A 122,142-nucleotide genomic window follows, 5' to 3' on the forward strand; every position below is an offset into this window, starting at 1 on the left:
TATCGATATTTTTTCTTAATGTGGCCCAAAGACTCCTTTAGTTATTCTTTATGTCACAGCAATGTGCACTCTTCCCTCCATGGAGGAGCTGAGCCTTATGTATGGAGGAACATTTGTGCCAGTAAGAAACAAACAATAAAATCAGAATAAATCTGTACTTTTTAGTATACTTGCTATCTTATTATATTTTCTATTTGATTCTGTGGAATGAATGATGAGGGAAAGACCTTAAGAATGTGTGTCTATGCTAATCCACTAGTTGAAACATACACTGCTCCAAATTTACTGTACAATGCCCATGTGATGATGACGAGAATAATAAAAGCTAAAAAGAAATATTTTTAAAAAGTGTCCCTGGTGTTTCCCTGTGATCGTTTGGTGATGTGTTTAAACTACCCCAGACTCCCATGAGACGTCCCTGCAGGATAATCAGTACTAGGATGGTTGGTTTCTTCCCATTGTTTGCCCCAGCCTCCTTTTGTGACCTCCTTGGTGAGTTTTTTGATGTCTTCTTGAAGTTATTTATGTAGGCTGGCCCACATCCATTTCCATTCACTCCAGATGCAGCTTATTTGGTCATTTGCTCAGCTGCAAGTGAGGGACGGAGGAGTGGGTGAGAAGTTTGGTGTCAGGGCAGCTTGACCCACACACCTGGCCTCCATCCAGTGTCTCCCCCTTCTGAGGTTGTTTCCGAGGCCAGAGAGGAGAGCAGTGTGTGGTTCTGAGCTGGGAGTGCAGCCGGAAAACTGGACCGTAAAAAGCGCACAGATAAAGGACGTGCCTCGGTCCTTTATCTTCACAATTCTCTCTCTCTCTCACACACACACACACACACACACACACACACACCCACCCCACCACCACCAGTCAAATGTTTGGACACACCTTCTCTTTTAATGCTTTTTCTTTATTTTTACTACTTTCTACATTGTAGATACTTACTGAAAACATCAAATATATATGGTATGTTTGATAAGTTTGGTTCCACCTGCCGTGTGTGTGTGTGACGCAGAAAAGGCAAACGGATGACAATGGCTTTTTTAGCCCACTTTATTTATCTTGAGGGAAATTCTTTTATCATGAGCATGCTCACAGCAGCAAGATGAAAAGAAGAAAAAAGAGTGCACAAGAATAGAATAAAATAGAATACAATAAAAATAATAATAATATACCTATCAATAACGTGGCATACGTTGTGCAAAATGAATACCAAAAAAACGCAATCAGGCGTGAATTGGCAAAACTGAACGGAGATTTCCAAAGATGTGGTTAATGAGCTCATTTCTGATTGATCAGTTTTTCAAAAACGCACTGAAACTTTGTTTTTGTTTTTTGATCTAGAGGGTTACCTACTTTTCCACATACGACCTGGTATGTTTGTACAGAACTTGTTTGATTTCACAAATGAAATAATAGTTTTAAAATCTGCCGTTTGTATTTACTTGGATGCCCTTGAATAATAAAATTTGCCTGATCTGAAATGTTTAAAAATCAATAAGAATACTTGTTCACAACAGTGAATTAGCTTCTGCCTTCAACTTCAGGTCTTTGTGTTGTGCTGGTAGAGATGGTCTTTCATCTCTAGTTACTGTTTAAATCTTTATCAAATGTCATGTGACTTCTGAGTAATAAACACCTGGTTCTAATTATAGCAATTCTGGGCTTCTTGTCCAGAGAACAGGTGGGAGCAAGCAGTTTGATCATTTATGATACATTCATGATATTAAGACATCAGGCAGGTTGTGGCGTCAAACTTTAGGTTTGGTTTTATTTAACAGAAGCTGCAGCAGCAAAGCGATCTCTAAATACCAACATTACCCATTTCCCCAAATACATTTATGGAAACTATTCCTATTATAAAATTAAAAAGTATTTTTGTTTCAGTGTTTCTAGAAAGCAAAAACAAACTGTTTTTTCTTTTGTAAATTCATTGAATCAACCACAAAGCATTTAAAACAAGAAAGGAAACTGAAACCAGTGATGACACCAAGCTGTCTCCTTAAGGTTTCATTTTCTATTGTTGGTTTGGAAAATAATTTATGAAGTTATTAGAATGACTTCCATAAGTATAGAGAGGTAGAGACATTGTAGCTGTAAATTGCAAGCATTTTACTAAACTGTAAAAGGGACATGCAGCTTCATGAAAAGAGGAGGACAGCTAGGCTGCTCTGACAGACGGCAGTCTGAAATATGAGCTAGTTAAACAGAAGCAGAGGCCACTCCGGTTTGAACTCATTACAATATCAAAACCAGAATCTTTACAGCCTTTGAAGTTAGAAATACAGTCAGTGGAAACACGGCAAACGTCTGTCTGAATATTTTGTCAATAATAAGAGACGCACTTTTGCTTTGGACATGTAAACATATCCTGGCACATTTAACAGATGCCAGCTGCACTACAGTCGTACACTTTGTAAAAGTCAGCAGGCATGCCACACATGCAAGGTTTGCTGTAGGAAGTGCACCAATTAAAAAAAAATAAAATAAAAAAAATAGCGTTGAAACAGTTTTTTCTTGGTGAGCACTTATGTCAGACACATGTGGCTCTGTGGGAAGGAACCACTTCATTGCCCCTGGAAAATAGAAGCATGTCAACAAGTTGGCTCTTCATACTTCCTTCACTCTGCCCTTAACTGATAAGCAGCTCATGTCTGGCATATACAGACAACAGATACAACTTTGGAAGTGACATGAACCCAAGTACCCAAACGAGTCATTACCCAGAGCAAGAGACAACATTAAATGAAACAGATTAACAATAAATAATTTTTAAAAAATTACAAATGTAATGAGTCAAAAAAACAAACACAGCTGTATTCCCAGCTGCCAACATCTGGACATCACACTGCCATTCCCCCCTTTCCATAACCCCTTAGCAACTGTTGCTACACAAACTTATCAAAAACAAGATTCCCCCTTTTTAATCACCGCACTAAGCACACGACACAAAAGAACGTTACTGTTCTGTTCCCATTTTAAACACACGTAAAAGGTGCAGCTTGATGTTGTGAGCAACGGGTAAATGACCACTAGGTCATCCACAGCGATATCTCATCCATTATTACATCTGTTGTGCAGTTTGTTTCTGGCGTTCTCAGCAGTTTCCCAGTAAAGAAAGGAGAACTGAGTCACAACCTTTCAGCTGGGCCAAATACATCACAGTAATGTTTGTTCTAATTACATTGCATTGCCCAAGTTGCGTTTTTGGATAATGTTTGTCCAACTTTATTTTGCTGTTTTACTCGAGCTTCTTGGAGTGGATGGCCTGTGAACGTGAGGAGAGTCAAACTTCAATTTAACAATTCAAACAGGCTTCAAATGATAAGAGACGTTTGAAACTTGTTGCTTGGAGGTCTGAGCCACAGTTCTTCCTTTACTTTACTAGTAGATTTACTCGCTACTTTACACGCTTTAATGAATTCTACGATTCAAATGAATCTTCCATGTTAATCATATATTAAACACCAGAAGCACAACAGAAAGGCTTGCTTTGACAGTTTAGGTACATTTACTGATAATACTTGTGCAACTCTTTGAATGCAGGACTCTTACTTGCACTACTATGAGCAGCGCGTCGCAAGCCTTAGCAGAGTGTGGCTAAGCATCAGCAAAGAGAGCGAAGAAAAAGCTCAAAAGTTAGCAAATAAACTAAAAACACAGCATTTGTTATTTTAAATGTGATGATAATCATTTTAAAATGCAGCTTTGCATGGCTTTGATGGCTTCCCTTAAACTCATCCACATGCAAAGCGATGTATGGCTGAACAGTTGGTCACTAGTGGAGATTCCACAGTCTGGCTGTGATGATGACGCCATCCTGCTTTCCTATGGATGCATAAGTCATTCCTGACAACAGTGGCCAACGTTCTCTCTCCAGCTAAGTAAATTATTAAGTCAGGCTGATGTACTGCTCTTGTCTGGAGTTCAGGTGATCAAACGATTACACCGGGTTTATGGAGACTACACCACTTCCATCCGTCAACACAAATGGCACATAAAGAAATAAATGAGTGCAATTTGGCCAGAACTTCCTTTTTCCTGAACACTGACTTTAGCGAAGCCATACAACATGCACTCTAACCTCCAACATCAAATTGAAATGAATGGTGTCAGTGCGCTCTTCACTTTTAGTGAGATTAAGGGTGTCTTAATGCTTTCCACCAGTTATCAGGGACATTTGTCTCACTTTCACTCTAAGTATGTATGTTGAAGAACACAGATTTTCCGAGTGCTGATGCACAACAGCCTTCCAAATAACTGGGGTTTGGTAGCGTTGAGGCTTATCTTTTGTCACTGAGTGGGAGGTTTAAAAAAAGAACAGTAGTTTATGTGTTGGCCTGTAAAAGGCTGCTGTACATGTTTGTTGTGTCTGATGAAAGATCTGCATCTATGAAACAAGCTCTCTGTTGTTTGCCTCTGACTTTAACTTTGTCAATTAATGTCTTGTTGAGCTGTGCTTTCAACATTGTGGGTTCTGAATCATTAAGGAAATATTCGGCCGACATTTGTTTTTACTGGAGCTTCTTGGACTGTGGATGGCCTGTGCCTTCGGATGACGAAGAGGTTTTGGGATCAGCTGAGAGAAGAGCCATGATGTCCTGCATAGCCTTACTTATCTGAACTCCAGAGTCCTGGGAGGGGAAAAAACGAAAAAGTAAGTATTGAGAAGTGAAAGGGAAGTGTAAAAAGCAGACAAATGTGTTACTGGGAAGACAATTAAAACCACAGAGACAGAAGAGGGAAGAAAGAGAACATGGACAGAAGTGAGAAGTCAACCCCTATTTATAATGAAGAAGGGATTTTTGGAGAGTTTCAAAATGAAAAGAACAAAATATTTATAGACATTCATCTCGTTAAAATATATCGTTAAAATTCAGTGTAAGCCTTGGGTTCAGGCATTCGTGTGGGCCCTTCTTAAAAACCATTAGACCCATCTATACACTCTTGCCACCAAAAGACCCATTAAAAGCTCTGAGAACAGGACACAACGTGTGAGGTATTAACCCACTCTCAAATTTGAATTTCCCCAGATTCCAGTCTGACTGCACAATGACAGCTTTCTGCAAAAGCAGAGGCTCATCTGAGGAACATTTTGGCCAGGGACCGGACTGAAATACAGAAAGTGTGGCATATCAAACAGTGTCCGTATAGGGCTGAAATATGCTCAACTCCATGAACTCAAGGACATAAACGACTGCTTTAAAATAGGACCGAGCTCTCTTTCCAAAAACTATCAGAAAATGCAAAAATGTCTGTTATTACATTTATCTTTGCATAAAGTGAATCAGTCAAATCTAAACAATCACAGAAAAAACAGGAAGTATTGTGTCATTTTCTTGAGTAAGAGTCATTTTTTGTTCTGTTTTGAAACTCAAACGACTTTCATACTTTCAAACGGAGATTTACTCACGCAACATCAAAGGTGTGCGCCTTTTTTGACGTGACACTGCGTGCCGCATGATGTTTACATGAGATTCATTTCTACAATCGCGGAGACAAAATGCTGTTGCTGTTAATCTATCTGCAGTTTTTACGCACTTACATATTCACACGCAGTTACTGTCCCTCCATTTAGAAAGATGGAGGTGTCAGAGTGAACTTCTCCGTTCAACACAGACGCTCTCACAACCAAAATCCTGGTTTTGAATAAATGTATTTTTTCTTAATTAAAAGTTATGCATGCTGTATGCATTTTTTTAATTCCTAAGTTGAGAGTCTACATCAGCCAAAAAACACTGTTTTCAGTTTTTTTTTTTTTTTTTTTTTTTTTTTTTTCTTAAATGACATCAGAAACAGCAGTATGCGACATTACGTGATGGCAGAGCTTCAGTTCATCCTTTGTCATTTTTTTTTTTTTTTTTTTTAATAAATAGGACAGGGGGAATGAATGAGAGAGAGAGGGGGAGAGAAAGAAAGAAAACCCAAGGGGAGAAGAGACGGTGAGAAGGGGGGGAAGAGAGACAAAAAAAAAAAAAAAAAAAAAAACTCCTGGGTCACCTGTATGGAGAAAAAACAAACAAACAAACAAACAGAGGAGACAGCAAACAACAAAGAGCAACATAATAATAGAGAAAACAAAGCACCATCACAATAAACTAGCTAGTCATAGATATCAGTATTTACTAAGTAATAAACGATATTGTGCAGCACGCAAGATAGACAGCGCACAGTGTGCTTTGAGGCAGCAGCCAAGAAAGCTTTAGTCCGCGTCTGTGAATACCCATGTGTGCATACCTGTGTGGATCAGCATGCTTGCATTCCAAAGGTTTCTCCATGTAATAATCTGCTAGAGGGTGTGGGGGGGCCACAGCCCCGTCCTCCAGGGTGTGAAGCGGGTATGGAGGAGATCAAAACTCCAGACATCCAGAGGCCCCCAGAACACAAGAGACCATGGAAGACCAACAGAGGGGCAGCCGCGCCACTGTTCCAGTAAGAGCTGAGGAGAGTCCCAGATGAGTTTTTAACGTTTGAAATGATGAAGGCACTTGAAAAGTAACACAAAATTAGCTGCCTTTCCAGAAAAACAAAAACTTTTCATAAGTACTGAAGGGTTGGATCTTTCCCTCCGAGGCTTCTAGACTTCTAATTGGCCAACACTTCTACAGGGCTGGGATTTGGCTTGTTCTTGACAATGTTTCACAGGTTTTTGGCGTTTACATGTGGACGAAGATATTTTTTAAAACTGCACAGATGGATGGGATTTTTAAAAAAATTATTTTTATGTTTTCTTTTGTTTGTTTTTAAGACACTGATCTGAAAGGTAAATGTGTGTGTTAGAAGCAGCTTTGCTGGATTTGTTTTAAGTGTGAATCTTTTTCTTTGATCAGCTTTTCCACAGGTTTGAACTGTGAGGCCTTTCTGTCTTTCTGGGAAAACACAGGCCAACATGTGAAATGAGAGCGTGCACCGCCCTCAGAACTTTGCTCCTGTTAATGAAACTGAATATTTTATGGATCTAAATGTTTAGAGACAATAGTGAGGTACTGACCTGTCTGTCTCTTTAAGTTGTAGATGTTTAATTCTAGGCTACATGTTATTCATCTCCCAATGAGTCTGCTTGGCATATGCTATGTATAAAGGCTCTGGACTTTTCCAAAATGGCATAAAAAGCCAGCTTTAGCGTGATTATTACTATTTCAATTTCTGGGAAGTTTTCAATTGTCTCTCCTGTGACTATGAAGAGTGTGGCTGGTGCAAGTTTTTTGTTTATTTGTGAAACTGAGCGTGGGTGTGGAGATTTCTGATGCCGCTGCTGATTATTCAAACAGTGTTTAAAACGTGAGTCATTTGGTACAGTTGTAAACAATGCACCCCAGTGCAGGCCTTTGAACTGTATGTTAATAAGTACATGAAGTGTACCTGTACCTCAATAGCTGAGAAGAGTCTTTATCCATCATTTGGTGATCTACTGATTTGTTTTTTTAATGTGGCACCTTTTTTTCATGAACTGCAGATGATGAAAAATGTGCTTAAATTAATTTTGTTCATACTTACTGAGCTGCTTAGCTACTTCTTTACTATGTGAATAAACTATTTGAACAGGAAAGGTATCGTAGAATTAAAAACACATCTCAATAGAAGCAACTGTTAAAATTTGGAATGAAATTTATGACTGAATATGAAATCCAAAAGCTGCTGCAATCCTTCGTATTAATGATCTCACTCTCTCTTCCTGTGTGTGTGTGTGTGTGTGTGTGTGTGTGTGTGTGTGTGTGTGTGTGTGTGTGTGTGTGTGTGTCCTTCCTGAGTTGACATTTCACCCGTAATGAACCATGAAGTCAGTGTGGATTGAGGACTTCCTGAGCTGTTGACGAACATAAAAGTACAATCACTCTGGACAAAATTAGTTTTTATCTACCATCATGTATTTTCAAACACCATGCTATAATTGTGTTTAGCTTTTGAATGCAAAAACTTATGTACATAGTAAATACACAGTCAGCTTATTTACATAGTTGTCCCCAACTTTTCTCACTTCTCGTTTCCCTGTCAGCAGGCTGGATAAGTTATCGTTGCAAGAATCATCTCATGATTCTTAAGACTCAAATTCTCTAGACCAGCGGCCTGCAATCTCTTTTCAAAAAGAGTCATTTTTGGCTAAAAACACACAGAGCTCCAAGAACACACTCAAGATTTACAATGAAGGCAGCACCGATTAAAGCACCAATTAGTCTATCAGCATGACTATCAGGTGTAAGTACAATATAAAGCGCCTTGAGGCGACTTTTGTTGTGATTTGGCGCTATATAAATAAAACTGAATTGAATTGAAGTACCCTACACTGCTCTGCTGCGGGCCATTGAATAATATGTAGTTCAGTTCATCTTTACAGTGTCATGATGTATTTGCCTCATTTGAGGAAATATAGAGCTAAAATAACAAAAATGTAAATGTCAAAAAGTTTTGAATTTTCAAAGGAAACTTGGCAATAAAAAAATGCAACTCTGGCATTTTTATTCTTATGTGAGTTGGGTTTAATTTGAGCTTAGATGCAAACTTAAAATACATTTTTGTTTTTTGCAATTTGACGAACAAAAGCCAAAAACTAGGATTTTTCTTAATTCCAGGTAACACAAATTGTCTGTACTTTTGTATTAGCTGTGCTTGCACACGTGCTCAGCCCTAAAGGCCCATTTTCAGCCAGGAGTGTCAGGTTAGGGCTGTGTGCAAGCAGGAGTGGTGGTAAGGAGGACCCAAAGTGCAGACGCTCGGAGGCAAGAGTGTACTTCAAAACAGCTTTAATGCTAAACTCAAAAAGTAACAAAACTGATACGCACGCACGCACGCACGCACGCACGCACGCACGCACGCACGCACGCACGCACGCACGCACGCACGCACGCACGCACGCACGCACGCACGCACGCCACAGCAAGACGAGAGTAGATCGCGACAATGATGGAAGAAAACACAGGGCTTAAATACACAGAGGGAGCAATCAGGGAATGAGTGACAGGAGGGAAACACAGCTGGGGCAAATCAGGCCTAACAACACAGGGGAAGCAAAACCAGATACATTAACATGAGACGTGGACCTTCAAAATAAAACAGGAAACATAACACAGACTGAACTTACAGACACAGACTCACAGGCAGGCACTACAACAGAGGGAACAGAGACGTGGGACCAGGACAGACACAGACACAGACAGGACATGGGGATGTAGCAGACAGGGGAGACAGCAACTAAGGAATACACAGAGACAAACCATAAGACATGACTCTAACAAAAACCCAAAGACTAGAAATTATAAATAATATAATAAACTCAAAAACCCTGGGTCAACGACCCAGGCATCCTGACAAGGAGGAACTAACATTTAGGCCTGCCTGTGTTTTTTTCCAAATGTATAAAATTGTCTATAGTGATGATAAATAAACAAGCAGCAACTTAGTAATGCTGTAGCTAAACTGATGTCATCAATTTGCAGACTGTTCCCCTTTCTGATGCTCACATGAATACTTTACTGGAAATCAAATGTGTTTTTTCTCTGAAAAAGCAATTCATCTTTACTTTGATTTCTAACTATTTTCTTGCTGCTGACAAAGCGAAACTTTCTGCAAACTTGGAAACAACTCCAAAGATTAGCTGTTTGTATGTAAAAATATTAGCTATTGAGGTTTAGAATTAAGAGGATCATCTGATAAATCAAAGGGCTGACTTTGGCATTTTTTCAGAATTTTTATTTTTTAATTTTAGATGAATGTGTTTACTAAGAAGAGCAGATGATTGAAATGGAAGTGAAAATGTGTGAAACAGTACATTCTGTCCTTTCGTGGAACAAGGGTTATGCCACATATCTTGTCCACATGACATTATAGCCTGTATTAAGAAATAATTCAGGGAAAATTCAACAACATTTATGTGTCATTTAAAACCACAATTCCACCCTAAACACTTAGAATCCTGCACCGTTTGTGGTCCTGCTGATTTGTGATGTTAAGCTGTGCGGTGCACAAAAGTCAAGGGGGCTTCAAACAGGAAATTTCAGGAATTTAAAGGACTTAAAATGAAAGTCTGAAGCAGGCCCTGTTTTGGTAGTATTTACAGAGTAACCTGTCTTACTACACTGATAAACTTCTCGATTGTACTGTAGTGACTCATCCAAAGAGCCATCTGAGCCAAGAAACACTCTTAAAGACTCGTTAGGATACGACCAACATTTTAAGATTGACAGAGCCAAAATAAACATCCTGACTTTACTGGGTCAGTATTTGGTTTTTCTGCGTTCACAGTTTCTGCTTTCATCATTGCATCATTTAATTGCATCAGTTAGGGCAAAGCTGACCAAGTGAAGAAAACCGAGTCACAAAAAGCAAACAATATTATGTTGTTCCCACCAAGGGAGGAAATGCTTCCAATGTAGTACCTAATAGGCCAGAGTATGCCAGTTGTGAAAAGCTCCAGAGGATTGTCTGGTGTAAATAAGCTTACCTACAACAGTGCGTTATATAACACTGGGACTCTGAACTTCAAGACACAGAGACGTTACTTACAGTCTGACTGCAGGAGTATTTGGAAGAGACGTGGGAGTTGACCATATCTTCACCCACGATGATGCATGAAACCCCATAACCATCATCAGTGACCTGACATGACAGTGAAGACACGAGGTTTCGTATCAACGCCACCAGATGTACATTATCTAGTTATCCCTCTCTCTCCTGCTGCTACTTCAATCAGGAAACTAATCAATGATCAGCTGATCGGCTTTTCTGTCGTGAGTCCGTCTCTCTTGTTTGTTTATCGCCCACTTTGCACCAGAAAGAGGAAACCAGCGGCTGAACAACAGCAGCACGTTTAAGCTTGATCAGCTGTTGTTAGAATTTATTTAATATTACTTTCTACACCAGGATCTTTTTCTACGTAGCTGACAGCTGTAACTGTGCAGGGGCAGGTCTAGCAAAGTTTAGCCAGGGGGGCCGATAGGGCATTAACAGGGAAAGGGGGGCACAAAGACATACTTTTCTTTCTAATTTTAATAAATAATTATCTGAATCTTACAACCAAAGTTTTCATCTGATGTAAAATGTATAGAAACCCATTATTGTATACAATAAATATTAAGTCAAATTTATGACCTAGTAAAGTACTTTTTCCTTTGGGCAGATACCATCTGTGCAGTCAATTCTGTTGAAGAAAGAAAGATGTTGAATCTATTTAATTATTGTAGAAAAATTATTTATGTGCATTTTTTTTAAATTTACTTTATATTTTATTTTTGCTTTTAAAATTAAACACAACAGATTTAATTGTGAACAATTACTACAGTTAACATTTTGTGAACTGTAAGCACGAAGAAAAAAGAGAAAAAAACGTATAAAAAAATCAAAAAATCAATAGAAATCAATAATCAATTTAATGCATGTGTATTAAATTGAAGTCGATTACAGTTTTTCTCAGTCGCTTTGGTGCGTTTCTCAGATCAGAATTGAAATTCTCATAACTATTAGTTCAACCTCCACAACACTCAGTCATTTGTGCACATCATAGTAGCAATTTCTCCTCTCTCTGAACAAACTGCAAATGATTTTGGACATGAATCAGTTGCTTCCATACATTTCCCTGCTGCTTTCTGACATTTCCATTTGCTTATGTCATGTCAGTCAAAAGTAATCATACCTATGGATGCTGAATAGTCATTCCCAATAAAACTAATAGTCATACATCCATTGCTTAAGTCATCACACACAAAATTGTTGAACTAGTTATCACATGCCAAATATTGGCCATCTGTCAAGCAAATCCTATACCTTTCTGTATCATTTTTCCTGGAAATGTCTCCGAAATTGAACAATTGATCTCAGGTGAATTACAGCTGTCACTCATGAGGAGGCTCTACCAAATGGGTGATTTTATGTTTACATGTATTCTACAGTGAACAAGTGACTGTAGCATATTTTTCTTTTGCACAATTCTGTAGGATTACAAACACTTCTACACAATGGAAATGTGAAACGTACGTATTCAGTGTCTCAGTTACTCCCAAGACTCCCATAACATCTACAGTGACTTTACTGCACATTTCAGATGGCTGTACAGGTAGGCCATAGTGCTGTCGTCAGCATTTTCAGGTGTCACCAATTGTTTTTGCAATGGGAAACACTGAAATTATAAACTGTCAAAGTGGAAACATGACAATGCCATTTGACTATCTTGTTCATAAAGATGGTGTCAAGACTTTTCATTTTGATGGCACTGACAGTTTCATTGACATGGATACTTGCTTTTGAGGTATGGATAATCAATTCTGTGCATGTGACGTGCTTTTGCAGGCTATCCACTAGGTTTTGCAGTTTGCACTAATTGTTTTGGGAAATGCACTAACTGCTGTGCAAATGTTAATGGTGTTCTGAGGAACGCACCAAAGCGACTGAGAAAAACTGTAAGCATTATCAGGTGGAGGGTGGGGGGAGGTGCTGGGAAGTTTATTTCACAAAACTAAAAAGTTGACACGACATGCTCTCATGTCCTTTACATTTCCTGCTGAGATATTTTTAGAGCATACAGGGGAAAAAAGAAAAGAAAAAAGAAACCCAAGCTTATAGATAGATAGATAGATAGATAGATAGATAGATAGATAGATAGATAGATAGATAGATAGATAGATAGATAGATAGATAGATAGATAGATAGATAGATAGATAGATAGATAGATAGATAGATAGATAGATAGATAGATAGATAGATAGATAGATAGATAGATAGATAGATAGATAGATAGATAGATAGATAGATAGATGAATAAATGCATAAACACTGATCTTTTTTTATTCTAATGACAATATCCCGAAAAACAGAGCATTTCCTTCCTCTGGATTTTCTCCCTGATCCATTCTTTCAGGGAATCACAGTGGTCTGTGTTTTTGTAGTTGTTTTTCCCTTCCCACATCTCTTGCATCTTCTCCATGTACTAGTACACAGTTAGGTAGGAGCTCTTGAGCTGCCACATAAATAATCTTCCAGAATAGGAAAAATTGAATAAAAATATAATCTAAAATAAAAAAAAGAAATGCATTTAAACAATGACTGGAAAAAAGAAAGTGAAGCCAAGGAAAAGGCAAATGTGAAATTGAAAGTATTTAGTTCCATTACATGCAGACAGGAGGATGTGGGTGAAGGAAGCAAAAGTACAAACACATGCACACACACATGCACATGAAGGGACTTGACAAGACTAAGGTTGAGAGATTTGACACACACGGAGAAGAGAGAGAGAGAGAAGGGAAAACAAAAGGAGACTGAAAAATATGAAAGCCAAAGCTGATGCAAAGCACTCCTGCACTCCTTACAAATGCCCCTCCTCTCAGTCAGTGATAACAAACAGAATCCAAAACCAAACCTTGGCATATATATCAAAACTGTAGGAGCAGGGGGATTTCCACTGAATGATACACAAGAGATTCCCAATATGAAAACACTAAATAGTGACATATTAAAACACTGATTTCTGTGTTTTGGTTGATGGAGATTTGACGCTTAAACTTAAACATCATTGAGGTCTGCCACATCAAGATTGCATGCACCCTGTCCTCGGTCCTCTCTACTTTCACCCAGTACATGAAATGACACACCAGAGACAATAAAACTTTGGACTTACAGTATATCCTGCAAATAAGGCATTTGCCTTTTCTGTTCAGTCGAGTTCTCACCCAACTCATCTGGATGTATGCACGCAATTTATAGCTAATGAGAGTACAGAAAGCCCAATAAGGGCCAGGTCTTAAAGCATTAAATGCCTACCTACTCCCTGTTGCACTTAAAACATTTATTTACACCATCATGGGTTTCTGTATATCTTATACCAACATCATGCATCCTGTATTACCTGTTTAAAATAAGCCATCTAAAACACTGCAACAGGCTGGTTGAGGAAGCAGGACAGAAGCCAAATGTGTTGTAAGAATAGCAAAGGCTTCTCTGTACTGACAGAGCTGACCCCAGACGCTCCTGAAAATGGTGACACCACAGAGTCCCTGTGGGCACTGCTCCTTTTGTGAAGTCATTAGAGTCCAATGAAATCTAAAGCTTGGAGGTATTACTCCTGTATTCATCTCTGTGGTGTAGAAAATCCATCTCTGTGATTTGGCTAATTGCATGATAAAGGTTAATGCAAAAAACTCCACGTGGATGCAATGCCCCATGGGCTTCACTGCTCTCAGGGCTTTTGAAAAGTCACTAACAGAACACCTGTCAAGTTTCAGTCCTCAGGGACGTTCAACATTGTTGCAACACGTTGATGATTGAAGTTTTGTGACTGGTAAGCAGACCTTTGAGAACAACACAAAAGTGCTGCTGAAACAGCTTACTGAGCAGGGTTCACATGGTCAGACTCTCCAAATTCACCTGGGACACGTGATCACGTCAGACGGCAAGTCCCTCTCACTAAGAAGGACTGCTGTGATTTAATCTATTCCAAACCACAAACAGACAATGATGACATTTCTTTGCACGACATTTTGCTGTAAATGCATACCAAACTATGCAACGTGAGTGGCTCCACTGTCAACAATGATACATGGGAGGTGGACCAACTGCACACAACAGACAACATGTGACTAATGACACGTGCTTTCACAGACCTAAAACTGACACTGCAGACTGCACCAAGTTATGGATTATCCATCATCAATCCTAGCAAATCATAGGCCCAGACAGTGGATGAAAGTAGCCTCTGTTTTATCACTGGAGCACGGGGCGACAGCAAAGGCCAGTGATGTAGTTCTCATCCAAAACAGAATCAGCAGCCAAAAAAGACATTCTAGCTTCATGTGACCTTGTGAGCTACTCCGACTCAAGACTTTTGGTACCATATTGTGTATCACTGATCCATCTACAGCAAAGACACATGACTGTATGGCAGCCTCCTCTGACCTATAGAATAACAGGTCTGGTCAGCTCAGACCAGGTGGTCTTTGCGAACTGCTCAGCATCACACAACCCAGACACTGAGTTTAGCTGGCAAATCAACTGATTTGCTTAAGCTGAATGCTAAATGATGCAGGGAATCACTGCACATCAAACCTGTAATATGTTATAAACTACAGCCATTTTTAAAGATAGAGTTGGACAGAATATGAAACCAGACCATATCTTTAACATCAAAAGAGCACAACAGAAAGCTGCCACAGACTAGGAATGTGGGGAAAACAGCAGGGACTTGCAGAACAGGCATAGTATGGCCCTCATAGAAAAAACAAAACAAAAACATGTCTACGCGAACTTTTCTCCTCATTATACTAAACTCAGGGACCAATATCAGTACTACATTAAATGTAGAGGAAGGTGTGTTTTGACTAATCTAACATCTGTGTACTGTGACTAAGTAAAATCCTGTGCAAAGAGCATGTGTGCAAAAATGGGATGCAATGGCAACAATAAAGGTCAGGATACACTTTGTTCTGCATTATCAACAAACAAAGAATCCACACAGTGGATATAAAGGAGCCATTATTTTCCCCCTGTTTATCCATGCCATATTAACCTTTGTAAAAGGGTTTTTCTTTCAATAAATCTCAGAAAACCACTGTGGTTTTAACGCTCTGTCCGTGTCCAAACCCTGTAAATAGGTAAGCTGGTAATAATTCTTTTTCATTTGCATTTCAAATTTTATTTTTAGATTAAAAGGAATGTCAGCAAAAAAGTACCAGTCCAAATGAAGACTGTGTGCCAACAGACTATCTCAGAAAATGACATGCTGGTATCACCTGATACTTATTGTTGCTCGACTACAGCTGGGATGTTTTCATGTAATGATGTAATGGTGTAAAGTAACTGGATCTTTGATCTGTATGCTACAGAAAGGAAGTTTGTCACCATGATTATTTTCTCTCCCACTGAGAAAATAGTAAAAAAAATAAAATAAAATAAAATCAGAAAGTCAAATGAGTGAAGCTTTGAGGTTGGAGTTTAACCAGAACTACTCACCATATGATAAAATATCCAAACTACCACATAATTCTTACAAGAAAAAAAGACTAACTACACTTTCCATATCCAAAACGAAACCAAAATCATGGGGAAAGGCTCAGATATTATATACAAGTTGTGGCTTCCACAGAAAAAGACACTTCAGAGTTGTCTAAACTTGTGGTATTGTGACATGAAAGAACAGAGTGGAAGGGAGATAAAGAAAATCCCCGCCTGTTCCCTTAAAACTTTCATAACTGGGTCACTCTCACTTGGCATCGGTGGGACTTTTCCAATACAGGAAAACACCTCAGTCCCCAGAATGAGAGCATGGGTATTTGCTTAGCTAGCAGCATGCCCGACCAATATTTCCACTAACCAATACAGACACTGAAAACCAATTACACATGTACTGTACATACAAATATGACACCTCCTCCACCACATTTTCATCAGTGTTTGTCAGGCTGTCCTGTGGCTATTAACCACTGCTTGGTTTTTTTGTTTGTTTAATCTTTTCCTCCCCTGGAGCGGATTTTAGAGAATATGTGCCTCCATGCTGCAGCTGCTTTCTGTGCAGCTAATCAGATCCAAATATCTAGGACTACTGTCACATTGTAAGCAGGACTGAAAGGCGTAATGTTACGTCTTACTATTGGGGAAAAGAAAAATTCAGCGCCGGTCACTTTGGTTCCCATAACAGTTTCTCCTTACACTCCTTACACTTCACTCATACAGTGGGGCAAAAAAGTATTTAGTCAGCCACCGATTGTGCAAGTTCCCCCACCTAAAATGATGACAGAGGTCAGTAATTTGCACCAGAGGTACACTTCAACTGTGAGAGACAGAATGTGAAAAAAAAATCCATGAATTCACATGGTAGGATTTGTAAAGAATTTATTCGTAAATCAGGGTGGAAAATAAGTATTTGGTCACCTCAAACAAGGAAAATCTCTGGCTCTCACAGACCTGTAACGTCTTCTGTAAGAAGCTTTTCTGTCCCCCACTCGTTACCTGTATGAATGGCACCTGTTTGAACTCATCAGCTGTATAAAAGACGCCTGTCCACAGCCTCAAACAGTCAGACTCCAAACTCCGCCATGGCCAAGACCAAAGAGCTTTCGAAGGACACCAGGAAAAGTATTGTAGACCTGCACCAGACTGGGAAGAGTGAATCTACAATAGGCAAGCAGCTTGGTGTGAAAAAATCAACTGTGGGAGCAATCATCAGAAAATGGAAGACATACAAGACCACTGATAATCTCCCTCGATCTGGGGCTCCACGCAAGATCTCATCCCGTGGGGTCAAAATGATCATGAGAACGGTGAGCAAAGATCCCAGAACCACACGGGGGGACCTGGTGAATGACCTGCAGAGAGCTGGGACCAAAGTAACAAAGGTCACCATCAGTAACACACTACAACGGCAGGGAATCAAATCCCGCAGTGCCAGACGTGTTCCGCTGCTGAAGCCAGTGCATGTCCAGGCCCGTCTGAAGTTTGCCAGAGAGCACATGGATGATACAGCAGAGGATTGGGAGAATGTCATGTGGTCAGATGAAACCAAAGTAGAACTTTTTGGTATAAACTCAACTCGTCGTGTTTGGAGGAAGAAGAATACTGAGTTGCATCCCAAGAACACCATACCTACTGTGAAGCATGGGGGTGGAAACATCATGCTATGGGGCTGTTTTTCTGCCAAGGGGACAGGACGACTGATCCGTGTTAAGGACAGAATGAATGGGGCCATGTATCGTGAGATTTTGAGCCAAAACCTCCTTCCATCAGTGAGAACTTTGAAGATGAAACGAGGCTGGGTCTTCCAACATGACAATGATCCAAAACACACCGCCCGGGCAACAAAGGAGTGGCTCCGTAAGAAGCATTTGAAAGTCCTGGAGTGGCCTAGCCAGTCTCCAGACCTCAACCCCATAGAAAATCTGTGGCGGGAGTTGAAAGTCCGTGTTGCTCGGCGACAGCCCCAAAACATCACTGCTCTCGAGAAGATCTGCATGGAGGAATGGGCCAAAATACCAGCTACTGTGTGTGCAAACCTGGTAAAGACCTATAGTAAACGTTTGACCTCTGTTATTGCCAACAAAGGTTATGTTACAAAGTATTGAGTTGTATTTTTGTTATTGACCAAATACTTATTTTCCACCCTGATTTACGAATAAATTCTTTACAAATCCTACCATGTGGATTCATGGATTTTTCTTTCACATTCTGTCTCTCACAGTTGAAGTGTACCTCTGGTGCAAATTACTGACCTCTGTCATCATTTTAGGTGGGGGAACTTGCACAATCGGTGGCTGACTAAATACTTTTTTGCCCCACTGTAAACCTTCATGCATTTTTAAACAATGTCTTTTTATTAAATGTTTTTCCTTTTATATAAACAGAAAGAAAAGAGAAGGATTACAGATGATCTGTACATTCGGTTTAAGTAGCCCGTACATTTAGGCTTTGAAATAAAAGGGGGGGGGGGGGGGGAGAAAAAAGGGAAATAAAGAGAAGAAAAAGAGCGAAATATAAACATATGTATGATATTTGCCAAGGTAACATAATCCCTGCAAAATAATCCCATTCATTCCCACCCAGGTCACTGCCATAGACCTGTCCACTGTATTTCCACATCTGACATAAGAGAGTTTGCTGAAAAATTCTTATAGATTTTGAAATGCATCAATGAAAGGACCCTGCACACTTCCACATCCAGTTCAAGAAAACCTTTCATTTGATGCGGTTAGGGGACAAAAACAAAACACTTTGAATGGCACAACTGGAGTCTCTCCTTATACTGTAGATTTTTCTCTGAGAAGAGAAAATATTCCTTTTTTAAAATACCAAATAATGTTGCATTTTAGACAAAGTGTGGACAAAATTCAAGTAAGAATATGCCAAAATCATTTAAAAGTTCAGTTTTATAACTTCAGAACATGATTAATCCTGTTTAATCAGCTGTTAAATTGGTTGCTGGGAAAGGAAAAGACCTGTCATACCATCTTACTGTGATGTTCCTTTTAACCTGCAGTAGTTTAGAGGACAAATTATTTTGTGCACTCTCATTTCCATCCTGAATGTGAGAGCAGTGGCAGCACTTTGCAAATAATAAATAATAGGATGCAGTTTCACGCACCTCCTGCCATTGAATAACATGCTGGGCTTCCTCTCTGTCAGGATGTCAGTGGCTGGGGGAGATATCATGGAATAAAAAAATTACGTCACATTTTTGGTCTTGAAAAATAAAAGGGGGGGTGACATGTGCTGCTCATGAACGTAGTCACTACTGCAGTCCCAGAGTGGAGCCACAGGTCTTAGACAGGAAGACTTAATGGCATCTGAAATCCTTCAATTGTTTCCACTGACACAGATCAACATTTTTATAGTTGTAAATGCTGCAACGGCCTTCAATATTTTTATTAAAACACTTGCAAAGGCAGAGGGAGCAGTACAGAAACACTGTTTTACTACTAGCATAGAGAAACTGGAACAAAGTTCATTAAAAAGAAAAAAGAAAACCAGACTGAAAACAACTCGAGTAAAGCACAGTTGTTTGATATCATCAGCACAGAAGTGATAAGACACCTCAGGGAACTGCCTAATTATAAGTCCTAGAGGTAACATGTACAAAAGAAAAAGAATAGGACCCAGACCTGAACCCTGCGGTACCCCACATGTCAGATCTTTAGAATGTGACATAAACCGATTCGCAAAAACACTAAAAGATCTGTTGGAGAGGTATGACCGAAACCACTCCAGAGCCAGACTGGACACACCGACTACGTCCCGGAACCTGTTAATCAGGATGGTATGATCAATGGAGTCAATGGCAGATGTCAAGTCCAAGAAAACCGTGACTGAGGATGCTCCGGAGTCAGCTGACATCATAATGTCACTAGAGACTTTAAGTAATGCGGTTTCTGTTGAGTGACTTTTACGGAAACCTGACTGAAATTTGTCATAAATTTCATGTTTTTCTAAAAAAGTGGTAAGTTGATCTGCAACTACTTTTTCCAGAATTTTCGATAATAATGGAAGCTTAGAGATAGACCTATAATTCTTAAGCTGAGTTGGATCCAAACTGCTCTTTTTTAATATCGGCTCAACAACAGCATGCTTACAGAACGTAGGGACCACACCTGTTAAAAGAGAGGCATTGCATATCTCTACAATAGAGCGGCCAATGGCAGAGAGAGCATTTTTAAACAGCCCAGCAGGTAGAATGTAATTTGCACAAGTGGTAATTTTCATTTTTTCCAGCAGGAGTGAAAGGTCATGTATGGTCATTGGGTTAAACACTGACAGTAAATGAGGGGGAGGTGGCCCAGAGACACAAACAGATGGTATTGAAGAACCAATGCTCATACGGACATGATCAACTTTATCCACAAAGAAATTCAGAAAGTCATCACTCTCAGATATAAAGGTCACAGGTACTGGGTGGACCACGGGGGAAACAATAGAGTTTATGGAGTCAAACAGTACCTTGGAATTTCTCTTGCTTGATGATATTAACTGAGAAAAATATCCTGATCTGGCTGTTTTTATGGTTTCATGTAGGGAAACCCAAAGTTCCCTAAGGTGGAGCCTGTGAACTTCGAGTTTAGTTGATTTCCAAAGGCGTTCTACTTTCCTACAGATTCTTTTGACCTTCCTTACGTCATAATTTATCCATGGATGAGCTCTTTTTGGGGAAGCAATGACAGATTTCATAGGTGCCACTGAATTTAAAATCTCCAAGCAGTGATTGTTAAAACACTGTGTAGCAACATCAGCATCAGTGCAGCCATTGATCACACAAGGGTCCAACATATTAGAAAACTTCAAAGCAACATCCTGATTTATGAACCGCTTATGGAACATGAGATTAGAAGGTGGTGCGTACAGTGGGAAGCTAAGATTAAAAGTAACACAGGAATGGTCACTCACTTATATGTCTTTAACACAGACATTAGTTATGTCTAAGCCAAGAGAAAACACAAGGTCCAAGGTGTGGCCTTTAACATCGGTGGGTCCAGAGACATGCTGAATGAAACTAAAAGAGTCTGTAATAGATAAAAAGTCAGAGGCCATGCTACAGCTAAGATCATCCACGTGGAGGTTGAAATCCCCAATCATTAAGACTTTCTCCAGTTTAATAATGGAAGATAAAAAGTCCGTAAAATCTTTAATGAAAACATCAGCGGGGTCGGGATGGCGGTAAATTAAAACACAATAAAATATATCTGAAGAACCAACCTTAAGAAGTTGTGACTCAAAGGAAGGGAAAAACTCAGTGTCCTGCACGCGAAATTGTCTCGGTGAACAGTGATCAGACCACCACCACGATTGTCCAAATGCGGAGTCCCGATGAAGCGACAGCCGACCGGGCAGAGCTCATTAAGGTGGATACATTCATGAGAAACATGAAGTCCAGACTATTACTGCTAAAAAAGCCATTCAGTACAAATGATTTGTTGGCTATGGAGCGAGCGTTTAGGAGAGCGATCTGAAGCGGAGGTGACAGGCTGACGTCATCAACAGCTGATTGACAGCAGACACCTGGAAAGAGGATGTAGTCTCCCGGTACCCCTAACTGTGGAACTATGGTCTTGTAGAATGACAGGCCAAAGTGAAAACATCCCGCATCTCCAGACTTTTCATCGCCCGTGATGAAAAGGCCACTTCAGCCACTCCATATTTACGGGTCGTACTTCCATGAATCGGACCTCTGGTGGAATATAGGAGATACCACTCTGCCGCAGACAGATTACCTCTCAGGAACATACTGCCTACCCCTGCTTACTTCGCACAGGAGATGCTACAGGAAACGGGGTAAGCAGAGTTGAGAAATATTATTCTGAAAGCAAACAATTTCAGAATAATATTCCTCAACATAAAAACGCTGTATCGTGCAGAGAAGAAGGGAGCATGATCAAGAAATGCCAAAGCCAACCCAGGACTGTTCCAAGAATGGAACAACATTCCTTCCCGAAAGTCCAGCAGCCAGTCAACCAATTTCAAGCGGGCAACTTGCAACAACTTGCAACTTGCAACAACCAATCATTTTTCCCTCATAGGTGGTTGCCAGATGGTCACAGACTGGTCTCAAAGACTGTGTGAGTGGGGACCTAGCTTAGCAAGTAACCGAACCAAACTATTTCCACCACACAGTAGAACCGTTTTCATTTCAAAGAAGTTCTACAAAGCTTGCTGAACACTGCAACTGAGAAACCAACTAACTATCAGCTCTAAATGAATTTTGTGGTTTATATCGATCATTTGGCTTAAACATAAATTTGATTCCATTATACAACACAAGCAGGGCCATTGAAATAAAGGCTCTGCACTGAGACTTAAATAATATTTGATTCACATCATACTGGAGTCTGCAAGGACAAGATGGTCAAGACATGTGCCTACATGTATGCATCATATATACTATATTCAGTGTTGGGGAGTAACGGAATACATGTACCGCCGTTACGTATTTAAAATACAAAATATGAGTAACTGTATTCCGTTACAGTTACCGTTTAAAAAGGTGGTATTCAGAATACAGTTACTTTGTTGAAATAAATCGATTACACGGCGGTACTTTTCTGTTTCATGTTGTCGCGGGTCAGGCCTGTTTGGGTTTGGTTTGACAGCTACGTTCTGTTGTTCCAGGCGGCAGCGTTACGGTTGCCATGGTTACAGGGTGACGCTCTCTCTCTGCCTAGCAAAAAGGCGCTCTCTCACCCAGGAAACACGCAGAGAGAGAGCGCCTTTTTGTTGTTGTTGTGCTAAGCTAATAGGCAGAATGCTACAGGTATAGCTCTACAGAATGTAGCATCATGGCCAGTGTAGTCCGTGCTGCAGGGAGAATGGACTGCCATACCTGTTATGTGTCTGTGAGCGCGAGGAGGGAGAAAAAGGAAAAGTACGAGCTGTCATCAAGCAGAAACGGGAGCTGGAAGCATGTAAATATAATAATAATATGCAATAATACTAAGTGCAATAATCCTTTCTGTCATCGTTGTATTTTTACTCAGTTGTATATAGTATTTGTATTTGTATTCTATTTTTATCTTATTGTATATTTATTTTATTTTATTCTACTGTATATAGTATTTTATTTTATTCTATTCTGTACAGTTGTGTACTGTATTTATTCTTATTGTATTCTAATTTTTGCCTCATAACTTTTGCACTGTCCACTTCCTGCTGTGACAAAACAAATTTCCCACGTGTGGGACTAATAAAGGTTATCTTATCTTATCTTATCTTATAACCACTGCAGCCAAGAAGAGAGCCTGACGAGCCCAGTTGTAAGTAAGCTATTAAGACTCGACTGTACACCGTGTTCGTGTTTTCCTCCGAAAACAATAAGTTCTGTTGGAGCAGCCTTTCAACGCCTCTCTCTGTCTCTCGCAAGCAGAGTTAACCCACACAACAAAGTAAAGCTATTTTTCGGCTACGAGCCCGACATGAACCCGACGTATTAGTCAGAGGTCCCTTTACTACGGTTCGGAGCCACGGACCTTCAGTAACAGTAATAAATCACACAGCAATAGTACATTCATGTAGTTGTAAAAAGCATGATAATATATTAAGCAATCCAAAGTATTCAGAATACGTTAATCTCATTGAGTAACGTAACGGAATACGTTACAGAATACATTTTGGAGCATGTAATCTGTAATCTGTAGTGGAATACATTTTAAAAGTAACCTTCCCAACACTGACTATATTAACCTGAACTGCACACAACATTCTAGTTAACTTGGCCACATCTTTAGACAAGTGAGGGCAGTTTCACACTAATCAGACACACACATCTTGCCCAGCATTCCTACCTCTGCCGGGATGTTCCAGACAAGTCTCTGAGTTTGGGGTAGAGAAGGCTCCACATCACCTTTACAGTGGCCGTCCTCAGTGTAGCCTAGCTGGAAGGCATCTGTGGCCAGCGTGTACTGGAGGAAAAAATAAATAAACAGGGAAGGAAAAGATTATTTTTAATATAAGAGTTGGCACAGCCATACTTGTAAAAATGTACATTATTATGAAAGTGGGAAAAGAAGTTGCCTTTGTTTTGTTTTGTTTGTTTTGTTTTTTAGACAGACAATACAAAAATAAAGGAGAGATGATGACTGCATGAAAACTCAACATAAGCATTTCTATATATATATATATATATATATATATATATATATATATATATATATATATATATATATATAAATTCTTTACAAATCCTACCATGTGGATTCATGGATTTTTCTTTCACATTCTGTCTCTCACAGTTGAAGTGTACCTCTGGTGCAAATTACTGACCTCTGTCATCATTTTAGGTGGGGGAACTTGCACAATCGGTAGCTGACTAAATACTTTTTTGCCCCACTGTAAATATATAAAGCATTTGTAAAAATATAACACCATAATATACATAAAACACAATTACTTAAAAGAAATCAATAAATACACAAACACTTCAACCAGTGCTTTCTCAGACTGGATGAGTAACGGGAACCGTTGGATCTGTGAGCGCTAAAATTATACTGTTACTCGAACCATCCAGTCGTTCTCTAAAATTGAACATTAGCTTTCTTAAAAGTGCTTTAAAAGTCCAAACACACACAGCTACAAACATCTGGCTGGCACTACCCCTCCAAAAGATTCTTATCGCATCATTATATGCAACATGCAGCTTCTGCATGCTACAGTGTTTGTAGGATGACCACAAGGGGGCAGTATATATCGGTGTGCAATACGCTTTAAACAAAGCCACTTTAACTGGAAGTGAACAAAAGCTGAATTTGCGTGCAGTAGCATTTGCCTGCACATAGAGCTCACACCGCTGTCTGTATATGTCATCATCATCATTCATTTTCTCAGTAATAAAGTCCCCGAGGTATTTCACCTTTTTATGAACTTCAAGAGTTTTTTGTGCCAGTTTAAACAAAGGGAAATTTAGCTGTTTATCCTGCTTGGTTCTACATATCAAAACAGCACTTTTAGCAGCATTGTACTTCATGTCATATTGCACACCATATTCAGTACAGACATTGAGAAGATCCTGTAACCCAGCACTGCTTGGACTATAAACAACCAGGTCATCTGCATACATGAGATGATTTATCAATGTTTTACCTAATATACACCCAGTGTTACAGGCTCTCAGCTGTATGGACAAATCATCAACATATAAATTAAATAAAATTGGAGACAAAATCCCACCCTGTCTAACACCATTGCTGACGCCAAAGGGGGCAGAAATACTGCTTCCCCATTTAACCTGCATGTTCTGATGAGCGTACCAGTAAGAGAGAATCCTCACGATGTATTGAGGAACTCCCCGTCTCTTCAGTTTATCAAAAAGTTTTCTGTGGTTCACTCGATCAAAAGCCTTAGAGCATGGGTCCCCAAACTTTTTCCAGTGAGGGCCACATAACTTTTCCCTTCTCTGATGGGGGCCAGGGTCAGTTTTTAACAGAAAAAGTGTGATAATCGCAGGTTTGCCGAAATGTTAACCTTTATTGTTTTCCAGAAAGCCGCACATAACCAAATATTAATAACCCTTTCCGAGATCAAATAACCCTCTTTGGGTTCTTCACAGAAAAAATTAATGTAGGAAATACTTAATAACACTATTTATGACATCAATAAATAATCAAATAACCTTCTTTGGGTTCTTCACAGAAAAAAAGTCAGGAAATATATAATAACAGTATTTCTGAAATCAATAATAACCAAATAACCCTCTCTGGGTTCTTCACAGAAAGAAAGTTTCTGTTGTGCCGTGCGCAGTGTTGGGGAGTAATGGAATACATGTACCGCCGTTACGTATTTAAAATACAAAATATGAGTAACTGTATTCCGTTACGGTTACCGTTTAAAAAGGTGGTATTCAGAATACAGTTACTTTGTTGAAATAAATGGATTACACTGCGGTACTATCCTGTTTCATTTTGTCGCGGGTCAGGACTGTTTGGGTTTGGTTTGACAGCTACGTTCTGTTGTTCCAGGCGGCAGCGTTATGGTTGCCATGGTTACAGGGCGACGCTCTCTCTCTCTCTCTGCGACTGTGTGTTTCCTGGGTGAGAGAGGCCTTTTCGTTGTTGTTGTTGTTGTGCTAAGCTAACAGGCAGAATGCTACAAGCATAGCTCTAAAGAATGTAGCATCATGGGCAGTGTAGTCCGTGCTGCAGGGAGAATGGACTGCCATACACGTTATGTGTCTGTGAGCGCGAGGAGGGAGAAAAAGGGGAGTGAAAGGTACGAGTTGTCATCGAGGAAAAACGGGAGCTGGAAGCATGTAAATATAATAATAACCACTGCAGCCAAGAAGAGTGCCTGACGAGCCCAGTTGTAAGTAAGCTATTAAGACTCGACTGTACACCGTGTTCCTGTTTTCCTCCGAAAACAATAAGTTCCGTTGGAGCAGCCTTTCAACGCCTCTCTCTGTCTCTCGCAAGCAGAGTTGACCCACACAACAAAGTAAAGCTATTTTTCGGCTACGAGCCGACAGGGACCCCGCCTTATTAGTCAGAGGTCCCTTTACTACAGTTCGGAGTCGCGGACCTTCAGTAATAGTAATAAATCACACAGCAATAGTACATTCACGTTGTTGTAAAAAGCATGATAATATATTAAGTAATCCAAAGTATTCAGAATACGTTACTGTCATTGAGTAACGTAACGGAATACGTTACAGAATACATTTTGGGGCATGTATTCTGTATTCTGTAATGGAATACATTTTAAAAGTAACCTTCCCAACACTGGCCGTGCGCAATCTTAAGCTTCAGTTGTCAGAGCAGAATCTCTTAAATGACTCATATGAGCAGTCTCTCAAAGTTCTTGTGTTCTTTCCTTATAATCCAGTTTTGTAGGTGCCAGTAGGGTAGCCTAGTAGACACCACTGTTTGCTTTCTCTCATCAACTTCCCTCTGAAAACCACAGAGCAAGCAGGCTGAGAAACCAAACTAAGTGATACAGCACCTACACAGCACAAAACATTTCAATACCAGTATGGTTGTGGAGATGGATTTTATCCCAGTAGATTTTATTATGATTATATTTGTTTATACTCAGAATAACTTATTCAAGTTTCAAAAGTGAGCTTACCTATGTACTGTATGTTCATCAGTGTGAACTGTGGGCCTGCATCTGGCCGGTGAGAAGTTGAATGTCCGGTTCCATTCTAGTCACAGCCAGTCTCAAACACTGATGCAGATGTTCATCTGTCAATCTTGATCTCATCGGAGTTTTCATGAGTTTCATGCGTGAAAAGGTTTGCTCGCAGATATACGTGCTGCCAAAAAGTGTGGACATCTTCATTGCATGTTTTTTTTATGTTAGGGTACGTGTCATTTGGGAGGGCGGCATAGAAGTCAACGAGACTGTTGGGCTTGAATGGGTCTTTCAGAACATCACAGTTCTGTAACTCGACCAGCTCAAACTGATAAAAAGGCTGGGCTTCATCGATGTCGGCAACAAAGGGGTTTTGGAAAAGACGGATTTCTTTTGCATGAACATGTAGTTGACGGAATCACACACTGAACTCCGCCTTCAGCATTTCCAGTGCTTCCACACACTTTTCAGCTGGGAACGGGACCGCTGGGTTCTCTGCAGAAAGGTTTTGGGTAGCAGGGAGATGGGTGAAGTTGTGCTTTTTCACTTGTTCCAAAAGCAGCGCTAGTTTCAACTCAAATGCAGGGAATACATGTTGCAAATGAGTTTCCCCTGGCCTTGTAGCTGCAAGTTAAGGCCGTTCAGCATTTCCGTCACGTCTGTTAAAAATGCGAGGTGCCACTTCCATTCTGGGTCGATCAGCTCTGGGACCGTTTTGCCTTTTGAATGAAGAAATGCGTTAATTTCGGGTAGCAGCTCGTAAAAACGCCTCAAAACTCTGCCGCGGCTCAACCATTGTCTAGTACAGCACATCTCCGTATGCAGATTCCAGTTCAGACGGGTCACGTTCACGTTCTGGGAAAAGTGCGGTTTAGTGTGGTTTACAATTCAAATCAAATGAGCTTTATTGACATGAGGAAACATTTCCAGAGATTCAGTCGGGCAGGCCCACTACACCCCAGTGTTCTATGGGTGCATTAGTGTCGATCGCGTGGCCAGACTGAAAAAATAATAATGCGAGGGAAAAAATAATGCATCTCTAATATTGTTCAGGGGGCCGGGACAAATGTGGAGGCAGGCCGTATCCGGCCCACAGGCCGTAGTTTGGGGACCACTGCCTTAGAGGCATTAATGAAACAGATGAGGACAGATGAATTTTTAGCCCTATACAAACTATTTCCTTGAGTGCACATATGCACATGTCAGTGCCGTGCTTTGGTTTGAAGCCAAACTGATTATCCAGAGAAGAGATGAACACACTAACTCTGTCAAACAAGATTCTTTCTAACACCTTAGATAAAATACTGGCTAGTGCAATCGGCCTGTAATTATCCAAACAGCTCACTTTTGCAGCTTTGTCCTTCATAACTGGTACCAGTAAAATACACAGCATTGAGTCTGGTAATATGCCATGAATCATAAACCCAGTGAAACAGAGTGCTAAAAGAGGAGCTAGCCTTAAACTAGCATGTTTTATATGTTCTGCAGTGATGTGATCCAAACCAGAAGCTTTATTATCAGATAACCTATGAATGGCTTCATATACTTCATATGTCCTTACACTTATTGTGTCATTACTCATGTCAAAATTGTCCTCACATCGTTCACTTTTTATACAGTTAAACAACGCACTGTAATGCTGTCTCCATAATGCTGCAATGTTATCTGCCCCAGAAACACCTTCAACAGTTGATGGTAGAGATGGTTTACAGTTATTAAGAGCTTTCACCTCTTTCCAAAAATCTGTCCTATTATTTCACAGCATTTTCCTGGCCAAAGAATCTGCTCTCAGCATTTGCTCATTTTTAGTTTTAAAGCGAGCAGCGTACTTATATCTGGCATTCGCACATTTTTTCTGTTCAAATTCTGGGCCTTGTTTAGGTCTTCCAGCCATGGCCCAACATTTATAAGCTATGCGAGCTTCATCATGGTACGTGGATACATGTTCTTTCCAGCCAGGTCTGATGTTAGGTTTCTTATGCTTGTGTTGTTTATCAAGCAGTGTACCACTTTTATACAGAGCAGTCACTATATCATCATACATGGAGCAGAGTAAATGTTTATGCACAGCATTCTTACAGGTGACATCCTTTCACAAAATAGCTTCTTTGGGCAAAGAAATGTTGTTCAGCTGTATATCGGTGTTACTATGATAAGCTAAAAAATCATCTTCACTAAATGCTGACCAGTCTAATTTTACACTGGTAGCAATATTAGCAATGTTATTTCCAGTTGTTGCTGGCATTTGTTCCACATTCACAGTAAAACCAAAAGTCTGACACAGTTACCTCATACCTAATAGTCATGTTTGCTAAAGCTGCATGTCCATCAGCTGTACAGATACGGTGGTCCAGTCATGATGTACTATGCCAGGCTTCACTTATGTATGTATAGCTGTCTGCAGGCAGTAACACTTTGGTAGGCAGGATAAGATTATTAACTTCACAAAAGTGGGTTAAATGGTCAGCAAACTGAGAACTGCTGTCTGTGAGATCAGCATTAAAATCACCGAAAACATATATACTGTAAGTATTGTTGTCTTGAATAAATCCATTAATAAAAGCCAACCTACTGAGGTAGTCTTGCTCATTTTCACAAGATTCATAGGGAGTATAAATATTAAGAATGATAAAACTACTATTATTCTGTGTATATTGTATACCAGTACACCAGTCTACATTCAGTCTAATGGGCTTTATCATGGGGTCTATTTTTTTGTCCCAAAGCACAGCAACCACTCCACTACCTCTGACTATAGCTGTGCTGAGATCAGTTTTTGATTCCCCCACTCCCAAAAAACTTGCATTTAGACAGTTAAGTTTTCCCAGGTCCTGTTTGGACAACCATGTCTCCTGCAAGCATAAAATGTCACATTCTGCAAGCAGACTGTCCACAACAATCCGTCGAGCTTTATCCCCTGCACTCTGTCCCAAACGTAGACCACGACAGTTGTAAGATAATACCCGAATAGACATCTTCATGTTGATACATTGGTACCAGAAGGCGCAGTTATCTCCCGTGCTGGATCCACTGTGCTTGGCACCACCGTACCGGGCTTACGAGGTTCATAAAAGCGCTGGACCAGAGCCCCTTCAGGCCAGAGTTCAGGATTGTACATTTCACCCACATCATTACATTCAGCAGTAACCTTGAAAGAGCCGAACCTGCTACGTTTACTAGCAATTTTTTTGACAGGTCACATCTCTTTTGAATTTCTCTCTCAAATACAGAGCAAGAGTTTCTGCATCTACATTCAGGGCAAATTTAGTGGCAAACACGCTCACCAATTTAGTTTTCACAGTTCTGATTGTAGGGGAGACCGGGGATAGTTGTAACGTGGGTCAGTTGTAACACTTCCAGTTTCTCCAATCAGGGCTAAGTTTCAAATGATGTGATTCATCCTGTGCATGCCCAATTCAGTTCTGCTATCACAAGTGAAAAATCAGCACATTTTGTCAAACACAGACAATTTAACACGAAAAAAAAGTCATTTGTATGCCAAAAAGTAAGTTTTTCTACTTTATTTCAATTTCTAATAGCATTATCTGCTTTGCAGTTAAACTCATCAAACTTAAATTGTGTTATTTGTATGTCTATGGGGATATATTCTGTGTAGGTCTTTAGTGCTAATGTTTTAGTCGTTGGCTATAATATTAGCTAGTTCATGGCTATAGGAGTCTGGGTCAGTTGTAACAGCTACAGTCTGGGTTAGTTGTAACAATAACGCAGATGTTACAACTTACCACACTATTACTTTAACTTATATTAAACAAGTTGGGGCAACGACATCAGCAACAAGCGTTTCTTTGTGTACAGATTCCCTGGACTGTTTCCCTGGTGTGCGAGTGGATTCGTGTTTGGATTGTGTGGAGAAAGACGAGCGTGTTCCCCTGGATTTTCCCCAGAGCCCTGCCCCCCTCACCTTTTGTACATAGCACTGCCTCGCATCTGTGTATATACACTCATTGGACATTGTTCTTTAATAAATTCTCTTGTGTGCATCATCCCCGGAGTCCAGCGCGTGAGTCCACCTTGTACTTCGTGACAGTTACAACTAACCCAGACTATGGGGTTAATTGCAACATTTCACTCTTTGTGTTTGAGGCCATACCATGCAATGGGTAATTGTGCTGCAGAGAAAATAGCTGCACTATTTAATAGCAGAGACATGTAAATACTTTGCATTACATTTTTAATCCACTACCTTAAAAGAGCTCCAATTTACAGACAGAAATGTCAAAAATGTTACAACTATCCCCGGTCTCCCCTACTCACAGCTCCAGTGCCGATAACCAGTACAGGTCCAGGCCTCTTATTGTGTCCAGTGGTAGCAGCATGCATTCCTGAACCCGAATTAACCTTCTCCAGCTTGTGACGAGACTTGCCATTTTTCACAACTTTACTCCATTGTGGGGAGCATGTAAGAAGCACTGTCTCAACGGGACCCTCTGTTGTTGCAGTAGTTTCCATATTACGACCTGAGGCTGTCGTCAGAGCCTGATCTTGACCACATAGCAACATCTCCAGACAAAACGCTGACACTGTGCTTTTCCCAGTCCTTGAAGCAGCCAAAGCTCTGGCTCCCTGCCTTCCGCGCGGGCCGCCTTTACTTCGACTCCCCCACCGCTCCTCTGCATGTTTCCCCAGGGGAAAGTGGGAAGCGGTCCCCGACCCCTGAGCATTCAGAGTAACAGGCTCAGCCGGCACCTCAGACCGACACTCAAGAGCAGTCACACGTTGGTCGACCTCCACAGCATTGGTCATAACTTGCTCGCAGACATCCGCCTGTAGTTTAATTGCATGTTTTAAAGCACCCACCTCAGCACACAGCTGGTCCATTCGCCGTAGTAGACAACACACATCCATGCTGGAGTATGTAACAGGCGGCAAATCATCCAGGTGATGAAAGACAAATCTTGGGATATTCTCCCCACACTCATTCAGCACTTTAATACAGAGTTTAATATTGTGCAGAACATGAAGTGTTTTAAGAACCAAAAAAAAGTTAAAAAAAAAAAAATGTATCATGCAGATTTCATTTTGGGACACTTTGGGCTCCTTAGTAGACACAGTATTTATCACTAGTGCTCCCGTCTTCTATCGGCTACTTTCAGCAGAAAGTGCCACATGAAAGCTCATTCATATCAAACTCTTTCTTGAAGATGGCAGTAAGTTCAGAGTACGATCTCCACATTCATAGCGTGTGTGTGTGTGTGCGTGCGCCTCACGGAAAATATGCAGCAGTCTGAGGATCAAAACAAAAGAATAGAAAACATTTCTCCGCCTACATCCCTCTGGTCGTATTTTAGGGAAATCCAGGTGTGACTCAGTGAGCAGCTTAAATCACATCACACAGATTTGTGGGAAAGATTACTAGACACACAGCAGCTGATAGCATCTGCCAACAAAAGCTAAAGATTAGAAACTGATTACTATATTTGTGTTTCACTTCACTAATCTCCTGCCACCCTGTGTACTACTCTGTTGGTATTTTAGGGGAATCCAGCCATAGCAGAGGTGGAGGTGTGTGTCTGTGTGTGCACGGAGGCATGTAGGGTACTCTTCCACTCTTACAATCTGAGCTCAGTTTAGTAAATTCAGTCCATTCATTGTAGTATTTATCCCTATCAATTCTATCTCTATAGCTCCAAATCAAAACAATCACCCCACTGGTGGTGGTGGTGGTGGTTGGTGGTTGGTGGTGGTGGGGGGGGTGATGAAGTTGATGGGATGCTGAAGAGGTAATCAAACCATTTGATTCAGCTGTGTTGGAGTAGGGATGCATCTAAAAACTGCAGGATAGTAGCTCTTGAGGACTGGAATTGGGCACCCCTCCTCTACCTCATCCTACTGCAAGTAAGCCTGCCTGAGTCAAGTACTTGTTTGGAGTAACATGGTACTTTCCGGTTTTTAAAATAAGATGAACCCTGATTACCCGAAACCTAACATGCAGGAGAAAAAGATCATTTTTCCTATGTGGAAAATATCAACATCACATTACATAATTCTTACATGGACAGACGGATGCAATCAGTTCTTAAATATCACCAACTGTCTTCCAATAAATGGCACGGTATTCCCAGAGCATTACATACTGATGGTGAACATTCTCTTGGCCATGTAATCTACTTTAAGTGGTGATGTATCTTTTGTCTCTGAGAAGAACCACCTATTACTACAAATCTAACTTTACTTTCACATTTTTATACAATGCTCACTGCAGTTGGGCTCTTGAATTAAGACAGAAGTCACTACACACAGTTTTAAATATACCAGGTTCATAAACACCCCCCACACAGGTTCCTTAGTGACCTCCTCACCTGTCATAACATTTCCCATGAAGCAGAGACTTGGCGTAGCTGTCCAAGTTCCCCTCTGGGTCATCTCCCCTCATGCCTTGCTCCTCGTCGTCCAAGGTTACAAAGAAAGCCGCCCTCTCAATGGTATCCAGCGATCTCTTGTTGACCCCAGAGCTGAAGTACTGCTTCCTCATCTGAGCCCAAGGGATTCTGGGAGGGCATTACATGTCTTTATTATCAATTATTATTTTGCTCATGGGCCTGTACTTACTGCCAGTACATCTTTTTGCAAAATTGTCCTAGCAAAAAAAAAAAGTACTAAAGTAACCCCAGAAGTGTACAAAGTTCACAGAAAAGTCAACTCAGCGGAAACTGCAGACTGTCCATAATATTTATGAGGAAACATACTCCACTAAACACTGCATCCTTCTCAAGTATCGTCTCCACTCCAAGATAAACTAAGACAATCTGAAAGTTCTCAATCATCCAGGAAAGTAAATCTCCAAAAAGTTGATTCTGTTCATCTGGACGTAGCGTTTTGTGCGAGAAACGTTTCGTCACTCATCCAAATGACTTCTTCAGTCTCAGCTGACTGCAGGTTTCCAATCTTATAAACAGTACATTTGCATAATGACTGAAACCAGCCCACTGAAGGAACAATGGGCTGGGAGGTCAGTTCCTTAATCTTAATTATGCAAATTCTCATGACCACTGATCAGTAACCACTGACCAAAACCCACTGATCAAAGCCCACTGATCAAAGCCCACTGATCAATGGCCATGAGTCCCATTCACAGAGAGTTGGGGAATGGCTACAATCACAGCATTGTAAGATGGTGACAGATGGACCCTTAGGCCCCCTCCTCGATTCAGAGGTGGTCTTTCCCTTTTCACGTAAATGGCCTCCTTGACTCCGCCCTCAAACAAGCGTTCCTCCCTGTCCAGGATGTTACATCCTCATCCTTGGAAGAGTGTCCACTGGCCTGTAGGTGTAAAGACTGCAGAGTCCTGGCCTGACGAGGTAGCTCTTCTGTGTTGTGCCATCCGCTTCGCCAGAGGTTGTTTGGTTTCCCCGATGTATAAATCCTGACAATCCTCCTGGCACTTAACAGCGTACACTATGTTACTCTGTTTGTGTCGGGGGACCCGATCCTTGGGGTGGACCAATTTCTGGCGCAGCGTGTTTTGGGGTTTAAAAGCCACAGAGACCCGGTGTTTAGAAAAAATGTGTCTCAACTCAGCTTTCTTTAGGAGCCTTTCCTGCTTTGAAAAAGTCCAGCTGGGATAACCACATTTACTCAGGGCCTTCCTGATGTTCTTCTGCCTCCCTGGCTGCTGTGTCAGTGGGGCTGGTGTTCGCTCTGTGTTGTAGCGTCCTGATGACGCCCAGTTTGTGCTCCAGTGGATGATGAGAGTCAAACCTTAAATACTGATCCGTATGTGTAGGTTTACGGTACACGTCAGCTTTTAGATGTCCTCCATTACTGATGGAAATCTCACAGTCTAAGAAGGCTAACCTGCCATTTTTCATATCCTCCCTGGTGAATTTGATGGGTCGGTCCACTGAGTTAATGTGATCCGTGAAATGTGAAACGTCCTGAGATTTGATTTTCACCCAGGTGTCATCCACATATCTGAACCAATGGCTTGGTGGTGTTCCAGGGTAGCATAGCAAAGCCCTCTTTTCTTGGTCGATGCTGAGAGTGGTCCTGTTGCTGAGGTTGGTGTCATCCTGTAATCTCTTATGAACTACCTCCAACGCTTTCGTGACTGGGATGCAAGTGAAGAGAGATGTAAAGTCGTACAAGACCATGGTTTCATCTGCCTCCATAATGACATCTCTCACCTTCTCAACAAAGTCCAGGGTGTTCTGGATGTGGTGTTCAGAGCTGCCCACCAGCGGGTTGAGGATCGAAGACAGAAACTTGGAGCTGTTATAGGTGACCAAGTTGATCATGCAGACAATCGGTCTTAAAGGTGCACCCTGTTTATGTATTTTTGGTAAACCGTACAGGTTTGGTGTAGACTCCCCTGGGTACAGCCTGTGGTATGAGGTCCGGTCAATAGCCTTGTCTTGTTCTAACTGCTTCAGACAGCCTATCACCCTCTTCCTGTAGCCACTTCCTGGGTCTCGTTTCAGGGGCTCATAAGTATTTTCATCACTGAGTAGTGACAAAATTTTCTCATGACAGTCTTTCTGGTTTAGCAATACTGTGCACCTACCCTTGTCTGCCGAAAGGATGATAATGTTGTTGTCATCACTAAGTGATGTGAGTGCCTTCTTCTCCTCCATGGTGATGTTGGATGCTGGAGGCTTTGCATTGCTGAGACAGGCCAAAACTTTAATCTGTAGTTGCTCTGCTTCCACTTCTGCAATATTGTTGTTACGAATTGCTGTTTCTGTGGCTGTGATCAGCTCCACTAGCGGGATTTGTCTCAGTGTGACAGCAAAATTCAACCCTTTAGCAAGGATGTTTTTCTCTGTTTGGGTGAGCTGTCTGTCAGACAAATTCTTCACCCACTTGTCCACATCCTCGGTGTCGCATCCTTCTCTCTTCTGGTCACTGAGGACACTCTCCGTATTTTGCGGTGGTTTCTGATGTACAACAAGTAAGTCAAACTTCCTTTGTTGCCTGTACTGTTTATAAGATTGGGGAAACCTGCAGTCAGCTGAGACTGAAGAAGTCATTTGGATGAGTGACGAAACGTTTCTCGCACAAAAAACGCTGAATGAAGATGAACAGAATCAACTTTTGGACATTAATTCAAGGACACACGGGACTTGGATTGCTTTAAGCCGTGCTCCATGCAAACTAAACCAAATAATGTGTTTGCAGCACAATATCCACATTGCAAGTTCTGATGTCACTACCAACTTTTCATTGATTAAGCACAATACTAATCATGCTGGAGAACAAAACAGCACGACACTAGCAACATGACACTTCCTGTTGCTAGTGTCTGCCTGCTAAAGGCACCCAGTCTAAAACAGGGAATCCTGAAGGCAGGGAGACATGTATATATGCCAAGTCTTAATGGCCTTTGGAGAAAAGTGCAATTAAACGCTCAATCATGTGAGTTTATCAAAGAAGAAAAATAAGCATGTGTAGATTTCTATCAGTGAGTGAGAGCGTTAAGAAACAACCAGTGTTGGGTAAGTTACTTTAAAATAGTAACTTAGTTACATTACTAGTTACTTCTCTCAAAAGTAACTCAGTTACTTCAAGTTACTCGTTACTTTCAGAGTAACTAGTTACTAGGGAAAGTAACTTTGGTTTTACTCAGAATTCTCTTGTTAATGTGTTGCTTCCATAACTTTGCCAGTCTTCTAGCTTGCTTACTTGCCACAGTGCACTGTGCCACCTACCAATAGAAAGGAAAAAATAATGTGCATATTTCCACAAGAGAAATCCCACGCCTGGACCGTCATTGACTGCTGCCATGATTCTAGCCTACGTCACAGAGTCATGTGCGCCTTTTACATCCAACACAAAAACTGCAGTCGTGGTGCTTTCGATTGTACTCAGAACTCGGAAATTCTGTCTTCTGAATAGGAAGATGTAGGCAACACCACACTGCAGATGAGCTGCATACAGGGCTGGACTGGGACAGAAAATCGTCCCGGGCATTTTGACTAGAGACCGCCCACCATTATAGGAAAAATCATAAAGCCTTTGAATGAAAACAAACACTGTTGTGACAGTGATGTACACTGTTCTGATGGTATATATGCATCAATCTATCAATCGTTTGTTGTAAGATTCAGATAATTATTTTTTAAAAGCTAGACATTTTAAATGAGAATAAGAAAGAAAAGTATTTCTTTGTGCCCCCCATTCCCTGTTAATGCCCTACATGCCCCCCTGGCAACACTTTGCTAGATCCGCACCTGCACAGTTACCAGCTGTCAGCTACTTAGAAAAGGATCCTGGTGTTATTTGTCTCTCAGAAACAGTTCATAACTTCCCTTCAACTCATTCATGTCACCTAAAAGGTAAACCTGTTTCTCCATCAGCTGTTCAGCTCTGATGATCCAGTAAGGACATCTCCTGGTTTCATCTTCATGTTTCCCTCTCACCAGATAACCAAACCATATCATGACCAGCAGCTTTACAGCTGTGGCTCCAGCCAACATCAGCTGATACTAGAAATTAATATTAAATAAATTCTAACAACAGCTGATCAAGCTTAAACGTGCTGCTGTTGTTTAGCGCGACATCCGCTGGTTTCCTCTTTCGGCGCAAAGTGGGCGATAAACAAACAAGAGAGCCGATCAGCTGATCATTGATCAGTTTTCATGATTGAAGTAGAAACAGGAGAGGGAGGGGGAGAGGATGAGAGAAGAAGAGGCAGCTGTGCAGCAAAGACACAGAATAACTCCAGCTTTGTGCCTTTTTCATTGTAGCTGAATTACGGGACAAACTGTTCCTTTTCACCTCAATAAGAAACGCGTAATATTTTCTCTGAATACCAGACAGGACGGTTGGCAACTCTTATAACTTATGAACAAAATAAAGTTCAACATCAGTAACATAGCACCCACCCAGCTGTATAGAAACTCCATCATGCTAGCTAGCACGCAGTACGGAAAAAGTCAGAATAACGAAAATAAACTCCACCTAAACTTGGTTCATATCTGACCCAGAGAGACTGCAGGTCATAACTTCTTACCTGAAGTTCAGTTCACACTTGGACCGGCGGCCACCTCGGGTCTCTTTTCCTTCTGCGTCCCTTTTCCTTCATCCACCTGCTGGCCTCCACCACTTGCTAATGTTACTGAATCTGTGGAAGCTCCGCGACAGCCACCACACGAAGTAACGAGTAACGACCCTATCTAAATCCCAGTAACGACTAACGCGTTCCTGATTTTGGCATAATAACTAGTTACCGTGCTCGTTACCACAATAATAACGTAGTTACTGTAACCAACAGTTACTGTGTCCCATCACTGGAAACAACACACTGATGTGCGGGTGTTTCATGTGTTTTTCACACGTCAAAGGCAAAGAGTTCAACAGCACACTTATTTGTCATGATTGCCAGCACAAGCACACATAGGCTATGACTGAACAAAGGCACACATGTTCTCATTTCCTTCACAGTGTCTCATGGGATCCTGCTAGCAATCCATTTGCTGACACACCAGGGGTGCCAAACTCATTTTAGTTCAGGGCCCAAATGGACAAATGTCTATTCTCATGTAGGCCGGACTGGGAAAGGACAGTTCAAAAAGTACAAGCACAACATAGCTGTTAATTACAAAACACCTCAAGTTATTTAAGAAATTCTGAAGACAAAGAACACAAACACACAGTGTCTCAGTGATTCACAAGACTATCATGCAGCACTTTCACAGTTAGGTCGCATAGTTTATTTGACTCCCGATACCTGGCATCTTTTAGCTTTCTCCAGCTCATCAATATCAGGTGTCACATTCTGAGTGGTAGCTAACTTCAGGATGTGATTCAAGTGCTTGTGTGTGAGCCTTGAGCGCAGTTTTGTTTTATTTTTGCTCATTGCAGAGAAAACTTGCTCACAAAGATAATTGGTTGTGAACATGCACAACAGTTTTGCAGCGAGGACTGTCAAGTTGGGGTAACCTGTCAAGAGATTATGATAAAATGTGTTTGAGCCAGTTGTGGCAAATTTGCCCTTCAAATCCGAGTCACGCTGCAAGTCTATTATTTTAAGTTGGACGCTGACGGGCAGAGAGAGGGATTCACGGAGGGACGCAACTGGAACAGGAGTTTCTTTTTTGAAAAATTGCAGCTCATTTTTTACTTTACAAAATCATCTCGTGGGCCGGATTAAACCTGTTTGCTTCAATAAGCTCCTTGGTTGCTTTGTCTCATGTTTTGGGACATTATGCATCTGCATTATGAAACAGTGCCTAATCAGTTTTACTACATTTAGCTGATGTGAGCAGACAGTATGTGTCTGAACACCCCAGAATTCAGTCGGCTGCTTCTGTCCTGTGTTACATCATCAATAAACAGAATCACCTGCACTGATAGCTAAGCTATTTATTTTCCAGGATATAGTTACATCGTTACTTTGTTAGAGTTATTTGATATTATATTTTGCACTATCCAACTGTATATTACTGTATACTAGTATTCTTATGGCATATATTTGTATATCTTATTCCCATGTTCCTCTGTCTCTTTTGCTGCATTGAGCATGTGCATGACAAAAGAATTTCCCAAGGGATAAAGTTCTTCTTATCTTATCTTAGTGTCCCAATGCCACTGGCAGCTGTGCACACTCAAACCTGCACGTTTTACAGATGTGGTGTGCTTTGGATCATGAGCGGTTCCAGGAGCTCTGATTAGCAGTGGCGTGTCTAGAAAATTTTTGTTGGGGGGGCCAGGTAGGGGCACAGATTTGGAGAAGGGTGGCATATGTAATTGGCAGATAATGTTTAAAAAAAATTATACCAACCGTTAACCATAATTCAATAACCCTATAAACATAATAACCGAATGCGCTTTTAACTCTTATTAGAATGAGATTTTAACCACTACGGTGCAAAGTTTTTAGATACTGCGTTGATAAAGTACAAGAGATACAATCAGTCAGTGTTTACTCAGCATTCAAGGACAGCAATATTTGCATAGTATTTTTACTGACATATAGTGCACATATGTTTTGGGCAAAAAACAAACAATTGACAAATTAGCCAGTTCCAATGTAAAACTTTATCTGCCTGTTAAAAAAAGAAGATAATCTTCTCACAAACTGGTGTTTGATTTTGAAACAGGAAAAAAGTGGGGAAACAACTGAAAAGACTAATATTTGAATAAAACCTGAAAGCAAGTAAATACTTTCTATGCTGCCTTATGGTAAACTTTGGTAATATTGATAAAGAACAACACTGGCTGATGATGAAATACAGTCAGCTGGCATGGTGACACTGCCAGTATTAACCTGCAGGACTGGACTGGGACAGAAAATCGGGCATTTTGACTACAGACCGGCCCCCCAGTTATTAAAGCCATAAAGACTTTGAATGAAAACAAATGCTGTTGTGACAGTGCCATATGGAAAAGAAATAGTAAAAACTTATATGACTTAACTCATGAAAGTGGCCACTTTCTCATTACTTTCATATATTGTTTTAGTAAGTATCCAAAACATACAAGATTCATTATATAATCTTTCAAGGGATCTTATACCTGTTTTTACTCTTGTATGCTTTTCATACAAGTTTCACACAAGACAGATACAAACTTTATAAGATTTAACTGACGGTAAAAAGTCAGCACAATGAAAATAAACTCCACCTAAACTTGGTTTATATCTGACCCAGATAGACTGCAGGTCATAACTTCTTACCTGAAGTTCAGTTCACCTGACACTCGGACTGGTGGCCGCCTCGGGTCTCTCCTCCTGCCTCCCCTTCCCTCATCCACCTGCTGGCCTCTGTGGAAGCTCCGCCATAGCCACCACCAAACAACTGAGTTATTTTCACACATCGACCTGCATCTGGCCAATCCACCACCTCTCATTGTTCATGCCATTACAAAAAAAATAAAAAATAAGTCACCAGGCATATACCCGGTATGCCCGATGGCCAGTCCAGCTATGTTAACCTGCAACCAAATCTGCAGCTCCATACAGCAATGTTACGACTTAGATTATATCTTATAACTCATAACTCTTATGTTAGCTGCCCTCAGTAGCATACTGTCTGAAATATTCCACAGCTGCAATAATTCTTTAAGTGTTATTTTTTCCTTGGTATTCTAATTTCACCGAAGTTTACTAAACTCAACAAACTTAATATTACTTACCGGGACATTTATTCTGTCCTCATTTTCTTTCACCGAAAAATTGTTTCCTGCAGTGCCGTCTTTCTGCTTGGCTCTCCTACCTTTCATTCTGACATTCTGACCTTAATATAACTCCTAACCTTAGCTCAGAATGTAAACATGTAATTGTATAAAGAAGCAGTGGTTACCATTCCATAGTAGTTACTGTTGACCATTATGGGACCTCGGCTCCTTAAATAGACGTATTCCTCCCACCAGTCACTCACCTAGAGCCAAAACAGGAATCTAAAGTCTTTCATTCCAAACCACGAAGCAGTGATCACTCACAGATTACAGAGCTGGCAAAATAACATTTACTCAAGTAAAAGTTTACTGAACCCAAGTATTATCCTGAGATACTTTCATTAATAAAAATGCAAATACTGAACGTATGCATTTCATGCTTTAAATAATCATATATTTAGAAGATGCTATACTTTTCTGCACTGGCAGGCGAGGACAGGAAACATTTCAGGCACCTTCACATCAATATTATGGCTGTGAAGCGACTCACTGTGAGTAAAACAAAGTGTTTGTCAAAACTGCAGCAGAGCCACCACAAACACATTTAACTCATTCAAAGCTCAGAGCCAGAAGCTTCAGGTTAAAAGTAGTGCTGTCAAAATTATACGTTAACGCAAATGAATCCGCCATCACGGTCAACGTAATATATAACGTATCTGGAGTGAAGAATAGTGATGGGATTTCCGGCTCTTTTTAGAGATCCGGCTCTTTCGGCTCAGCTCACTAAAAAGAGCCGGATCTTTCGGCTCCGAACCGGCTCTTCAGGTTGTTTTGTTGCTTTAATTAATTTATTATTAACAATAATATAAAATTATGCACAAAAGGAATTACTAATGTAAAAAAAAGTGGTTTTATTTATATATGTTTATATATAAATATTTACGGTGGCCCCCGTAAATATTTTTATTTATACTTATATTTATATATTTATACTTATATTTATATTTATACTTTATACTTTTATTTATTCACTCCACATAAAATGTAATAAATAAATCATATAATACAAAAACAAACTATTCACAGGTCAACTTTTATCTATTTCAATTTTCATTTTTTTCCTTTTAAACAATTTAAAGTGAAACAACACAAAACACTGCAAACCACAACACAATTAAATATAAATTAAAATATGAAAACAAAAAGAACATGCACATTCTCTGTCATATGGGCCTGCATGAATAAACTTTCTGAATCCTTTATCATCTGCAACTGAAAATAGTTGTGGATGATTACTATACCTTTCTAATGCTGGGCTCACACTGTGCGATTTTTGGCCCATTTTGAGCCGATTTTTGAGTCGTGCGACTGTTTTGGCGATCGGCCCGATTTTGGCCTTCATCATGCGTTGTGCATCGTGTAGTATACGTGGGGTAACGAGAAGCGATTGACACCTCACGACCAGCTCCCGATCATTAATCGCTTGGTCGTGAGGATTTCAAACCTGTTTGAAATCCTCGCGACCGTCGTGAGGGTGTCACCGCAGTTTCTCACACTGCGCACGCGCAAACACAAATGTCAGCGAAAAAGACGGAGCAGCACGGCTGTGCAGCGTGTGATCTGGACACAAGCGATGGAGGCACAACTTGTAGAACTTTGGGAAGCTCATCCGAGCCTTTTCGATGTGGCCTCACAAAATTATCACGAACACAACAACCGTGAAAATAGTGGGATTTACATGCTGCTCAATCACAGCTGCCTGATCAATGTTTTTCATTAGCAATTTAGCAAAGTTGATGGTGGTGGTGTGTCTGTGTGAGTGAAAGACATAGAGGGAGAGCGAGCGACAGAATTTCTGTTATAACCTTCATTTTATGGACGCACACAGTGTGAGCACTCAGGTCGCATCAGAGCATCGGGTCGTATAGTGTGAGACCCTATGAACTTCTAAACCCTGCGAGTCAACCGTAGAGTTTGAGCAGAAGCTGAATCGCGCGACTGAAAAAATCGCACAGTGTCTGCCCAGCTTAATGTGACGTTGTTGTCCCTGGCTCTCTCTCTCTCCCTCCCGCTCTGTTCCTGTGCTACTGAGAGTGTACCTATCGCCCCTCCCCCCTCTGCCCAGCGCAAAGCACAAGGCTCGCACGCAAGTGAAGCGGAAAAATAGTGTGAGTGAGACGGTGAGAGAGAAAAAAAAAAAACAACCCACGGCAAGCGATAAAGAGCCGGTGTTGTGCCAAAGTAGTTACCCCCGGCAAAAATTGTTTCCCCATCTACGAGAACGCGCAAAGTAGGAGGAGCCACTTGCCCAGCTCCGTTCTGTACGCTACTTGTCACTGATCTGCAGTCGACGCAATAAAGAGTAAAAGCTGGAAAACAGCAGACTCTATTAATTTCATAGTTTCGTGACATTGTAATGTGTCGTGTGGAAGACAATTTACCTTAAACTGTACACTGAAATAACCTGCTGGGAATACTTTGTCTAGAAAAAGACTTTGATACTATAATACTGTAAAACCCGACGCGATTATGGAAACACGTCGCTCTCCGGTGAATTTGCACTCAGTTTACACTTTGCAGCGAAGCTATCATGAAGGAGTTTATTTGCAAAATAAGTCACAGTATAACCAATAAGTACAGTAACTTTGAAGAGGATTTCTTCTTCACAGCAAAAGTTATGGAGGGATACAGATTTTATCAGGCTGTGTGGCATCAGTTGTTAAAATGTGTGCCCCCCCCCATCTATAATGCACATTGGCAGAGTTTTTCTTTGTAAATAAATAAAATTTAAAACAACATTTAAATACATATATTTATCGTCTTTGTAAGTAACAGGGCTTTTCAAAATTTTGCAAGTTAGTTTTGGCCAACCTTTTGTACGCCTACTTGACTCAAACATTGTCAAATTTTTCCAAAATCTCCGGTCACGTGGGTTTTCCTCATCAATTATGCAAATTAGCTCACGTTGTGCACACAAACCGAAAAACCAGAGTGCCTCTGAGATTACTTTACAATTTGTTTTCGAAAATAACAAACACCACAAGAGGATGGAACCAGACGAGTACAAGATTTTGGTTGCATATGAACTGAAAGGCGATTATCCAGCGCTTTTCAACGAAAAAGAGAAATTTCTTCTCCGAAGAAAAGCTGCTATTTATGACATTGAAGGTAATAACTGCAACTTCGTAGCGTTTATAAATGTCATCAATACATATATATTAACACATATACAATTTTTTACTGACAGAATGTGGAATTGAACTACTTTGAGTTGATATTTGTATTAAAAATAACTCCATGATATCTGAAGGCCATTAGTTATAATTACTTTACACATCCATCACTTTTTTTAGTATCAGTAATACAGTCTTGTGTGTGGCATAATCTTTTTGGCTTCTGAAGTAGTCATACTGTCATAAATATAGAGAACCAGTCCAATAGTCACCCCCAAATTATATCACATACATAACTGATTCATTACATTCAAGATGTATTGTCATGACTTTTACCACATATAGACCTGTCGTGGTTTAAACAGCTATGATAAACTTTTCTATTTTCTTGTTTATGTTTAGGGGAGCAGCTGTTTTACTGGCGCTACAAAGGCACAGACAAAACCATAAAGACAACGGTAGTCTGTGGGGCTGATGAGGCAAACACAATTTTTTCAGATTTTCATGCCAGTCCTACTGGGGCCCATTGCGGGCAAACAAAAACAAGAGAAGCCATTTCAAAGCGGCTCTACTGGCCAGGGATGTCAGTGGACATCAATAACTGGGTGGGTACTCCAAAACAAACTCTATGTAATTCTACTACAGCTAACTTATTTTAAGAGGAACACAGCAATGTTTTTGTATCTCTCAAAATAAGTTATGTAAACCTTGATCATCAACTCTTGTGTTTCTTATTGAATTGAATTACCTTTGACTGGATGCTGTAATGTTTGGACTCAGAACTAAAAAACAAGTGACCACCAAATACTCGCCTTATTACCTAATGTTTGGCAGAGAGGCTCGCTATCCTTCCGAAATCCCAGAAGAGTTCATGGTATGTCTTTCTGTCTGTGACAAACTACACGAAAATCCCACACAATGAAACTTTTTTAGTTTTTGAGGCACAGGCAGATCAGTTTCACCGCCATAAAAGCACTACACCACTGAATATTTTTATGGATCGTTCCACCCCTCAATAACAGTTTTCTTCATGTCCAATCAATACACTGAAGCTTTGCCAGAAATACATTGTGTCTTAAAACTTAAGACACTTAATGTCAATTTTTGCAAAGTTGGTGACAAAGTTTTAAGAGCTAACATAAGAAGCCAGCAGAGGAAACTTGAAGCAAACTTTTTAGGGCCTTACATTATTACAGCAATCCAAGGTAAAAGTGCAGATCTTCAGGATTCCAATGGGACAATCATTCCAAAAGTAAATAAGTTAAGCAAAGACAGCATGCCAAGAGTGCCACACCGGGGTTTAAAGAAAACAGCAGCCACATTACTAACAGCACAAGGTCCAGCAGTACCACAAGCTGCAGCAGCTCCAGCATCTGCTCTAGCTTGACAGGCTACAGCAGCACCAGTGGCGGTAGCACCATCACCACCTCCTCCGAGAGCTACACAGGCTACACCACCAATGGCATCACTTACATCACTACCAGTTCAAACACAACATCCATCTCCAGTTCCACAAGGTATAGCAATAACGGTGTCAGATCCAGAGTCAGGAGCAACAGCACAGAAAGAGAACGAACCACCAGAACCAGCCACAAGTGCTACAGCACCAGAACACGCTACAGCTCTACAAACCAAATCCCAAACAGCAGCAGACCCAGCCTCACAGACCATAACAGCAGACCAGGGGTCCGTTCTTCGTACCTCGCTAAGTAAGTTAGCTGGATTTGATTGTTGACGATTTCGCGTGATCTTGGATCGTTCGGTTCTCCGAAGCTCATCCAGGACTTGCTATCATAGCAACAGAGCCGTAAGCGTAAACCTGCTCCCGAGCAGGTTCACTTTATGTAAACAGGATTAGATCGCGGCCACTCAGGTATGTCCGCTTCATGTATACGAAAGCAACAGCGATATTTTACCACTGTTTCACCATAAATAAATATTATCAATGTAACTAAAGATAATGCAGTACTTGATCCTTTTATTGATTCCATACAGATACATACAGGTCATTTCCTAAAAAAAGGGAAATGTACTATTAATCATTCTATTTCATGTATGTGATTATTACAGATGTAATTCATATTTCAGAGTAGTAATTGTAAATTACTTCGTGTAATCAAGATGAGAGACCACGGCTATAAAAGCGAAGGTGGATTTGGGAAGTCTGTCGCAGCCATGTCCTGTCCGTTTACGCGAGCCACCCATTGCGGAAGGTGCAAGATTGATAAGGAGAGTTTTCAGAATTCAGCGTATATTGCGGGACAGACAGGATCCTTTAGCTCAGCGCGACAGTGTGCTCATTGAGAAATATCGATAACTTGTTGACGAGGGGGTGCAGGACCACCACCTGTCTTTTTTTGCTCTGCCCTTTTCTTGGTTGCTGTTATGAACAAACAAACAGATTATTTCAGGGTCTCTTTTCAAGAGACGAAAAGCAATATAAGTGATAAATATTACCATTCTGTAGAATATTCTTATATTTCACTTTTACTTGTTCCCATGTTCTAGTGGGTCCTGTCGTGGCTCTAATGTGAAAGGGGATATAATGTAATATAATATAATAAATTTACCCTACCGTCTACTGGTGATGGCCAGATCGAGGGGCCGATGGCGCGATATGGCAGCCTGGCTTCTGTCAGTCTGCCCCAGGGCAGCTGTGGCTACAACCGTAGCTGCCTCCACCAGTGTGTGAATGTGAGAGTGAATGAATAGTGGCATTGTAAAGCGCTTTGGGTGCCTTGAAAAGCGCTATATCAATCCACTCCATTATTATTGTTATTATTAAATCACTTACGAGTTTGATTTGTCAGCAACTTTCTGCCAGCCCTCTCTCCTTGCTTTTGCAGCCTTTGCAGTGTTCCCTTGCGTTTTAATTAAACTCTGAAACTCCTGAAATCCCTCAATCAAGAGTTCTTGCTCTGCTGCCGAAAAATACCGAGCGCGCTCCTTCGACATTTTCGCCAACCAATCAAAGGGTTGCCGATCAATGTTTCTACTATCGATGCGTAGCTCCTGTTAAGCCACCCAGTGATCTCACATTACTTCATCCAGCTGTACTAATCGTCAACAACAGGTGTGTTCGGAGAACCGGAATAGCGAGCTCAAAGTTAGCGCGATGATTTGATCTTGGATGTGTCATTTGATCTTGGATGTAGTAAGCGAGGTACGAAGAACGGACCCCAGGCCTCAAAGACCACAACAGCAGACCCAGCCTCAAAGACCATGTTAGAGCCAATCTATAGAGAAATATTTTTGATACTGTTTCAGTTATTATGTTACATGTTTAATTTTGTATAATATGTTGTTAGAGAATAAATGCTGCGCGTTTAATTTGTGTCGGGTAAGAAAACATTACAGCGCATGTGTGGTAGCAGGTTAGAGTGAGCCAGGACGGCAATGGAAATGTGCGCTGTAGCAGCAAATAGTTTTTTGACCGTGACATCTTTTGTTTGTATGTACGAGTCAGAAATAAATCTGAACAGCTCACATTAAGAAGTGGAAGAAGTATTTTTTCGAAGCTTGGGACAGAAATTCGCCACTACAGACCACAACAGCAGACCCAGCCTCACAGACCACAACAGCAGACCCAGCCTCACAGACCACAACAGCAGACCCAGCCTCACAGACCACAGCTTCAAATGCTACAACCACATAAGCCTCACCTCCACAGATTACAGCCCAGCAATCTACAGCACAAACCATAGAAGCAACAGTTCCACCTGTGACACCAGCCCCAGCAACAGCCTCACAAGCTACCCCTGCACCACCTCCAGCATCACCACCTCAAAGATACACTGAACCTGTTGCAGAGAAATGTAAATAAATATAATATTTTTTTATTTTTTTAAAAAGGACTTTTGTTCCTATGACAGTGTTTGTTTCAGTACTCTGTAGATCATGGCATAGCAAATTTTACACCTTTAACCAGATTTTTTTTAGGTATATTTCTTAAAAGAATCTTTAAATTTAACAATATGTTAATGCTTAAAAAAAAAAAAAAAACCTTCATGGGGCAAAACATTATAGAAAACTTGTAAAAGGATGTAAGCCACGTGTGTAAAATTACACAAATGAAAAAGTGAGTCCTTCAAAACTGAATCTTTCTTTTGTTGTTGTGTAACCCAGAATGTTCATGATTGATATTGTACATCTGATGTACACTAAGAGTGAAAAGTTTGGACACACTTTCATTTTAATGTTGCTTCTTAATTTCCTTGTCTATTTTGTAGATTCATTGTTGATTAGAACTCCAGGCATCAAAACTATGAATGGACACATATGGAGCACTAACCCTAACACAAAGGATGTAGTAAACCAGTATGAAAGAACCAAAAATATTTTTTATATCTTGGATTCTTCAAATTAGCCACTCTTTGCTTTGATCACTGCTTTGCACACTCTAGGCCTTCTGTCAGTGAGCTTCATGGGGTAGTCACCTAAGATGATTGTCACTGCATGAAAAGCATGAACACACAGAAAAACACTGAATGGGAAGGTGTGTCCCTAACTAGTAGTGTATGTTCATCATTTTCTTCTTTTCTAAAATTGCTGTCATATATGCTGCTAGTGACATAGAATGCCCACTACAAGAAGTATATTAATGTTGTGATGATGACTGCCTGCCAGCAACAGTTCGAAAGATCAAATACTCTTTAAGACGCTGCTTTTAACAGCCCAGAAATTGACACTCTATTTTAGAGATGATAAAACTAGTTTTGGAGGAGAAAAATAACATTTTTCCAGAAATGGTTATGTAATAGTAAAGGCCACAGGTGCAAGCCTTGAGCCTGAGTATTTTAAAATATATTCATGTAGCTTCAACTAAACATAATTTAAAAAAAATTGTTGTAATAGGTGTTTCTGCTGGAAAAAAGATTTGATAGGGGGCAAGAGCATTTCTATTTCTATTTTTTCTAAATTCCTTTTCTTTTATTAATATGAATTTATTTAAATTTATTTAAATTTAAACATTGTAAGTGTAACTTTACCCCCAAATAAAAGCAAATTTAAGTGCTCTTTTTTTTCCTACAAAATACATTGTTAAACCATGTGCCCATTTTAACAGCATTTTAAAAGTATTTACCCTGAAACACACCTTTTGTCAGACAACTACATAAGAAATTATGCATTTTAAATTTTGATTTACATTTTGCCCTGCTGACTTATCTCTTTTTCTCATTACTTTTTGTAGATATAATGGATGCCTGGGCTGGAAAGAGTCCTCACATTCTACTCTCAAAAATTGGTGCTTACAAATTATTCTACTGGGATATCCAACAAATTGGTCCGGAGATGGAGTTGGAAAGTGAGGTACAGTGATCTTTACTGACAACAATGCAACTATCAGTGTTTTATTCCTTGACAACAGTTAAAAGTCTATTAATGCATATCTTGCGATCATGGTGAGACAATGCAATCATCATAATTTAGCTGGCATACAGATAGTCTTAAGTATTGAATTATTACATGTAATTCTCCACATAATTTTACTGTAGGTCATTTACCCACAAGAAAAGAAGTCGCTGTATCTTGATCCACTCGGAGAAACTAAACAAGGTATCCAAAATTGTTTGGAATCAACAAGGTAAGGATAAATGTTGAAATTTATTTTGACCCTTTTTTAAACTCTTTGTTGCTGTTGTTATTTTTGTGTTTATTATGACAATTATAAGTATGATGTCAATCAAAAAAAAATGGTACTCACAATTAAAAAACTAGCAGTAACAGTTTTAAATGTTTGTGTTGGCCTTCTGATATTGTGGTGTTATGGGTTAATTTTGCCTTTAAAGAGAAGTCTCCCCATGTTTCAATGTTTATTTGAGGACCTGATGTCTGTATGAGATGTTTTTACATTAGAAAATAGAGCACGGGGAGAATAATGTTTAGTAGTTGCATAAAGTGTTGTGGAGGTTTAGCAATAAAACATCAGACAAATGTCTAAAATAATTTCACATAGGTTATACATGTGTGAATTTCATCTTTGCTCCTCCTCCACATCTCTTCAAAGTGTACTGTGTAAGTGATTGATTTCTATATCATGGGCCGAAACAGGGGAAAAAAGCACAAGTAATTGTTCACGGAAATGCGTTGTAGACTTTTAAAAAGTAATGATTTTAACAAAACAGTGTGGTCAGTGTTCCTAACTTGATGTTCAACAGACACTTAAGCTCTCCATACTGTTCGCCTTTTTGTGTCACCAAAATTTTACGATATTAGCCTATTTAGTCATCTTAGAATCTCTTTTTCAGTTTGCTGAAAAGATCTTGCGAAAAGAGTCAATAGACTTTCCGTCTACAAAAAAAGGCCAGAAACACACACAGGCTGCAAATTGCCACCACTCCTCTCCTAGAGACAGGTAACTCATTTTCCACCATTCAGTGTTCAGACATCGTGAATATTTTCATCATGATAGCTGTAGAAACAAACCATATAGTTGTTTGAATGAACTAATAAGTGCAGTAGGTAGTATACTCTATGTGCAATTTTTCACTTTTTAAAACAGATGACTTGACAAACATCTGTCATTTCTGCGGGGAAGAAGAGCATGCAACTGACAACAAATGGGTAATGACATCAAGAAAGACTGCTAAATGTTATGATCAATTCCCATAAATGAAATTTTAACATTGGGATTTTTAATTATTTATTTTTTTACAGATTTAGTGTGAGATGTGTTTGCGGTGGTTCCACCAGCTCTGCGTGAAAAGCCCACCACCAGAAGATGTGTTTATTTGTTTCGCTTGTACATAGTTGACACTAAAGGTCCACAGCTAGTGTTCTTATGGCACACATTGTTGAGAACACATATCTACATATATAGATGTAGATGTTAAATTAAGAAGTCTAAAAAAAGAAAATGGTCTCCAAAGTTATTTGTCACGGTTGGACAGTTCTTTCCGGACGACCCTGCTTGTGTTTATGTTTTCTGTGTGTGTGTGTTTGCTTCTCCCTCCCTGGTCCTCGGGGCTGTTTACGGAAGTGCGCGCCATGGGAGAGGCGTGTCCTGGCGACTGTCGTCATTGGGAGTCCCTCTTCGCTGTTGCCGGCCCACCTGCAGCTGATTACCTGACCAGCGGTTGGTAATCATTCCTCCAGGCTAGAAAGGGGTATTTAACCTGGACTCGCGGCGACAGTCGACATGGGATTATTACTCCGAACTGGTATAGTCTGTGCGAGCAGTGTGAGCTTGTTATTCGGCTAGCGTGTGGCTAACGGTGGATTTTCCTTCTTCCTCCAGGAGGGGCAAGCGGAGAAGCGAGTTGGGGAGCACACACACTAAGGGAGTTACAACATGGAACGCACTGGGAGCAAGGGACGAGCATGATTGGAAAATTGCACTTTTGAGTGAATTGTAGGACTTGTCTGTCTGTTTCACTGTAAATAAACGCACTGTGTTTCTGTGAAGAAGAACCGCGCCTGGGTCCCTCTTTTCCGTGACATTATTGTAGTTATTAGTTATATGACTTATTTTGCAAATATACCCTTTGTGATAGCAACGCCAATATGGATTACAGATGGGGGGGCACACATTTTGGCAGCCAATGCCACACAGCCTGATAAAATCTGTATCCCTCCATAACTTTTTCTGTGAAGAAGAAATCCTCTCCAAAGTTACTGTACTTATTGGTTATACTGTGATTGATTTTGCAAATAAACTCCTTCGTGATAGCTTCGCTACAAAGTGTAAACTGAGTGTAAATTCACCGGAGAGCGACGTGTTTCCATAATCGCGTCTGGTTTTACAGTATTATAGTATCAAAGTCTTTTTCTAGACAAAGTATTCCCAGCAGGTTATTTCAGTGTACAGTTTAAGGTAAATTGTCTTCCACACGGCACATTACAATGTCACGAAACTATGAAATTAATGGAGTCTGCCGTTTTCCAGCTTTTACTCTTTATTGCGTCGACTGCAGATCAGTGACAAGTAGCGTACAGAACGGAGCTGGGCAAGTGGCTCCTCCTACTTTGCGCGTTCTCGTAGATGGGGAAACAATTTTTGCCGGGGGTAACTACTTTGGCACAACACCGGCTCGCGTCGTTCACGTCAAAGATCCGGTCTATTTCGTTCGCGACCGACACATCACTAGTGTAGAATGACTCAAACTCTCTGAAATGTTTCTGTCAACGCATTTTGGGCAGTTTGTCCAAGTAGAGTTACCTTCGCACATACGCAAATGGGCAGTTGATGTGGTAGTGACGCAGCTGAGCCAATCAACTATGCAAGATGATAAACGCACATTTGCCATCTAGATAGGAAAAAGTATTATGCACATTGTGCAAGAAGGAATTTTCTTTTCACCAAAGCACTTCCAGCATAAACTATCACATTGACGTGAAGCATACGTTAGTCGGGGATGCTGCTAGGACTTTGGCTAACGCGTCACCCAACTTGCGACAAACTACTCACGAAGCATCAAGGACTCAGTAAGTCAGCCTCGAACATATTGATTGGCACAATGCCAAGTGGATTGCAACAAACTGCTGAGCTGTTAATATCGTTGAGAACACGCGCTTTACAGAGCTTTGATTCCTCATCTCAAAGACTTTAAGTGCCTCCTCGAGAGTGACAGAGAGGAGTGGATAAATGTTTACAGAGTTTTCTGTTAACATGAATGTTCAAGATGTTCAATAAACGCGTTAAGTGTGTATATTTCCCCTTTTTTCTCGAATCCGTTTGCTCATGCAAGATGAAATGCTATTAATATAAATAAAAAAAATTAATGATATTTAATTGTGATTAATCAAAAGTAATCCACATTAACCCTGTGATGAATCAGATTGAACATTTTAATTGTTTGAGAGCACTAATATATATTATATATTAGTGTACTATTAGTATGTAGGTTTAGCTTGATTACACCCAACACTGATGAGGCTGAAGTGCTAATCAGTGAAATCATGAACACAGAAAAGTAGTGTCAGCTTGAGATCCACCATCCAGCAACATTTGGAAAGTGTCAGATTGGCAACAGCTTCAAGAAGGCTGATTTCTTTTTTGTCTTTATTTTGATAAGTTTATTTGCCACATAATGCTTTGGACACGTCAGATCTGTGTTGAGAGGACTCAGAAGTACAACACAAAAGCAAAGCTTTTAAAGCCGAAAAAGGGCCTTTATTTGCAAAAATACATTGCAGGTCTATATATATATATATATATATATATATATATCTCTATCTATCTATATATATATATATATATATATATATTTTAGGGGTGCAACGATATATTGAACCGTTCAATACAGTGCTTTCGGTTCGGTACGCATATGCATCGAACAATACAACATTTGTAATTTATTTTATCAACTTTCCTTCTGACGATGCTGTCTGTGTTGAGCGCTCAGTGAATCTGCGTTCGACTACTCCGCCTAGGCTGCACTGTCGAGCGCAGATCCACTGTGCGCTCAACACAGACAGCATAGTCAGAAGGAAGAGCGCAGGGCAAGCTAGCAAGACAAGTTTTTTTTTTTTTTTAGCAAGACAGAAGTTAAGCTCTCCTTGCAACATGGACCTCCCCCACCCTCATTCAGATCTGGCATTTGGAATTATTTTGGTTTTCATGTGACGTATGACCCTGAAGGTAAGCGAGTCATGGACTAAAGTAAAACAGTATGTTGGATGTGCCATGCAATGCTCAATTACATGGGTGGGAACTAGTGTGTTAGCGCAGTTAGCTCGTTAACGTGTTGGCCGTCTAGCCCCATGCACGGGGCGATCGGCGGTAGCTCGTTAACGGAGATTTGCCGTGTTGTGGCGTTAAGGTCATTTCAACGAGATTAACCTGAAAGCACTAGTGGGAACACAACGAATATGACTGCACATTTATGCTGACATCATCCTAGTGCAAAGACAAGTGGAAGCAGACAAAAACAAGCAAGCATGCTACTAACTTTAGCCGAGTCATTTAGACAGCTGTTAGCACATGATTCTCCTTATCCTGCTAAGAATATAGCCCAGAAGAAGCGGATAGTATAGCTTTTATTTTGGAAAGAGACATTTCTCTGTAATAAACTCTCTTTTCCAAAGATGAGTGATTCCTCAATCAGATACAGGGCTTGCAATATCGCTAGCCCGACGTCCTGGGGCTAGCGATTTTTTTCAGTCGGGCTACCAAAATCTATCTCTGCCCTGCCCGTCGGGCTATTGTAGGAAGGAAAAATATATGTCAATGCTTTTGCATTCTTTCAGAAATGTAGCTGGGTAATTATGTCATTGGCATCGGTGAGCCACTGTCAATATGTGACATATTGAAATCGCGTTTGAATTTGCGCTTGTTTTTTGCTTTCACTTTGCAATCGCGCGAACTGTGTATAGAGAGCGACAGCACTGATTGGTGAGTGATGATAATTTGTGCACCAATTCCTCTGACATCGTCTTATTAATCGTTAGCTTACTATGCAAACATGACAAGTGAAATCTCCCGCAGCTTAAACATGTGAGAGGTTGATCGCGCAGAGAATCGCTGAGCTTATGTGAGTGCGTGTGTAAAAGCAGCAGGATGTATATTTTAGTTCTGCTGAGCCAAATAAGACAGGTCAGGGTGAAGAAGTGACAGCCAAAGAAAAGCTTACCACAAAACGGAGAAGTTATGACAAATCAGACTATAAGGCAAAAAGAAAGTGCAGCTTTATGGTTTCATGGACAAAATAATTTCTGTGGCTGCGATATGATGAGCTAAATAACCAGGGCTGCACATAAGTGGTCCGCAGGTGCGCATTCGCTGTCAAAATAAAAAACACGCACAAGGGTTAGGGTTAAATTTAAAAACTGTACTTTTGAGTTAAAATATATATTTATAATTTTAATAAATGACAAATTAAAAAGGCATGAACATTTTTTTGTATCGAAAAAATATCGAACCGTGACACCAAAGTATCGAACCGAACCGTGAATTTTGTGTATCGTTGCACCCCTAATATATATATATATATATATATATATATATATATATATAAAAAATTTCCCCACTCGCCTCTGCGGGCAGTCAATCCTTCAAGAGGCCTGGGAGCTTGAGGGTCCTGCGCAGTATCTTAGCTGTTCCCAGGACTGCGCTCTTCTGGACAGAGATCTCCGATGTTGTTCCCGGGATCTGCTGGAGCCACTCGCCTAGTTTGGGAGTCACCGCACCTAGTGCTCCGATTACCACTAGGACCACCGTCACCTTCAACCTCCACATCTTCTCGAGCTCTTCTCTGAGCCCTTGGTATTTCTCGAGCTTCTCGTGTTCCTTCTTCCTGATGTTGCTGTCATTCGGAACCGCTACATCGATCACTGCGGCCGTCTTCTTCTGTTTGTCGACCACCACTATGTCCGGTTGGTTAGCCACCACCATTTTTTCCCGTCTGTATCTGGAAGTCCCACAGGATCTTAGCTCGGTCATTCTCCACCACCCTTGGGGGCATCTCCCATTTTGACCTCGGGACTTCCAGGTTATACTCGGCACAGATGTTCCTGTACACTATGCTGACCACTTGGTTATGGCGTTCCATGTATGCCTTGCCTGCTAGCATCTTGCACCCTGCTGTTATGTGCTGGATTGTCTCTGGGGCATCTTTACACAGCCTGCACCTGGGGTCTTGCCTGGTGTGATAGACCCCAGCCTCAATGGATCTTGTGCTCAGTGCTTGTTCCTGTGCAGGCATGTAAAGTAAGTAAGTAAAACTTTATTTATATAGCACCTTTCAAGATAAAAATCACAAAGTGCTTCACAGAAGCTAAAACCTAAAAATAAAAATCAACTAAAAGCAAGTTTAAAAAGATGGGTTTTTAGCAGTTTGTTAAAAGCGACCACTGAGTCCACAGATCTCAGGCTCAAAGGGAGAGAGTTCCACAATCTGGGGGCCACAGTTCCAAAAGGTTTGTCGCCTTTTGTTTTCAGCCTCGTGTGCTGGACAGCAAGCAAGCCCTGGTCACATGACCTCAGGGACCTGCTGGGAATGTATGGATGTAAAAGTTCACTTATATATGTTGGTGCTTGTCCATGCAGGGCCCTGAAAGTCAAGGTCAAAACCTTAAACTGGATCCTGAATTTAACGGGGAGCCAGTGCAGCTGAATCAGCAGGGGTGTGACATGGGAGGACTTGGAGGACTTGGTCAGAAGCTTTGCAGCAGCGTTCTGAACAACTTGCAGACGCTCCAAAGAGGCTTTACATAAACAAGTAAACAAAGAATTACAGTAGTCCAGACGAGATGAAACAAATGCATTAATGACAATTTCTAATTCGGAGCGCGATACAATGGGACTCAGCTTAGCAATGTTTCTCAAATGATAAAAACAGGAGCGAACCAAAGATTTTACATGGGCATCCAAAGTCAGAGCTGAGTTAATACTAACACCAAGGCTCCTGATAGACTGTTTTGCAAATGTAGCAATGATTAGTGCTTCCGTGCTGTCTTTCAGTCCAGCTTTGTACAGCCACTGGTAGGATTTCTGGATATCAGCCACCTCCTCTATCTGCTGGTGGTACATACCGTGCAGGGGCCTGTCCTTCCATGATGGTTCCTCGCCTTCCTCCACTTTCTTGGGTTTCTGCTCCCTGAGGTATTCACTGAGCACTCGGTCAGTTGGGGCCATCTTCCCAATGTATTCTTGGATGTTCGTTGTCTCATCCTGGACTGTGGTGCTGACACTCACCAGTCCCCGGCCCCCTTCCTTCCGCTTAGCGTACAGCCTCAGGGTGCTGGACTTGGGGTGAAACCCTCCATGCATGGTAAGGAGCTTTCTTGTCTCGATGTCAGTGGCTTCTATCTCCTTCTTTGGCCAGCCTATTACCCCAGCTGGGTACCTGATCACGGGCAGGGCGTACGTGTTGATGGCCCGGATCTTGTTCTTACCATTCAGCTGACTCCTCAGGACTTGCCTGACCCTCTGCAGGTACTTGGTGGTTCAGCTTTCCTAGTGGCCTCTTCGTGGTTCCCATTCGCCTGCGGGATCCCCAGGTACTTGTAACTGTCCTCTATGTCTGCAATGTTGCCTTCTGGTAGTTTGATCCCCTCTGTTCTGGCTACCTTCCCTCTCTTTGTTATCATCCAACTACACTTCTCCAGTCCGAACGACATTCTGATGTCATTGCTGTATATCCTGGTAGTGTGGATCAGTGAATCGATGTCTCGTTCACTCTTGGCATACAGCTTGATGTCATCCATGTACAGGAGGTGGCTGACAACTGCTTCATTCCGTAGTCTGTATCCATAGCCAGTATTGTTAATGATCTCACTGAGGGGGTTCAGGCCTATGCAGAACAGCAGTGGGGACAGAGCATCTCCTTGGTAGATCCCGCACTTGATGGTGACTTGTGCTATGGGCTTGAGTATGTCCGCCACATCCCCATTGAGTTCCTGATGAAGGCTCTCAGGGTCCTGTTTATCTTATATAGTTCTAGGCATTCCAGGATCCAGCTGTGGGGCATTGAGTCATAGGCCTTCTTGTAATCAATCCAGGCAGTGCACAGGTTGGTCAGTCTGGTCTTGCAGTCTCGGCTGACTGCTTGGTCTGCCAGTAGCTGGCGTTTTGCGCCTCTGGTATTCTTGCCCATCCCTTTCTGTGCCCCGCTCATGTATTGACCCATGTGCCTGTTCATCTTAGCCGCCATGATGCCTGATAGGAGCTTCCACGTGGTGCTGAGGCAGATTATTGGTCGGTAGTTTGAGGGGACTGGTCACTTCTGGGGGTCCTTGAGTATCAGGACTGTCCGGCCTTCGGTTAGCCATTCCGGGTGTCTCTCGTTAACTAGCAGCTGGTTCATTATTCATTCAGGTGCTCGTGGAGTGCAGTCAGCTTCTTCAGCCAGTAGGCGTGAACTATGTCAGGGCCAATGTTCCCTCTAAGCTGCTCATGTGCGCAATTGCGCACTGCTGGCACAGTCTCTGTGCACATAAAATCTGCGTTGCGCACAAAAAAAAAAAAAATCTAACCTGAATTGAAATTAAAATTAATACTTCAACAATCCTGTTTTGCAGTGTTAGTGAGTGACTGGCTGCTCCCATTTGGGATTAGAACGATGCCAACTTATCCCATAGTTCAGCCAATAATGCGTATATACGCAGCCAATCAACGTCATTGACAGGCTATGACAGCGTCCTTATGTGCCGACACCGGTGTTTTAGCAAAGCGGCTGATGTGGAGTGAAGCCACGTTAATGACAACGTGTACAACCATTGGAGATGTGAGCAGGACAGACGGAACAACAGACGGAAAAAGTGTGGACTTTATACCAGTTTTTAAATTGTGTTGATCGGCCACGTAAAACCAGAGTTGTGATAAAAAAATAAAATAAAAATAGGCAATGTTTGTTTTTCTTCCTGAATACTATAATTGTTTATATTTACTGCGGGAAGAAACGGTAAAAACGGCGTTTTATAAGAAAAAAGGCTCGAAAGCCTGTGAGCAAAAACAAACTCCACCCCCCTCTTCCTTTCCTATTCGTCCAAGAAAGTACCATGTCGACCAATCAAAAAATGATATGGCAACGTGGCATCTAGTTGTTAAGAAACGGGGTGAATTTTTAGGAGTGACGGCGGTGTTTTGAGATGTGAGAGATTTGAGACGTTTAGTGCAAATCTTGTGTAGTTAGTGTGTAGTGTAGTTTCGTTGTGTGTGTCAGAACAATGAGGCGACGGCTGAATGTTACAGGTGTTACAGCAGTGATACATCTGCTGCTGTCAGGCCTGCAGGTATCAGGCTGTTGTTCTCCTTCATCGCATAGTGGACAGAAATTATTTTTTTGGAGTGGCACAAATAATTTTGTGTGGCATCAGATTTGATGCAGAACAGCTGATTGTTCTGTAAATAGTTTGAAATGTTTATTGAAAAAAAAAATCGCCTTGGCTGCATTAAAAAAAAAATAGCTGCAAAAAAACTTTGTTTGCATAACTCAGTTACTTTTTTTGAAGAACTATATAAATAATTGCCCAACATTGGTCGTTATATACTGTATTTTGCAGACAGAGTTACAGGACTCTCTCCCAGACCACAGACTCATAATACAAGTCAGAGATTTAAAAAATAAATAAATAAACAACAAAAGAAAGACAGTTGTGTTTTCAAAATTGGAGTTCAAGTTATTTTTACTTCCAATAGTGTTAACATACTGCACAGGTCAATGACTAGAATTTTTTAATTTTTCATTGTAAGTGGGGCCAAAGCAGTTAATTAAAAGTCGTCTAACATAAATGTAAATGCTGTAATTTGATTATTTTAAACAGTAGCACTGCCAGGCTTCTACTTTTCTACCTTTAAAACCCGGAGAGCAGCCAAATGGCTTTTAGCTAAGCTTTAGCTTCAGCGAAGTGGAAGCTAAATTGGCTAGTCATTCATATGTAAATTAGGTTGTTACCTGGGAATTCTGGAGGGGAGGGGGGGTGTGTGATTGAGGGGGTGGGGGAGCTGCTAAAAGCTGTGAACTTCCTTTTGTGTTCGTCTTGATGCATTCTCAATCATCCAGGGAAATAAATCTCCAAAAGTCACCAACTTGGAGTGTTTCAGTTTGCCATCTTAGGGAGAAATCAACACACATGGGTGTATGTCCTTTGTTGCTGAGATTTATTGATAAAAACAGTACAAAAAAAAAAAAAAAAAAACAACAACAACCATTTGTACACATATTTACAAATGGCCTGCTGAGTGGTGCACGGAGCATGTTCATTGGTTCATGGACCTCCCTGAACTAATGGCATTTATTGCAATTGTCATCTTGCGGGGGGTTAACAGGGTTCCATCGCTAAATGACTGCTGGTCAGCAAACCTGGGAAACCCACAGATAATTGGAACTATGGCACGAAACCGCTTCCAAGACATCATGCAACACCTACGCTTTGATGACAAGTCCACCCGCAGTGATCGAGCAAAGACTGATAAGTTCGCTGCAATTTCCAGTGTCTGGGGATCATTTGTCACCAACTGCATCACGTGCTACAACCCTGGTCTACATATCACCGTTGATGAACAGCTTTTCCCATCAAAGACTCTGTGCTGTTTCCTGCAGAATATTGCAAGTAAACCGGACAAGATTGGGATCAAGTTTTGGGTGGCTTGCGACCTAAAATCCAAGTACATTTGCAATGTCTTCCCATATCTTGGCAAGGACCCCAATCGTCCCACTGGGGAGAGACTTTCTGACAATGTAGTAATGAGGCTGATGGAACCATTCCTAGACAAGGGCAGAAATGTTACCACGGACAATTTTTTCACATCGCTTTCACTTGCGCAAAAACTTCTTAGACGGAAAACCACCATCCTCGGCACAGTCAACAAGATTCGCAGGAAAATTCCTCAATCCACTAGACAGACAGATCGCAATGAATTCACCACTCAGGTATGTTGCAGGTCTTTTGTGGTTCTATGTTTATGTGTTTCATTGTGTGTAAAAGGGCTATGGAAATAACAATTTATCTTATTTCTTAGGTGTTTTCAGGAACACGGCAACTGGCCAGCGCCGTGTTCCTCTGCGGACAGTGTACTCCCGAACCATCTGGTCCATCACATCCACGCCACACTTTGTTTTGTTGTAAAGGGTGACAGTGTTTGGCTTCCTTTTGATAGTGTTATCAGTCTGAACCACGCTGTGCATGCTGCTAAGAATATAGACTGTCTTCTTCCGTTTGGCCGCATATGCCGTCAGCATGGCAGCAGAGGTTGAAAACACCTAAGAAATAAGATAAATGGATAGTACTGGATGGTACTTGGATTTTAGGTCGCAAGCCACCCAAAACTTGATCCCAAACTTGTCAGGTTTACTTGCAATATTCTGCAGGAAACAGCACCGAGTCTTTGATGGGAAAAGCTGTTCATCAACGGTGATATGTAGACCAGGGTTGTAGCACGTGATGCAGTTGGTGACAAATGATCCCCACACACTGGAAATTGCAGCGAACTTATCAGTCTTTGCTCGATCACTGCGGGTGGACTTGTCATCAAAGCGTAGGTGTTGCATGATGTCTTGGAAGCGGTTTCGTGCCATAGTTCCAATGATCTGTGGGTTTCCCAGGTTTGCTGACCAGCAGTCACGTAGAGATGGAACCCTGTTAACCCCCCGCAAGATGACAATTGCAATAAATGCCATTAGTTCAGGGAGGTCCATGAACCAATGAACATGCTCCGTGCACCACTCAGCAGGCCATTTGTAAATATGTGTACAAATGGTTGGTTTTTTGTACTGTTTTTATCAATAAATCTCAGCAACAAAGAACATACACCCATGTGTGTTGATTTCTCCCTAAGATGGCAAACTGAAACACTCCAAGTTGGTGACTTTTGGAGATTTATTTCCCTGGATGATTGAGAATGCATCAAGACGAACACAAAAGGAAGTTCACAGCTTTTAGCAGCTCCCCCACCCCCTCATCCACACACCCCCCTCCCCTCCAGAATTCCCAGGTAACAACCTAATTCACATATGAATGACTAGCCAATTTAGCTTCCACTTCGCTGAAGCTAAAGCCTAGCTAAAAGCCATTTGGCTGCTCTCTGGGTTTTAAAGGTAGAAAAGCCAAATGGCTGCTCTCCGGGAGTTTAATTAATAAACCATGTGACTGGGCTGGATTAGATGCCGGCAGACTCCCTCATCGGCACCAATATTCCTAATGTAACAAGCCCGGTGTAGTTCTTCTGGCAAGAACTTGGTCACTTAAAACCAGTACAGCAGTAAAACATTTTACATGAGGTGGACAGTTTGCTTGGACGTGGAGCTGGGGTAATCCACAAAACCTTCTTGATTTGCGACTGCAGAGCAGGTACATGAATAGGCATGCTGCGGCTTGTTTGGTCTCACTCTTCTTCACATTCTTCACAAGTTTATCCTCCTTTCGAGCTCAGAGTCATTCACAGACCACCTTTTCTTCATCTGGAGTGTTAACAAGCTGTATAGAGCAGATCCTCGTACCCAGATTCTGCGATGGCCAAATTTAGAAAAGATTTTCTCATCAGTCCGGAACTTCTAAAGATGTGTTCTGTGTGGGCAAGGGCTTTCAATTATGGTGGTTTCAGGTGAATTTATGATGATGGAACTTTCAGGTGTCTGTATGATAAAGAGAAAGAGAGAAGTGTTTAGTCTGTGTATTATCAAGTCAAGTGTTTGCTTGACTCGTGAAACAAACAAACTGAGACTGGACACTTGTAGATGCACGAGGGGGGCGACAGCTAAGCTGGGTTAGAACAGATCTAACCCAGGCAGCTGAAAAATCAAGCCACTGTTGCAGTCCCCAATCTGCAGCTGCTCTAATCAGGTCCCTTGAGTATGTTTACAGCCTGTTAGAGAAAATGCCCAGGCATGTGGCAGAATGAATGGCTGTAGTCAGCTCTTATCAGTCCAAAAGTTATGGCTGCGTAGTCCATATCTTTGGGTAAGCTTTCAAGTGGAGCGGAGTAGAGCTCGCTTTACACCCTGGGCTGTGTATCTGAACTGTGATCTTTTCCAAAACCTAAGTAGTTTTGTTGCTTAGACCTCCATGTATCAGACAATACAATAGAAATAGAGGTAGTCAGTAAGTGAAAGTACATTTAAAATCCATGCGTCAAACAAAATGTCTGTGTTGACAGTCATGTGGCCTAAATCTTTTTTTTGCATCGTTGTGGAAATTTGGGGATTTCTTGGGACTGTTATAAAAGCATACATCTTTTATAACTTTACGAAAACAAGAATTTGGTGCAAATGTTTGAATTTATTTTGGACATTCTCTAATCCGCACCGTGTCAGAATTATACACGCATGCTCCAATATATAGATCAACCACCCCTATTAATATTAATGTCACGGCGAGTGAGATGAGCCGTGTGGGAAATAAAGGAGGATCCAAAAGCAGGCACTTGTAAAGGGGTGAGGGTGGTTTATTATATACGAAATAAATATAGACAAACAGCAAATGGAGCACGAACTAAACTAGACTGGAAACAACTAAACTACAGAGCAGAAACCTGGACAAGAATGAGAACGAGCAGAGGAGAATGACAATGGACAGCAGGGAGAACACATGGGTGAGACATGGTGGATACACAGACGGACCAGCAACTACAAACACAGAAGACGCGACTTAAATACACACAGAGAAACACAGGGAGATTACACACAGGTGGGGAACACAGCTGAGAGTAATCAACAAGACGAGACAGAGGTAAAACTGAACACACACTCACACGAGACTCAGACCTTCACAATAAAACAGGAACAAGAAACCATCACACAAAGACGCAGACTCGACACAGAGACAGACAGAAAAAACAATATTGTTATTATTGTTTTATAGTATTGTTCTGTTTGTTCTTATCCTCCTGCTGCTAAACTAATTTCCCCTTGTGGGACAATAAAGAAATTGAATTGAAAATGACACATGGAACTAAACTAAACCTGCAAAAACATGACAACTCAAAATACTGGGTCAAACTGACCCAGAACCGTGACAATTAATGTAAATGTCCTTTAGCCAGTTGCACAACAACCAGGTGCTTTTCATAGCCAAGAACCGTCTTATGGTTGGATGCTTGAACCCTCTTCTTGGCTGAACTGGTAAAGAGTCATTCGTCTCAAATTCTGTAGAATTTTAGCTTTAAATATCACACATACTTTACATACTACATACTAACATTTTCAGTGGCCTTTCTTGCCATCAAAATAAACCTGGATCTGTAATTTGGGACCGGTACATTAAAAAAAAAAAATGTCTGCGTGCTGACAAGTTAAAAATATATATATATATTTTTTTTTTTAATACAGGAAGTGCAGAATTATTAGGCAAATGAGTATTTTGTCCACATCATCCTCTTCATGCATGTTGTCTTACTCCAAGCTGTATAGGCTCGAAAGCCTACTACCAATTAAGCATATTAGGTGATGTGAATCTCTGTAATGAGAAGGGGTGTGGTCTAATGACATCAACACCCTATATCAGGTGTGCATAATTATTAGGCAACGTCCTTTCCTTTGGCAAAATGGGTCAAAAGAAGGACTTGACAGGCTCAGAAAAGTCAAAAATAGTGAGATATCTTGCAGAGGGATGCAGCAGTCTCAAAATTGCAAAGCTTCTGAAGCGTGATCATCGAACAATCAAGCGTTTCATTCAAAATAGTCAACAGGGTCGCAAGAAGCGTGTGGAAAAACCAAGGCGCAAAATAACTGCCCATGAACTGAGAAAAGTCAAGCGTGCAGCTGCCAAGATGCCACTTGCCACCAGTTTGTCCATATTTCAGAGCTGCAACATCACTGGAGTGCCCAAAAGCACAAGGTGTGCAATACTCAGAGACATGGCCAAGGTAAGAAAGGCTGAAAGACGACCACCACTGAACAAGACACACAAGCTGAAACGTCAAGACTGGGCCAAGAAATATCTCAAGACTGGTTTTTTTTAAGGTTTTATGGACTGATGAAATGAGAGTGAGTCTTGATGGGCCAGATGGATGGGCCCGTGGCTGGATTGGTAAAGGGCAGAGAGCTCCAGTCCCACTCAGACGCCAGCAAGGTGGAGGTGGAGTACTGGTTTGGGCTGGTATCATCAAAGATGAGCTTGTGGGGCCTTTTCGGGTTGAGGATGGAGTCAAGCTCAACTCCCAGTCCTACTGCCAGTTTCTGGAAGACACCTTCTTCAAGCAGTGGTACAGGAAGAAGTCTGCATCCTTCAAGAAAAACATGATTTTCATGCAGGACAATGCTCCATCACACGCGTCCAAGTACTCCACAGTGTGGCTGCAAGAAAGGGTATAAAAGAAGAAAAACTAATGACATGGCCTCCTTGTTCACCTGATCTGAACCCCATTGAGAACCTGTGGTCCATCATCAAATGTGAGATTTACAAGGAGGGAAAACAGTACACCTCTCTGAACAGTGTCTGGGAGGCTGTGGTTGCTGCTGCACGCAATGTTGATGGTGAACAGATCAAAACACTGACAGAATCCATGGATGGCAGGCTTTTGAGTGTCCTTGCAAAGAAAGGTGGCTATATTGGTCGCTGATTTGTTTTTGTTTGGTTTTTGAATGTCAGAAATGTATATTTGTGAATGTGGAGATGTTATATTGGTGTCACTGGTAAAAATAAATAATTGAAATGGGTATATATTTGTTTTTTGTTAAGTTGCCTAATAATTATGCACAGTAATAGTCACCTGCACACACAGATATCCCCCTAAAATAGCTAAAACTAAAAACAAACTAAAAACTACTTCCAAAAACATTCAGCTTTGATATTAATGAGTTTTTTGGGTTCATTGAGAACATGGTTGTTGTTCAATAATAAAATTATTCCTAAAAAAATACAACTTGCCTAATAATTCTGCACTCCCTGTATGTCCCATATTTGTACAGACACTAGTAAAAAACTTGCAAAAGGGATAATTTCTGAATGGTGTATTACTGAATTTCCCAATGCAAAAAACAGGTAATTTCTTTTCAACATAAAATTGTTAGCCACAAAAAAAGAAAAAAGAAAGAAAGAAAATCACTTCTCTTTTCAGCTCCTTGCAAAAGAAATGTATCCCAGTGAACTGTGTGTTTCTTCCCAGCAGAGAGAAGTCCAGTATGGAGCACACAAACAGACCTGGATTATTATTCTTTTTCAAGAGCTGTTGGAAAAGAACATTTTAGTAGCTACAACTTGATGCCTTCTGACAAAAAAGCAAACTTATTATTAAATCAGTCAAGGCTGCGTTTCTGTTTGTTTTATAATCCATTCTGGTCTAATTCAACCATCAGTCAAGGAAACCACGTGTGTGAAACATTAAGTCTTTTAAAAGGCACCGTTTTTGAAAGTAGTAGTATAGTAAAAAATTACCATTAATAAAATGGAACCCTCTCCAATGTCGCTGCGAAATGTGTTACGCTAAAAAGAGAAGAAAATAATACTGTTAAAGCACAAACACCCTGACCAGGGTTTAACACAAAGTGGACTCCACAAATGTTAAGAAACAGACAAATCACTTCTGTTGTTCTTATTACTGAAATTCATTAGCAAGTAAGACTATAATAAAGACTCAGTCACAAATAGCTGAGTTGAAAACATTTCAAAGTATATTAAAAATTATATTAAAGAGAATGTCCTAAGTAAACACGAGCTGTTACACTGTGGTTGAAAGGTTTGTCACTGAAATCTGAGTTTGTTTGCACCTTTATTTTCCATTATGTGTATTTGTCATTCAAAATATAGTTTAAACTTCATTCCATCGAGCACAGCGACTAGGCTTTCATGAAAATCCTTTCATAAATATTTGTGATATGATGTGATATTCAGATCCCCCCCTTATAATAGAGACATGCAAGAGCCCACCCCTCTCACTTCATGCTTTCAAATAACTGCAACTTTAATTGGATCCTAATTCTCCGAGCTTCAGTCACAGTGTAGCATCCATCAGTAGCATCCACAGTCTTAAAAAAATATCTGTACCACTGTCATCGCCTCTTCTTCTTTCAAGTTTGGAATCTGAAGCAGAAATGAGACAGAAGCCAAAGTCAAAGTTAATTTCCTCATCAAAGTGACAAATTTGCTATTACGTAAAGTTTAACACATACTCTGTCATGTTCTCACAGAAATTATACAGGAATTGATCTTCTGATTCTGATGAATAACAATATGTCTGGGTAAATGCTGCTATACCCTTGTATAGAGCAGGACGATATGACCTAAAATATTTATCACGATATACTTTTGAAAATTTGAGATAACGATATAACTGACAATATAATTGACACGAGACAAAATTCTTTACAACTCCACAACTTTATTAGTGCAAAAAAAAAAACCAAAAAAAAAAAAAACCAATGATTTTCACTTAAACAAGCAGCTGTTTTTTTTATGTCCAAGTTATGTAAAAATTTAACAGTGCAAATGCAAATTCCTCGCTGACAGTTTAACCAAAAGGCATTTCCAGTGGAAACTGGCCGACATATCCTCAGCATAACCATGTATAATATCCACTAAACTTAAAAAGAGCTTATACACACACACACAATACAGTAATATTATGTTGAAGCACAGTACGCATCGCTCCGCCTACGATAGCCGTAATGCTCCGGCAATCCATCAAGCGGTGCGGCTTCGTAGCTTAGCAAAGTCGTACTGAAACATTTGACAGATTTTCGAGCGCCGTGCACATAAAATCGTTTCGAGGTCAGTAAACACAACCAGAGTTCATACATAAGGCACACGGGATTATAAGGGGCTCTGTCGACTTTCAGAAAAATCAAAGGATTGATTTTAAGTGTGCCGTATTTTCAAAACAACACGGTAATAACGACGGCCCGCTAGCATGCGCTACCAAAAATAGTGCTTTGTTGTGTATCTGACGGACGAAAGCTAAACCAGTTCCACACCAGTGAAGCTGCAGCATTTTTACAAACCTGGGGCCCGTTCTTCGTACCTCGCTAAGTAAGTTAGCTGGATTTGATTGTTGACGATTTCGTGTGATCTTGGATCGTTCGGTTCCCCGAAGCTCATCCGGGACTTGCTGCCATAGCAACAGAGCCGTAAGCGTAAACCTGCTCGGGAGCAGGTTTACTTTATGTAAACAGGATTAGATCGCGGCCACGCAGGTATGTCCGCTTCATTTATACGAAAGCAACAGCGATATTCCACCACTGTTTCACCATAAATAAATATTATCAATGTAACTAAAGATAATGCAGTACTTGATCCTGCAGCACTTGATCCATTTATTGATTTCATACAGATACATACAGGTCATTTCCTAAAAAAGGGAAATGTACTATTAACATTCTATTACATGTATGTGATTATTACAGATGTAATTCATATTTCAGAGTAGTAATAGTAAATTACTTTGTGTAATCAAGATGGGAGACCACGGCTATAAAAGCGAAGGTGGATTTGGGAAGCCTGTCGCAGCCATGTCCTGTCCGTATACGCGAGCAACCCATTGCAGAAGGTGCAAGATTGATAAGGAGAGTCCTCAGAATTCAGCGTATATTGCGGGACAGACAGGATCCTTTAGCTCAGCGCGACAGTGTGCTCATAGAGAGATATCGATATTCCCGTGAGGGTATTATTTACTTAACCAACTTGTTGACGAGGGGGTGCAGGACCACCACCTGTCTTTTTTTTGCTCTGCCCTTTTCTTGGTTGCTGTTATGAACAAACAAACAGATTATTTCAGGGTCTCTTTCCAAGAGACGAAAAGCAATATAAGTGATAAATATTACCATTCTGTAGAATATTCGTATATTTCACTTTTACTTGTTCCCATGTTCTAGTGGGTCCTGTCGTGGCTCTAATGTGAAAGAGGATATAATGTAATATAATATAATATAATATAATAAATCTACCCTACCGTCTACTGGTTTTGGCCAGAGGGGCCGATGGCGCGATATGGCAGCCTGGCTTCTGTCAGTCTGCCCCAGGGCAGCTGTGGCTACAACCGTAGCTGCCTCCACCAGTGTGTGAATGTGAGAGTGAATGAATAGTGGCATTGTAAAGCGCTTTGGGTGCCTTGGAAAGCGCTATATAAATCCAATCCATTATTATTATTATTGTTAAATTACTTAAGAGTTTAATTTGTCAGCAACTTCCTGCCAGCCCTCTCTCCTTGCTTTTGCAGCCTTTGCAGTGTTCCCTTGCGTTTTAATTAAACTCTGAAACTCCTGAAATCCCTCACTCAAGAGTTCTTGCTCTGCTGCCGAAAAATACCGAGCGCGCTCCTTCGACATTTTCGCCGACCAATCAGAGGGTTGCCGATCAATGTTTCTACTATCAATGCGTAGCCCCTTTTACGGCACCCAGTGATCTCACATTACTTCATCCAGCTGTACTAATCGTCAACAGCAGGTGTGTTCGGGGAACCGGATTGGCGAGCTCACGGTTAGCGCGATGGTTTGGTCTTGGATGTGTCATTTGATCTTGGATGTAGTGAGCGACGTACGAAGAACGGGCCCCAGTTCTGGTTTCATTCATCAATCCGCTTTCGCTCTTCTCATTCTCCGTCGCCGCCATGCTTTTTCCGCCATGTGCGTATGAAAACAAAGGCACTGCACATGCGTGTTTCACCCATATTCTATCGCGATATTTTCTTATCGTTGCCCAACATTATACCGATGTTACCGTGAACGGTATGATATGGCCCAGCCCTACCCTTGTATTCTTTAAGCCACAGGTATCACACACATGGAGAAGTTTCAGATTTCTGACGTTTTACTGTATTGTCATAGCTTTTCACAATTTTCTCTACTGATAAAGACCTTGCTATCATAATACACAAAACAAATTAGATAAGAGTTCAATAATAACCATTAAAAAAACAAAACATCAAATTTCCTCCTTTTCAGTATTACTGTAAATTTCAATTCCACAAAGGAAGACCGTTTATTTGAAAAACTGGAATTTTATGGGAATTTATGGGAATTATTCTCCTTTTTTCTGTAATTTTACACATTTAGCCATGCTGGAAGATTTCTTTCATGTACTATAGCAGCATTTGTTTATGATTTAGAAAAACTGAGAGAATACTGTTGAAACTGCACTATTTTTATACACTCAAAAATATAAACGCAACACCTTTGTTACTGCTCCCATTCCCCATGGGATGGACGTAGAGACCTAAAATTCATTCCAGATACACAATATAACCATCCCTCCCAAACAGTGGTCACAAATCAGTCCAAATGTGTGGTAGTGGGCACATCTGCTATATTGAGATAATCCATCCCACCTCACAGGTGTGCCACATCAGGATGCTGATCTGACATCATGAGTAGTGCACAGGTGTACCTCAGACTGCCCACAACAAAAGGCCACCCTGGAATGTGCAGTTTTGTCTCACAGCAAAATGCCACAGATGCCACAAGCAATGAGGGAGCGTGCAATTGGCATGCTGACAGCAGGAATGTCAACCAGATCTGTCGCCCGTGCATTGAATGTTCATTTCTCAACCATAAGCCGTCTCCACAGGCGTTTCAGAGAATATGGCAGCACATCCAACCGGCCTCACAACCGCAGACCTCGTGTAACCACACCAGCCCAGGACCTCCACATCCAGCAGGTTCACCTCCAAGATCGTCTGAGACCAGCCACCCAGACAGCTGCTGGAACAATTGGTTTGCACAACCAAACAATTTCTGCACAAACTGTCAGAAACCGTCTGAGGGACGCTCAACTGCATGCCCGTCGTCCTCATCGGGGTCTTGACCTGACTCCAGCTCGTCGCCGTAACAGACTTGTGTGGGCAAATGCTCACATTCGATGGCGTCTGGCACGTTGGAGAGGTGTGCGCTTCACGGATGAATCATGGTTCACATTGTTCAGGGCAGATGGCAGCTGAGAATGTCCCAGTTCTTGCATGGCCAGCATACTCACCGGACATGTCACCCATTGAGCATGTTCGGGATGTGTTTGACCGGCGTATACGACAGCGTGTACCAGTTCCCACGAATATCCAACAACCTCGCACAGCCATTGAAGTGGAGTGGACCAACATTCCACAGGCCACAATTGACAATCTGATAGACTCCATGCGACGATGTGTTGCACTGCATGAGGCAAATGGTGGTCACACCAGATACTGACCGGTTCTGGGTCCCCAGACCCCCAATAGCGCAAAAAACTGCACATTCCAGGGTGGCCTTTTGTTGTGGGCAGTCTGAGGTACACCTGTGCACTACTCATGATGTCAGATCAGCATCCTGATGTGGCACACCTGTGAGGTGGGATGGATTATCTCAATATAGCAGATGTGCCCACTATCACACATTTGGACTGATTTGTGACCACTGTTTGGGAGGGATGGTTATATTGTGTATCTGGAATGAATTTTAGGTCTCTACGTCCATCCCATGGGGAATGGGAGCAGTAACAAAGGTGTTGTGTTTATATTTTTATTGAGTGTATTAAATGTGTAGTTGGACATCCTTACATCTCTGCTTTAAGCAACAATCACATCTGAGCTCCCACTCACCTCATTACTCCTTTGAAGCCTCTGCGTGTACATGTAAAAAGCCACCGCCCAAAGGAAGTTGGTGAAGGTAAGGACACCTATTATAATGTGTAGGACTGTTTAAGAAGAGATTGAATATCTATTAAGTTCAAAATAACAGTCCCTTGATAACACATATTTATGCATGAATAAAAATTGTTGGGCTACTAAGAAACTTGTGCTCTAACAGAAAAGGCTCCAAAAAAGGGCCTAGAAAACTTTTTATATTTAACTAGACTATGTCTATATTTAATAGATATAGTACACACTGTATAGTTGCGCTTTTTTAAAGCGCTAAAATATGGTGCAAAATCTCCAAAAGTGGATTCTGATCATCTGAACGTAGCATTTGTGGGAGAAACGGTCTTTCCCTTTTCACGTAGATGGCCTCCTTGACTCCGCGCTCAAACCAGCGTTCCTCCCTGTCCAGGATGTTACATCCTCATCATTGAGTGTCCACTGGCCTGTAGGTGTAAAGACTGCAGAGTCCTGGCCTGACGAGGTAGCTCTTCTGTGTTGTGCCATCCTCTTAGCCAGAGGTTGTTTGGTTTCCCCGATGTATAAATCCTGACAATCCTCCTGCACTTAACAGCGTACACTATGTTACTCTGTGTCGAGGGACCGATCCTTGGGGTGGACCAATTTTTGGCGCAGCGTGTTTTGGGGTTTAAAAGCCACAGAGACCCGGTGTTTAGAAAAAAATGCATCTCAACTTCTCCAATACTCCTGACACGTACGGGATCACTACAGGTTTTTGCTTTGGCAGGACGCTACGTCCAGATGAACAGAATCAACTTTTGGTGATTTACTTACCTGGATGATTGAGCATCGTCAAGTGCAAAATTCTGTAATTAGTTTTATTATTTAAAAAATTATTTTTAGTTTAAGAATTTGATTTTTTTTTTTTTTCAAAGTGGCGGATCGCTTTTTGAATTCACCAGTTTCATTAAAGCATGTTTGGTACTACAACAAAATTGTCCATATACATTTTACTGAAGTAAGAAAAAGTTACGAATAAAACAAGCTTACTGCGCGCTTTTTTTCCAGCACCTATGGAAGAAAGGAAAGACTGTATGAGAGCAATGCAATTGAACACATTACATCAGAGCAAAAACAAAAACAAAGTCAGGAAAAACTATACTAGTAATATAGTATAACTATGAACTACATTCTTTGTTTATTTCAGTAAAAACTTACTTTCGCCCTGCAATGTTTCTGTGAAAGAAAGAAAAGACTGTATAAGTACTAGAGATGGCACGATACCACTTTTTTATGTCCGATACCGATACCGATATCATAAATTTGGATATCTGCCGATACCGATATGAATCCGATATAGTGTTTTTTAATCAACAAAACTGTTTTTTAAAATAGCTTGCTGCATTTTGTATAAGTTCATACTCAAGTTTAAAACAACAACTACACTAAAGCTATTCTGTTATACCTGTATACAAAAAAAATATTTCATAGTTCAGCAATACTGATCAATCTAATAAACTTAGACCTACACCATCCTCCCTATTCTGGTATTTTAAAGAGTACTTAGCGTAAATATTAAGCAACCTAACTAATAGGGTTCCAACTCCCAGCAACAACAAAAATAAATAAATAAAAAATAGGGAACCACCCCTCACGCTCCACCTCATGATGCTTAATCGACGTAATCAACCTTAATTTGATGCAGTGTGAAAAAAAAATGCACAGAAATCAATTCTTTTTCAAGAAATATTAAATAGATTCAACATCTTTCTTCAACAAAATTGCAGACTGCACAGATGGTACCTTCCCAAAGTAAAAAGTACTATAGCTTACTAGGGTATATATATTAGACTTAATAGTCACTATATACAGTAATTGACTTCTATTCATTTTACATCAAATTAAAACTTTGGGTGTCAGATAATTATTTATTAAAAGCTCGACATTTTAAATGAGAATAAGAAAGAAAAGTATGTCTTTGTGCCCCCTTTTCCCTGTTAATGCCCTATCGGCCCCCCTGGCTAAACTTTGCTAGATCCGCCCCTGCACAGCTACCAGCGTCAGCTACGTAGAAAAAGATCCTGGAGTAGAAAGTAATATTAAATAAATTCTAACAACAGCTTATCAAGCTTAAACGTGCTGCTGTTGTTCAGCCGCTGGTTTCCTCTTTCTGGTGCAAAGTGGGCCAAAAACAAACCAGAGAGACGGACTCGCGACAGAAAAGCCGATCAGCTGATCATTTAAGCAGTTTCACGATTGAAGTAGCAGCCGGAGAGCGAGAGGCAGTCGCTCGTTAAGCTTAACGTGGGAATGCTTTACAAACATTCAGAGATGGACTTACACACGTGCTTTACTTGTCTCGGGGATAACTTTGTCGGAGATGAAATGCCAGGTTGCTAGCGAAGCTCCAAATGCTATCCAGACCACCGACAGGTCCCGCATGCCACAGCCGCTCTATCACGTGACGCATACTGCTCCGACTGCTAATGTTCTGAGGTGAGTTACGGTGTGTTGCAAGTTTTGTGAGGTGCTTTCGTGATATTTAATGGATATTTAATTACATTTTTTATTTTTCTCCGATATCCGATCCAGTAATTTAGGTCAGTATCGGACCGATACCGATACGTAATATCGGATCGGTCCATCTCTAATAAGTACAACAGCAAAAACCCTTTTTAATCCGAGTACAGCATCAAGACAGTTAAACTTGTGGGACATTGTTGTGGTCAGGAAAGTAGCAGAGGAGGTTGTTAGTCATTTTCAGCTGCTTTGGTGTTAATGAAATCCACAATGCACTAGAGGGGCAACAACGAGACAAAAAGGAATGGTTGCACAGCTGGAGGACACTGACCTTTTTCCCTCCTTATCTTTTCTGACTGCTTTTCGCTAGTTTTGCATTTGACTGGGGCCAGTGTCATTACTGGTAGCGTGATGGGATGCCTGAACCCTACAGAGGTCACACAGATAGTCCAGAAGGTTTTCCGTCTCTCCCAGCACAGTTTCAAGAGCATAGAGGAGATTCTACGACAGGTATCTGCTCCTTTGTGCAAGGAGGAACAAGATGAGCACTGCTAGGCTACATAATGATCTCGAGCAGGCCACTGGTGTGAATGTCTCTAACCAAACAATCAGAAACAGACTTCATGGTCTGAGGGCCCGAATTTATAAAATACCAGAACTGGCAGGTTCACCACTGGCGCCCTGTATTTTTCACCAATGAGTGCAGGTTTTAGGGTCTTGTTCACGAGTGAGTGGAGAGGAAACTGAGAGACTGACAAACGCATTGGGGTGGTGAACAAATTCCTGAGTCACTGCCATCAGTAGACTGTAGTGAAAACCTGATTGATAGGAACTCAATGTTCCTCACATCAGTGGAGGAAAAAGAAATAATTGACATTGTACACATGTGCAAATATAAAACATCTACTGATTGTAATGATATTGACATGAAAATCGTCAAGAAGGTGATTGAAGGAATTGTAGGACCTCTAACATATATTTGCAACTTATCATTTCAGACGGAAAAGTGCCAAACAAAATGAAAATAGCTAAAGTTGTGCCGCTGTATAAAACCGGGGATAGACGCCACTTCACAAATTACAGGCCTGTTTCTTTACTACCACAATTCTCCAAAATCCTAGAAAACCTGTTTAATAAACATTAGACAAATTCTTAGATAAATATAAATTACTCTCTGACAGTCAATATGGATTCAGATCAAAAAGATCAACATCTCTGGCATTAATCGGATCAATTGAGGACATTACGAATGCTATAGATCAGAAACAGTATGCAGCTGGAGTATTTCTGGATCTCAAGAAAGCATTCGACACAATCAATCATGACATATTAATTAATAAACTGGAACGGTACGGGATCAGGGGGGGTTGTACTGCAATGGGTGAAAAATTATTTATTTGATCAACTGGTCTCTGAATGCTATTGACACCCTTTTCTCAACGAGAAATCTGGGCTCGGGAGAGCCTGAGTGCCCTGGAGGGACTTTCCCTGCCGGATACACGATGGACGGGTGGCAGAACTGGAGGATCATGTGCCTGGCGGGACTGTCGATCGAGGACGCTGAAGATATCTATCTATTCGGAACCATGATAACAGGGTTCATGCTGATCGGAGTTGGCTTAGCCCTGGTTTATCGGAGAAATAAGAGCGGAACCGGCTGTTCAAACCCCCCCCAAGGCTGCCCGCTGGAATCGAAATGGAATGAGGCGCAACCTCTCACAACGAACGTAATATGGTCAACACCTTGGAGATGCTTGCAGCTGCTGTGAAGGCTCAAAACAACACCATTGAGCGTATGAGGGGAAACATCAGAGAGAGGCCTGCTCAAAATGAGACCCTTGAGCGACAGTTGGAAAACATCGCGGAACGGATCACTGCAGTTGTGAGGTCTCAGAATCAAAAGAATGATAACACCATGGAACAGAAGTTTGATACCATCATGGGGAGGCTCGCGACTCTCCAACGGAAATTAACAAAACCAACATAAACATTGCGGATCCCCATCACGGCGCCAGCTGCAGGCCCAAGGCTGGAGCCGAACAATCACTCCCTGATAACGACTGTGTTACGGCTATTCTTCCCATCCCATGCAAGGACACCTGGATTGGCTGGAGGACTGTTTACTTAGCCTGATAGGCCGAAGGACACTGTCTCAGCGCACGTGAAGAAACGATCACGCCAACAACACAAGCCCTCCACAGCAGCACCGAGGCACTCTGGCAGGCCACAGCCAGCAGACCCAGCCAGGCTCCACCATCAGCCAGCAGGCCACAGCCAGGCTCCACCATCAGCCAGCAGGCCACAGCCAGGCTCAGCAGGCCACAGCCAGGCTCCACCATCAGCCAGCAGGCCACAGCCAGGCTCCACCATCAGCCAGCAGACCCAGCCAGGCTCCACCATCAGCCAGCAGGCCACATCCAGCAGGCCACAGCCAGGCTCCACCATCAGCCAGCAGGCCACAGCCAGGCTCCACCATCAGCCAGCAGGCCACAGCCAGGCTCCACCATCAGCCAGCAGGCCACAGCCAGGCTCCACCATCAGCCAGCAGGCCACAGCCAGGCTCCACCATCAGCCAGCAGGCCTAGCCAGGCGCCATCATCAGAAATTCCGCTTCCGGGTCCCTCGTGGTGGCCGCCTCGTGCTCTCGCTTCAGTATGCCACCCAAGAAAGGCCCAACACCAGAGGAGGTTGAGGACATTAAAACCTCCCTCGGAGCGCTGTGCGGAGACGTGGCCGCAGTCAGGGCACAGCAGGAGCTGCTTCTGGGGCTTCTGGAGGAGGTAAAACAGCTACGCCTCCAAAATGCCGAGAAGGACAGACGGATCATGGATCTCGAGCGGCGGGTGGATGAGCTGGAGCAGTACACCCGTACGAACGACGTGGTCATCAGCGGTATTAAAATCAAGCCGCGCCGACGAGGAGACCCGCTCGGTAGAGCAACAGGTGGCGTCCTTCCTCCAAAGCAAGGGGATAGAGATGGACCTGGAGCACATAGAAGCATGTCACTCACTGCCCAGGAGGAGTGACAGACTGCCGGCCATCATTATGAGATTTGTCAATCGGAAGAACAAGGTCGCACTGCTGAAACAAGGACGCAAACAAAGGCACGGACGTTTTCATTAATGAGCATCTGACACGAAAAAACGCAGACATCGCGAGGAAGGCAAGGCAACTGAAGAAGAACGGTAAAATACAACATACATGGGTAACAAACTGTAAGATTTTCATTAAGCTAAACGGGACACCAGAAGAGGCAAAAGTACTGATAGTGAGGAACATGGAGGATCTGGACAAGTATAACTGACACCAATGTATCAATTACACCAGGAAATGACATGGACACGTTGAAATTAGTTCTTCAACAGAAAGTAATTGATCTAGATTGTGAATATAAGGAGCATAATATAATAGATCCAGAAATAGATTCTGAAAGTAACTTTCTCTCTTCTTTTGTTAAAAATTGTAATTATTTCACTCAGGAACAATATGAAAAAGAAATTAACCTAGACGGGAAGCTCTCATTAATTCACTTTAACAGCAGAAGTATGTACTCTAATTTTGATTTCATTAAGGACTATTTGCAACAATTTTCTCGCCCCTTTAGTGTTATAGCCATCACTGAAACTTGGTTCAATGTCGATAAAGGAATAGATTTTTGTTTGAATGGATATGATTTAAAATACATGAATAGATTAAATAAGGCGGGCGGCGGGGTTGCTATATATGTTCATAACTCTATAAACTATAATGTTGCAACAACTATGTCTATGGCTATTGATGGAATTTTGGAATGTTTGACTATTGAGATTATGAATGAAAAAAAGAGAAATGTTATAATAAGTTGTATATATCGGACACCCAGTTCAAGTATTGACACTTTTAATGAATGGATAGAAAAAACGTTTGCTTCGGTGAACCAAAAATTACTATTTATCTGTGGTGATTTTAACATTGATTTGCTAAACCCAACAAGGTTAAAAGCCATTGATGACTTTACTGACACAATGTACAGCTTATCACTATATCCAACAATAACAAAGCCAAGCAGAATAACTTCACATAGCGCCACTATTATTGACAACATTTTTACTAATGTCATGGATTTCCAAATTAATAGTGGTCTGCTTGTCTGTGATATAACTGACCACTTACCAGTTTTTACTTTGTGTGACTGTGATTTAAAAAAAATAGATACCAAGATCATGATAGCAAAGCGAACAATAAATGAAGAAGCAATTCATGCCTTCAATTTCGATTTAGCACAACAAGATTGGAGTTCGGTGTATGAAGAGTCAGATGTGGACAAGGCTTATGATAATTTTCTAGATATTTTTACTATGTGGTACAATAAACATTGTCCTGTAAACGAACACATGACAAAGAAAAAAAAGATAAAAAGTCCTTGGCTCACAAAAGGAATTATTAATGCTTGCAAAAAGAAAAACAATCTGTATAAACAGTTTATCAAAGTAAAAACAAAAGAAGTGGAACAAAGATATAAAGCATATAGAAATAAATTGACTGATATTATAAGAACGAGCAAACAACTTTATTATAGAAGAAGATTATATGAAAATAAAAACAATATAAAAGGAACTTGGGATGTGTTAAACAACTTAATTAAACAAGGATCTTCTGGAACATCATATCCTGAATATTTTACTGATGCAAATGGTGAAAATCACAACATGAGTAATATTGTCGATGGGTTCAATAAATTCTTCATAAATGTTGGCCCTGAACTAGCAGCGGACATCCCGTGTCATAAAAATGAAAATATCAGTAATATAAAATCAAATCCCTTTTCACTGTTCCTCTCAGCTACAAATGAGCAAGAAGTAATAAATATCACATTAAAATGTAAAAGTAAGTCTTCAATGGATTATCATGACATAAATATGTCTGTAGTTAAACAGGTTATTCTGAATATTGCTAGTCCCTTAACATATATCTGTAATTTATCATTTCAGTCCGGTTGTTTTCCAAAAAAAAATGAAAATTGCAAAAGTAATACCACTATATAAAAGTAATGACAAACACAGTTTTACCAATTATAGGCCTATTTCTCTACTGCCTCAATTCTCAAAAATTCTAGAAAAACTTTTTAATTCAAGATTAGAAAAATTCCTTGAAAAACATCAAATAATAAATGTTGGTCAGTATGGTTTCAGAACGCAAAGAACCACTTCAATGGCGATAATTGAGGCAGTAGAAGAAATTACTGATACACTGGATAAAAATAAATATGCAGTTGGTATTTTTGTTGATCTCAAAAAGGCCTTCGACACAATCAATCACTCAATATTACTGGATAAATTGGAAAGATATGGTATTCGAGGGAAAGCTGGTAACTGGTTAAAAAGTTACCTAACGGGTCGGGAACAATATGTTAGCATAGGGCATTACCACTCAGAGAAACTTGGTATTACATGTGGTGTTCCCCAAGGGTCAGTGTTGGGACCAAAACTTTTCAATGTATACATAAATGATATTTTTGATGTTTCTCAAGTACTTAAACTCATACTGTTCGCAGATGACACCAACATATTTTTCAGTAGCGATGATTATACTGATCTTGTAATGACCGTAAACAGGGAGCTAAAATTAATAAAAAAATGGATGGACATAAATAAATTATCATTAAATATAAATAAAACTAAAGCAATGTTTTTTGGTAATTTAAAATATAATATAGAATTACCAATTATCATTGAAGGTGTACCAATTGATAATGTGAGTGAAAACAAATTTTTGGGAGTTGTAATTGATAACAAAATTTCATGGAAACCCCACGTCAGACACATAAAAACCAAAATTTCCAGAAGCCTCGCAGTTTTGAACAAAGTGAAACAATTCCTTGATAAAGATGCACTTCGTACTCTGTACTGTACCCTGGTTCTTCCATATCTTACATATTGTGTGGAAGTGTGGGGAAATACATATAAAAATACAACTAATCCATTAGTCACAGTACAGAAACGAGCACTGCATATTATTCACAAGGCTGGTTATCTAGATCATACTCACAAATTCTTTCTTCGGGCAAAGTTACTTAAATTCCAGGATCTGGTTAATTACAATACATCCATAATTTTGTATAAAGCTTTTACTAAACTTTTACCGGCAAATTTACAAACTAGATTTGAAATTCGAGAAAAGGTTTATAATGTGAGAGGCTTTGGAGAATTCAAATTACCCAGAACTCGAACAACCCGTAAAGGCTTTTGTGTGTCTGTATGTGGTGTGAAAATCTGGAACAGTCTGCGTTTACAATTGAAACAATGCAAAAATATTCATAGATTTAAATTTCTCTCCAAACAGTTGGTCTGGTCACAGTATACTCAATGATGGGTTTTAGTGTGCTCTGTAATGTCTGTCCACTTACCATTGCTGGTATGGATTCCAAAATAAAAAATAAAGTGTGCGTATGTATGTACATATATGTACATGTGTGTGTAGATATATATGTATGTATATGTATGTGTGTTTGTTACTTGTAGTTATTACTGCCTGTTACCTGTGGTAATGCAATTTATAATTTATATATTCTGTATTCAGTTATGAAGGCTCTAATTGTTGGTTGCGAGCTGCCGCTTAGATGCTTGTATCTGCCCGGGGCTGTTGATGGGTCTGTATGCAATGATGGGCGTAGCTGCGGGAAGTTTATTGTTTTTTTTTGTTGATGAGTGAGTATAGGGGTGGGATTTAATAAGTTTTCTTCGTCCCACTCCTTTTTCAGGCAAGTTTTGTTTTTTGTTTTGTGTATTTTATGTTCAATATAGGTATTTGTTGTGCCTGAAAATGAATAAATAAATGAATGAAAAAAAAAACTATGGACACGCGCACACACACACACACACACACACACTTACACTGATAAGCACTCACTCATCCCCCCTCCCTTTCCAACGCCTTCGATGCTTGTGCCCTCCCGGGGAAGATAGCAGTCAACTGGACCAGCACAGATGCTGCAGGACCGGATGCGCTGTCTACACCGGCTCTCTCTTACCCTTTACCCGCCCCTGTTGCTTGTCTTGTGTTTCTATGGTGTATTGATAGTCATGTGCTTTTGTGCTGAGGTGTTTTTTCTGTTATCAAACTGTTCTCCCACTAGGAGCTCAGTCTGAGTGGAGTTTTTTTTTCTCCTCCTCTTACCTCATGTTATGTATTTTCGTTGTTTTTTTTCCCCTATCAGCCTACCTTTCTGACATGTCTGCCCAATGTGATGTTTGTGTAAAGTTGGTCAGAAGGTTCCTTTGTAAGTGCGCATGCGCCATTAGCGTGCTGCCTGCTGTAACCCTAATTTCCCTCGGGATGAATAAAGTATTCTGATTCTGATTCCTCATCATGCTTGGACATTGCTTGTGGTGTTCCACAAGGCTCTGTACTGGGTCCAAAATTATTTATTATTTATATAAATGATATTTGTAAGGCATCTGATATATTAAAATTAGTATTATTTGCAGATGACACAAATATTTTTTGTTCTGGGGGAATCTAAAGGAGCTGCTGGATACAATTACTTCAGAAATGTGCAAAATTAAAAAATGGTTTAACAGGAACAAACTATCGCTAAATCCAAGTAAAACTAAAATAATCTTATTTGGGAATTCCCTTAGAAATGCACAAGTGCAGATTCATTTAGATGGTGTGGAAATTGAAAGAGTACTTGAACATAAGTTTCTTGGTGTGATTATAGATGATAAATTAAACTGGAAGTCTCATAAATCATATACATAACAAAATTTCAAGAAGTGTCTCAATCTTGAGTAAAGTAAAACACATTCTGGACCACAAATCACTCCACATTCTCTATTGTTCCCTGATTGCACCGTATTTGAATTACTGTGCAGAGGTTTGGGGCAATACTTACAAATGTTCGCTATCATCAATCTTTATATTACAAAAAAGGGCCATAAGGATAATCCATAAAACTGGTTACAGAGATCATACAAATCCACTATTCTTAAAATCAAAAATTCTAAAATTCACAGATCTGGTTCATTTTCTCACAGCACAAATTATATATAAAGCAAGAAATAACCTGCTTCCTGACAATATTCTAAAAATGTTTTCTAAAAGGGAACGGGGATACAATTTGAGGGGGGAATTAAATTTAAAACATCCTCGTATCCGTACAACATTAAAAAGTTTTTGCATCTCTGTGTGTGGAGTGAAGCTGTGGAACAGACTAAGTAAAGATATGAAGCAATGTCCAAGCATGGCGCAGTTTAAAAAGCGGTTTAAGGAGACTGTTTTTACAGGGTACAGGGAAAAGGTAGAGATTTGATAGGATGTTCTTGTCTAATATTTTCATGTGTGTGCGCGCGTCTCTCTCTCACACACACACACACACACACACACACACACACACGTTTCTATATATATAAAAAAAATACACATGACATATAATGTAATTGCAAGGAGGTATTTCTGTAGTCTATTGATACTAGATAGTGGAAAAGGGGTGGAATTAAATAAGCTTATGCTTCTTCCTGCTCCTTTTTGAACATGAAAGTTATTTGGAGTTGTGGTTGCTCGTTTTCCTTTTGTTTTGCTTTGTTCATTTGTCTCTTTTAATTCTATTTTGTTGTACTTTTTCAACATGTTCAAAATAAAGATTCAATCAATCAATGGTACTGCAATGAAATTTCAGCAAAACGGACTGCTGTATCATATTTTACTTTGATTTTCAGGCCTACTTTGAATTCAGCCCTCTGTAGGTTGTCCATTCATTCCTGACACATTATCCAGTTCTTGTCAGTATAAATTTCCAACAAAAATCTTCCCCTTTGTGATCTTAAGGAAAAAATCATATTGCTAAATTTTTTTCAGCAGTGTTTGATAGTCAGAATTTTTATTGTTGTTGTTGTTTTTAAACTTTGAGACATTCCAACAATCAAGAATGACAACACAACAGATTGGTGCAGCATAGAGTTTTGCATAGCAAATTTCTGGTGCTGACAGGGGCAGTGTTTAAAAAAAGAAAAAAAAAAGTGCGACAAAGTGCCTTTAACTCTCATTCCTTACAATGGCCAAGAGGATAAGGTATGAAACTGCTGGTCTTTCAGATTAAAGAGACTTTCAAATAAAGTAATTTCATTAGCAAAATTTAGGAAAGTATCTTTTAAAAATGAAGAAAACATTATGGGCGATCGTGGCTCAAGAGTTGGGCGTTCGCCTTGTAATCGGAAGGTTGCCGGTTCGAGCCCCGGCTTGGACAGTCTCGGTCGTTGTGTCCTTGGGCAAGACACTTCACCCATTGCCTACTGGTGGTGGTCAGAGGGCCCGGTGGCACCAGTGTCCGGCAGCCTCGCCTCTGTCAGTGCGCCCCAGGGTGGCTGTGGCTACAATGTAGCTGCCATCACCTGTGTGTGAATGGGTGGATGACTGGATGTGTAAAGCGCTTTGGGGTCCTTAGGGACTAGTAAAGCGCTATATAAATACAGGCCATTTACCATTTATCCTAACTAGTAGTGCAATATCTTTTCACAAAAGTTTTTATTATTATTACCCTTACCTGGACATTAGCTATGCATGCTATGCAATTCTCTTTACTGGATGGTTGATTCAGCTGCAGCTGAATACGTTGTCAGAATGATCATTAATCACTGACGTAACTTACCATCCTTCTGTTGCAAATTCAACGGGGATGATGGAGTTGTTATTGTTGAAACTGCTGTTGTTGAGACTTGTGGGTTTTTTGTTGTTGCTTCTGTGGTTGTTGTTGCAGAAGGTGTCGCTGTCGTCTTATTTGTTGTTGCTTCTGTGGTTGTTGTTGCAGAAGGTGTCGCTGTCGTCTTATTTGTTGTTGCTTCTGTGGTTGTTGTTGCAGAAGGTGTCGCTGTCGTCTTATTTGTTGTTGCTTCTGTGGTTGTTGTTGCAGAAGGTGTCGCTGTCGTCTTATTTGTTGTTGCTTCTGTGGTTGCTGTTGCAGAAGGTGTCGCTGTCGTCTTATTTGTTGTTGCTTCTGTGGTTGCTGTTGCAGAAGGTGTCGCTGTCGTCTTATTTGTTGTTGCTTCTGTGGTTGCTGTTGCAGAAGGTGTCGCTGTAGTCTTATTTGTTGTTGCTTCTGTGGTTGTTGTTGCAGAAGGTGTCGCTGTCGTCTTATTTGTTGTTGCTTCTGTGGTTGGTGTTGTAGCAGTACAGGCTGTTGGTGTTGTCGTTTTTGCTGCTGATGTTGGTGGTGGATTGAGTAAACATAAAGGTGGTTTAATAAATGTAATCACAGGGATTTTAAAGGTACAGAAAACTTAAGTATTTAGAGTTTGTCATACATTAATTATGTTAGTGGTCATAAAAATACATTTTGGGGGAAATTTCAGACCGTTTCCAAATTAATTATTAAGATTCTAAATCACTGGGTGATTTAACAGGTTGGTGTGAGAACTTCAGAAACTGCCTGAGATTTTCCTGTATACCCGTCTGTAGGGACCACACAGAGGACCTTTCTGTGAAGGGCTGCACACTGACCAGTACATTTAAAACATGACACTGTTTTACAAATGACTTTTTGTAAATTTGTGAATTTTCTATTACAAAATGTTTATTTAGCTGCTTTACAACAGTTTGGTGTTCTCTAGCTCAAAGCACAGAAAAGCTTACTTGCAAAATACTGAAATGTTTCCAAATGTTAAACAGATAAAGCTTAGGAAATATGATCAAATATGTATTTCGTCCATGTGTGAAACTCAAAGTTTCTTTAAAGTCAGGATATTTACATAAAACAAAAACAAAATAAAAAAACAAAAAAGAAACTTAGAGGTTTCTTTAAACATTTTTCTTGAATATACCTCTGTTAGCGTGAATTGTTATGTTGTCATTTTTATGCTTGCCAACTCTGATGAAAGAATTCCACTGTCCCCCCCCCCACACACACACACACACACACACACACACACACACACACCCTTGTCTTAGAACCACGTGGACGTTGCTTTGCTGTGATGTGTTTTGTGTGAACTGTTTCTCAATAAAAAGCAGCGAGAGGAGGCCAGATTTGGGGCACCTAATCAGAAAGTGCAAGTGAAACGATCGATCGCTTTTGCCTTGTTTTTTTTGTTTTTTTTCCACGGGAATAAGTCCTGGATACTGGATGGGTCTGAGTTTAGACCCAACAACCTCCATTGGATGGAGTCTGACTGCTTTTAATCTCATTTTTGGGCAAAGAATAGAAAGACAGCAGCAGCTGCCAAGCACTGGAAAAAATGTCTTCTTTTTTTTTCCATCTGCTAAACAGCAATTTCCAAAATAGAAAAACAAATATTCATCTTTTCCAATAAAATGAAAAATATAAGTCGCACTGTATGTGTGTGCATCCTCTTTTAGAAGTGAAAAGAAATTTCTTGTTCAGTCAAACACGGAGAACACACTTTGTTGTCGTTTTTCTGCTTTTAATGGCTAATCTTGATCAAATATAAAGTTTATGGCTGTATGATGGTCAACTGGGTATTTTTAGGATTTTTTTTTTTTTTTTTAAAGTAAATTTCTAGGATCTGACATCAGCTAGAAGCAAAACACACACATGCACTGTTTCAGCATTAATAAATAAAATGTGTTTCCTACCTGGGTTGGGAGAATCTCGCTTACACACTTTTTCTAAACAAAAAAAGAAAAGAGAAAAATATGGAGACAAGGTTGTGAATTTTAAAGTCAACACACTGTAAAACATCCCAGTCACACATTGTTTAAAACCGAAACAAAACAACAGAAAATGTGGATGTAGGTTTCAGTACCTGTACACACATCTCCACACCGGCAGACACAATAGCAGCATGGACACACATGCTTACAATGACGTAAATACAAAGCGCCGACCCGACGCATCAGAATTGTGAGATGTCGGCTTTCTCATCCGACGGCACGAACGCAGACACGCTGTCGGGGCTGAAACCCGACATGTCACAGATTCTGATGCTGCAGGTTTCATCACTCTCCAACCAAAGTTCACTGAACCAGCAGGAAAAGAAGATCAAAACTACGCTTCACATTTGATAAACATCGTCTGTGTACTTCGAGGACAGTTTCCCATCTCAAATTTCTGTTTTCTGCATTATTTGCTTGCTTTTTAGTCTACTGTTGTGCACAGCACTGCACTGCCGTTTTGTTTGTTCAAAAATTACCTGTGACAAGAAAGTTTAAAGAAATGTAAACTTTTTAAAATTATACCAAATTGCAAATCTCTTAGCTATGTCTCTGATAACACCTCTGTAACTTTGCTCAGCAGCATCAGGTAATGTTCATATGCTGAGTTCAGTTTCAACTGCAGAATATTTTTAGGGTTATCTGCTATAAAAATAAATAAATTAAAAAAAAAAACAGGCCAGGAAAATCACCTTCATGTTTTTTCTGTTTCATCCTCAGTTACTACAAAGGCATCTGCTGTGATGGTTACACCTTTGATAAAGTCTCACAAGTGTCAGTACTGATACGTGATCAGAATTATAATATTTCTGACTGTCTGAGGCAAAATTTCCCCGATTGAAATCGAATCGAAACCTTGTGAATGGGAATCGAATCGGTCATAGAAATCAGTGACCATAGACCTGTGTATGTGTACTTACCGTACACTTTACAGATGTCTTCTGCAGTGGGTTTTTGTGATCCTCCATTTGTTTTGTCTTTGGTGAAAAAGAAGAAAAATGTTAGCGGTAAGAACCAGAAGTTCATTTTAGGTTTATTGTAGGAGATCCACATTTTACGGTTTGAGGAAGACCTGCTCCTTTTCTTTCTCTGAATTTCTAAAACGTCTAAGCTCGTTACAACAGTCGGTGTCACAGTGTTGCTTCTCACAAAGACATTCAAGCAGCAAGTCTTTAAACTAACCACAGCTGAATGTTAGACAAGTATCAAAATGAGGCGATACCTCGTAGACCCTTGGCTATATTTGTCAAGCACATGAAGTGGTAGAAAGGGACACTGATGTTCTCATCCGCCTCGTTACATGGCGGTTTATAGTCCTGCAGGACAAACAACATGTTTATCAGATATATTCCTTGTTTAACCTGAGCAGGAGTAGAAAAAACAAACAAAACTTTAAGAAGAAGAGATTTTTGTTTCCTTGCCATGTTATTCTCGTCCTTAAAACAGTCCCGTAGAAAGCAGGTTTCTTCTTTTTTGTTATCACAGTCTTTGGCTTCCGTTAAACTACATACAATGATGTCCTGTAATGAAAGGGCACATTTATCATTAACCAAATATAAGTCACTCCAAGATAAACGTAAATACATTTGGACATTTTCTAGTTTTTAAACAATGTTTCACAAAGTTACCTCAGACTTGTTCATTATTTTGACGGTAATATTCTCTGGCAGCCTGTGTAGTGTAGTTGTATTCTAAACATAGAGAAATGGTAAAGAAGCAAAATACATCAATAGTTATGTTTATTTTTAGTGAGTGATCATCACAACTGAAACTGCAAAAATCCAAAGAGAGTGAAATATATTGGCTGCTAAAACACAAATCTGCTGGGGTTGGAGGCCCCCAGAGGGCTGCTGGTTGTCTAGAACCTGATCCCAACACCCAAATCTGATTGTTGGCTTTGTCTGTCATTTCATTGTTTTAAATAAAAATGTAATCATTCAGAATTACAAGAAAATGGAAACAAAAAAATGTCACCAAAGGCACCAGGAAGTTTTTGTATCATATATCTTTAACTAAACTTTTTTTGGGAAAGTAATGTACAAGCTATAATGACACCAAACCCTTGTTTTATATTCTCAACAGATTGCATACAAAGCTTACAATCTCTGACCTTGTGCTCACCACAAGTCCTTAAAAATGTATTTTTTCCATCACTGACAACAAGTAAAAACTTAACTTGGAGCTCTGTGTGTTTCACACTGAAACAGACGCAGACTTCCACACTTTCTTTACAGACCATTTAAATATGGGACCACTTTTAAAGTAGCTTATTAGCTCCTAAGATGTAGACAACAGCATAATGCAGTTAAGCAGAAGTAAACACTCATTACAGTCTTTGAATATTTGTTGTTTTGGGGCCCGATTTACATCATCCTCATATTACCTTTTATCTTAACACCCTTGTCATCCAGCATTAGAGATCAGCCTATTAAGAAATTTAATAATTAGGGAAAATAACATTTTTTGTTACCCAGTCTTTTTTTGTGAAGTGGTCCATACAACCTGCTTCTGATGGCTCGATCAGGATTACCTGGTAGACAAAACGTTGTTTAATTTGACGGACAGAATTACCACCATATAATGAACATAACTTGTATAACACTATATAAACTAAACTAATGCAGACCTAAATTTAAGAAGGACAGGCTACCAAAAAAAATGACAAATGAGTACTTTAGGTCTCATAGCTTTTTAATAAAACCAGAAGTTACAGTAATCAACAAAACATTAAAACTAAAAACATTCGCGCTCCTCTCGAAACTATTAAGTTCGGATCACCAAGAGCACATTTTACAGCACTTATATAAAAGCAAATAGAGTAAAACTGCAAAGAGAACACTCACACTTAAAAGCAACAGGCAGAGAAAACAGCCGTGTGACGTCATGATTCCCTCTGTGATCTTTGCAAACTACAGTGAAACAAAAAAAAGCAGGAGAAAGGTATATTATGGACACAGACACACAGAAGATTTAAAAAATAAAACGAAATCCCAGAAATAAACCCTAGACAAAACATATCTGTCAACTAAGGTGTAGGTCTGTTAGGTTATGTTGTGGTCAATGTTCCCTCTAATTTTTCACGTGTCTGAGCGAACACACAAACTCCCTGAGCGATCTCTTGGACCACTGTGAGCGACATCAGACGTGTGCACTGTGGTCATGCTGGCATCGAATCCATCGAAGTTTCATGGTTTATTAAAATAATCAAATTACAGCATTCACATTTATGTTAGATGACTTTTAATTAACTGCTTTAGCCCACTTACAATGAAAATGGAAAAAAAAAAAAAAAAAAAATCTTCTTCATGACCTGTGTAGCATGTTAACACTATTGGAAGCAAAAATAACTTTCACTCCAATTTTGAAAACAATTTTCTTTTCTTTTTTTATAAAGCTCTGAGAGAGTCTGTAACTCTGTCGGCAAAATACAGTATATAATGACCAATGGTGGGCAATTAATTATATAGTTACTTCTTCAAAAAAGTAACTCAGTTTGGCAAACAAAGTTTTTTGCAGCTTTTTTTTTTTTCTTTTTTTAAATGCAGCCAAGGCGTTTTTTAAATAAACATTTCAAACTATTTACAGAACAGCTGTTCTGCATCAAATCTGATGCCACACAAATTATTTGTGCCACTCCAAAAAAATAATTCCTGTCCACTATGAGATGAAGGAGACCAACAGCCTGATACCTGCAGGCCTGACAGCAGCAGATGTATCACTGCTGTAACACCTGTAACACTCAGCAGTCGCCTCATTGTTCTGACACACAACAACACTATTGACTACACTACACACTAACTACACAAGATTTGCGCTAAACGTCGCAAATCTCTCACATCTCAAAACACCGCCATAACTCCTAAAACTTCCCCCTTCCTAAACAACTAAATGCCACGTTGCCATATCATTTTTTGATTGGTCGACATGGTACTTTTTTGGACGAATAGGAAAGGCAGAGGGGGGTGGGGTTTGTTTTTGCTCACAGGTGGAGAGTGCTTTCAAGCCTTTTCTCTTATAAATCGCAGACCAAGAGGACCGGAAGTGCGAGGCTATGAAATGGGACCGTTCAGCCTTCAGGAGTTTATTAAAGGCAGCCATCTGCTCCTTGCTCCCTAAAATATAACAGGACATTGGAGTCCATCTCACACTTCAGTTCAATCAGTTTTCTGTTTGACGTTTATTCAGCTGTGTGAAAACTGGAACTTTAATTTCAGCAAAACCGATTTAATCAAGGACAAATAAAACACTGAAAAAAGCCAAACAATAACATTTTTGTGACTTATATATTGTGCTTAACCCAAGTAGCGAAAGACCACGGAGGTCTGAAAACAATGTTCCGGGAGTCCGATGTTCTCGGTGGCTCTAATGAGCCTTAAACCCCGGGTCCCCTATTGAGCTGGTATGGAGGACCACAAGAGCCACGCGCATCGAAATAAAAATAAAAAAAAATTCGTGCTTAAATAATGAATTGTAGAATAAAATCTGCATTTGTAAATTCATTTTTGAATTCCAATTTAATAAACTGATTTTTAAAATGCTTTTTAAGTCTTCATTTCAAAAACCTTTTTTTGAATTGCACTTTAATAAACTGCATTTCAAAATCCATTTCCCTTTCCTGTTCGCTCAGGGATTAACATGTGGATTAGCAGTTGGATTAACAACTTCATTTTAAAAATCCTGCTGCTATTCAAAGGAGATTGGTTGGTCAGACACAGGCTGTCTGCCAGCCTGGATTTTTCTAGCTCATAGCTTCACCCTGCTAAGAAGCGTGTGTGCTTGTACAAAGGCCGTTCAGCCTCGGGAGGGACCCTGCAGCGAAACGGAGAGCACAACCTCTGACTGAGTGCCTGTCTGACCACCTGTGAAGGTAACGTGCTAACATGGCTAACGCTAGCATCACCGCACGTAGCCCCGTTATTTTAAGGTCATCTTAGCTCGTGAAAGTTTTACGTCGCAGCTGTACGAGCTCGCTACGTGTTCTCTAAGCTGCTGTGCTCTTCACAAATAAAGCTGGAAGCAGCTCAGACTATTAGAACCCGTAGGGTTGCCAACCGTCCCTTAAAATACGGAATCGTCCCGTATTTCGAAACAAAAGTACACGTCCCGTATTGAGCTAATAAGGGACGCACTTTGTCCCGTAATACAGTGAGAATCAAAAGTAGTCTATAACTTTTAATGGAATTAACGCTTTGTTTGAAAACATAATTCCCAGCCCCTCTCCTGCTTTGTGACCAATGAGCTGACAGCACACTTATGACAATTCGAGTATGACAATTCAGATTACCGCTCATCTCATTGGTCGAGGAAAGGTCGCTTGCGGAGAAAATACCGGAAGACAACAGATGACCACAACAAGAAGCATGGCCAACAGGGGAACAAACGCAGACACTGCGGTGCAAGTCTCGGATGACAGTACACCTAAAGCTGGGCAAACACTGTGCGATTTTTTCAGTCACGTTATTCAGCTCCTGCTCAAACTGCACGATTGACTCGCAGGGGTTAGAAGTTCGTATGTCACGATGTACTCTCACACTATACGGCCCGATGCTCTGATGCGACCTGAGTGCTCACACTGTGCCTCCATAACATGAAGGTTATAACAGAAAATCTGTCGCGCTCTCTCTGTCTTTCACTCACACAGACACACCACCACCATCAACTTTGCTAAATTGCTAATGAAAAACATTGATCGGGCAGCTGTGACTGAGCAGCAGTGTAGATCCAACTATTTTCACGGTTGTTGTGGTCGTGATAATTTTGTGATGCCACATCGAAAAGGCTCGGATGAGCTTTCCAAAGTTCTACAAGTTGTGCCTCCATCGCTTGTGTCCAGATCACACGCTGCACAGCCGTGCTGCTCCGTCTTTTTCACGGCGTTTACGTGTTTGCGCGTGAGCAGTGTGAGCGCCTGTGGTGACACCCTCACGAGCGATTGATGATCGGGAGCTGGTCGTGAGGTGTTAATCACTTCTCGTTACCCCACGTATACTACACGACGCACGATGAAGGCCAAAATCGGTCCGATCACTCAAAAATCGGCTCAAAATGGGCCAAAAACCGCACAGTGTAAGCCCAGCATTAGAGCAGCAATGTTTGTTCCCCTCAGAGAAAGGGAAGAATGGGAAAAGGAAAACACCTGGCTGGAAAACGTTAATATGGGCATGTGCAGTGAATATCAGCGCTATGTGGCCAGAAGTGTGATAATATAATTTATTTTGTGTAATAAACAACTGCAAGGATAGATGATTACAACAAATAGATGACTAATACATAAAAGTAATACATAGATGAATAATGATGATGAGTTATGATGCGTAATCATGGGAACAAGCGGGTTTACAAACAGGAGCAGCTGATTAGCTTTAGAAAAGCTGAAATAATACCTCAACTGAAGCCAATTGTACTAAATGCACTAAATGTGCACTGTTACAAGAATGTTTTTCTTTCTATTGTTTTCTATTATTTTAAGTTAAGCAGGACAGAGTTCTTTTAAAGAAAGATTTACTTATATTCTCAAAAGTTAAGCATGACAGGCTTCTGTTTAAGAAAGAGACCTGTTTTACTGTGTTAATGTTGTCATTTTGAGCTAAAAATAAATGGCTAAATGATCATTTGTTTCACATGTGTTCATATCACAAAGAATAGAATATGCATCTACTTAAATCAACTTCAAGTCAAATGGTTAAAAAAATAATTTCACACACAAAAAGAGCTAGAAAATTCACCACACTGGGAAGGGTGAAGACAACTGGGTCGCCCGGCCCTGGCCACGAGGTGTCCCTTATTTATTTTTCAGGGAGTTGGCAACCCTAAGAACCAGCACTGAGGCCTGTTACATTTATACAGCGTTAGAGCAACAGCTGCAGCCTACAGCCTTTAAACTAGCGATTAAAATGCTGACAGTAAACTCGTCAGTCCAGATGTTACCACATTACTTTGTGATACTTAAGAGTTAAAACAACTGAGACAGGCTGATTAAAATAACATCTGTCAGTTCTCACATTTAATATATCAAGACTGGAGATCACACTACTGATTTCAGTTCATTTAATATGTGAGTGCACAGATTCATTCTCAACTGGACATAAACGATGATCAAAGGTTGTATATATGATGAATTCATCAAATCCCAGCCTCTAACACAGTGCGCTGAATCTTAGCTTTGAATGTCCAGTATATTCTAATCAGTGCAATGTAAGAATTCACTGAACCTACAGTATCTACACCTGTGTGGCAAAGACACAGATAATGAAATTTAATTGTTAATACAATATATATCATGAGAAACGAAAACTGAAATTGATTCAGCTCAGTACTTTTCTCTGTATGCTCTGATTATAAAGGCCTTAAATTCTGTGATATATACTGTAAATGATTTTCACAGAGGTCTTAAAGTAGTTAAATCTCTGCTGATAGTCTGGTTGTTTATATTTTCACGTTTTTGTCTCTGTAGGGCTGTTTGATGACGATTTGGACTCCTCTGGGAGATGTCACACCCACATCTGTTCCATGCTGTAGCCATGGATGGTGTTATAGCTCTGAGTCAGCTTTGGGCCATCAGACGCACACACTGGAAAACCAGCACCTGGACTTCGTCATGCTGCTGTTGTGAAAATACTGGTTACTTGTAGTTTTCTCAGTATAATAAAGTGATCCATTGCTCCCACTTCAAAAGTGTTAATTAGCTCTGACATCTGTCTCTGTAAGCAGTGATTTATCAGCACAAAGTATTGACAGATCAAAGGCATTCATTACAGTGAGCCACAGCACCACATGTTAATGTGTTTGTTTTATTTAGTATCACTGATCCGTCTGTGCTGCAAATTTCCTCACTGTCAGGGTTTTGACTAAAGTCTATCTTTATTGTTTCTGCACACCACACAGTTTGTTTCCTCCATTATTTTATCATTTAAATTATTATTAACTCATTCACTGCCATTGACGTCTATAGACGTCAATTGAAAAACTTACGTTGACTGCCATTGACGTCCATAGACGTCAATGGCAGTCAACGTAAGTTGAACTGAAGCCCACCAGCAGTAAAAGTAGACCTGCAAGGAGGTGCAGGGTTTGAGCACGTATGGGATTGCGCAGTGAGACAAAAATGTGGTGCAAGTCTTGTTGTGTTTCACTGCCAGCCATTTGAAAATGGCTGGCAGTGAATGAGTTAATAACGATTATAGATACAAACCCAAATCCAATTTTGTTAATAAATCTAAAGGCAAAATACAATGATTTTCAAATCTCATTGTGACAAAGTGGGTGAGAACACCATTTGTCCATTTTCTTAGTTGACGTTCTTGTTTTGAATTAACCATATTTCATATGTAGTGTTGCGGCTCCTTCAACCAATGGCCGCGGCAGGCTAAACATGAGGACACAGATGACTCGCAACAACAAACTGATAAAATACACTTCTGTACCATTTGCTCCTTTTATTCCACATGCAACTGTCCAATATATAAATCAGCACATGGGATTAACTATTAAACAAATGCACAAACAAATAACTGCAACTCACCAATAACTAGGGTTGCCAACTCCCTGAAAAATAAATAAGGGACACCTCGTGGCCAGGGCCGGGCGACCCAATTGTCTTCACCCTTCCCAGTGTGGTGAATTTTCTAGCTCTTTTTTGTGTGTGAAATTATTTTTTTAACCCTTTGACTTGAATTTGATTTAAGTAGATGTTTATTCTTTGTGATATGAACACATGTGAAACAAATGATCATTTAGCCATTTATTTTTAGCTCAAAATGACAACATTAACACGATAAAACAGGTCTCCTTCTTAAACAGAAGCCTGTCATGCTTAACTTTTGAGAATATAAGTAAATCTTTCTTTAAAAGCACTCTGTCCTGCTTAACTTAAAATAATAGAAAACAATAGAAAGAAAAATATTCTTGTAACAGTGCACATTTAGTGCATTTAGTACAATTGGCTTCAGTTGAGGTATTATTTCAGCTTTTCTAATGCTAATCAGCTGCTCCTGTTTGTAAACCCGCTTGTTCCCATGATTACGCATCATAACTCATCATCATTATTCATCTATGTATTACTTTTATTTATTAGTCATCTATTTGTTGTAATCATCTATCCTTGCAGTTGTTTATTACACAAAATAAATTATATTATCACACTTCTGGCCACATAGCGCTGATATTCACTGCACATGCCCATATTAACGTTTTCCAGCCAGGTGTTTTCCTTTTCCCATTCTTCCCTTTCTCTGAGGGGAACAAACATTGCTGCTCTAATGCTGGGCTCACACTGTGCGGTTTTTGGCCCATTTTGAGCCGATTTTTGAGTGATCGGACCGATTTTGGCCTTCATCGTGCATCGTGTAGTATACGTGGGGTAACGAGAAGTGATTAACACCTCACGACCAGCTCCCGATCATCAATCGCTCGTGAGGGTGTCACCACAGGCGCTCACACTGCTCGCGCGCAAACGTAAACGTTGGTGAAAAAGACAGAGCAGCACGGCTGTGCAGCGTGTGATCTGGACACAAGCGATGGAGGCACAACTTGTAGAACTTTGGAAAGCTCATTCGAGCCTTTTCGATGTGGCATCACAAAATTATCACGACCACAACAACCGTGAAAATAGTTGGATTTACACTGCTGCTTAATCACAGCTGCCTGATCATGTTTTTCATTAGCAATTTAGCAAAGTTGATGGTGGTGGTGTGTCTGTGTGAGTGAAAGACAGAGAGAGAGAGGGAGCGACAGATTTTCTGTTATAACCTTCATGTTATGGAGGCACAGTGTGAGCACTCAGGTCGCATCAGAGCATCGGGCGGTATAGTGTGAGACCTGCATCGTGACCTACCAACTGCGAGTCAATCGTGCAGTTTGAGCAGGAGCTGAATAACGTGACTGAAAAAAAAATCGCACAGTGTTTGCCCAGCTTTAGGTGTACTGTCGTCCGAGACTTGCACCGCAGTGTCAGCGTTTGTTCCCCTGTTGGCCATGCTTCTTGTTGTGGTCATCTGTTGTCTTCCGGTATTTTCTCCGTAAGCGACCTTTCCTCGACCAATGAGATGAGCGGTAATCTGAATTGTCATACTCGTAAGTGTGCTGTCAGCTCATTGGTCACAAAGCAGAAGAGGGGCTGGGAATTATGTTTTCAAACAAAGCGTTAATTCCATTAACATTTATAGACTACTTTTGATTCTCACTGTATTACGGGACAAAGTGCGTCCCTTATTAGCTCAATACGGGACGTGTACTTTTGTTTCGAAATACGGGACGATTCCGTATTTTAAGGGACGGTTGGCAACCCTACCAATAACTGCACTAATTACAATGCCAACTTACAGTTTGGCCTATGGCATCAATTAGTGAACAAATATACATAAACCATCAAGTTCCAGTCAAAATACATCAAAATCATTCAAGCTGCGGTCAACAGAAAGTTTTGCCTCATGCTCATCCTACCTTTCTGCTCATCAACATCAGGTGTCGTGAACAGGCGAGTGCAACCACATTTATCATCTACCACACCCATGAGACACGCCCCACACCCATGCACCAATACAGTGAGTCCATTTAAACCAACCCACTTAGTCAAAAAGGAACAACTCATATGGCTCCTACATACCGGCCCCTAATTATTTTAGAGCAATAATTACATCATACTTACCATGTAGGAGACGAAGGCTACGTTCACACTGCAGGTCTTAATGCTCAATTCCGATTGTTTGATCAAATCCGATTTTTTTGTCTGCTTGTTCACACTACAAATAAAATGCGACAGCAAACGCGCTCTAGTGTGAACGTGTTACACCACTCCAGGACAACTTGGTGTAAACAGCAGAACCGAGTTTATTTGGGTACTTCAGAACCGTGGCTTTCACATACAGAGCCCAAGAATACACTCTTCTTCTTTTCCTTTTTCGAACATAGTTTCTTTTTTCGTGACTGCCCCCTACTGGTGGAAAAACATGTAGCAGCCAAAAATCCAAACATATAGTTGAATAACACAAATACCAACAGATTTATGCAATGTTTTGGACATATTTTAGCTTTACACTTAACCAAGTGCTACATTCCTCCCCTGCTAAATAAATGTTGTCCCAACATTGAGGAAACATGACAATAAGAAACAAAAATAAACAACTATACTTCTCTTTTCCTTGTGACAACGTAGAGATGGCGTAAGTCGGAATAGGGTTTAGCAGTGCTTTAAGATCACTTTCACGATGCACTATTGGACCTCAGGTGACAGAATCGCATGTTACTCTCTTACCAGATAAGCATCGGCTTATAACAATGCTGAGTTGTTTCCAACAGTCCACATACAAGCACCGCAGCAATTTCCTAATGTTGTAAACCTGCTCAACATTTGGCAATAAACCCCATTCTGATTCTGATTATTACCCTCTAAGACATTACTATCACTTTATCATGTGCTCCGGAGCTTATCAACTTAGATAGTAACCATTTAATCACAATTAACCTCATCAAACATAACGATCCAATGTCTTACGCTACCATCCCCAAAAGTATCAAATACTTGTGTCACCATACTGGTAAGGCCTTGTAAGTCCCCATACATTTTTGAAAAATAACATCATTTAAATTAAAAAAAAACTCTTTCACAGTTCAATAATAACTAACTGGCACATAAGCTGCATAGTAAGGCATTTGTAGAGCAGGCCAAGGTACTCCAAACTGGTCATAGAATGGCGGTGCTGCTGCACTGGCATACAATGGGTTAACACTGTGACCAATTGCTCTTTGAACTGGTTGGCCAAACGCATCATAAGTCAATATTTTCCGTGGACATCTGTCCCTCTGAGATCTTCTCGGCTGCGGTTCCGACAGTTCTGGGTTCATTTCACTGGGCTGACCTGGCGAAGCAACAGTGTCTGATGATGCTGAGGTGTCATGTTCAGCGTTACCTTGTCCATTCACCATTTCTACTTGAAACTCTTCAGTATCCACTCTAAGCTCCGTGCTCTTTCGCTGAAGGTCCTGGTCCAGTTCAGTAGCAGGTGCAGACACCATTAAATCCCCTTGAGGCTGACAGTGGTGGTGCCTCACTCTCTGAGACCAATACTGTTCTTCATCATCTGAGCTCTCTATATGGTTCGATGCGTCTTGTTAGCATGTTCTGGTTCGTGCAACTGGTCCGTCCGGTTATTGTCTCCCCAGAAACATTTCCGTTGTCTTTTTTCCTATTTCCATTGTGTTGTGTGTGCTTTTGCAGCGTTTTTCTTCTTGCAAGCGGTTTTCTTCTTGCAAGCGGTTTCTGAAGTTGCAGTCCGTTTGGCCTCTCAGGGCCACCGTACATTTGCATCAACAGCATGAACTAAAATGGCCATTTTAATCTCTGGATCATTTAAAGAGATCTTTCCAAAATCAAGGTTCACTGGCCAATTAATTTCTGGTTCAGCAAGAAACTTTGGCCATGACAACCAGGAATCATCCATTTTTACCTGATTGCACCTAAAAGGTAAACCAATGGTCTAATGACCATCAACCAATTTAAGAGTCCATCACTGACTTCATAAACTGCTGATCTTCTCTAGACAAAGCAAATTGCTCATCCTGAATACATTCTGGAAAATCAGCCTTCATTTGACGTTCCCACAGCTCATCCAATCTTGCCACGGAAATCCTATTGAAACTCACATCAAAAATGTCAGTCTTATGATCCTCTCTGAGAGGACCATTCACCGTCCAACCCAGCATAGTTTTTACTGCATAGGGACCTCCATCCTGACTTCTAACAACCTCCCATGGCTCTAAAGCCTTGGGCACATTGGTCCCGATCAACAGGTCTACCCCGGAATTTATCTCCAGTATCTTAACAGGGCTCTAGAGTGAGACCAAATTTTTCAGTGGTGCGACTAAAAATATATATACATTTGGTTGCACCTGTGCGACCAACTGTTCGGGTAGCAAAAAATAAATAAATAAATAAAAAAAATTTTAAAAAAATCTGCAACCTTCCCTGTGGTCAACAACAGACACACATTATGCCCCTATCGTGGAAGTGCAGGTGGAAGTGGGAGGTGAGTAGCTTGACTAAAGCGACATCAATTCATTATATCCTGAATCGACTTTTAAATATAACTGTGTTTTGCCAGAAACGCCAGATTCTCAGATTAAAGCTCACAAAACCATTTCAACAACAACCAAACAGCAGATGAGAGCAGGTACACGGACTCCACACAAAGACGTAAACACAGACCCGACGCATCAGAATCAGCTTTGTCTTTCTCGGCTTTCTCACCCGACGGCCCGTAGACGGACACGCTGTCGGAGCTCAGCGATCCCGATGCGTCCGGTCCGCGCTGTGTTTACGTCTTTTTGCGCCGATTCTGAGCTGCAGGTTTTGTCTCTCCAACCAAAATCCACCGAGCCAGCAGCAAAAGAAGCAGCAAACTGCGCTTCACATTTGATCAATGTCGTCATGAATTTTGCTGTTTTGCTTCCACGACTATTAAAATCACACTTCATCTTGAGAGGGGCGTGCTTCCACCCACCCTAAACCTTGCCCATATATCCCTGATCTTAAAGAAGGATAAACCCGCGGATCTGTGTACATCCTACAGACCTATAAGTCTACTTAGTGTGGATTGTAAGATTCTGTCCAAAATTTTATCCAGACGTTTGGAGGAGGTTCTGCCGGTTCTGATAAAGCCTGACCAGACGGGATTCGTCAAGGATAGATACTCCCGCTCCAATGTCCACCGACTCATAAATGTTGCGCAGTTCTCTCAGAACGCCAATTATAGGGCTCTTGCGATCTCTTTGGATGCTGAGAAAGCATTTGATCGGGTGGAGTGGGAGTATCTATTTGATGTTTTGGACAGGTTTGGTTTGGGATCTGAATTTGTCAAGTGGGTCAAACTGCTGTATGGGGCCCCAGCTGCAAGGGTCTTGGTTAATGGCTCGGTCTCGGATGTCTTCCCACTGGGTAGGGGAACGCGGCAAGGATGCCCCCTCTCTCCCCTGTTGTTTGCACTTGCTTTGGAGCCACTGGCAGAGGCTATAAGAACTGATCCTGAGATCTGTGGGGTGACCTTGTCGAATACTGAATACAGGATTTCCCTTTATGCAGATGACGTGTTGCTCTTTCTCACTAAGCCAGAAACTTCTATTCCTGCACTGACACATATCATCAACCAATTTGGCCTCTTCTCAGGGTATAAGATAAATTATGATAAATCTGAAGCTTTGCCACTGGGTGACGGGGGGAGGTGGGACGCTCCTCCTAATTTCCCTTTCAGGTGGTCGACCACAGGTTTCACATATTTAGGTATCAGGGTGTCCGCAGACACAGCGGAGTTGTACAAGTTGAACTTCAAGCCGATTGTGGCCTCAATCAAGAATGACCTCAATAGGTGGTTTGACCTCCCCCTGTCTTGGACGGGTAGAATAAGTTTAATCAAGATGAATGTGCTACCCAGAATATTATACCCCATTCAAATGTTGCCTCTCAGGATCAACAGAAAAACATTCATAGAGATTGAGGGATGTCTTTCTAAATTCATATGGCGTGGGAAGAAATCTAGACTAAAGATACAGATTTTACAACTGCCCACGGATGAGGGGGGTCAGGCACTGCCTAACTTTTTATATTACTACTGGGCTTGCCATGCACAAATAATCTCAGGGTGGTTACATTCCTTCCTTCACCGGGGCGAACCATCGGTAGATGCCTGGTGCTGTGACCCTCTCTCACCTCTTAGTCTCTTATCCACTGACCTGGCGGACCTCCCTCTTGGTGTCAGAACTAATTCCGTCTTGATGCCCACTTTAAAGGTTTGGCGTAATATTACTGCCCACGTCGGAAGAAGAGGTTTCTCTAGTGCACTGCAGCCTCTAACTAGGAATAAAGCTTTCCCCCCGGGTATTGGCATTAATATATTTGATGATTGGTATTCTAAAGGTATAAGATTTATTTGTGATCTGTTCGAAAGGGGTAGTTTTATGGCCTTTAATCAAGTTCAAGTTAAGTATAATTTACCACAGAAACACTTCTTTGGATTCCTGCAAGTAAGGCATTATGTGAACTCCCTTAAATTTCCAGCCAATCAACCAGTTTTGAACCCTGTTGAAAGCTTTCTTCTCAAAGTTAACGAGGAAATGACTACAAAAAAGAAATTTATTTCTCTTTGTTATGGGAAATTGTTGTCTTTGAACTTTATAACCACTGATAAGGCCAGGGTTCGGTGGGAAACCGACCTCGAAGCTCAGGTTGGTGCGGAAGCATGGTCCAAAACTTTCAGATCTGCCATGAAATTGTTTCCCTGTAACAGACTAAAGGAAAGCCAGTACAGAATCTTACATAGACTACAGCGTACGCCGGAGTTCCTAAATAAAATTCACCCTCAGATTTCTGCTCTTTGTGTGAAGTGCAATACGGCTGTAGGGACCTATTACCACTGCATATGGCAATGTCCTTTAATTACTAGATTTTGGAAGAATATTGCTATAGAGCTTTGCTCTATTTTCCACCGAACGATCCCACTGAACCCTATGCTGTTCGTTCTGGGTCTATCTATAGAAGGGCTCTCTCTGTCTTCTGTACAGATGCTTTTGTTAAGTAAACTTTTACATTTGGCGAGGCGATGTGTACTGTTTCAATGGATTCAGAGACGGCCCCCTACTGTTACACAGTGGTACAGAGAACTGCTCAGGGTGCTGCCGATGGAGCGCCTCAGTGCCATCATAAAGGGCAATTGTAATGCATTCTGTAGCATATGGCAGCCTCTGCTTGATCACCTACCTCATGACCTTACTGTGCTATTACATAAAGGGGACTCGCAGTTTGTTTTTAAACACACTGATTAATGTCTGTGTTTCCCCCCCCCCTTTTTTTTTTTTTTTTTTTTTTTTTTTATTGTTTCCCTTGACTTCGAATGTAAAACGCTTTACATATTTTGTCCCAGGCGTGTGTACTGGTAACTCATATACCTGCATTTGCTTTGTTTTTTTGTTTTTTTTGTGCTTGGCTGTGCTGACTTGTTGCTGTTCGTGTTGTTCTGACAAAATCAATAAATCATCGTTTCAAAAAAAAAAAAAAAAAAAAAAAAAAAAAAAAAAAAAAAAAAAAAAAAAAAAATCACACTTCATGCACAGCTAGCTCTCTCTCTATCTCTCTCTGTACTTCAAGAACAGTTCCCGTCTCCAATCTCTGTTTTCTGAGTTATTCATTTGCTTATTACCCACCAGTCTACCGTTGTTTACAGCGCTGTGGCTGCTGTCTTTTTCTTTTTGTCACTTAAATGACCTCGGACAAGAAAGCCTGTTTTTTCTGTTGTTCAATACTGAAGAAATTTAAACTTTATATGCAGAACATTGTAGAATATTTTTAAGGTTATCTGCTATAAAAAGCCAGACCAGGAAAATCTCCTTCATGTTTTTCTGTGTTTTATTCTCAGTTACTTTCACACAAAGGCATCTGCTGTGATGTTCACAATTCTGATAAAGTCAGTACTGATAAATGATCAGAATTATAATATTTCTGACTGTCTGAGGCTAAGTTGAATCGAATCGGGACTTTGAAAACCGGAATCGAATGGATTATAGAGATCAGTGATGATACCCAGCCCTAGTGAGCAGCCTAGGCACGACAGAAGTGGATGTAGCTGTAATAGGAAAAGAACTATTGCTAACTTTTCTGTTAAGGCCTGATCCTTCTGAAATTCATAGCCAGTGCTCTGACACGGTGTCATCAATCTTTGAATGCTGAAAAAGCACAGTGTATCCAGAAAAACACATATTATATCAATTATAAAATTTGTGTGCGCCTAACTTTTGTACCGGTACGCCTAACTTTAAAAAGTTAGGCGTACCGGTACGCCCATGGCAAAAAGTTAGTCTAGAGCCCTGCTTAATATAGCGCAAATGTGGCCATCTATCGAGATCTTCCTGTCGAGGAATATTACATTGATGAACAGGCATGCTTTTCTGAGTAAATAAGTCAGGCAAGTCACAGTAGTGATCTAAATCCAAACCAGCTACTTCAAAATCTGAAACAACATAACTACTGACCATTTTCTCCTGACCCATTGTCCGCAAAAGAATGCCAGTTTTCCTTCCTGAAAGATTCAGCCTATTCATGAGCCCTTCAGTACAAAACGAAGCTGGGCTCCCAGGATCTAGGAAAGCATAGGTTATCAGTGACTGATTACCTTTCTTGGCCTTCACTCTAACGGGTATTATGGACAGAGCACTATTTTACTCACTGGCCCCAGTAACACCACTGCTTTGCACAGCACATGAAGGACCTTCATCTGGTGGTTCTCCCCCTCCTATAGTTTGCACTGCAACACTTTCCCTCCGCTTGGAGTGAATATGTAAGAGTGTGGGGTGTTTCTGTTTACAGACTTTACACAAGAGACGTTTCCTACAGTCCTTGCTTCTGTGCCCAATGCGCAGACAACCATAACACACGCCATTCTCTTTCAAAAAAGATAATCTTTCAAAGTGCAACTTTCTTTCAAATGAAGGACACAAATCCAACATATGCCCTGCTCCACAAAACAAGCAAACCTTGGTCACAACTGAACCACTCTCTCGCCTCAATCTTCCCTTCCACCTTGGCCACTGTAGTAGCAAAACTACTCCGCTTAGCCTTAGGGTAAAACTGAGACTTACCATTCCTCGCCTCTTTTCTGGTGGCTGTCGGAGGATCATGTATATCTCCAAACAATGGGTCACTTGCGATCTTAACTTGCCTTTCAACAAACTCAACATCGCTAAAAACCACTTTACGTTGAAACCTCTCCTGCAGATTGCAGACAACATTCCTCCATTTATCCCTGAGCTTATAGGGTAACTTTTTTTTTTTTATAACTGCTTGCATATTAGCAGAGACATCCAACTCATGCAAGGACTCAACATCTCCCATTGCATTACAACATTGCCTTAATAAAAACCCATATTCCTGCAAAGCCTTCACATCATCAGTTTTTATAGGTGGCCATTTACTGACCCTTTCAATGTAGGCAGCAGCAATTTTCAGCGAATTGCCAAAGTTCTCTTGGAGCAAAGATTTAGCTTTAGCATATCCATACTCAACAGGCATATACTGACAGCTTCGGACCATTTCTCTGGGATGGCCTCTAGTGTATTGCACGAGAAAATATAAACAATCCTTAGCACTGTGAGCTTGACTCTCCACCATGTGCTCAAAAGCTCTCATAAATGTTTGATATTGCAAAGGATCGCCATCAAATAACTGAATGTCACGACTTGGTAGCAAAAACAGAGACTGCTGCTCAGCCAGTAAAGTTGTCATTTCATTTTGTTTCTTCAAAACTGACTAGATGATCATGACCCTCACCACCTTGCACTGTATGTGTAAGAGGTTTCGATTGTGCGTGAGACTGCGACATCATCCGAGTAGTCGAAACTGCACCTGGAAATACTTGATATAACTTCGTCTCCGACTGTTCCAACGAAACAACCTTAGGCTGAGAAGTATTTTTAACCTCGGGCCTCACATCCAATACATGTGCTTGATGATCACTTGCATCGACACCCTGATATGGTTGCTCTGGTAACACAGGCTTGAACGTCGGAGCATTGGGATTTAAAAACGACTAAACGCCCCTGCTCTCGTTCTAAATACGAATTCATTCCATCAGATTTACCATTAACAGCACTTGAGACTCGGGACATTTCAGAAGCTTTTAAAACATTCACCTTTGCTGCTGAGGCTGCTATTTCAGTCAAGCAGCTCCTTTCTTTTCTTAGGCTGTGTTTCTTGTTCTTCCAAAGCATGCTTTTCTTTCAACAACCTCTGTCGAACAAGAAGGGCAGCCATGTCAGCCTCTGCCGTTATGTGTGCTGACAAGGCAGATGAAACCATTGAGCCACTGAGTGATGATTTACTTTTCCTACAACTTCTGCTTGCAACATTAGAGACGTTATCACTTGGATTAACATCATCTATCGCAGCACCTTTACCAACATTCCCGGCGTGCCTAGAAGCACCAGAACCATTTCCAGCAGGTAATACATCAGAAGACTCAACACCAGGTGGATTTAAATGTGGCAAATCAAGCTCAGACACCTGATTTCTACTCTTCAGGTTTCCCTTTGCATCATGAAGCAATTTCTTTATCTCTTCCATAAACTCAGTATTATGTGCTTGCACACTTATAAACCAAGCAGTTTGTTTTTCTTGCTCCTCTTGAGGAAGCAAAGGAAGCAAGGTTTCATGCAGACGAGTTGCCTCATTAAGCAACACAGACAAATTCTCTAACTGAGCCTGAACAGTGGAAACATTATCTTCAGATTGCTTTAATTCTTTAACCTTTATGACCTTTTTAATTTTATTAATCTTAGTGTGACGTTCTGTTTGAAGCCGTCTTTTCTTTCCATCTGCATCACCACATTGTATTAATTGGCGTGTCTCCATTTTTTTCAAAACATTACAAAATCCAAACACTAAACTGCAACTATGCCACACATATTGATTCCAACACATCAACTTGATGACATTCCCTTCAATAAACCTTGGACACACACAATTAACAGGAGCAATATCCCCCACTATCTGCCTATTAAACCTAACTCAACCTAGTCTTCCGTACATACTAGCGGTGGGTATTTATGTACCTCCATACTGTCAGCTGTGAGGAAGACAAACTGTCTTAAACACAAACTGCGGCGGTACTCCCAAGCCAATGGCTTCAGCCGCCTGATGCACAATACCTAGAAAGCAAATCAGTACAACGCCTAGTGCAGCTGTACTGCTGAAACCTAACGGGACTAAGACTCCTGAAAGAAATCTGTTGTGTGTAGCCAAAGGCTTCGTCTAAAAGCTGCATGGACAAAGGCAACAGCAAACTATAAAACTCATCTATATATAAATAATCCAATAAAACCTACAAACTTTTCTGTTGACAATTTGTTGCGGCTCCTCCAACCAATGGCCGCGGCAGGCTAAACATGAGGACACAGATGACGCACAACAATAAATGCATAAAATACACTTCTGTATCATTTGCTCCTTTTATTCCACATACAACTGTCCAATATATAAATCAGCACATGGGATTAACTATTAAACAAATGCACAGATTGCACAAACAAATAACTGCAACTCACCAATAACTGCACTAATTACAATGCCAACACACAGTTTGGCCTATGGCATCAATTAGTGCACAAATATACATAAACTAGTGATGGCCCGCTTGAAGCTGACGCTCCGGAGCGTGTGTCGAAAAAAACAACACACTGGTTCAGAAGCACTGTGTCGAGGCTTGCTTCGTTTGGCAAAAGTCACGTGACCAGTGACGTCCGAAGCTTCATTACGCACGTAACTGCTTCGGTACCTGATTCAAACAGATATAAGGAAGTGAATCATCCACGGGATTCGTGGAGTGTGTTGATGGTGACAGATAGCGACGAGGTGATCATTCCACTGACAGATATGGAGCCAGCGAGGAAGAGAGGACGTTCTGGCGTGTGGGAATATTTTGAGTTGATTTTGCTCAATTCATTTTATCTGCCGAAGTGAAAAACTTGAAATGTCCAAAATCATGTTTTCATAATGTAAATATCATTACAGCATATGACTTCAGGAACACTTCCATGTGAATTAAAGCTGATGAAGACTACAACAATGTATTTGACACTATACGTACATGACATTGCTACAGTTTAGAAAATCATTTTGTTTATTGTTTTTAGGTGATAGTCTGCAGGACCCAGGAATACCTGCATATCTACCAACTTGCAGTGTAGTTCCTGCACTCCACAGCCTCTTCTGTTCCATGCAAGTGGATTTTCTCCAGGGCAGGAGAAACTATTTCTAAGAAAAGAAACAGACTCAGCCAGCGCACAGTAACACTAATCCTCTTGTTAACTGTAAATAACAAAAGGGCTACCTTACATTGATCATGTTTTTACTTTGCAAGTTCTTGATTAGGGGTGGGTTTTGATTATCGCTTTTCTGATTACAATCCATGCTAAATTGAATAAAGTGATATTGATTCATTAAAATCCCGTGTCGATTTGTAAATTAACGTTATTATGCCTGAAACGCCAGCATCTCAGGTTAAACCTCACAACATGTCGTCAAACACCATACAGCTAAAACAGTAACTGGGAGCAGGTTTACGGATTCTGCATACAAACGTGAACACAGAGCGCGGACCCGACGCGTCAGAGTCAGATTTTGATGCGTCGTCGGGTCCGCGCTGTGTTTGCCTCTTTTTTCTTCGCTGGCTTCTGCAGCTGCAGGTTTCATAACTCTCTGTTTACATCTCTAATTAAGTCTCACATGTGTCAGCTTTCTTTTAATAGATACGAAATTATGGATATATACTGTTAAATGATCAGAATTGTAATATTTCTGACTGAGGCAAAACTTTCCAGATTCCAATCAAATTGAATCGGATCCTGTATCGAATCAAAATGATTCTACAAATCAGTGACGATGCAGCCGTACTCGGCTTCCTAAGCATTTTCCCTTTCCAGTTCACAATCAATCCCACCCCTAGGTCAAAAATATGTATAGGAAAATTGGCCTCATCTAATATTTTGTATGAACCTGTCCAGCTGTCCAGTGATTAAACGACAAGTAGATGGAGGCAGGACTCCACAGCAGGGGCATACTCCATAATGTGCTGTGCATTATCATATGTATATTATATATATTGCTCACTTATTGTATTTACCAACATCAAGGAGTTATGAGCAAAGAAAGGCCACACCATAGTGCATGTTTAAATAGGGAAAGTTTATTGATCAAAATGTATTACGCAAATACGCATTACATTTTTTTTCAGCCCCCCAATCGAGAAAACAAAACCAATTACATGTTCAAAGCAACGGAACGGTGGCCCAATATCAGAGAGAACTCCACTCTTGAGTGAGCAGTGATAATTGAGCAGTCTGTTTTATTTTGCAGATTCAAGCTGCTCTTCAAAATTTTCACCACCAGATGTCACCGGAGAGGACTGTGTTGAAAAGCTTCGAGTAATGAACCGTTTTTCAATACAAGCTTCAGTGCTTCGGAAAGCTTCATTTGGCCATCACTAACATAAACCATCAAGTTCCAGTCAAAATACATCAAAATCATTCAAGCTGCAGTCAACAGAAAGTTTTGCCTCATGCTCATCCTACCTTTCTGCTCATCAACACCAGGTGCGGTGAACAGGTGAGTGCAACCAGATTTATCATCTACCACACCCATGAGACACGCCCCACACCCGTGCACCAATACAGTGAGTCCATTTAAACCAACCCACTTAGTCAAAAAGGAACAACTCATATGGCTCCTACATGTAGTCTGCAATAGGCAAACATCTACTATCCCAGGTTTCTTTATGTTTTGCACTTTTACAGATTATATAATATAACATCTTGGTTTAAATCAATTCCTACGAGTTTGTTAAGTTAACATGTTCTTTATTTCAACTGTTAATTTTTATTGTTTAAAGTTACCTTACCTACCTGTCTTACAGAAACAAAAGGAGGAAATGTTGTTTTACTTCCTGCTTTATACCTTCTGGGTTAATCTGAGATCACAGGAAGAGACCAAGTAGTTTACATTGAGTAGGCTAACCACGTTATCAAATTAATGCATTTAAGGTGAACTAGCAAACACCGTCGTAGTTACATGCGGCTGTCTTGTTTGATGGCAGATACTCCCTTCTCCCTGGACAAAAAGGCTAAAATGACCAAAGAAAAAGTGGAAAACAGCTAAACGTGAGAGGTTTTTGGATAAAGTTGGTGTTTATTTTTTTTCAATGATTAAGCACTGCTTCCAGCCAAGAGTGATACCATATATGCCCCATAGCTGCAGAAAAGGCTAACATTGTTATCTTTTTACAAAAAAACAGCTAAACATGAGAGGTTTTAGGACAAAGTTTGTGTTCTTGATTCTTTAAGCACCGATTCGAGCACCGTTTAAGCACCAGCACCGTTTCAAAAGTACCGGTATGGGATAAAACCTAAACGATACCCATCCCTAATGATGGTAACAATCTCCAACCTCCTCTGAGCCTTCCTTCAAAACACCGAGCAATGCACAGCTTCTCAGACGTAAAGACTGGCAGAATCTCATCATCTGCAGTACATCTAATCGAAACACTCAGCCAAAAGTCTGAAAATTAGTTGATCCTGTAATGGATATTAGTGCATGGGCTCAGCACCACACTTTGAGAGATCACTATCTGTGAACTCTGTTCACTGTGTGATCCGCATCTGCATTGAGGATGTTTGAAACACTGTCATTTTCTCTGAGCCAAAGCTCATTTAAAATAAAAAATCTAAATTTTAAATTTCTTTCAACTTCAAAACATGTTGATGATGTAATTTAGCCATTTAAATCAGCTGTGTTCAAGATATATCTAAAACCCTGCAGGACCCCAGCCTTGAGGCCTGGAGCTTCCCAACCCTGTTTTAAAGTAACATCTGCTCCCATCCAGATGACGCCTCTTGAATATAGCACAAAAATAGCAAGACGATGCTAAAACACACGCACTGCATCTATTACAGTAGAAGTAGAAGAAAACAGTAGAAGAAAAGCCTGCCTGCCATGCACACCTTTTAACAAGTCACACATTTAAGGTGTGATGAAACAAAAAAAAAAGGAAAAAGCAGACCCGGACTGCTGAGCAGATAGAGTCCTCCAGGATAGCATTCCTCTCAAGCATCTGCCTGCTATGTTCCCAGACTGTAGTTACAGGAAGAGCTGATGTTATAGTGTGGTAAACTTGACACTATCCAGATGGTTTTGAGACATGCTCTAGTTATCAACATTATTATTAAACAACAACATGTCTGTTGTGTAAATCAGATCAGTAACAGGCAAAGATTAGTTGCAATTTTGGTTCCGATCATCACATAAACTTTTGTTCCTAAACAAGCAACAGGTCAGCTGAAGAATCCTTATTGTTACCTAGAAATGTACCTGGGACAGAATTTTTAAATCAAACTTTTGTTTCACAATTGTTGCGCTTTGTTTTGAAATCTTACTTGGTAAAAGGTTAAAATGAAGCATGAATGCTGGTGACCAAGTTCGCCACGTATGTAGCTCACGCCGAAGGCAATAGTCATGCACAGTGGCGGTCCTAGCCTGTTTGGCGCCCTGGGTGAACACTCCATCTGACATCCCCCCCCCCACACACACACACACGCACACAAAGACACACACACACGGACACACATACATAAAACATATTAAGGGTTGTACATTAACATAAAACTGTTGTCGGGACCACACTGAATTTCACCAGAGAAGCACACACACATGTGAAGAGAGAGAGAGAGTATGCATTGTATGCAAACAGCTACCAAACAGCCATCATAATTCGTCATACAATGAGAACAGGACAAATCAACAACTGACAATGACTAATTAATATTAAACTGTGTATCATAATGTATTGTTTGGAGTTTAGTCTGTTACTGTTGCTATTTTTTCCATTTCTTCTTGGAGCAACTGTAACTCACATAATTTCCTTAGGGATTAATAAAGTATTCTGATTCTCATTGTTTCAGGATGACCTGCCATTATCCAATGACACATCTGCTTACCTGTATCTGTTGCTCGTTTCTCCTCCTCTTCTTTTCTCTTTTTTCTAAACTGAGCACCTGATGGCTTTGAACTTTTCTTTCCTACACCTTAGTTCACAGATTCGCTTTGTCTTTATTTCTGGGATTTCGCTCAGCCCAGGATTCAAATCATGCAAGGGCGTAGATTTGGCATGGACCACCAATATTCAGCGATTATTGAATTGTCCCCACCAATAATTTGATCGCTTCGAGTAAAGAAAAACAAACCCAATAGAAAGAAAAAAAAACGATCTGTCGACATCTCATTCACCCAGCGGTGCAGAAAGAGTTCAATTACGTTCTCTACTGGAGTCCTACGTCATGTGACAAATATGGCAATGTGATTGGCTGAGCCTTTCAGGGAGCTCTGCAGCAAACCTGCGCTGCCAGGAGGAGAGGAGGACGGCAGCAAAAAGGAAGAACCTGGATATAAGAAAGTATTTTTCAAAGAAACCTGTAAGTCACTTAAAGCCAAGTTCACTCATAAAATGTGTCATAATAACGTTACAGGCTATGCTAGGCTTTGGCCCACATCAGTCTAAAACTGTATGTAACCATGAATAACGTGTTTTGGAAACGAACTGCACAACAGGCGGCACTATTAGTTCTCTCAGTCTCAGAGCAGCGTTTCTCATTTTGATTGAAACTGTCAGAGAAAACGGCAGCCTCGAGCAGCCAGGATATTAGTTTACAGAGGCTGTTAAAATGATATGTCTAACGTTAAAATGTTGGTGACACAATAATTTCATCCTAATGGTGCTGACATATTCATAGGGTTAATTTTTGAGACAAAATGTCATGAGATAGTCATGATTTTGCAAATATTCCAACCAACACAAAGCTCAGGGAGTAATGGTGACACAGGTGAAATGATGACTTGATGGTTCATGACTGTATTTGAAGCACATGTGTGACTGCATGTATGTGGAGTGTCTCACTGTTATTCATCAGGTGACAGAGGCAGCTCTGCCATGTTGTAGCTCGGACAGAGGTGGAGAGGCGAGGTCACAGGTGACTGACTGATGAGTTGGTGCTATAGATTAACTAGTATTTATTATCATGACAATTGTTAGGCTGCTGATGTAAATTGATTCATTAGTGTATGTTTGACAAAGAATCTGAATTGACATGTCTCACTTTTTATATGGCACGAATCCATGTGTTATTTTGTCAGATGACAATATGTCCTAGTGCAGTCAGAGGGGAGGAGCCAGGGCCAAAGCTGAGGCACATCAAGCACACAATAATACTTTTAATCTGAGGATAAAACGCAGGTACTGAGGCTGTAAGAAACTTCAGTGCTCTCAGAAGACTAAAAAGATGGGTAAGGTTAACAATGACTCAAAAGAGATTAAACAATGCTGCTGTGTGTCCACCAGGAGAGGCTGGACAGTATAGATGTAAAACCAATATGCCAGCAGTTTATCTCAGTTAACGAGAGGAGCAGGCATGTGTTTGGCTGCTTCACATAGTGGACATTGAGTTGTTGTGTGGGACACCAGTAGTCCATGTCTGTTGCTGTAACAGTAGTTCATGTTTGGAATAAAAAATCCCAGCTCACTGAGTTAATCGGGGCAGTAGTGCCTAAAATGTTGCATAATTTTGCTGAGAGATCTTTTACTTTGTGGTAATCTTAGATGAGTAGTTTTATGGACAAAACCCAGCAGGTCATTCAGTGTTCCCTTAGTGCTAATAAGAGATGTTGGTGTAACTGAAGTAATGTTGTTAAGTCCTTAAAGTCATATTCTTTTATTGTCATGACTGTATTTGAAGCTATTTTTATACCTGATTTATATGGAATATGGCTGAAGTGAACTAAAGCCTAAAATAGTCATTTGTTTAATAGTAATTTAACATTATATAATTCACATATAAAACTATGAATTGTGATTTTAAATGGTTTAAAAGCATGTAGAATAACATATGTACCAAGTATATTTCTCCTCTTTTTATTAAGAAGCAAAAACAAAAAGGAAAAAAGAAACAGGGCAGGGTTCGGTGGTTGAATCATCCGTCCCCACCAATGCCAAAACCAAATCTATGCCCTTGAAATCATGAATACATAACGGGCTTGGATTGACAATATTAGGAATGAAATGCGCTCTATTTGGAAGCAGCCGGCCCCGCCCCTTTCGACGGGTTGTGTGTGTGTGAGACTTTAAATCATCAAACTGTAAATTATAAATTTTAAATTGTTATTGATCCCTTTACCCCGAGTCCTAAAGTGTATATTTGTTTTCTTACTCTTCTTATATTTATTGTTTGTTTACTTGCACTGCTGTAACTGGAGCGTCGTCTCGTCTCTGGACTGTATGGAGCGGAGATGACAATAAAGTTTACTTTGACTTCAGCAGCGAGCATGCGCACCGAGGGCTCTCACGCTCACTTTTCGCACACAGAATTTCGAAAAAAACATCGGTGCAAATTATAAGTCTGTATCATGATGTCTGGTGTTTTCGTGTTTGTTGGTTATTAGATGCTGCTCCAGCCAGAGACTCCCCCGCCGACCCGCCCTCTCCTCCCTGTGCCGCAAGCAGCAGGCGCACCTCGCAAACGGAGGGCGCCCTTACTCCTGACAAAAGGGCGATAGAAAACCGATCCTAAAATGCGCTGGCCCTCCACCACGATGCACCCCTGGGCCACCGCCCGTATCAAAAACCGCTACTGGTCACGCAGGCATGATACCCACGAATCCGCTCTTTGTACGTGTTTCTATCGTTAACGGTGAACGGCGACGGGATTAAAACACTCTGAAGTCGGATGATTGTTTCTGATTTACCCCCTCGGATGTGTGCGTGTATCGACAGATCGATAACAGCTGACCTAGAACTCAAGCATGTTCTTTATTCTGAAAACGCGCTCTGCTCACGGCGCACACATTATATGCCTGAACCAACTTTGCACAAATTTCACATTATTTTCGCTCGTCACACTGCGCACAAGATACTTTGACAGGCGTCACAGCGCTACTGCTCAGCCACATGTCTATGTCCAGTTAACTGAACACGCGCAACACCGATTTCGCAGAAAAGCTAAAGATGACCCAATTTCAGCGACACACACTGAACACACAGTTAGAATGAAGAATGCTCTTTGCTGCCTACCTTGGAGAGATGCTGATTCGTTCTGGCATCTTTACTTTCACTTTCAGCTTTCGTAGTGTTGCACGTCGTCATCGCCGGAGTTTCCAGACTATTGCCCGGGGCCTATTTAAATTGAATTATTATGAATTATTTTTGTCACAAAAGCAGAGGCGGAGCCAGACATTTGAAAGGGTAGTATGCATGTGGGATTTTCTTTGGGGGGGGGGTTATAAATGACTGAAAGATTAATTGGCTCTGTTTTGAGTTTTGTTTAAAAAAATGGCTTCATATAGGGAAAAATATATATCACATGTGCAGGACACCTTAAACTAGTTTTTTAATTAAGCAGCGAGGCAGAACAAAGTCGGGGCTGTATCAAGACACAGGGACTAAACCCCAATTCAACCAGACCCAGAACTGATCCAGAATTAAAACAGGACTACAACAGTTCAAAATCAGGACTACTGAGGACTTAACCAAGACAGAATCAGAACTAGATGATAGTAGCACTAAAAATCATCATAGACCTGCACTACACTTATTTTTTAATTCTACCAAAGTCCACTATTTAGATTGAGAAAAGTTTATATAATTATTTATCCTTGTTGTGCAAACAAGCCTGCATAACTTAATATAGAATTTGAAAAATAACAAACCTAAAAAGAAACACTAGGTACGAGATACATGAGGACCTATGATACGGTGATACTTGTGGTAAACAACCATTTGACTAACATGTGTCTCACCTGCTCTTGTTCATCTCTGTTCTGTCCTCATTCTCTCTCTCCCTCTCTGTGCTGACAATCAAGCCAAACACCAACATCATCAAATATACATGTACACTGAAAAAAATGTTTTGTTCAATTTACTAAATTTTTTTATGACAAGTGGTTGCACGAAATAAATTTGTTTGAATCCAGAAATATTTTTTAAGTTAACAGAATTTAATTTAAGCGAGTAAAGCCAACATATATTTTTTAAGCTACTTTAACTTAACTGTTGTGGATACGACTTAGTCAAATAATATTAGTAATTCCAACTAAGGTTGTGTTAAGTGTACCAGAATAATTTGTTTCCTTTAAACTTATGTCCCAAAGTTATATTCAAATCAATAAAATTGTTAATTTCTCTCTATTTCAATTAAGTAAATTTTACTTAAAAAAAAAAATATTGCTTACCCTGATTTGTAGTTCTTTTTAATAACGCCAATAATGAAAACTACAAAATTCTTTCACATCATTTATTAATGCAAAATTTGTTGCAAACAGAATAAGAATCCACATGTAAGGGAAATTGCTGTAATTTGTATAATACAAATTACAAAACTTTTGCCTATGAACTAGTAGCTTTAAAAAGCTCTATTCAAACAAAACAGAAACAACAGACAAGAGAAATGTTAACCAATGTTTCTCTTCCTCTAACAAAGAATAAAACACTGCCAGCGGTATAAAGTATCACAATTACAAACTGATGCATCCACAAACTAACCAAAGTTTCAGACTTGCTGTTCTGCGATCCATATTTAGAAATTTCATTTTAATAAGGTAATTAGACTTAAAACTAAACTTGTGTTTTCCTTACTGCTTTCCATTCTAGTCCTTCCTTGAGGATTCTTAATGTTTTACATGTTTTCTGACCTAACATACTTGCTTCAAAACAATAGTCCTAAAGTGTTACCAGTGTGCTGCAGTGTGGTAATCATGCAATTATTATTTATTTATTTATTTATTTTTAAATCAGGTGAGTTAACACTGATTATAGGGCAGCAGCTATCAAGGACCGGAATAAAGAAAAATTGCTTCGGTAAACTGAATAATTACAAAGTTGCTCTTCAAGCTACTCAAATGTACCAAACGTGAAACATTCATTATTGAAAGTGAAAATGTTCAATCAAAACATAACACAGAACGTGAGAACGAATGATGGTTATACAAATATTTCACTCCTATTCACAAGAGCACCAGTCATTGGTAATTTACATAACAAAATGTAAATGGATGTGTGGTTTTAGAAATCTTCCTATCCAGTAGCAATTTTGTTCTTCAGCCCAAGGACTTTGGGGGAGAGCTTTTTCCCATCCAATCCCATCAACACTTTCTGAATGAATTCATAATAGTGCCTCAATTCCTTGGGGTAGGCTAGGTTTAGTGCATAGATTACTCCAAGCATCAATGCACAAGCTTGGGCCGGAGATCCAATGTTGTCCATGACTATCTCCCCTTCAACAAATATTCCAATGTCATCATAATGTCCATTTTGTCCATCCTCCTTGTTGATGACATAAATGCCCATGGTGTGCTTCTTTAGGCCTCTCTGGATGTCATCTCCTTCAATGTCCTAAACATTTAATAAAAAGGTAAAAGAAAAACAATTAACTCTACAATTAAATTCCAATCTAGTCGTTTGTGTGTGTGTGTGCAAATATCTAAGAAGTGTGTGTATAGAGGACTTGCTAACAATGACTTACCAAGTACTCCCGAATAAGGCTTCCGTCCTCTTCACCAAGGTAGAGGCAAAGTGCCCTGAGAACTGCTTCCCTCTTCACTTTAACATCACTTTCAGCCTGTTTAAAGAGAGTTGCTGATTAAACCAATTTGGAAAAAAGAACAATGTCTGACATTCGCAATAAGTAAATTTTATCATAAGTCAGTTCAAACATAGTAAATAAAATTTATATATGAAAATTTCAAAATTTAGATTGCTTGGCCGGTCACCTAAAATGGCTTATTTGACTCACCAGTGACTTGCCACTTAAGACAAATTAAATCCAAATAGAATTTGCAATATTCAGATTTACCTCTTGCATGATCTGCAAGTGGTGGGCAAGTTTCTGCCCAGAAACACCGCCCTTCTTCTGGAAAACTGTCATCAGCCGAGGTGTAATTCTGTCTAACTGTGCCGCGAAGGTCGTCTCCAGTTGAAGTGTTGTAATACGCTGGAATTCAGCATTTACCTGTATCACACACACAGAGAAAAAAAAAAAAAAAAAAAGAAGACTGGTGCTTAATCATTGGTATGTTTATTTTGTTATTTCTTCATTAAATGCTACAATGTAATTGCCATCACTTCATAAAGCATGATTAGCATATGGGTTAGTATACAGTGCATAAAGGATGTTACTACTGTTAATCAAAGAAGAAATGAATGGCATCAGTCCATTTAGCGGGTTTAAAGGGTTTTAAAAAGCAGATATTTGTCTGTTTCAGGTGGTTGGCAACACATTTTCCTGTGCTCTTTGTCCGCTGGTGGGAGTGTCTCACCTGTGAGGTCAGCACCTCTCGGTGGTGAGAGGTCTTAGGGGTTTTAACTTGACCCATTTATTTTTTTATCTTATGAGCAACAAAGTTTGTTCATCACATTTTTAATTTACATTTGTTTAGCACATGCTTTTAACAATCTGAGGCTAACTAAAAACTAATAGCTAAATGAAAGGTTTTAGGTTAATTCACAATTGATAATCTGATTTCACTCTATTAATTATTGAGATGATTAATCAATCATTTCAATAATCAAACTCACTATAAAATAGTTTGGGCCCTATATGTAGTGCAAACTTACTTAAACAATCAAAAATTTATTTTATTCATGTTTCTACACTTTAAGTCACTTATGTTTTTCATACACAACTTGTATTTTAAGTGCTGCTCCAATAAATACTCTGTACGGTACACAGGTCAATCACTATAAATGCCAGCCTCTTTATACCTATATTAGGGATCGTCTTAATCCAAGTGGCCCAGATTAATTAATGTATAACATAAGGAATTACTGAAAAGAACACTCAGCAAAAAAAAAAAAGCATGCCTTTACCTCATTAATCTGGAAAAGTGCAGGCCACCTAGCTTTAAACTCCCCAGCAGTTGGACTTCCCTGCACCACCTCTTGTCTACGGTAGGAAAATGTTCTTGACATCTTCTGTCTTACATCTGAGGCACTGTTTCTTCGTCTGACGTCGGTCAAAAGCTCAACCCTGATGTTTTCTAGACTGTCATCTGTTTCGCCAGCTGGGTGTAATGGACAAAAATTGACCTCAGCCTTTTTAGGCTGAGGTCAATTTTGCATGTGGGATACTGTGTGGGATACTGCTTTGACAAAGATGCACTTGTATCCAGATTTGCCATGTACACAAGTTTGATTGTACTTCGGTCTTGAATGTCTTGCATTGATGTTATGTTCATAAACTCATTATTGAAGTCAGGATCCATGAATTGAATACGAAAGTCTCTTTCAATTCCAAATGCTTGGCAAATTGTGCTCTGAAGATCAGTCAAAGTTCTTGGCATCCCAGATGGAACGTCAAGTCTCCTAAAATCATCATCTGCCACAATGACTCTCAGCTTCACCTGCTCTGCCATTCTTCAATCTGATTTTTAAAGACATTAGGAGAAAAAAAAAAAAGTTAAAATACTTTGCATTGAATAATTTTATTAGGGAGCACAAGAGTGCAGAACTGCAACACAGGTTTTACGGGTAAAAAGCAGTTTATTTAATTTTATTCTATAGCTTCATACTGGGTTTTTTGCATACGTCAGCCAGAATCCTCAAAAAGTGTCACTTTGCTTTTAGTGGTATGTGTTGCAATTCATCCTTTATCAAAATGTTTTGAGCATCATCAATGATGTTTTTTTAAGACACATGACAACATGAGGCATGTTTGGCCAAAAGAACTCAAATGTAATGGAAAAAAAAAAATATTACCCTTGTGGGAAGTATCCAATCCTTATTAAAAATAAGCTAAACATTTGTGGTACCCCTCCTGTTGCCATGAAGATAACTGCAACTGAACACATGCAACTGAACACATGCAATTGAAGACAACATTTACTACCTTCTATATGTATGAATCTTTTAAGTATGACCATTCGCCGGCCTCCAATCCTGTAATCTGCCAAGGGGTACTGGTCTACCAAGGCACCAAGATCAACGAGGGAGATGTGTGATGTGGGAAAAAGTTCAAAACCTCTAAAATGCTCCCTATACCAGGCACCCATCTCTTTGACAATGAAGCTCAGGTTTTCCTCCACAACAACCATTTGGACAACTTCTGCAAATTCAGGCAATCCAGCAGAGGAGCCATAAACTACAATCATGCCAGGCCTGTAGTTTGTTCCATTCACAGAAGCATTCTTTGTGAGCTGAATATGGGTAATATCAGGGAATTTAATCTTCAAGTCTCGCTGTACATCATGATGCAGAATGTCAACAGAGACAGTAGAAACAGCTGAGACAGTTAGGCTCGGCCTTACAGTTGTGACAGACTCCAAGTGGTATGCCATCATGAACTGATGTTTCACTGCCAGTGACAGTAGCACATTTTTAAAGCACCGTGTGTGACGAACAACCTGTTTGAAAAAACTGTGCTTTGCCTCGAACCTCATGGTCCACATGCCAACAAGTGGCCCAAAGAATTTAATCATCTGTGGATAATGCTCCACAAAATGATGTTTTGGTAACAGCTTCAGTCCTGGAAACAGCTCTTTCAACCTACATCTGTGGTCAGAGACTCTAGACTCAAGGAAAGCAATTGATTTTTCTGTGTGTGCTGGTGCAACAACTAGTTCAACAATATCCTTTAGGTCCAAAATTACCTGCCAAGCTGTTTCATCTGGAGGTACCAAGTGTCCTACCAACAATGGAAGGAATCGTAAGAGACTCCAATTTTCATGAGCATTTCCTCCAATGCTTTTGTTCTGCATGAAAGTCCTGGGAATAGCATGAGGGCGATTACTCTTGTCTGCCCATTTGTAGGGAAATGTCAGAATGGACTCATTGAGGCTGTCAAGTGTAAAATATTTTTTCAAAATTAAGATATTCAGGCAGTATGCCAACTCAACTGGTAATATGCCCTCAAATATGTCATGTGCAATATCTGGAGGATATCCACTGCAAACACTGAAATGGGAGAGATGTGCAGAGAAAACACACCGTCTTTTAACACCGTGACATGGTTTTGCAGAACTCTGTGCAGAACTTACATGCATTTCATGTGTCTCTTTGCTTCTCAGAGTAAACACACCTGAACTAACCTCTGTTTCTTGAATATCAGATCTTTTGGCCTCACAAAATCTGCAAAAGTATTCACCTGAAAAACTCTCAATAAATCCAGAAATACTGTGTGCTCCTAAATTATCTGCTATGACACACTGTATTGTGCCCCTGACAAATTCTCCAAGATGTGCAATAAAAATCCCTTGACTTTCCAAAGTAACAAGATCACTCAACAAGGGCTCTAGAATCTTTTCATATCCATATGTCTTTACATCTTCAGACTTGCAGAGTAAAGCCAGATAAATGGAAGTCAGTGATGAATGGCAAGCAGGTGGTAAATTGCTAAGAGTCCAATATATGGCACAGATTTTGTGCTTTTTACGGGAAGTGCCAAGTGGATTGCAAATCTCAAAATCGTCAATATACAAATTCAGTAAAACTCGCAATTCACCTGCTGATAAAAAACTGTTTTCTTTGAAAAACAACCCCTCCCTAAAAGACCTGTAAATCACTCCTTCCCCACTTTGTTCTGTTATGCGACTACCATCCAAAACCTTAGCAAGAAGGTGGCAATCACTGAAAAGCTGCTGTAAAACCTTTAAAACTGGAACATACTGAAATGTTCTTTTATTTTTTTCATCCAACACATACTCTACAGGCTCTACAACTTTAAAATTTTCCTTGTAGAAATTTTTGCGCTTAAAGGATGTTGCTAGGGGACAACCTTTACCTACCGATTTATACACAGGATTAGATGTACACAGTGCAGATGCAAGTTCTTCAATGACTGACTGGTCTATTTGCAAGCTGTGACTGTTCAATGTGTCTTGGATAACTTTTGCTGCCGTACACAAAGATGCTGTGCCCAACAAATACTGAAGTTCCTCCAAAAGTTCATCAACTGCAGCACTTGGAACGTGAAAAATATTTTCTAGTTTTAATAACACTGCCGCAAGCTTTAGCTGAACTACGTCTTCATGATCATTTGATGTCTCTAAATCAACAGGCTGTTCGCCACCCCACAATTCCTCAGCATTTGAAGCATCATGCTCTGCAGTTTCAGTTGCAAAAGATCCTCTGACAATATCCTCTTTGAAGTCTACCAGCGAGTGTAAACTGTGCTTGCAACTTTTGTGTGACTTAAAGGTACTGTAAATATTTGATTTGTAGTCACAACCTTTAAACATACATGTTACTGTCTCATTGTTTTTTAAATGACGGCTAATGTGCACAAAATATTCACGCTCTGTTCCTAATTCACTACAACAACATAACTGACAGGAAAAAGTTGTAAATTTGTCAGAGTGCTCTGGGGTATTGCTATGATTCCTTGACAAGTGTGTCAGAAGTGAATTCCAAGTCTTTAAAAGACATGGACACTCAGGATATAGGCACTTAATGTGATGGCCACGCCCAAAATGACTATGTTTCAGTCTATCCGGTTGTTCAGTCTGACGTCACTAGCCGTGTCTGGGTCTAAACTCCGCTGCAGGTCCATATATCAAACGATCATATGGCATTACTGAGAGTTGAAAAACTGTCTAAAGTCTTTCATCTTTAATAAAATGATCAGCGTTCTGCTCAGGTGTAACAATTGAGTTTAACATCCAGGCATCCATGAAAACGGAATTTATGACATTTAAAGGAGTTAGAAGTTAGCAGGGAGTTAGCTCGCTAGCTTCTATCTAAATACAATATAGCATGTCCTGACTGCGGGGTTTTGGAAACAAATTAAAACGTACAGCTCTGTTATCACTTCCAGCATAAATGAAGACAGAAAACTAAACAGCAGTGACGTTTGTAGGGTTACTGAAGTTGGGCTAGCTGGTATATAATGATGTGCTACGTGACCGCTAGCGACACAGCTACGTTAGCATAATATAAACAAGCTAACTTTTTTTCCACTCGATAAAAGTTACCGTGAGTGTTCTCGGTGGTCAGGAACAAATGTAATCGCATGGCAGGATGCTGTAAAAGGACCAAACTTCAGCCAGGAGAACAACTGAGATAATCCATCCACAATACGAGGTTAGTCATTCATATACTGCTGCATGGGCTGGGCTGTAGTTACATCCTATTGCAGCAGCAAGGTTTTAAAAACTGAGCTTAAATAAATGATTAGCAGTAATAAAAGCCGAGAGAGGTCAACAGTGATCACTGACTGTTTTAGGAGCTTTTTGAGATCAAATAGAAGAAAATACATAACATTAAACATGTTAACAACACAAAAGCCATATTAAACGCAGACTACTTTAGACCCGGAAGTAGGATCCGTCGCGTCATCACTGAACAACCGGATAGTGCTTAAGAAGTTCTGATCGTCTAGAAACTTCTGCACTGCAGTCTTTACACTTCCACATAAACTGGACAAACAAAGAGAGAAAATTTGAAACAAAAACAAAAAACACACTTAGTACTTTACACAAAGAAAACTTTAGCCGTGGTTAACCTACAAGAATGGATGCATCTTAGAAGTATGCTTGTAGGCTGTATTATCTAGAGCAGGGGTGCTCAATCCCAGTCCTCGAGAGCTACTGTCCTGCAGCTTTTAGATGCATCCCTACTCCAACACAGCTGAATCAAATGTTTGATCACCTCTTCAGCATGCCATCAAGTTTGGAGAAGGCCTGATAACAAGCCATTCATTTGATTCAGCTGTGTCGGAACAAGGATGCATCTAAAAGCTGCAGGACAGTAGCTCTCGAGGACTGGGATTGAGCACCCCTGATCTAGAGCATTCTTTTCCCAACTCTGTTCCTTGAGGATGCCCATCCTGCATATTTTTGATGTTTCTCTGCTTCAGTGCACCCTGACATATTAACTATGTGACAGACTTGTGCACAACTTGAAGAAATTAGGCTAAACATTAGTTCAAATCAGTGTGGCGATGCAAGGAGGCATCTAAAAAAATGCAGAACAGAGGTCTTTGAGGAACAGGGTTGGGAAACACTGATCTAGAGTGCACCTAAAATCTGATCAGGTTAGAAAGCAATACCATAACAGTGCCAATTGAACAATCAAATAAAAGGAAAAAATAAAAACTAATATGTTACAGCCAGCAACTTTCATGTTCAACTTTAAATAATTTTCTCTAAAGGATGGGAACTGTTGGCAACACATGGAATCAGTGTTCTACGCCCTAGTCTTTATATATTTTTTTAAAAAAAAAAAAAACTGTACAAAATATAGAGGCATCTTTTCTTAAACTATATTAATCATATGTAATAATTGATATTAAT

The 122,142-nt window shown here is 40.4% G+C and overlaps 2 protein-coding genes and 3 pseudogenes across 3 annotated transcripts; 1 reads left to right on the plus strand and 4 right to left on the minus strand.

Annotated features, from left to right (window-relative positions):
• Positions 1–28,046: 28,046 nt before the first annotated feature.
• On the minus strand, positions 28,047–29,988 carry LOC146710619 (uncharacterized; annotated as a pseudogene).
• Positions 29,989–34,077: 4,089 nt separating this feature from the next.
• Positions 34,078–38,340, minus strand: LOC146710620 (uncharacterized; annotated as a pseudogene).
• Positions 38,341–45,530: 7,190 nt separating this feature from the next.
• LOC146710621 (uncharacterized) lies at positions 45,531–51,638 on the plus strand (annotated as a pseudogene). Its single transcript, XR_014920265.1, has 8 exons — positions 45,531–45,944; positions 47,853–48,069; positions 49,446–49,564; positions 49,630–49,838; positions 50,503–50,609; positions 50,757–50,818; positions 50,912–51,414; positions 51,492–51,638. The product of XR_014920265.1 is annotated as an uncharacterized LOC146710621 (transcript).
• Positions 51,639–61,899: 10,261 nt separating this feature from the next.
• LOC146710622 (uncharacterized) lies at positions 61,900–113,026 on the minus strand. Its single transcript, XM_085453214.1, has 15 exons — positions 112,937–113,026; positions 88,136–88,201; positions 87,763–87,822; positions 86,921–86,983; positions 86,714–86,812; positions 86,515–86,608; positions 86,213–86,269; positions 85,215–85,247; positions 83,275–83,823; positions 72,348–72,365; positions 72,180–72,200; positions 71,133–71,227; positions 66,617–66,652; positions 66,008–66,055; positions 61,900–62,268 (listed from the first exon to the last, which is right to left on the minus strand). Exons 1-15 carry the CDS (start codon positions 113,006–113,008, stop codon positions 62,188–62,190), a joined length of 1,392 nt encoding a protein of 463 aa, XP_085309340.1. The 5' UTR covers positions 113,009–113,026; the 3' UTR covers positions 61,900–62,187.
• A 1,121-nt stretch (positions 113,027–114,147) lies between these two features.
• LOC146710623 (uncharacterized) lies at positions 114,148–116,902 on the minus strand. Its single transcript, XM_085453215.1, has 4 exons — positions 116,726–116,902; positions 115,713–115,868; positions 115,383–115,478; positions 114,148–115,252 (listed from the first exon to the last, which is right to left on the minus strand). The coding sequence occupies exons 1-4, from the start codon at positions 116,825–116,827 to the stop codon at positions 114,935–114,937; spliced, it is 672 nt and encodes a 223-aa protein (XP_085309341.1). The 5' UTR covers positions 116,828–116,902; the 3' UTR covers positions 114,148–114,934.
• Between the last annotated feature and the right edge of the window lie 5,240 nt (positions 116,903–122,142).

This window comes from Copadichromis virginalis, linkage group LG4 (genome assembly GCF_057382275.1).
Source record: "Copadichromis virginalis isolate Kocher_CV1m ecotype Utaka linkage group LG4, C_Virginalis_male_GT1.1, whole genome shotgun sequence".
In the NCBI taxonomy this organism is placed as follows: Eukaryota; Metazoa; Chordata; class Actinopteri; order Cichliformes; family Cichlidae; genus Copadichromis; species Copadichromis virginalis.

What these genes read in the sequence shown, in the direction of transcription:
- LOC146710622 (XM_085453214.1), bottom strand. Translation starts at nt 113,008, where the DNA reads ATGACGACGTGCAACACTACGAAAGCTGAAAGTGAAAGTAAAGATGCC. An exon ending in ACTTCACAAAAAAAGACTGG is followed by an intron (nt 86,984 to 87,762) that starts GTAACAAAAAAT and finishes CTCTATGTTTAG; the next exon opens with AATACAACTACACTACACAG. An exon ending in TGCTGGAAAAAAAGCGCGCA is followed by an intron (nt 71,228 to 72,179) that starts GTAAGCTTGTTT and finishes CTTCTTAAACAG; the next exon opens with TCCTACACATTATAATAGGT.
- LOC146710623 (XM_085453215.1), bottom strand. Translation starts at nt 116,827, where the DNA reads ATGTCAAGAACATTTTCCTACCGTAGACAAGAGGTGGTGCAGGGAAGT. An exon ending in ACTTGCAGATCATGCAAGAG is followed by an intron (nt 115,479 to 115,712) that starts GTAAATCTGAAT and finishes CTCTTTAAACAG; the next exon opens with GCTGAAAGTGATGTTAAAGT. An exon ending in GCCTTATTCGGGAGTACTTG is followed by an intron (nt 115,253 to 115,382) that starts GTAAGTCATTGT and finishes TTAAATGTTTAG; the next exon opens with GACATTGAAGGAGATGACAT.